At 39.3% G+C, this 144,179-nt stretch overlaps 1 protein-coding gene across 1 annotated transcript; it reads left to right on the top strand.

Annotated features, from left to right (window-relative positions):
* The first annotated feature begins 16,077 nt into the window (after positions 1-16,077).
* Positions 16,078-81,946, top strand: MUC2 (mucin 2, oligomeric mucus/gel-forming). Its single transcript, XM_063317814.1, has 48 exons — positions 16,078-16,153; positions 17,541-17,802; positions 19,872-19,986; positions 20,531-20,621; positions 21,718-21,827; positions 22,050-22,266; positions 24,742-24,867; positions 25,698-25,815; positions 26,518-26,656; positions 28,293-28,406; positions 29,812-29,881; positions 30,320-30,457; positions 31,069-31,233; positions 31,847-31,941; positions 33,339-33,465; positions 34,134-34,389; positions 35,670-35,722; positions 36,407-36,507; positions 37,033-37,184; positions 37,342-37,480; positions 38,311-38,415; positions 38,934-39,116; positions 40,072-40,311; positions 42,142-42,298; positions 43,039-43,170; positions 43,965-44,121; positions 45,753-45,796; positions 48,030-48,233; positions 49,288-49,411; positions 52,701-55,942; positions 58,403-58,677; positions 59,797-59,974; positions 61,380-61,627; positions 63,489-63,672; positions 64,110-64,305; positions 66,771-66,949; positions 67,984-68,053; positions 68,752-68,852; positions 69,060-69,091; positions 69,975-70,152; positions 70,528-70,632; positions 73,020-73,060; positions 73,712-73,834; positions 75,699-75,797; positions 76,717-76,845; positions 78,145-78,184; positions 79,277-79,406; positions 81,659-81,946. Exons 1-48 carry the CDS (start codon positions 16,084-16,086, stop codon positions 81,939-81,941), a joined length of 9,837 nt encoding a protein of 3,278 aa, XP_063173884.1. The 5' UTR covers positions 16,078-16,083; the 3' UTR covers positions 81,942-81,946.
* The last annotated feature ends 62,233 nt before the right edge of the window (positions 81,947-144,179 follow it).

Genomic DNA, 144,179 nt, shown 5'->3' on the forward strand with positions numbered 1-144,179 from the left:
GGGAGTCAGCATCACTTAACTGAACATACCAGTCAGCTGCACAACCCTTCAACTTGGTGGCAATGGCAGTTATTTTAGCCTCTTCGGAAGGGAAGCATACTCCAAACTGCCTCATATAACTTTTAGCATTAGTTAAGAAGAAGGATAACTTTGTTGGATCCCCATCAAATTTGACAGAAAAGTCTCTCACCCCCACTCCGGTTGGAGTGGAACTGGCAGCCACTTGAGTGGTTGGGCCCCAGGTTACAGTAGCTCTCCATTTTTTAGGTGGGGACATGGGTGATAGAGCCCTGCAGGGTGGAGATTCATCCCAGAGCTGTCTCTGACCCTGCTCCGCTGGTGGTCAGGATGGGAGGATGGGGGATGGTTGAGGGAAGCTGAGGTCTCCTCTGCGCCTTCCCTGCCCCTCCAATGACAAAGACAGGTTTCTTAGCATGTACTCTATTGATTCTATTTTGGCTTCCATCACTCTTAGTCTCTCAGGGGTTTGAGAGTCCTCCCTCCCTTGTGTGTCCGGTTTTCTCTCTGTTGACATCGTAGTAGATTCTTTGTCTGGGGTTAGCAGGAACCGATACTTCCAGGACATCCCTGACATCCCTGGTTGGGGTTCCCCTACTTCATCCAAGGTGATCACCTCTGCGAGCGATTCGTTGGGTGCCGGTGGCTTTGGCTCTTCCCCATTGTCAGATTCCTCCGCATCAGAATTGGAACTCGATTCATCCTGGGAGTCTGCAGGTTCTGGGGTGAGACTCAGTTCTCCACTCTTGACCGTCGACTCGGGCATCAAGCTAGTCGTCTCCTCAAGTCCCCCAGTCGTGAGCTTGGACTCAGCCATCGTTAACTATTTTCCCTCGCAAGAAATGAATCTTGGTAGGAGCTAAAGGTGCAACTTTGGGGATCCTCAGCTTTATGTAATGATTGCCTATTCTAAAACGCTATCAGACTCATGAGCAGAAATTCAAAGATATCTGATTTATTAAAGAGTAGTATGCAGGATCACAGAGAATGCTGAGAATGATTAAAGCGCGCCAAATTCAAAGTAAAAACCCTCGGTGCAGATAAAATCCCTCCCCCCGTAGAATCTTCTCAAGTTCACAATTCCAGGTGCTCCTAACGGTTTCTGATGGTCTGCGGGAAAAGGCCTTGAACACATAACATAATTCCAAACACATTCCATTGTACTGATACCATATACAGAGCTTGGTACAAGGTCTCACAGCAGCTCCCTGAAACAGAAATGCGCGTCAGCACCATGGCATGTGAAACGTTACAATGTATAAACTACATTGAATCAGTGAACATGATATTGGCCTTTTCTAAAGCCAGCTTGAACATCTGGCATCTCTTTTGCCATGTTGGACACTAACCTTCATTGGAAGATCCTAAGCATTATTTTGCTGGCATGTGAAATTAAGGATATTGTACAAAAGTTTGCTGTTTCTGTTAAGTCTCTCTTTTTTGCTACTGGAATTTCCTTTAATATATTTTTGTGGTACGTGCTCTGGTTTGCAGATATACAGAGTGCAGGAAGATTGTAAGGGTGTGAGATGGGCTCCTGGCTTGGGTATGTCTGCCCTCTGATTCTGTCTTTCTGTACTCACAAAAAATTCCATCTAGGCAGAGAGTCCTAAAGCACAGCCAATGAAACAAACCAGTTCCGTGACATGCCCTTACATTCCACCATAGGACAAGAAGGCTTGATTGCATGTTGAACTGCAGCCAATGTTATCAGAAGATATTTTGCTTTCTTTCATTTACTTTGTGATCATTGTGTGTTCTCAGAATACATTATCACTAGACTTTTCTTAATAAATGCCTGTTTATGCAGATTCCCATCTCCCAAATTATAGGTGCAATTACAGGTAAGTTAAAAAAAATCAGGTCCCCTCAAGTTGAGTTCAACTGCTGGTGACTGCATTAAGGGGAATTTTCTTGGCACAGAAAGAGAAGTGGTTTGGATTGCCTTCTTCCAGAGGGCTTGTTTCACTTCCCAGTCAAGTTTACAGCCCTGGAATTTCAAGGCAATCCTCCATCTAAGTACCAATTATGACTGACCCTGATTAGCTCCTGAGATCAACCAAGGATAGCTAGATGCTGCCATCAGCTTTAGACAATTTGCACTTAAGTATTCCTATTTACAGAGTTTATAAATCTATCCTCTAATAACTTCTTCATTTTTTTTTGGTCTCTATCAGTTACACACAGGCAGATACCTGCATATATAAGCATATGCATATTAAAGTTCCCATGATTTCTTCTCTCTGGTATTTATTCATTTATTCAGTACCTATTGGCCAGCTCATTATACTTCAAATGAAGAAAAGTCTACTCCATTAAAATACAATTGTGTACTAATGATGAACATGTAATTGCTAAAATGTACCAACTTTTATTGAAATTTGAAAAAGAGGAAGAACAGGTTAAAGAATATATGATAAAGTGGGCTAAGAATTTTGGTTATAATACACAGATAGATCAGTGGGACAATACGTAGTTAAAAGCATTGAAATTTACATTGTGTTATGATCTGAAAGAGAATTTTTATGAAATGATGTGTTCTTGGTACATGATGCCAGAGAAATTATCTAGAATGTATAAAGGCACATCAAATGTATGTTGGAAATGTGAACAGCATGAAGGGACATTTTATCATATTTGGTGGATATGTGAAAAAGCTAAAAAAATTTGGATTCAAATACATACTTTGATACAGAGGATTTTAAAGATCAATATTCAATTGAAGCCAGAACTTTTCCTTTTAAGATTAACGGACAAGCAGTTAGAAAAAAGTCATGGAACTTTGTTTTTATACAGTATATGACAACTACAGTGAGATTCTTATATGTTCAAAAGTGGAAAGGTTCAGCACTTCCCACAATGGAGGAATGGTTGGTGAAGTTGACAGATTTTGCTGAAATGGATAAAGTGACTTCTTTGCGTAGAGGAAAGACACTATCTACATTTATTGGTGACTGGAAGCCTCTTATGGACCTTTTCTGTAAAAATGAAAAAAATGAACTTGTGATTTATGGTTCTGATGATTAGACAGGATAGATTATAGAAAGAAGAGTAATATGGTGATGTACCATCAGAGAGAGAGGTTAAAACGTATTTGCACTGATAACTGCTGTGAAGAATATCAGAAGCCACTTCTTTATAGCCTTTTTTCTTTCTTTTCTATTTTTCCTCAACTTTTTTTTCTTTTCTTGCACTTTTTTCTTTTCTTTCTTTTTCCTTTTTCTTCCTTACTTTATATTATTTTGTGTTAATTTTTATCTTTTTGTTTAAAAGCTTTAATAAAAATTATATATCTATAAAAAAGAGGAAAAGTCCATTCCTGTTTAAGTAGAATGCTTATTGATGATACATTTTCTTATGATTTAGATATTAATAATAACGATACTAAAAAAATTGCACATAGCAGCTGGAAAGCATATATATAAACTAAAAATAGCTCTGTGTATTAGGCATTTGACGTCTGCCTCCTACATCCTCTGTGGCTATAAACTATGAAGTTACTTATGTACATTGTACTTTGAGTAGTAAACAAACCTCTCTACATATTGCAATAGAAATTCAAATAATAAATATGGAACTGGAAAAAATAATATTCTTGAGGAGACTGATGTCCAGGACGTCTCAGATAAGAGTGTTGTTTTTACTGTACCATTGAAGTTTAAGTGAGCATGAAGTTCCTTAAAACTGCACTGTAAGTAATCTTGGGCAGGATTCTTATGGATTCAGTGAGGTATCTGGCAAGCAGCCTAGGATGGCTAGAAAAATCTCTTTCAGATCTGGTACTTGAGATGGATGTCTTACCCTGCCTCCTGTTGGGACTAGACTTGCATAAAACATGTGGTTGAGCAGTAGCTGCTGCAATGGTATTACAACTAGCAAAACAATCTTGAGTATATTATTCCCCAAAGATTGTAGAAAAAAACCTGATACTATTACCATTTAGATTATTTTCTCAAGCTAAGAAGGTGCCTAATGTAACCTATTTCAATAAATAAAATGATTGAAAAAATTCTGAAGGACAGGGTTTAATATATTAAAATCCAGGGTTGTTGAACATAATAGAGAAAATCTCACTGATTGATACAGCAATATCAAAATCAAAATCATACCCATAAACCTCCATGTGGAAAATCATTCTGAGTGGCAAAGAAATTAGCACTACAATGTGATAAACTTGATGGAAATAGTCTGTTTTGGTTCTGGTTGGAGTAGGGGAACTTCAAATGCTCTTTTGTAACAATGTGTGAAGATTTAAAATTCATCTGCCTGCATTTCAGATAGACCAGAAGAAGCAGAGGTTGGAATAAAGGGAGGTAACACAAAGAATGATATCTTGACATTTGAAAGATAGGCATGTGGGTCTTTCAGTTACATTGCTGCTGTAGCCTGATTGCTAAGCACCCCAAGAAACAGCTGGTTGAGGTCAAGAGGCAGTTTTGATAAAATGATCTCTGACTGCTGTCCAGAGGTGAATCTGGGGAATGAGTGAAGAGAGTGCAATTTCATCTGGTAGAAGTCTGAGACTTTGGATTTTAGTCTTCTTATATAAATCCATGCAAACTTAGCACTCTCAGTGCAGGAACCATGTTATGACGGGAACCGGAGGGCGGGCCATCTATGGGGAAGACACCCCCAGTGTTTATTACTGCTGGCATGTTCCGGCCCTCTGGGCTCAAACCCAGACCCTGGTCAGCAGACCCATGGAAGCCCTGGGTTTTGGCTGCTGCTCTGCAATGCTAGGTCTGTTAACAACAAGGCCCCCCTCATCGGCAACTTGATCACAGAGGAGGGGGCTGACCTGGCGTGCGTTACTGAAACCTGGCTGGACATGGAAGAAGGTGTTCCTCTTTTGGAGATGTGCCCTGCTGGGTTTCGAGTATGGCACCAGCCAAGACCCCAGGGCAGGGGAGGAGGGGTGGCTGTTGTCACCCGGGAATCACTTGTGGCTTTCAGGGGCCATGCTCCACAAGTGGCCGGGTGTGAGACCCTGTTTTTCAAGTTGGGTTCTCAGGAACAGTTGGGGGTGTTGCTAGTGTACCAGCCTCCCAGCCTCGGGGTTGGCGGTGGAGTTCCCCAAGCTTATAGTTCTGGGGGACTTCAACCTGCTGTCCCTGGGGTGGGCCTCGGAGGCAGCTCGGGAGTTCATGACTACCATGGCGGCCATGGACCTGATTCAGATTATCTGAGACCCAGCTCGGGACAGTGGCCTCACCCCGGACTTAGTTTTCTTGTCGGAGCAATGGCGGTGTGATCTGAGGGGAGAAGTATATCTCTCCCCTTTGTCATGGTCAGATCATGCCCTGGTGAGCCTGAGATTCTCTTATGCCGCTCCCCTCCACAGGGAGGCAGGACCTATTTGATTGGTCCACCCCTGGTGACTAATGGACCCATTAGGGTTTCAGAGGGAGCTGGGGGTTATACCCGAGGATCTGCTGCGTGGTCCAGTGGAGGCCCTGGCAGCAGCCTGGAACAGGGAAGCGGCTAGGGCCTTGGACAAGATCATGCCTGTGCGGCCTCTCTCATCCCATTGAACCTGATACTCCCCGTGGTTTATGGAGGAGCTCAGGGTTCTGAAGAGGATTAAGAGATGCCTAGAGCGCTGCTGGAGGAAGACAAAGACCGAACCTCACCGAACACAAGCTAGAGCCACTATTAAGGCCTACCTTGTGGCGGTTAGAGCAGTGAAACATCAGTATTTCTCCACCCTTATTGCATCCGCAGAATGCCACCCAGCAGCCCTGTTTAAGATTACCTGTTCCCTTCTGGGGAAAGGGGATCCAGAGATCCATCTACAGGGCTGAGCTGAGGAGTTTTCTGGGCATCTGCAGGATAAAATCGCTCAGATCCGTTCCAAGTTGGACTCTGAGCATGAGCAGTGTCTGGGGAGATGCCCGGGGGATGTTCTTACTCTGTTATCTGGGAACAGTTTGAGCCTGTTGAGCCCGAGGAAGTGGACAGGATCCTTCAGACTGTAAATGCTACCACTTGTCAGCTAGACCCATGCCCCTCCTGGCTGGTGAAGGCAGCTCGGGAGGGGACATGTGGTTGGGTCCAAGTGGTATATACTTCCTTGAGAGAGGGGGTATTCCTGGCAGCCTTCAAAGAGGCAGTGGTGTGCCCCCTCCTCAAGAAACCATCGCTGGACCCTAGCGTATTGGACAACTTTTGCCCAGTCTTCCACCTCCCCTTTGTGGGGAAAGTGGTTGAGAAAGGGGTGGCGCTGCAGCTCCAGAGGATCCTGGATGAAATGAATTATCTAGACCCCTTTCAGTCAGGTTTCAGGCCCGGTTATGGGATGGAAACGGCATTGGTCGCACTTATGGATGATCTCTGGCGGGAGTGGGATGGAGGGAGTGCATCCATCCTGGCTCTTCTTGACCTTTCAGCGGCTTTTGATACCATTGACCATGGTATCCTTTTGGGTCAGCTCAGGGAGCTGGGGGTGGGCAGTGTAGTTCTGCGCTAGTTCACCTCCTTCCTCCAGGGCTGGTCCCAGTTGGTGGTAATAGGGGAGGAGAGGTTGGCCCCACGGCCCCTTCTCTGTGGGGTGCCGCAGGGTCAGTACTCTCCCCTCTCCTTTTTAACATCTACATGAAACCGCTGGGCGAGATCATCCATCACCATGGGATGAGGTATGATCAGTATGCTGATGATAATTGTATATCTCCTTCCCTGGTGAAGTAAGTGATGCTGTGACCACCCTTTCCGAGTGCCTGGGGGCTGTGGGGACCTGGATGGGGACAACAGGTTGAGGCTGAACCCAGGGAAGACGGAGTGGCTGTGGGTTAATGGCACCTCACATGCCAGGAATTTGTCACCTTTAGTGCTGGATGGGGTTGCACTGCCCCAGAGAGACCCGATGCATAACTTGGGGGTCCTCTTGGACTCAGGACTCCTGCTCAAAGAGCAGGTAGCAGTCATGGCTAAGAGGGCCTTTGCTCAACTCCCTGTTGTGCGCCAGTTACACCCTTTCCTGGACCGAGAGGCTCTTTGAAGTCACTCATGCCCTGGTCATCTCTCAGATAGACTACTGTAATGCGCTCTACATGGGGCTATGCTTGAAGAGTATCCGGAAACTTCAGCTGATTCAGAACACAGCCACGCGGACAATCTTGGGTGTTCCAAGATTTGCACACGTAACACCTTTGTTGTGTGAGCTGCACTGGGTCCCAGTTTGCTTCCAGGTCCAATTCAAGGTGTTGGTTATTACCTTTAAAGCCCTGCATGGCATGGGACCAGTCTACCTGAGGGACCGTCTCATCCCTATTACATCGACCCGCCCCACCCGGTCATGCAGGGCGGGCATGTTATGGACCCCATCTATAAAAGAATTTCATCTAACAGGGTCTCGGAAGCGAGCCTTCTCTGCTGTAGCTCCCGCCCTTTGGAACATCCTTCCCCCAGAGGTCTGACAGGCCCCTTCACTCCTGGACTTCCGAAAAAGGCTAAAGACCTGGTTTTGTCAGCAGGCTTGGAATGGGAGGGGGAATAGTTATACCTGGGGATGGCTAGTGCCCTAACTGATTTTGAGGGGCTTGCTACACTCACGGACTGATTAAAATCTCTTGCCACTTAGATTGTACTATATTCTTATTTTATTGTATGTTGTACTGAAATGGTTTTAAGTTTTAACTGCATTGTATCGTAAACCACCCAGAGTCCCCCATGAGGGGGAGATGGGCAGTGAATAAATTCATAAATAAACAAACAAACAAACCATATATTCTTATGCTGGGCTCAGGCTTTGGTTCTGCTTTGACATCCATAAAGCCTCTGACTTATATAATATGTGCCATCTTTTTGTGTAATAGAGTCAGCTCCCATAGAGGTAAAAGCGTATATAATGAATGCTGCGGACAACCAACTTCTTCAATCCACAGTGAGAATTCCATAGGTGACAAATGGCTGGGCTACTCAAATAAGGATCTTCAGGGTATTTATCTGCCCTTTTAATAAATATAACGCGTTCTCATCAGAATTTTCTGAAAAGGGGTTTTTTTACATCTTCCTTCTTGGACTAGGTAGGAGAATGGCGTTATGCAATTTAAAAAAAAGTAACATCTCTTTTGGGAAGACCCACTTCCTTATCCACGAACTCATCCACACCAGAATCTGTCTGAAAACTAATGGTCCAAGCCATGTGCGTTGCTGAGGCTTACCTGGCTAAGAAGGAAACGTTTTCACCTGGCTTTTCCATGCTGTTTATGTCACAAAAGCTTGGAAATAAAGGACACCTGCAAAATGAACAGTAATCCGAGTCAACTTTTCAACAATTGTGCTCACGAAGAGGCGTGTAAAAGTGTTGGTCTCTGGTTGGAGCTCAATGATACTCTACCTGTTTCAAATTGTACCTTCTCCTTTTACTGCTTTTGTGCACAGACTGGAAGTTTTAGGTGCAGAGGAAGCCCCAGAAGCAACTGGAAAAACCAGTGTCACCAGCAGGATCACAATACCCACAAATTTCACATATGAGCAAACAAAAAGCGTGGCCTTCTCCCTCCCCCATATGTTTGAAATGCTATTCTAGGACTTCTATCAGGGGTTGGTAATCTGCCTGGCACACCTCCTCTTCTTTTAGGGCTGCCACAAACTGCATCCCCAACTTTCACCAACTTCAAGCCGCTGAGAAGCAGTAGTGCAATTTCAATTTGATTTTTTTCCAGGAACAAAAATAGCATATAAATCTTTGTTTAGGCTTAATGCAGTGAGTGTATTACACTCGGATCATCACTGTGCCATCTCTAATCCACTATCTCCCTTTCCCACAAGCCATCCAGCTCCTGCCGGGTTTGGTAATGTTATGCACTAGCTTCAACTTTAAGAAGTCTGCTTCCATACAAAGAGCAGTGCATATAAGCAGGACTCCTTAAAGCCAGTGCACAGGTCAATATTGTTGAGCTATGGCTAAGACATGCTAATTTTCCTGTAGGCTTAGCTCCATATGAGTTAGAGTTTCCTTCATTACAAAATGGAAAAAGGGCTGGAGGAGTAGCTGCATTGCTACAGCTTCTCCCTTCATGCGCTAATCACAGTGGGGTACAATTCAGCAAGGAAGAACATCACACAGTGTGTGTTTGATAAGAAAGGACAAAGTGAGGATAGCCTGATCCCCTCTGATGTCTATTCAGGTAGTCAAGTCACCAGGCATAAGCCTGCCAGAGATCTCAGTCAAATTACTATACCAAAACCTGGATGAGCTCTGACTCTTACCTGTTGTAATGCCTTGCAAAGTGTGATTTTAGAAGGGAGATTCCAGAAAAGCTCATACAACAAATGCCTTAGTCATTGTAAAACTGGAGGTATTGAAGCAACACCCCACATTCTTCTTTACCGTCATCCTTACTGCCAACTGCATCACAGACTCACTACACTTTTTTTACTTCCCTGTTGCGCTGACTCCTTTTATCTCAGCTACTGCATCTTTTAGCAGATCAGAGCGATGTACTCTCTTATAAGGTCGCCTCATTTTGTCTAATAGCTGGCAAAATCCATCAGAACTTAGCTAGGGACAGCTCAAATTGACTCCATTTATTACAATTTACACCATATTCCTTTTAAACCATATTTTATTTTATGAACCTTAGTTCATTAATCTTATTCTGTTATGTTATTCCAGTCTGGTCAATGACTGAAATAAAGTCCTTTGACTTTATAATATTATGAAGTCATTATCTCACCTCCCTGGGCTCTGGCCTGGCCTCCTCATATTTTTATAGTATAGCCTCTGGCTCAAAAAAGGAAACGAAAAAGGAAAAATGTGCCCACCTATAAGCATATGGGAGAAGTGTGTCTGAACGCTTCTTTTTTCTTCCCGGACAAACAATGCAGCAAGTTTATTCAAGCTGCTGGATGCAACCCAGAGAACTGGAATTGTCTTGATTCTTCTGGCACAAGGCAAAGATGTTTTTACCGTTCCAGTGATTGTCATGAATTCATGTGTTGATTTTTAAACATTGCCATTTAGAAAAAAAATCACTTTGCCTGCTATTACAGCCTCAGCTGCTCTCAGAAAAATCTAAGCAGGGTTGTATCCAGTTAAAACATGAATGGAAACTACTGGGAAATCCCAGGGCCATGGGTTACTTCAGAACCCAGAAGGAAATGGCAAGCCACTTTTGTATTCCTTGTATCTCACTTTGGCAAGATGGGTGGTGAAGAAATGTGAGGAATGAATGAATTGATGAATGAATGAATGAATGAATGAATGAATGAATGAATTATTGAAAAGTGACCTGCTACGCGGGAATGCCCATACAGACACCAGGGGTTCAGCTTGATTCAATGAAGTCTAGCTTTTTTAAAGTGCTGTGTTTGATTAAAGGTTTTAATCATTTCAGGGTTTTCTTCAGTGTTTTTATTTTGTTACGAGCTGCCCTGGGAAAACCTTCTTTTAAAAGGCGGCATACCAAATTTTAAAATATAAATGAAATAAAATGATTTGAATTTAATCTGCTGAAACTTTGGAGCAATTTTCTACCTCCTTTAGATCTGAAGTACAGAGTGGGGAAAATCATAAAGAGGAGAATTTGGTTTTAACATGGAGTGATGAAGGGATTGGACTGCTGTGAGGTTAACATTTTCTGATCTGGACCTGTTAATGTTACATTTTATGTGTACTGGTTATGATTTCTCAAAAGTGAAGATAAGTATTCCCCTTCCACAAATTCAAAGGGTAATATTTAAGAGAACCCTCCTACCCCCCCACCCCCAGCAGCATCTTGCACCATCTCACCATCAAATTAGCTCAGAAATACTATCAAAGAAGTACAAAAAGCATCTTGAGAATAACAAGGAAGCTAGGAACGTCTTTTGTGGGGGAAGAAAAAAATGAGAATCCAACACTATATTGCTATTACTACAAATAAAAAATAGAACTAATGAAGACACTAATGCTGCATAAGGCTGCATTCTTGCAAGGCAAAAGTTGGATTTATAAGCCCATTAGATTCAATTAATGTATGGGCTCCTAAGCCAACTCTTCTCTGGGCATTTCCCGGGGCTGTAGTGATGATTGACTCTTACTGAAATTTGAGTGCGTGTAAAAAGAGTTTTAATTCAACTGTTGAATATTCTGCATTCACAAGAGAAAAACAATACAGCCTCATTCTTCCTTTAATGAGGCAGCTCTTTGGTTGATTCCTTATGCAAGTCTGCGTTATCACTACTAATACCTAAGATGCTTCATTCTTGTTTGATGTTAATCAACTTAATACAGCCTTTCTCAGCCCTGGTTGAGAAACCCTGATGTAATAGGTCATCTGCTCAACTCCAGATTTCTTTTCTTGTAACAATAGTTACCCTAATTACCAAACTATGATAAGCAACTTCTCAAGTATTAGAGGATTATTTGTAAATGTCTTTGCTGATCAAAGTGTGTTTGTTTAGTTGTCACTCCTTCCTCAGCAAATAAAATGCATAGGCCTATCAAGTCTTAGCTACCTCTGAATCATTTAAATGGAAAAAATACAATAGGTAAGACCTTTATTCTCATTTGCAAGAAGGTAAGAAAATCAATATGTGCAAACTGGTTTCTTCGGAAGGACACTTCCGTGTTATTTTTTAAATATTTGTTCAATTTACATTTATATAGGTAGCCTATAAAAAGAATTACTACAAGACACTGAATCAGCCATCTCCTATCAGATTGCCAAAATGAGGTTGATGCAACCGGGGATACACCTAATTGTCTCAGTAAATTCTTTGGCAGTGTATCATGACCCCCTCACTCTGAGACATCAATGGGCAATGGGCTGTTCTCCAACCTTTATTTCCCTCTTCATTTCTGTAACTCTCCACAACCTAAAGGATTGGGTGTGGTTCCTATGCTCCTGAAGTTCTTTCAGCCCCTCATTTTCCTCTCTTTCACTCCCTTTGTCACAGATGAATGTGAGTGGGGTGTCAGTTTCTGCTCTGATAGATTTCATAACTCCAATAAATTTGCTAAGAAAATTGAATTTCTTAAGAAATGCAACCAGTCAGTCATTCTGGGTTGCAAACTATTCCTATGCTCAACAAAGGAAATAGTCAACTACCATAATATCAAACCTAGTCTTGTTCACAGATGCACCAGTCCTACTGGATTACTAAATGTTGCTCTGGGTAACTAAAAGGTGGGGAACAGCCCACATTTTCATTTTCTTCTGAAGAAGAATGGCTTTGGGGAACAGCCATTTGTGGGGATGGTTAGTGCCCTAGGACGATCTTTTATACTCACGGACTGAAACACAACTTTTAACCATCTGGATTTTATTATATTTTACTGTATTTTATATTTTTCTTGTCTATTTATTATCGTATTTATACTGATACTGAATTTTAAATTTTATTTTTGTAAACTGCCCAGAGTCCCTCCTTTGTGGGGGAGATGGGAGGTAATAAAATCGACAAATAAATAAATAAATAAAATGCTACCTCATACACAACATCTCTCAGTGATGCTGCTCATCTGTGCCTTGATGTATGCTTAATAACTCTATGACAAGAAACCAAACCATATACATGTTTGTGTAGTAAGAGCAAAGAATGGCATCCTATCAAAAGTACTCAGGATGGAATCCTGTGCTCCCAAAGTCTCTTAAAAAGTTGGTAGCTACTGCCTGGAAATACTGCAAAGAAGATTTATTCAGTTTTGAAACAGGGTTTCAGGGGAGACTCAAGATATTATAGACCACTTAGATTAGTGCCTGTTCTGTTCTGAGCAAATTGTTGGAAAGAGAATCTTCACCATCCTGCTTGAGTTTTTAGAGAACATGGATTTTCTCTAAACAGGAATGTGGATGGAGATGATCCTGATACTTGGACTTTCAAAAAGGGTGGGATGAAGTTCCTCATCAAGGTCTCTTATGTTAAGATTGTGGCTATGGGATAAGAGGATCTGTTCTTTTAAGAATTGCTGACAGGCTATGAACAGGAAGCAAAGAATAGGAATAAATTGACAATTTCTTCAGTGGGGACATGTAAGAAGTGAAATCCTCCAAGGATTGGTGTTGGCATTTTAACTTCTTTATTAATGATTCTGATTTAGGGATAAGTAGTGAGCTAGTCAAGTATGCATATGATACCAAACACACACACACACACTTAGTGGACCATAGTGGATTGCTCAGAGAATATGTTCACTCTGTGTGGCAGTTGTGAAAAAGGCAAATTCCATGCTTGGGATTGTTAGGAAAGGGACTGAAAATAAAACTACCAACATTACAGGGTCCTTATGCTAAACTAGATGTCTACATGTGGAATAATGTGTGTAATTCTGATTACCACATTTAAGAAATGATACCAAAGAATTGGAATAAATATAGAAGACAACAACAAAATGATTAAAGGGCTAAAACACCTTCCTTAGGAGAAGAGACTAGAACATTTACAACTCTTTAGAAAAATGCTGGCTGGGGGGGTGAGGTTATCATGCATGACACGGAGAAAGTAGACAGGGAAAAATATCTCCTTCCTGTCTCTCAAAACACTATGATAAGGATCATGGCTGGGAGAAGATTTAGAATTAACAAAATGAAGTACTTCTGCACAATGAGCATAATGAAACTCTAAAATTCATTCCCACAAGATGTGGCAATGACTACTACCTTGAATGAATTTAAAAATTGGATGAATTCATGGAGGACAAGTCTATCACAGCCTATTAGACTTGAAATTACAATGTTACCTCTAGGCTGGAGAAAGCAGGATTCCAAATACCAGTTGCAGAGGAACAATGATGGCAGAAGAATATCTTCTGCTGGGAAATCCCCTGAGATATGTAGTTGTCCATTGTGAAAAATAAAATAATGGACTAAGATGGGCCTTAATCTAACCCAACAGGGCTGTTACATGTTATTATTTAAAAATAGAAAAATTGGAAGAGGCATGCTTGCCTATAAATTGGAAATCAGAAGAAACTTTGATCAAAAGAGTGAAATTATGACACCACTACCTTTCAGCAGTTTTGAGACCACAGAACCACAGATGATTCAAAACAGATTTGGGGTAATATAACGAATTAATATATTTGTAAATAGAGAAAAAAAGCTTGCATCAAAAGTAATCCCATAAAGATTTTTTTTAAAATTTCTATATTCATTTCTAAGCTTCTTTCCAGAACCAAATGTATGTGTTGAGATAGGTCAGTGGGCTTTGTTCATTAATCTGACTTTTTTTTTTAATGTTAAGAGTGGATGAGTGGTGGGAGTACCAAGTGTTGGAGCAACAACAAATCAACCCAGAATCAATTTCTAGGATTACCTTGGCATATTGGGATACAGTGGGACTGAAGGTGCTCACTCTAGTGTCTTTCTTTTTATTTTTCTTCAAACAGAGGCAGAGATCAGCTGATCTGACATGAGCAATGTTTTTTAAGTATAAAATGATGCTTCTTCCCAACTGCTACTTAATGTTGACAAAGAAAGCTGCTTCCTCTCCTCTAAAGGTTATTAAGCTCAATCTAAAATGACAGAGCTCTGCCTCTGTGAAAAGGAATGAGAAAACTTGTAATTATGAACTGTGGAAATACATTGGGTGAACAATGGATCCTCTAGGTTTTTTTTAAAAAGCCCATGTAGATACTTTTGGTAGCCTTATGTAGGTATAGTCTATCAAATACTGTGGGATGGCCTGGTAAATTCTGCCCCCTTACTATGGGTCCCCTCCACATCAACATTTCATTCAATAACATGGTAGGCAAACACTCTTCTAATCCCTGGTGATTCTAACTTCTAACTTCACTGACTAACTTCAGAATCACTGGTGATTCTATTCTAACTTCTAACTTCACTGGTGATTCTGACTTCTAACACTAGCACTGATGATGTTACCTAGTCAGGTAATGAAATGTCTGCAATCAAACAACCAAGCTCAGAGAGCACCAAGGACTCCACAGAAACTTCTCGATTTGTGGAGGCTCTTGTTACTTTGAACCCTGATAATACCAGATGCCAAATTGTTCAGGAAGGCTCCATGAGTAAAAGAGGCTACCAAACATTTTTTTAATTAAAAGAGCACATGCAGTCAGGTGAGCCTCATCTTCTTCAATATGAAATGATAGAATCCTGATAGAGATCTATTAGCACAGTAAGGCTAGTCTTAGGAATGTAATACTGGAAATGCAGGGCCTTATGGAGACTCACTTTGCCTTTCAGTTGTTCAAAACATCTAGGAGAACTTGAGATGAATCTCCTGTATACCTTAACAAAGAGGAGAAAGTTGTTATTTTGCCAGTATGAAAGTTGAGAATGTTCTTTCTTAATGATTGCTGGCACAATGTATGTGATATCCCACTCAAAATTAAATCCTATGTTTTTTCAGCCCTGCTCCAGCATCCATACAGAAGCAAACCAAAAGATGTGAGTGCCCAGATTTGGTTTCTTTCTTTGAGGAACACCTTCCATTCTGCAGTGCCACTTTCAAAGTTTTTGAGGCTCTCAAGCAAGGCTTTCCCTTAACTTGGAAGAGAAAGCCATGCAAAATGAGAGTAATGATCCTGGTAGCATGGTGTTTTAATAGTAAGTTAACCTCTTTTTAGGTGCATGGAACTGGTATACGTTCTTTGGATCTATCATTGTGTTAATATTACTAATCGATGAACAATATCAGTATCTTAATTTTCCAATAACAGCAATAAATAATTGTTAATCTTTTTTTGAAAGGCTATATCTTAGGATTTGAGGAACTTTAAATAGTTCTTATTTGGTAAAAAAAGAGTTGCTAGAATCATAGGCTACTCTTAAATAAGATATTCCTGCACTGAGCGCCTACTTTCTATAGTTATGAGATGCATTAAATTATGTCTGTGTATGATGGAAGGAAGTCTAGCATCCTTCTGAGAAATAAAATGTAAACAGGCCATAAAAAGGATAATTGCATGATAACTGACCCAATATTATTCTATTTCCTGAATGTTGGATTATGGCTATTACAATGAAAAATTCAGTTCTGTGTACTTTCTGAAGTTAACAAACATTGTATAAACGCTTGAACCGTCCTCCTCCTCCTTTGTGGTGGGATGGACTGCACCAATGGACATTATATAAAGAAAGGCTGTAGACCAGCTATTGCCTTTCACTCTTAGCTACTATGGGGCCAAAGGTAACCAGCCTGCTGTTGCTGTGGCTGGTAGTTTGCTATGCAAGCAACATTAAAAAAGGTAAGATGTTTAACAAATATGCGATAGAAATGGCCAATGGGGAAGCCTATAGAGCACTCACTGCTTTTTGTAATGCACATCAGACAAGCTTCCAAGTGCTCAAATAACTACACAGGGCTTTGAAAATATGGAAAGTTTTGGGTGTTTCTTATCTCTGCTTGTAACAGAGAATATTTTGAATGATGTGAATGAATATGTTAGCAATATTAAGGCATAACATATCTTGGCTCATGGTATTTGTAGCAGAGTCTATTGTATCTATAGTCCTGTTATATTGCATTTTTATAAGGATGCAAGGACTACCTTATAACTCCTTATTTAACAAAATATCCAGGCCAATCTGATTTATTCTATGTACAGTGGCTATTATCTGGCCAGTATGATTCAGTTTCTATGAATGTGACCAGAGTTTGCTATAGAATTTGTAAAACCAGACATACTTTGATTGCATTAATGATCTTGCCATAAACTCTACTGTTTTATTTTGTTTTATCTCCTGCTAACTGGTTGAATTCTGGTCAGTGACCATAATAATGTTAATATTAAAAATACCAGTAGGGAGGACTTTTTTTTTTTAATCTGTTCAATTGTGTCTGATTCTCGGAGACCGTCTGGACAAACCCTTGTAGTTTTCTTGGCAAGGTTTTTCAGAAGTGGTTTGCCATTGCCTGATTCCTAGGGCCGAGAGAGAGAGACTGGCCCAAGGTCACCCAGCTGGCTTTGTGCATAAGGCGGGACCAGAACTCATGGTCTCCTGGTTTCTAGCCTGATGCCTTAACCACTACACCAAACTGACTCTCAAGGGCGGGCATGAGTTTACTCTAATGACCATTTCAGCACTGAGATACTGACTCTGATTTTTTCATTAATCTTCAAATGCTAAGGATCTGCAAATAGAGGAAGATTTATCTAAATATCCCTATCCTTAATGAATATAACTTGAATCTGGAACTTTCAATGGAGTGATTTTTAATTAAAAATTATATCTTATTTGGTATAAGCAGTAGCAATGTTGTTTTTAATCCTTTAGTATAGCACTACCATCCCAGTGAGTAAATAAGGGGCATTAATAGGCAATGCTCTCCCCCTGCTTCCCACAGTACATAGCAAAACTCTTGTTATTCCAGGAAAAAAAAATGAGAATATTTGTGCCTCCTTTTTATGGTGTCTGTGTGCATATTTCCTGAGATGATGCAATTAACAGTGGTAATATAAAATGCTAACTTTTCGATAAAACATTTGATACTAGCAAACTTTTCCCCATTCAGAGGCTGCTTGAATTGTTTATTTTGACTTAATTACCTAAGTGTCTTTCATCTGCCTTTTTTTTTTTTGCTGCATAATGGCACTTAATGGTTACTTTGTCATAACATTTTTGTCTTTCCAGTAAGAAAACCTAACCATGGCCAGTATGTCTGCAGTACCTGGGGGAACAACCACTTCAAAACTTTTGATGGTGTTTTTTACCAATTTCCTGGTGTCTGTGATTACAATTTTGCTTCACACTGCCAAGAATCTTATAAAGAGTTCTCTGTTCATATCCAGCGTCAGCAGAATGAAGGTTACCCTAATATCCGATATGTTCTTGTTACAATCAAAGATGTTGTTATTTACCTCTCTCACAAGATGGTTGTGGTGGATGGGCAAATGTAAGTTCCTCTGATATGATTATGTTTCCAAGCATGCAACCTTTAAGTTCTGAAAATTTGTCACAAAAAGCTCATTGTAGTAACTATTTCAGAAGCTATAGCCCAAAACTTTAGGAAGCTACATTGTGTAGAAACGAAAGCTGCCTTTTCAAAAGAAACGTTGCTTTGAGCAAAGTTTGAAGTAATTTTGGAATTCTTCAGAAAACGTTCAAGAGAAGTACAAAATAAGAACAAGAGTTATGGAATGACTTCAGGGAGTCTATACATTCATAGGTCATTACCAGTTCTCAGCTAAAGCAAAATTTGGACCGGACATGATTATTCGGGAAAAAATATTTGAGGCAACAAGAGTTTTGATCACTACTTCTAAGCTTCACACGTCTCTGTTACTCTTCCACAATCATTGCAGAGGCTAGCAACAATGAAGCAGGCTCTTGGACTGTTGAAAGACAATATGCTTCAAAATTATTGTCAATAATTTCCTTCTCAGTCCAGATGACTGTTTTCGCTGGTATTTTTCAACTTTTCACCCAGTTATATTACATTCCACATGCAGTGACTCATTGTTTGTATGCTAAATTCATCTTGTTGACCTTCAGAACAATTTTGCTTAAATTAAACTTGATAATGTCAACTTATAAAACATTACAATGTCAACTTATAAAAATACAACTGAGTCTGAGAAAGATTCACTGAAAGCTTCCAAGTGAATTTATGTCTACGCTGGTCCATTGTGTAGGTCCTCTTTAGGTCAAATACTGGACTTCATTAGAGCTCCATTTGTGCCCTAGGGGCAACAGAATGATGGCCTTCATTGTCTATGTGCAGTAACCACCCTCTCTGACAAAATCTATTGAGAACATTTTCATGTATTATTAAGGGATTTTGACTTAATTGAATGGTGATTGCTAGAGACCTATCCAAGTTCATGTTGAATATGAAGCAGGATGATTAGAAGGATTAGAAGAATATACAAGCAGTTTTCCAGCTGTACCAATCCTATGGGGAAATGTCCCTTTTAGCCAGTAGACTACTGGTTCTATTTGGTATATAAGCTCTAGTTGCTTTCTCCCCTTAGCATAGCTGATATAAATGATGTAGCTTTCTTCTTTAATTAGCATTTTACATTGTGAAAGACATTCCCAACCAGATTATTGAACTTTAAACCCATGGCAAATGTTGGGTAATTGGCTTAAGAAAACACATTCCTTCTCCTAATGAATGTTAATATTTTCCTTTTCCTGTAATGTGACCTGTTCCATTATTCTAGGGCTGACCAACATTTTACTCTGCAGCAAACCTCCCAAAATGAGTAGAAAACCTGTATATAAGATCCTGCCTAGCATAGCACAGGAGAAAAAAAGAGTCTAAACAATTCCTTACTTTTTATTTCAGGAAAGGTGAAACACACACAAGACCTGTAGCAGTCTAATACTATTGCTGCATCCACTGAAGTTGTGTTTATTCAGATCCATTCTCTAGCTTTGAAATCAAGTGCTTTCCTCCTGCTTTTTTCTGCATGATAGGAGGCCTTTGGATGAATGTCCATATGTATAGGATGCTTCCATCTAACCTGTTGATAGACAGAATGAGAGAGTACAATTTTTTCAGTAAACAAGGAAACATGACTTGAAATGTGCTAGCTGTAATAATACATAGTGACCTTGCAGAAGGTTATTATTGGAATTAGCCTGACTGAAACCATCATTCACAATTAAAGTTTGGACATTTTTAATATCATTTTATTCCCTGATGCTAGATTTGCAGAGGTTTATGGAAGAGGCTACCTAAAGCAACACTCTTTTCTTTAAACTGTGGTTCTGTAGTATTAGGTTTGCAGAAATATGGAGCCAAATGCAGGTACAGTTTGGAAGGGGGTGGGTGGAACCAAATCAGGTAACACTTCAAATATACTAAAATTCTGAAAACCTCACCACTTGGATGTAAAATAGACCACAGGTAGAATGTAATTCCTCATTAGGTATAGAAACATCTTTGACTTCTAATGCTTGAGCTGTTAACTGCAATGGAAACCAATGCATGTACTTTTTTGTCATGCTTCTGTACAGTGCAAAGACTCCGCACTATGGTTCTGGTGTTCTGATTGAGAAGAACGATATATACACCAAAGTCTATGCAAAACTGGGCCTGATTCTGATATGGAACAGAGCAGATGCTTTGATGGTATGATGTCAACTTCTGGCTAAGACATAAATCACATAGGCAACTGATAGTTTTGTTATGGTTTTCTTTCTAGTACCTAAGATAGGCTTTGAAATGACTCTACCCCTCTGGCTACCTTTAGGCTAGGCTGAATTCAGCTTAAGTGAAGGAAGTCTGCATACCTTGTAAGGACTTTTTCATAGATAGGATTATTCAAGTAAAGTTTTAGTACTAGAAATGTGTCCTGTAACAATGCAAAATATCATCCTGTTCTGTATCACAGAATTGCTTCAGTTAGGAAATCAGCATCTGCCTCTCTGAGATGTTTCCTGTATTTCAGTTCCACTTTTTTTTTTAATGTCCCCCCCGCCCCGGTTCTGCTTGTCATCTTAGTCTTGAAACAGTGGTGAAGCACAGGTGCAGCAAGTATCAGGTAATCATACTGTCCCAGGTAGAATTCCAGTAGGTCCTGTCAAAGGATCTTAGGTAGAAGACAAGACCTATGCTTGAGATACTGAAACACCACCGTCAATCAAAGTTTCCTGGTTTTATTTTTTCAATGTAGGTTGAGCTTGACACTAAGTTTAACAATTATACTTGTGGACTTTGTGGAGATTATAATGGAGACAAGATCTACAATGAATTTGACTCAAATGGTAAGTAGAACAACACTATAGGAAGCAGCCTTCTACAAACTGGAGAATACGGATGCTTTAAATGCAGAACTGACAATCACATATACAACACATTAATTTTTTCCTAGCAAATTAGTTTACAAATGAGAATGTGAAATGACTTATATATTCTGAATTTTAACTAAATTATGAGGTCAGTAAACTATGTCAGTTGAAAATGATTTTTATATAATATTGTCCACAGTATAATTAAATCAGGGACGCGGTGGCGCTGCGGGTTAAACCGCTGAGCTGTCGATCGGAAGGTCGGCGGTTCAAAACCGCGCGGCGGGGTGAGCTCCTGTTGCTTGTCCCAGCTCCTGCTCACCTAGCAGTTCGAAAACATGCCAATGTGAGTAGATCAATAGGTACCGCTTCGGCGGGAAGGTAACGGCGTTCCGTGTCGTCATGCCGGCCACATGACCCGGAAGTGTCTATGACAACGCCGGCTCCAAGGCTTAGAAATGGAGATGAGCACCGCCCCCTAGAGTCGGATTCGACTGGACTTTACGTCAAGGGAAACCTTTACCTTTACCTATAATTAAATCAGTTTTTTTTAAATATAGTCAGGATAACTTAAGGGCAGTATGTTTAGAATAATAGAATTCACTTTACCAACTGTACGTATCACTTCCACTCAATCCAAGTTAAACCTTGAGGTTCATGCATTCTTCCATGAAAATGGAATGAAAAATATAGAAAACCTTCAAACAAATCTTTAAGTAAATGAACACCAACAACTAGAATAAAACTTCAAAATATTTAAATAGTGCATTCTAAGTGAGTGTACTATAGAATGAGAAGTTGTGGTTTGTAAGCAAAACAAGATATAAGCAAAACTAGGATGTTTTGTATCTTAGTTTACTTAATATACAGCATTTTTCTCAGCATTTCTGTGGCTCATCTGCCTTCCTTCCAGTTCTCAAAATGTATTGTGTGGTATCTATAACACAACATGTGCAGTCCTCCATATCTAGCTGATTTATCATTTATGCGTCTTTACAGTCATCAGGATGCCAAGAATCATAATCCACAAAGGGGATTATTTGTTTAAATATACATTTATTGTTTCTAATAGGATTGAACTACAACCCGATCACATATGGAAACCTGCAAAAAATTAATAACCCAAAAACAGTATGTGAAGACCCTGATGAGACAAAGCCTATTGAACTGTGCAACGAGCATGTAAGTTCTCAAAACCACGTGGAATATTAGAAACAGAGAGACATCAGCCTCTAGGGCTTGCTGTTTTTGCTCCAGCAGTTTTTATTGGGAGCAGTGGCCCATGTTTCATAGCTCCAAAATTTGAATGCACAATTCTGGTCTACAGTTTTAATCAATTCTTTTTATTACTGGAGGGCAATGTAAGGGAGACACCGATTCCCCTCTGCTTTCTTCTCTTTCAAGCGCAAAGAATGTGAAGATCTCCTAACTGCCCCAGCATTTGCAGATTGTCAGTCTCGCCTGAATCTAGAACTGTATGTTCAAGCCTGCATGCAGGACAGATGTGCTTGTCAGCACGCTGAGGACTCTTTCTGCTTCTGCAGCACCATCGCTGAGTATTCACGTCAGTGTTCCCATGCTGGTGGCAAACCTCAGAACTGGAGGACCCCTCAGTTCTGCAGTAAGTAGCTAACTGGCTTAGACAATATTTATTTATTTGATTTATTCATTAACGGGATTTATAAGGCCACCTAAATCAAACAATGTGAATCTGGGCAGTGTACAAGAACAAAATGCAGTTGAGAAAGTTTAAGCAGCATGCAAGTGTGGATACTGTCATTCCTTTACTTCACATCAAAATGGCCCTGAAGTTCCTCCATCTTTCATCCTGTATATGTTTCTTCTAAATGTCCTTCATCCTTGATTATTTATTTCAGGCCAAGTTCCAAGGAGCATCAGTGTCTTGGGATCTAAGCTGACACACAAAAAGCATGTACTTGTTAAACAAAATAAGGAGGATTAAATCCCATTGAAACTCAGGAGAATTCAGTTAATCAAATGTGAATTAGTTAACTGACTGTAGAAAGTGTTTACAAATACAAATACAAAACAGTCATCTGGTTTTATATTAACAACATTTAAAAACTTGGAAACTTTCACAAAGTATACTAATGGACTATTATTTCATCTGTGTGAGTTTGGACTTGGTTGTCCATCCCTCCCTCCCTCCATTCATATCCATCATGCTATTCCTGTGCAAACTTATTCAAAACAGACAAAAGGGAATAAAATAGTAAGCCAAGAAAGGAAAGGAAAGGAAAGGAAAATCTATATTGATCACTTTTTATTGTATATTTGGAATTATGTGTGTTGCTGGAAAGAGTCCATTTGGATTGAGGCAGGCTATCAACATTGTTAAATACATACATGCATGCATCTAGATTACACCAATGTCATGTACTATACCACTGAAGAGTTAAATTCTTGCAAACCAACCTTGCTTCCATCATACCCACAAACCATTAAATTCATTGCCTTTTGTTATATAGATCTCTGTCCTCTTTCTTTTTTCAACTATGAATTTCTCAGTCTTCTGTCTTTTCACTGCTCTTCCATGCTTTTGTTTAGTGATTTGATCCTCATTCATTCCCTCTCTATGATCAAACCACCTTAGTGAATTTCTTTCCTACTGGTCACTTAGGTTGTATTCCACCCACATTTCATTTCTCATCGATTTATTCTTGATCCTGTCACTTCTTATTTTACCATGCACACTTAAGTCTCCCATTCCCACTTCATTCAATTTATTTTTATATGTTTCCTTATTTACCCAACAGACTTTCATATAACTAAGTGGACAGAAGCAGGTTCTTAAACACAGCCATTTTTGCTTCTGTCATTCCTCACAACAGACCACATATTACCCACCACTTTTCCGCTAGCTTTGCACATCTTATTTTTTATTTTGCTATTTTCCCATCTTTAGCAAACATTTTACCAAGGTACATAAATTCATCAGCTTGCCTGAGTTTTTTGCCAGGTGTGTGTAACAACTGCTTCCTCTATTTCTGTGGGAAACACAACTACCTTCGTCTTTGATATCTTAATTTTCAAATCCATTCTCCTTGTTGCAATCTAAGATTCACTGCAGTAAATCCATATTGCATTTGGATTCACAGACAATATGGCACCATCAGCATACAAAAGTACACATACATTCTTGACCTAAACAACACATCTCCAGTCTCACCACAAGCATTCTTTATACATTTATCCATAAATATAGTAGACAATGAAGGAAATACCACACACCCTTATTTTATTTCTCTACTCAATATTGAACCATTCTCTAATGATTCTCTCATGCTTTATTTCCATCATATACCAATTTTACAAGCATTTAGAAACAAACCTTCAACTATATATATATATATATATATATGTATGTATGTATGTGTATATGTGTATATGTGTATATATATGTGTCTGTGTGTGTTAAATATCTTCATTAGAAAGGGATCATAACATTTCCTCTGTGTGCATGTATATACACAGAGACACACCAAACTTGATCATTCTCAGTGTTTCTAAAATGTTTGTTAGCTTTGTATGCCACTCTACCCAGACTGACTCTGAGCAGCATACAAATTCCTCAATAGAATAATCAGATTAAAAACAACAAAATAATATAAATGAACACCCCCCAATACATCCCACCATCATGCTACCACTTCCTCAGAGGAGCATGACACCCACCATTCCATCCCCAAAGACGGTCTAGAAGAGGCAAGTTGTAACAGCGTTGCAATGCTAATAGGGATGAGGCCAACCTTATCTTGCGGTGTGTGTGTGGAGGGTATACCACCAAAAAGGCTCAACCCAAGGTCCATGATGAAGACATTACCTAGGGGTCAGGAACTGCAGTAAGCCTTCTCCACTTCATTTGTTGAGTTACATTTTTTTCCACAAAAAACAGAAGATGCAACTTAAAAAATAACCTATATAAAAACTTTAGAAAAATGATTTTAAAGATTTTAGGCCAAGCACTTCAATAGTGCAATTCTATTGTGTGTTTTTCCTCATAGGTAAATGGACTTTTGTCCATTAAATACGAAGTATGTTTCCTAGTCATTGCTCTATTCTTTTATTCTTTTAGCTAAGTCATGTCCCTCAAACATGATTTACCTGGAAAGTGGCTCTCCCTGTATGGACTCCTGTTCACACCTGGAGATTAGCAGACTATGTGAAGAGCACTATACAGACGGCTGTTTTTGCCCTGAAGGTAACAATTTCAGTGTATAAAGGGTTGGGTGGGAAATCCAAGTTTAAATCCCTGCTTATCTGAATGGTTGAGGTCAAGCTGATTAGTCCCTTTTCAAGGTTATTTGTGCTCAGTGCAATAGTAATTGCACTATTAGTGCTCAATGCAATAATAAGCATACTTGTGAACAGTAGCCTTCAGTGGATTCACTGAGATTTATCTCTGAGAAAACGGATATGAAAAAACGTGATTTTGTGTCAAGAAATTTTGAGGTAGCAATATTAGAAATAAATAAAAATATTTGCCAGGGTTAAGCAGAAGTGATGATCTCCCTTTGGAAGAAGCATCATTACTGCCTTCTATTACAAGCTCAGAAAAGGAGCAGGCAATCTTTTTTACTATTATTGAGTGCCACATTTTCTTGGGAATAATCGGTCAGAGGCCTGATGCAGTGGACCAGGCTAGAGTCAAAAGTGGGGGGTTGTTTTGGCCCACCCCTCTTTTGTCTTTGGAACCGCTTTCCCTTTCCCTTTTCCCTTTCTCCCCCCATTAGCAGGTAATGGGACAGCTTGTTCTTGTCCATGGCCTGAAGTGAATGTTTGCAGAAAGCTTCTGAAATTAGGACCACATGAAATTAGGTTAAGAACATTACAAGACCCTTGCAAAGTTTTTCCTCCTCTGCCACAGATACATCACCCATACTCTGTACTCTTCAACCAAATTTAATAATTAGCTAGGAAATTGTTCATGTATTGGTAATGCATTGTTCATCTTAGTTTGACAGAATTTCTTATTTAGAGCTTTAGTAGCAATTTTAGTTGTCATGTACTATTAACATCTTGTTTTTGCAGGCACGGTATATGATGATATCACAGGGAAAGGCTGTGTGGCCACAAACCAATGCCATTGTAAACTTCATGGAAAAATATACTCCCCTGGTCAGAAAATTACCAATGAATGTGAAAAGTGGTAAGAAAACCAATAACCCATCATTTCCCTACCAGCAACTTATCGTATTTTTTTAGAGTCATCCAATGATTGTTAAGTCAAAATGAGGACAGGATTTATATCATGTCAGTGATGACAGGGTGATGCTATGTAGACACTTTATGTTACTAGTGGGGAAATGGCCTGAAAGTATCGCTGGGCAGAGCACAGTATTTTAGAATTGATGCTTGTTGAAATAATAATAATAATAACAACAACAACAATAACCACCACCACAACAGTGATGGGAATGTCATCAAAATAACTTCCTTGCGTCACCAGTGAACCCCCTTGCTTTCAGTCAAATACCTCAGTATTATTTTACACACTATTTTAAATATTTTACATATTTAATTAAACATGCCAAGTCAAATTAAGAAACTTTGCATTTATATGGTTTAAAGAAAGATAAAAATTGTCCAGCATCAGCAAACAATCCAAAAGAAAAGTGAATGTATTGCCTCTAAGTAATTTGATCTGTAACTGCAAAGTCTTCATCCAGGCTTTGGTGGCTTCTTCAGTCTATAAAGAAAAGAAAAGAAACCGGATGGGTTATACGGTAGCGAAAACACAAACAGACTTACTTCCAAAAGGCACCTTCAATGGGATAGTCTAAATGCATGTATTTTCAGTGCAGGTTCTTGGACTGTACATCCCTTGATGCCCCGTTTTGTCTATTTGCAGCACGTGTAATTCAGGGAGATGGATATGCCAGGAGTTACCCTGTCCAAGCACATGTGCTTTGGAGGGGGGATCCCACATAACAACTTTTGATGGGAAGAAATATACCTTCCATGGAGACTGTTACTATGTGTTAACCAAGGTATGTGTGTGAAATCCTTGCCTTTGGAGGTGCAGCTGGGATTATGAACACTGCAATTTTACCAAATGCTCAAGACAGATTTCTTGAGTTAGGCTCTGGAGTTGTGCCAAAGATCTTTTGCTGACTGCTTTATATGGTTTTATAGCAATGATGTGAATTTTTTAATGTTTGTTTTTATCTTGTATTTTATTCCAATTTTGTAAACCACTTGGTTATTTCTGCACCAAAATATGGTGGCAGCGGCTGTTGTGGCGATGATGATGATGATGATGATAATGCTATCAGAGGTTTCTGTTCTAGTCTATGGCAAGTTTATTTGTAGATGTTCTATGTTTTTTAGATAAAAGCCTGGGAGGATTGCCATTTCTATGCAATGAGCATTCAAAATTAACACAACTATTTCAGTGGTTTTTAAATGGGTTTAATGATTATAGGGTCCTTTGGTGTATACACAGTAACAAACGATGTAATTCACCCAGTTCCTCCATAGCTATAAAAACAAGCTCATTCAGTTAGGGAAATTTTCCTCCTCTTAATGGTAAAATAGGTATATTTTTAGTCCATACCCAATCTGTTCTATTTCTGCATTAATCTTTTTTTTTCAATCAAGACAAAATTAGGGTTTAAGTTGTATTCAAAGACAAATGTTCTAAACATATTCAAAAATAGGCACTTCAGTATATATTTTTCTCTCAAAATATGCATTTCCATATTCTATATTTTGAGACATTTTGGAACCAAGAACTGAGCTGGAACATTCAGGAAGTGTGATAGCTGTTTGATAATAATTCTAATTTGCTGAGAAGCCCAGGAGATGTGGATCAGGTCAGCCGCTTGTGAATTCTCAGAGATAAAATTCCCCAAGCATTTCTAAATTGTGTTTTGCCCTGATGGTGGTGTGGATACCCAAAGCTTAATCTATTTCCTTTCCTTTCTTTGGATCCATACACAGACGGTTGACTTATTTATTAGGCAACTCAGTGTTATTATTAATTCTATCTGCTATAGAATGCCTGCAGAACTATGGCTATGGGGTATTCTGTGCATTAGCAAATTTTCTCCATTTGTCACCTTCTTGTTGCATATCTGATATTAGCTGTTTTTTGTTTTTTTTCCTGGACTGGCACTGCAGAATCGTCTCAGTCTCAGCATCTGCTGAATTTACTGTATAATTTAGGGCATACCCTACAGTACTGTATAGCACTAATGCCTGCTGCTACTTTGTTATAGGGAGAGGTGCCAACACCCAGCACTGGAGCATGAAGTCTGATGTTCCCCATTGGGAAAGCAAGTCCTTTATCCCACCTTATAAATGCAGTGAAATTTAGGATAAGGCTAAAAAGATTACTATGAATCTGAATGGGTTGTTGAATGCAAATTGGGGCAGCAGCTCATTTTCCCAAAGAAAGACTAATACACTTCCTGAAGGGAACAGAAAGATCTACAAACCAAATCATGGAAGCTGGCATCTCTAACAGCAAATATCTATCTATCTATCTATCTATCTATCTATCTATCTATCTATCTATCTATCTATCTTTTTGGTTTAATAGCTAATTTTATTTGTCCTGGAAAACAAATTGGTTTATAGAGGTAATGATTGACCACATTAATTGTATTTGTTCTTCCATATGAGCAGGCCAGGAAAAATGACTCACATGTTCTCCTGGGAGAATTGGCTCCATGCAGTTCTTCAGACAAGCAGACATGCCTAAAGACCGTCGTGTTACTAATGGACCACAAGAAGAGTGTAAGTTTAATGTAGATGATGATGGTATAGCTGTCAGCTTGTTCATCTATTTTATGATGCCTTTTATTTCATTTGATGTCTGTTTCTCTTTCTCAGTCTAAAAAAAAGTCAGATGAAGCTATACTTTTGCCACTTCGAGAAATTTTAATTAGTATTCGTATTTATGATTGTTGATCCAAATGTCTTTATTCACTGGAGAAACAAAATCCTGACTATATTATGACTGTGTTTTGCTTACATTTATTTTGCTATGGGTTCCTGTTACATTCCTCAGATGTAGTTTTCATTTACACTGATAATATGCTATGTATACAAAATATGTATTACATTATCATTGCCCACCAAAGTTTTCATATCAAAAATGTAATGAGAATTATTTTCAAGAATTACTTTCTTCCTGATCCATTATACTTTTATGATCCAGCTAACAGTGGCCAAGTAATAAATAAATTCTTTACTGGGGGATGGCAGCCAAACTCCTTTTAGAGATTTTGGACTATAGTGTCCTTTGCAATTGGCTGTGCAGTGGAGAGCCACATACTGGGAGGCCACAAATGTTGGAGAAGGGTGATCTAAAGTGTTACAAGTTCCCCTTTCTCGCCCTGTTTCCTGACCTTTGAAACTTTCAGAGGTATGGACTTCAACTCCCAGAATTCTCAACAATGGCCATGCTGGCTGGAAAATTCTGGGTACTGGAGGCCACACATCAGGAATTTCCCATGATTGGGAAACATTGCCCTAGAGGAAGAGTCTAGAGCCAGGAAAACAAATTGCAAAGACCACAAGTCTCATTACTCCTTCGTTGAAAACACATGAGGAGAAGGCATAAATATAACTGCCAATTGACAAAATGAAATATAGTAATCCAATCTTTTTATTTAAATGGGAGATTTTAACTGCTTTCTTTCACAAGTTAATGAATATGGTATAAAGAAACTGAAACAATAATATGTGGAGTTATTGATAACACTTAGAGCATTTGATGTTGCTCTAATATAATAAGTCTGGGAACTTGAATGTATATTGGCAAATAAGCAACCAGAACTATCAGCACTCAAACAAATTCCACTTTATATATTTCATGTACTTTGATTAAAAAGATCCTATTTGTGCTTCAGAGTCTTCTTCTGAATCTGCAGAAGTTGCCTTCCAGTCAAAGGGTGAATATTCATGCTCAGGGTCATGTGTTCTGTTGCTCAGGGCTTACAATGTTGATTAAACTATTTCTCAATTTCTGTAATCCACTGGATTACACTGGATTGGATTTCTGTAATCTCTCTGAAGAACTCGTTCCACTTCTATGGTTCTGAGCATGGAAGAATGATGTTAATTTAAGATGGCATTCTATTTTAAGGATCCCACTAAAGTTGTACTGACATAATAGGATGCATTTTCTCTCACACAGATTGTAGCTTTCAAATCAGATGCTACTGTACTACTGAATGAGATGGAGATTAATTTGCCCTACAGAACAGGTAAGGAAGGGAGCCATGACTTCCACATACCCCAGCATTGCCTAGATTGCTCTAGATATCCTTCTGATTGTGCTTTAAGATATTAAGCAAGTTAAAAACAAAGGGATCACTAACATACGGGATACCATTAAATATAACGGAATAAAAAAAGATACTAGAAAGGGGGGTGAGATGTATTTCCTGATAAATTTAGTAGGCACTGGTCCCTGAGAGTAAAGTGCTTAACAATGACTTATGACTCATGTCTCTCATTTTTCATTGCCTTCTTCCATCTTCTCCCACATAAGAAATAACATCAATGTGCTGGCTAACTATTCTTGCTCTCCTGGAGAAACACAAATAAGTTGACCGCTATTTTTTTTCCTTTCAGATTAAAGGCAGAGGACAAATGGATTACAGTTGACAGAAGATGATTTGACCTTCCCTTTGTCTTTCCAGGTGGGATCTCAATTTTCCGGCCATCTTCCCACTACGTTATTGTGCACACATATTTGGGGCTAAAGATGCAGATCCAGCTGTCTCCAGTGATGCAACTGTATGTCATTGTGGAACAGTCTGTCAAGGGAACTCTCCAAGGCAAGTCTGAACTTTTATCTACCATTAGATAAAAGGTAAAGATCTTGAATGAATTTCATCTATTCAGTTATTGAGTAGAATAACGGAATACCGGCCAACCTATTAACTTATTTTGACAGCTTCCACCTTACAGTGCATATCTCAGTGTTTAGGATTTTTGATACTAAGTATGTTGTTTAGTTTAATGTTCATCCATTTAATGTTTCTATATCTGAAACAATCTCACAATAATTTGTTAAGTTACTTTGGAGTTTCTCATAGTGCTGATTCAAAATGCTGATATTAAGAGGCATAAAAAAAAATTCAATGTTAGAAACATTTTTTCTCTACCACCCTGACTCTCCTATTTCTCAGTTTGTCATTTTGACTAAAAAGGGTCACTTCAGAAGATAGCACTGTTGCTATAATACAGTCAGGAGCATTGACGTACTTAAGAACTGATGTAAAACTAAACAAAACAAAAAGTTAGTATTACTTAGTAAAGTTCATGTTGGTTTGGAATTACTGTTAGATGTGATGGGAACTTAATACCTAGAAGATCTTACCAGAACAACAGCAAGAGATTTCAGTAAAGTACAACACATTAAATTTCTGTTGTTTTTTATCAACAGGACTTTGTGGAGATTACAATGGAATAGAAAGTGATGATTTCAAAACATCGGGTGGAGTGGTTGAAGCAACAGGGGCTTCCTTCGCCAACACCTGGAAAGCACAAGCCAGCTGTAGCAACATGGAAGATAAATTGGAAGACCCTTGCACTCTGAGTCTTGAGAACGGTAAGGGAGGAGTGGCTTTCATCAACACATTCCAAAATCCACTAATATCTTCATACAAGAGAGTTTTATAGCCCATCTCCAAGTCAGGTCTTCAATTGGAAGTAGTAGTTTTGCATGCAATGCATACATCTGTGCTAATCCAAAGGCTTTCACTTGAGTATGAGCTGCAGCTTTCAATCTCTCTTTTTAGAGGACTCTACCAAAAAGTCATGCTGCTGAAGATAGAGAAAAATTCCATTTTGCATATTGCTGTTATGAAAATGGACACAGGCTTGGCTTGGCACTTCCTACTAAATATGCTTTTCTTCTGGTGATGCTTTCTACTTCCAAACAATTAAAGACTAGGGAGAGAAACCTATGGAGGCTGTATAGTCCTCTGATGATATGGTATCCAGTATTGTCCATTGTTCTATACATTCCAATGCACAGAGTTGCCCAGTTGCTTCAGTATTTGAGCTATGTATACAATACATAAAGTACTTATTTTGTTTTGCTTTACTGTGTTGTGATCAAAATAATCTAAAGGTTAGAATATTGCCATCAACATCATATGAGAAACAGAAAGGCATTAAGTAAGTGGGTAACAAGGTGTCATTTCTCCCCTGTGGTACAGAAAAGTATGCTGAAAACTGGTGCTTTTTATTGAAAAGTACAGAAAGTCCTTTTGCCAGATGTCACTCAGTGATTGATCCAATGGATTATTATAAGGTACAGATTTTGAGTCTTCTCCAATATCTTAGGATTCTGTTGTGTGGATCTTTTGTATTTCATGGAAGAATGAATGAATGAATGAATGAATGAGTATATGTATATGTATATTTGTGTGTGTGTGTGTGTGTGTGTGTCTGTCAGTCTGAAGTGTGTGTGTGTGTGTGTATGTATATATGCATGTATGTGTGTGTGTGTATGTATGTATGTATGTATATGTGTATATATATATATATATATATATATATGAATATTGCAGACTATACTGGGAAAGTAAGCAAGCTCTTCAGTATTTTTTCTGATTTATTTATAAAATACCCGAGGACTAACATTTCTGACAAAGAATAGTCAAGTTTCAGATAAAGCCCACTTTCTGAAGCTTTCAGTTAAAAATATATGAATTAGAACAAATCCATAGATGTGAAAAGAGCTGAATAAGAGAACCAGAAATTATGAAAGGAAAAGCCACGAGCCACAGATCTCTCTTAGGTAGGCATCAGACTTCGAAATCTTGGGAGGATTTCCTTGCTGTGACAGAGCAAACTATGTTCCACATTCTTTGCAGAATAACAACTGTGTAGAAAGTATGTAGCCCAAATAGGAAAAGTACAACATCTCCTGGGGCAAATGGAACTCTTAATAATTTTATTTTTATTTATTTAAAAAATTAAACTACCTAATAGCTGAATAATCTGGGTGGTTTACCATAAAGGATTCTTTGGGATCCTGGCTTCAGGCATTCCCACATGGCAGTGGGTTTGTTTTTAGTGTTTATACATCTGCTTGAGCCACAGTACAGCATTACAGCAAATTTCCAATCCATAGGCAAGGCAGTAGTGTTCCTTTAGGTGGGTTGCCTTGGAGCTGTGATACAGCCTATTTGCAACTTTTAAAAAGACATTTTTAAAAATGGAAGAAGTACACTCCAGCATGTGAGAGAAATGGATGAACTACTTTGATACACCTTACATTTTGAAAGAAGGGGAAAAGGAATAAGTCATATATGCCAGGTTTCCTTATCTAGTCTCTCTAGAGCAGTGCTGGTTGGGGAATTCTGGGAGTTGAAGTCCACATGTCTTAAAATGTCCACGGTTGAGAAACACTGCTCTAGATGTACCTTTAGTCAGGCATTCTGGGAGTTGGAGTCCCAGCTCACATGGAGGGCATCAGATTGGGTGGGGTAACAGGCTATTCCTAATATGAGTTTCTCACTCTGTATTGTACTTCCATCACAATTTAGACCATTCCTAATATGGGTCTCTTATTGTGTCACTGCACTTCCATTGCAGTTGTGGAACAGAGTGCTACATTCTACCCATAGCTACTCTCAAGAGTCAGTTTTTCATCCAAAGACCCTTTTCATTAATTAGGACTGACTAGATTACTGTTTGTTTCAGCGTTGCAAGTACGATACCTGCAGTTGTGACTCCAATGAAAAATGTTTGTGTGCTGCCCTGTCATCTTATGCAAGAGCCTGTGCTGCCAAAGGAGTCATGTTGTGGGGCTGGAGATATCTGATCTGTGGTAAGTATCTCCAGTTCCATTCTGACTGGCAATAACAGAAACAACTAAAGTTGTTTTCCTTAATCTCTTGATACCGGCATCTATCTTTTTAAAAATCAAAATAGAGCAGCCCTGGATTAACCATTAAGCAAAATAAGCACCAGGGGAGGGGGACCCCACAGAATGTTTTCCCTGAGCTATCATGCCCTTAACTCTTTCACTGCTACACATGACTTTAGTTTTCAGCACGTACTGAGTCTTAATGTCTTGTCAGTTAAGCAATAGAAGAAGCGAGGGCACCGTTGTTGGGCTGTGCTTAGGCCTCAAGTGGCCTTAATCCAGCTCTGAAATAGAGCATATTTGGATAAATTGCATTTGAGGTTAAAAAACAAACAAACACTGAGATATATTATTTGTAGTGACATGGAATTTCATGGGAACATGCCCGACACACTCAGAAGAACTGGACCATAAAGCTTTAGATCATGGAGTCTATTTTTAAACATTCCCTGTCTTTATATGTTTGCATGATGTTTTTATTAGTAGCCAGTAACAATGCAATTGGCCTTAACCACTGCTTCAGAAACACTAGTAACGTCCTCCCAAATATTTCTTGGTGGAAAAGTAGCATAAATGAATGGACTTTAGATGCTGATTTAGGAATGTATTATTTTCTCCCTTAACTTCAGACAAAGAAGTAGCTTCTTGCCCAGCCAACCAGGTTTTCCGCTACAATCTGACCACATGCCAACCGTCCTGCCGCTCACTTTCGGACGGAGATGAGTACTGCTTGAGAGGTTTCTCTCCGGTTGATGGCTGTGGCTGTCCTGACAATACCTACATGAATGAGAAAGGCATCTGTGTGCCCATTGTTGAGTGTCCCTGTCATTATAAAGGCTTATACCTGCAGCCTGGAGATACTGTCATGAAGGAAGGGAAGCGCTGGTAAGTTGTGAAGACTGTTCCCTCTGTTCCAGTTAGATGAGAAGATGGGCATTCAGCACAAGAGACCTTTAAGTGCTGAGTCACATTTGCAGATTAAAACCAGGTGGCGAATTCAGCAGAACATAAGCACATTCCAGGGAACTGAGATAATCATTTGGTACAGTTCAGTAGGATGCTCTTTCTCCAAATCAGCAAAAGATAGAAACAATTACTTAGTTCATTTTGAGAATCAGTACATTTTGCAGGGCTTTGGAAATCCTTCATTAAGGGCAGTGCTGAGACACATACAGTGTGGAATACACTCCTAGGGAAGAGAGGATAGAATTGCAGGTTCAGAATGGTTGAATTTTTGAGATAACTTTAAAGGGTGACATCAGAGGTATGGTATTAACTAGACAACCCTGTGACCCACTGGGTCATCCTTTGAGGGAAAGGTAGTGCAGTCTGATGTGACCAGAATGAACATTACATTTAGGCTGACCATATTTTTTTACCCCAATGCTGGACAGTCCTGCGATCATCTAAAAAGAGTGTATATCATAAATGGAAAAAAATAATTGTAGTGGCAAATGAACGTCAGTAATAAGTCGGTATTTACTTACCTAAACAGATAAACAGAATGACCGTGGGCTGGCAAAAAGCAGTGGGAGTGGGAGCAACTTCTGACTTCCTTCCAGCTTCCCCACTGATTTTGCTTGTGGGAAGCTGGCAGGGAGTGTCGGAAAGCATGGTCACGTGATAAATAAAATGGTCTGAACATTGTGGAAATTTCAATTCCACAGGAGTAATGGGTCCCAGATTTTTTATGCATTCTTAAGTTAATAGAATTTAGGTATCTTGATTAAAAAATTGTTGTGGAATAATGCACCATTTGGGCTAACTTGAGGGTACAAAGAGACAAACAGATAAACTTAATGAGAATTTTAGTAGTATATAGATTATGCTCTTATCCACCATTTATTTTAAATGGTGATCCATTAAAATGAAGGAATGTTGGCAGGAATGTTGTTCATTTAAAACATTTAGGATGCATTAGCATCAACATCTGAAAGTATGTGGCAGTCCTTATCAAATCACTGACATCTGTAGTTTGGCTGTTTGTATTGTGTATTAGTAGTATATCATTCAGGGGTTGTTCAAGAAATCACAGAACTGAAATATACTTTCTTTTGTTAAAGGTACAGTATATACAGTAAATTACAATTCATTTGCAAAATCCTTATTGCTACTGTCTTGTAATTTTATTTATTTATTTATTTATTATTTTCTGCTATTTCTAGTGTTTGCAGATATGGAAGATTTCAGTGTGTAACAGTGCAAATATACAGTCGTGGTAGGTATAAACCTTCATATTTTAATAATACCTGTATATTCTCAATTTGAGCTATCTGTTTTATGACTCGCTTATTGTTTTGGAAATCATTTCCTTTTGAGTTGACATTACCATAAAGCCACTTCCTCCTAAAACAATAATAGTAATAATAATTCTAAAGGTTTTCCATCTGTAAGCCTGGGACATACTTTCTTCACAGGGACATAGAACATTTCCAAATGAATGCAACAAGCCACTCTCAGAATGTTTCATCTTCTGTCTGTTATGACAATGCCCAAGTTATCTGATCAGACATTTGTATACAACTACAACTTTCCCTATCAAGGAGAAGGTTTCCCCCCCCCCCCCCCCCGAGCACTACCAACCTTGTTCTAACGTCCAAAACTGGAGCAAGGCTTCTGCCGTCCATGGGGTTGGTTTGATTTCTATGAAATATTTTGTTCAAATATTGCAAGGTAATGTCATCTCAAAGTGACACAAGGATCTTGGTAAGAGCATCTTCTATGTGTATGGCATTTGATTTGCAAGGTGACTTAGTTTTAAAGGAGCAAACCATTCCAGGTTTTGTGGGTGCCAACCACTCCAATAAATCACCATATTTCCTGTGTTTTGGATTTCCATTTCTCTGTTACTATGAAAGTAAATTCAAGAAAATGTTTTCAATGCTCTTTATTTACTTGGCAGAATGTTCATCCAATAAGACCTACTTTGATTGCAACAACTTTGATTCTTGGTCTTCCCAAACACCGATGCAACTCAGCTGTCAAACGCTGGGTACCGATCACGTATGTCTTTTTTCTGTTCTGGCTTCTTTACGCCCTTATTCCAAAAGTGATGCAATTTTAATAGTGATTTATGCTGTGATGCAATTATCTTTAGTGAATCCCACTGAGAGAGTACTGAGATGAACCAGGCCACCGCTTGAAGTGCCAACATAGCATTTCGTTTGTTTACATTTTGATACAAGAAATAAAGTCACTGGCCATTTTGTATTTAAAGGCAAGACCCCTACCAAACATATATAGAATTCTTCCATTTTTTGCAGGAGATAAAACCCCCCTGTGGAAATGGGAGAGCAATTTCCTCTCCAGCATATTTCAGATATTTGAAAGATGCTGAGCCCCTTAACCTCAAATCTGACTTTAGCACATACTAATACCAAGTTGGTGGTAAACTTTAAACAGTGCACTTGTGTGTGATTTGTCTGTCCAAAAACACATGATCAAAAGTAAGGCATATGGATTTTAATTTGCTTTATCATATTAAAGTGCTATTAAATATTCAAGTGGTATTATTCTTTTTTCTCATAGTTCCAGACAGAATGTATCTCAGGATGTGTTTGTCCTGATGGCTTGATTGATGACGGCCGAGGGGAATGTGTAGCAGAAGATGACTGCCCATGCATTCATAACCAGGTGTTTTATTCCACTGGAGAAAAAATAAAAGTTGGCTGCAACACATGGTAGGATATGCTATGCACAAAATAGAAATAGTAGATGATACCCATTTCTTATTTTACACCGTTACCAGTTTGCTCTGCACTTTAAAAGCATTGCACTGAGAGACAGCTCTGGCCTTAGCATCTCCCTCTCCCTCTCTCCCTCTCTCTGACACTCTAGTACCTGCCAAAAAGGAAGCTGGAAATGCACCAACATTGTGTGTTATGGGACATGTACCATTTATGGAAGTGGCCATTTTATCACCTTTGATGGAAAATTCTATGACTTTGATGGTAACTGTGAATACGTGGCTTCCCAGGTAATATTCAGTTATTATTATGATGTTTTGCAGTAATCCAAATTATATTTGAAATGACTATCAATTTTGTTCCATGAACATCCATCAGAATTTCATTCCATGAAATCCTCTTATTCAGCAGGGAACCAAGTAATTGCATTAAGATCACTTTTTGGTATGGTTGCACATACTCATGTTACCAAACTTCAAACAGTCTGCTTGTATTGAACCCCATGATATTGAATTAAAATATTGACAATTTAACAAGTCTTTGGAGGCTTTCTTGAAGATTTATTACCTTGAGTGATGATAATATCTTTACTAGTAACTGGCACTCTTCCTCAATGCGTTGGCAAAAGAAGCAGGACTTTGCCAAACTAACTTTTTAAAACAGGAATTCCAAATGTGCAGGATATGCTAGGCTATTCCATCTATGTTCTGCCAAATCCTGATGCCAGGCAGGGTCATTTCTTTGAGGTAGTGTCCACTTGACTTCCTGACAGGAATCTCATTACATTCAAATGAAACTAAATTGAACTGTGACATGACATTATATGACCACATTGCCACCAATACAATAATTCTCAGCCAAATAAAATGTGGCACTTTTTAAAAACTAGCTCATTAAAGGGTGTGTGTGTGTTGCTTAGTAAGTGGTTTGAGGCTTGAATGCTCTCATAATCATAGAGGAATGGGCAACATTACGCTTGCTGTGGATATACATATTCAATACAGTTTTGACTTTTTTAAAAACATGGATGAAAATAACATTAGCTTAATTTTGATCTTCCTTCCTTCCTTCCTTCCTCCCTCCCTCCCTCCCTCCCTCCCTCCCTCCGTACGACCGCTAGGATTACTGTGGCAACCAAACAGGAACATTTAGTGTGATCACAGAGAATGTTCCCTGTGGAACGACAGGAGTTACCTGCTCCAAGGCCATCAAATTGTTTCTAGGGGTATGTATCAAGTACAGAAAAGAATACACCTGGGAAGGGCTGGTTGGAAAGCATCCCTCCCTATCTGAAAAAATCAGAGAATGCTTTGAAGTCTTAAACAATTGGACTCAACTGTATTTTTTCAGGACTGACGAGAAGTAACATGCCATGCAGTTTAAATCTGCTAGATTGACACTGGGTGAGCTGACAGATGAGGAGTGGTCCTGTTACGTTATTGATTAAACAACAAGTGCTGTGACAAGTAATAAGCTTTTGTCTAATATAGCACATTTGTTCAGATACATGAAGTATTATTCTGATTACTGCTCTATAGGGAATGGTCCTCTCTTGGATTATACTCTACCCATTGGTTGAAATGGGCTGCATTCCAAAAAGCCTAAACTTAAACCAAACCATAATAAATGTGTTAATCCACAGTGTTAATCCACAGTTCCTTGGGTGTGCTGAGTAGAAGGGACTGTTTAAAATATCAACTTCTGTTTTCATCACATAGCCTCCATTGTATTTCTGCCTTTTAGACCATTGAGCTAAAGCTGGAAGAAAAACAGATTGAAAAAATTCAGTGGAGTGAAAACGAAACTGAAGCTTTTTGGATTCGTGGGACAGTTGGGTTGTATACAGTAATTGAAGCCAGCAATGGAGTTATGGTCATCTGGGATAAGAAGACAACTATTTTTATCAAACTGTTGCCTCATCATAAAGTCAGTGCTTCTGGAACACTTTCCTTATAACATTTGTTTTAATGTTACTAATGGATTAATATATTAAAAATATTTTCTTATAGCATCTATGTCTTAGTACATCCTATGCATCCTTATGTAGATTATTTTATTTATTTATTTATCAAATTTACCACTGCCCATCTCCCCCCAAAGGAGGGACTCTGGGCGGTTTACAATAGAAGTAAAAATTAAAATTAAATTTTAAAACATTATGATTCTGCAATGGATGCCACTATTGATTTCATGGTAAATGTTGATTAATACAATATGCATATCAAATCACTGAACCCATCATGGATGACTCACCGAATAATGTTCAGGTAGGATTTAAATATATAGAATAAAATAGGAGGAATGGACAAATATTTTCCTCTCCAGTTTAGGTAAGACTTGGGAAAAGTCCTTCCATCAGCCCAAAACTTTTACTGGATCCAACCCAAGGCAAATATCTAAAATACTTTATGCAGATTTATTTAATGATTTTCATGTATTTGTTTATAGTAAACCTCTTTTTCCATGCTAGTGTTACATATCTCTTTGTAATCATTTTAATGTGTGGTGTGAACATATTGCTTTTTTCTTGGTAATGATTATTTTCCATAGCTATAACAACAGTGAAAGTTATCGAATAGGTCATGGGCTAAATTGAATCTGGTTTAATTTCAAAAGTAAACAGACTAATTGTTTGCCTCTTCATGTACTCATGTTTGTTTTCTTCTTATATATGGAGAGTTACACAAACAAAACTCTGTCATTTGGAATAACTGCAAAGAAAGAATGTTTCCCAGTTTTCTTAAATATTAATTTTGCTTTTTTTTTTCCTGGAACCCTAGACCCAATACTCTCCATAATTGGTAATGGTAGAAAAATGAACTAAATCAGTAAATTACTCAAATTTATCTTAGCTTTGATGCAGTGCATTTCTCGCTTGCAGGCAAATGTCTGTGGTTTATGTGGTAACTTTGATGACAAGGCCATCAATGACTTTACAAAAAGGGACATGTCCCAAACACCCAGTGCCTTGGTATTTGGAAATTCATGGAAAAAGGATTCAGCTTGCCCTGATGTAGAGGTAGACATTGAGCCCTGTGAGGAGAAACCACATCGGAAAGCTTGGGCAGAGAAAGAGTGCAGCCTTATCAAAAGTAATGTTTTTAAAGCATGTCATCATAAGGTTAGTGTTTCTTTGTTTTGTTTTGAGTTATTGGGACAAGTGTGGACTGCAACTCCCAGAATTCCCAGAATGCTGGCTGGGGAATTCTGGGAGTTGAAGTCTATAAATCTTAAAGTTCCCAAGGTTAAAAAACAATGTATTAGGGAATGCTTTGATGCAGTGGCCTTTAAAATAAAATAAGCCTCTGTCATATGGGAGCCTCAGACTTTGGCCTTAGGTGTTGCTGTATGTCTGAAAAATAGCTGCTCTATGTCAATTTTGGAAATGTTCATTTATGAGTCTTCTCCATTCTGCTTCCATAGTAATTTGCAATATTAAAAAATGTTAGCATTTAAATACAAATTTAAATATGCATTTTTGAACATTTTCACAGGATACACTTGGAGATATGATTCTCCAAGTATATATTTCTTAATATATTTTAATTTTAAATATCCATTTTAAATTATATTGTGGTACCATTTTTGAACTATGACATTTAGGAAAGGTAAATTATGGTGCTCAGTTTTATTCCAATCCATACATTAGTCCAGAAACTGTGGATCAAATAATTTCATATCAGATTCCACAAAGACTGCTTTGCTCAAATACCTCTAATCCAGAATGCAATATTTAGCTATGTGAGGCAAGCAAACTATTGAACAGATTTTCTGGATCAGATCAGCTTCAAAGAAGAACTGATCAATATGTTCTTTAGGTCTCTGAGGAGAAAGAAAGTGAGATGTTAATGTGACCCAGGGTGGATCCACAAATTACTTTTTGGAGAAAGTGCAGAAAGAAAAATGGGATCTTCATGATTATTTAGCCATATATCCTAAATTCCAGACATGGGTCATGATGACATCTCGCTTTCTTTTGCCTCAGTGACTATAATGACCACAAAAAAAAAGGATTATTTGATTTCTCTTCGTTGAAAAGCAAATAAGTTGCTTATGATATGAACAAACTTCCTAGCTCTGAGAACTGAGAGAAATGTTCAGCAAAATGAAACATGGGCAATATTTTCAACACTTCATTGATGTAAAGCACTCTGCTGCAATAGGATGGAAGACAGCACTCTGCTATGGATACACTATAAATCTGCACATGAGCTTCTAGGAACACTAGCAACTATCAGGAATCATGATTAAAAATTTGGGCTGATTCCAAGGCACCCCAGATTTGCATAAATCTTCTGTTTTTAGCCTATAAAACAGAAAGCACATGAGATCTGGCAGACATTTATGAAATTATACTTGATATAGAAAAAATGGAAAGAGTGAATTTTTTCACTTTTTGTAATTGAGGTTCATCTAATTAAGCTGAAAAATAGGGGATTTGGATCTCATCACCCAGCATATATGCATAGTGATGAAAGTGATGAAAGAAAAATAATGACACACCTGTGGTAACATCATGATGCAAATCCAGCCCTTACAAACAGGCACCCCTTGCCAGTGCATAAATTGCAGAGTCTGCATTATGCTAAAACGACATTTTGTCATCCCCACTCCACCTCCTGCAGACACCTACACTCACAAGGAAACTACAGAATTTGCTGGCATGAGCTCTAATGGTGGCTGTCAGATGATTAGAGAATTAGACAAATTTGCAAAGGAAGAGGCTACTAGTCATGAGGGCTATATATTGCCTTGAATGCAGAGACAGTATGCCTTGGAATACTCATGCCTGGGGAACATGACCAGGGCTACCGCTACCCCATTTATCTACTGCTTGTGGGCTTCTCTTGGATATCTGAACAACCACTTTGCTCACTCAGTTTGCTGTGCTCTTCTGGTGTTCTTCTGAACATACAAGTATCCAATCTGTGATTCGGTAATTTCTCCATAGGTGGATCCGCAGCCATACTATGAAGCCTGTGTACACGATGCATGCGCCTGTGATTCTGGCGGGGATTGTGAATGCTTCTGTACTGCAGTTGCTGTCTATGCACATGAATGCACCAAATCTCAAGCTTGCATCCACTGGAGAACTCCAGATATATGCCGTAAGTATTCCAGATAAAATACTGTAGTTCCAGGATAAGCATACAATATCTAGGTATCTCAAAGAAGAATGGTCTCGAAACACTAGATTCTAATCTTTCATAGTTCTAGATGTGTTTATTTAATCCATCTTAACCTAATCTTGGTTAGGCTTGTTCTTTTAGACATTTCATGCTAAAACACTTTAGCTTTATGATATTTTCTCTTTATGATGTGCCTTCAAATTAAATTCAGGGGGAAAGAGCATAATTTCTGAATCAAAACCTAGTGCATTATATTGCTTGCCCTTAAACTAGATACTTTAAATCAAAAGAATCCATGGGGAAAAGATACCACCAGATGTTCCAGACTAGTCAGTTTAGACCAGGAATTTGTCATATGGAATTTTCTCTGCTTAATCACTTTAAAAACAGCCATTCAGCTTCCAGAATTTACAAATATCCACATGCTTTTTTATTAGTTATTCTCCAAAGTATATATTGTAGATGATATGGGATTAGAGTTCGCATCAGAGACAGGCAGTACAGGATACCAGCAGGCACAGCCTTATTCCTTCATTCCACATGATATCACATAGAGATGAATAACTAAATAGGCCTAAAGGTTCATATCAGAATGTGCTAATTTCCACAGATAGAAAAATTATCCAGGAGGAGGCAAAATGCAAGTAACTATCTTACATAGGAGTTGGAACAAAATATTTTTGCTGCTTCTTTTCTAATGAGTAACTTTCTTTTCAAAGCAATCTTTTGCGATTACTACAATCCTAGCGACGATATATGTGAGTGGCACTATGAGCCTTGTGGACGTGATATTTTAACTTGCAAGGTCCTCATTCAAGGCAACACCAACTTTTCAGTGCCATTCTTTGAAGGTAAGGACCTGTTAATTTGTGGCGGGTTTTGTTCTTCAAGGGCTATTTCTTAATACAACATTGAGGGAACACCTTTCATTCACTGAAGTTGGGTGGCCAATAAATTTAAATAAACAAACAAATAAAAATAAAATTCATTCAGTGAGCTAAAACACCCTACTTTTGTAGAAAAACTGTACAGCTTGTGAAGGCATTCTCATGCATGTTTCATTTGGTCACAGAATGGGATGGTACCACTGAGGTTCACCATGTGGCACATGGGTTGGAGTTTAGGAAATATCTTTGTCCCTAGTTAATGAACCTCAGCTTTTGCTTCATCTGAATGAAGACTGTTGAATGTCTCTGGACATGACTTTTCTTATTAATTGGCCATTTTACTTCTGCACTTAATCTACGAGACTGGTTCTTGAAAAACAATTCCGAAGATGTAGACCTAAATTTCACCAGAGATAAAACATGCAATGGTGTTTCTTTAGCTACCAAAGTCTTAAACTATCAATCTTTAATGAAAAGGGGATTCCCTTTTTGCCCTTTCCCTAGTATGTTCTTAGTGTTCTTATTCCAATTGAAGTAGTAGGATAAACATACAGAAGCCGTGTGGAGCTGCTTCTGTCTTATAACAATGGCATCTAGCCAACTGACACTCAGATTGAATAATTTCCCATTTCCTTCTCATATATAAATTGAAGGGTTTTTTTTATCAAGGTCCTTGGAGCATCTCTCTCATGCAGTACTGCTATGGCACAAACAGACAATAGCTGCCATTTTACAAAATGCATCTTTCTGGGCAATAGGTTGCTATCCACGATGTCCTCCAGAATATCCTGTCTATAATGAGGAGACTAAATTATGTGGCTCAAAGGAAGCATGTGGCTGCTACTATGATGATGTTTACTACCCACCTGGACATCTCATCCCCGATTATAAACCCAGAGAACTGTGCAAGCTTTGGTATGTGAAAATATAAAGTGAACGAGTAAGAACTGAAGGAAAGCATTTGTACAAACTTTAATACTGAAACTACTCAGTTTCAAACTGGTGTGTGTGTGTGTGTGTGTGTGTGTGTGTGTGTGATAAGAACAGCATTCTAAATTGGAAAGCATTTTTAGGATAGAATACATTGAAATAGGGGAAAGATAGAAGGGATGAGAATGCAAAATCATGTACATTCTCTTCCATCTGCTATTTCTTCCAGAAGTCAGTAATTTTAAATTAAACTCATTTGTATGAAATCTTTGAGAGAAGAAAGAAAATGGGCTTGTCAGATAGTCATCACTGTGTATTTTTAAAGCTCCATATCACGTGCATTGTTTATTTCTTATGATGGCTCAGTAAAGTAGGCATGAATACTGTATTATGGACAAAGCAGTGATAGAAAAGAGTCTTCTGGCTATCAAAGGGAACTGGTATCCAGTGGGTTGGAACTAAACCTGCATGGAGAAGAACAAGAATGTGGCAAGTGATGCCCATTCATCCTTTCCCCCCAAATTGGCAAAACCACTTTGTATGCTGTTCTGGATGGTCCTGAACTCTCTAGAAGAGATTTCTAGGAACATTGGGAGCAGCAGCAGGAAGAGAAAATGACTGAGACCAGAGCCTTCTCCTATTGGGATCATTCAATTCATGAAGCTCTCTTCCACAGAACTCTACGTGTGGTAAGGAGTGGTAAAATTGAAACAGAATTTGTGACTTGCCTATGGGCATCTGAGGAACCCATGAGTAAGGAGACTGCAATGTCCTAGTTGAGAGTTGGTCTTTTCGACTAGTCTCCAGAAGTCATTCAGCTTACTTTAGAATAAATAAATAAGAAGTCAAGATAGCTTCCTACAATTTTATAATTTTTTTTCCTATATATAGAACTTCAACTTTATAATCCACATTAAAATTTCATTGTTCCTGGCACAATGTACATACACTGGCTTTCTTTTCTATAAAAAAAAACTTCAGAAAGTAATCTCCTCCGTTCTCCTTCCTTTAAAAATAAAATTCTTATGAAGCCAAGGATCTTAGCTGTGAAAGAATTACCCAGATTTTGCCAAAGTTTTTTGCTACATGGTAAAAAAATAGGGGGTAAGAATCAAAAATAGGTCCTCGAGTGCAGTGTTCCCAACTTTGACTTTGACTTCCGTAATTTCCTAGCCAGCTTAGCCATTGCTGAGGTTTCTGGGAGCTGAATTCCAGATACCTGGAAGTAGCCAAAGTTGGGAACATTGCTCATACATCCAGAAATGAAAGATCACAAATGACTAAGGTATTTTGAATGATAGGGTAGCACCAATTTCTGATTAGGCTAGGCCTGGTATTTCCATTAACTGATGGAATTCCAGATTATTAGCCCCACAGAGATGATAGATATGTGAAGATCACCTACCCAGGACTTGACTCCATTCCATTCCTATGTCTATTCCTGCCAGCATTAACTTCCTGCCCTGTGAAATTATGTGAACAAATTACATTTATTAGGATTCAGTTATGAATCCAAGGCACTGCAAGAGCAATTGCAGGTCGACTATACTCAGGCTACAAGCACTTTATAAATAAAACTTAAAAGATTTTGTTTCTGTTTATTTTTTAACTTTCAGTTACTGCAAATCTTCAGGAAATGTGATGTGTAAGCATAAAGAAGGTATGTTTTCCCTGTATACAAAACCCAAGCAGTTTCCTCATATTCCCCTTGCAAGACCAGGTCATGATTTAGAGTTTTTGCTATAGAGGTGTTAAGTTTCAAATATTAAGACAAACATCAGTTTTCTTTTGTAGCTCTTTTCAAAACGAAGTATGTTTAAGGGAAGATGCATGAAGTCCCAGTAGCTATATATTTAGGTGCAAGCATTTATCATTATTCTTAACTTAGCTACAGACCTACAGTTGTAATCCTTCAGAGTACAATGTAGAGTCATCTGCCAACTTACACAGCCATGATGGCTCCTTGGGTTACAGGGGAACTTTTGTTAATGACATGAGATCCTTGAAGGTTGGATACACAAATTGAGTCCAATAAGACACATAATAGAGCTTATTATTAGATTCCATACTATGACAAAGCTGGCAGCAAAAAATATATTTCTTAATCTGTAAACTGCCCAGGAGAATGCTGTGAAGTTGTGCAGAACCTCTTGTAGCCTATCTAGCAGCTGTAACAGAAGATATGGGAGCATTTTGCCAAGGTTTTCCAGATAAAGTCTCTCATGTCTTCTCCAGCATGGATTCTACCTTTCCAGTGTTGAATAAGATGGTAATAGTTACCTCTCATCCATTATTACGAGATTCTGTTTAGTTTATTATACCAGAGAATGAGGTTGGAGCTCCTGAAAGACCAAAGCCAACCACCTGTGTGCTTGACCCTTGCCCTTTTGACTAAACAGCAACAACAGCCAGAGATGGACTGGCAGATGATTTTCATCCTGCCTGAAGCAAGCAATAGTTCACCCCTTGATGCAAAAGCCCTTCTTATAACTTGATGGGTCAATAATACTTACAGCAGTTCAATAGTGATGCAGCTACCCAGAGAGATGGTCAGCTCCTGTTTACTGGATGCTTAGATAGACTCTAGACAGCATCTCCTGGGGATGCTTTGAAATTAGATTCCTGAACTGAGCATTGAGGAAGTTAGACTCTATGACCTCTTCCAACTCTAGGATTCTGTATTCTATGAATGGCCAATCTGTCTCTAATTCCTATTTTGGGTATGGTGGCAGAATGTCTTGTAGCATGAGAACTCCTAGAGTTTCTGGAAGAAACTGATTATCTGGATTAATTTCAGATGAGATTCAGGGTTTAGTTTGGTTCTGAAACAGCTTTGGCCACTTTAACATTTTTGTTCAAGAACCTATATAGGCAGAATATGTACCTGTTGGTTCTCTTGAATCTCTCAGGAGCTTTCACTGTTATTGATTGTGCTATCCTTTTGGGTTGCCTAGCATGGGCACTGACTTGTGATTATTTAGATCCAACCTCACAGATAAGTCCCAGAATGTAGAACTGGAAGATTCCATTCAACGTCATTGATGCCCCATGTGCTTTGTTAAAGATCCATGAGTTTCTTACACTGTTTAACATTTACATTAAAATGCTGGGAGAAGTCATCCAGGGGTTTAGGGTGGGATGTTGTCTGTATGCAGATGACATCCAGTTGGGCATCTCAATGTCAGCCCCAGCTAGTACGGCTACTCATGTCCTGAAATGATGTCTGAAAGCTGTAAAGATCTGACATTATAAGCAGACATTGAAACTGGATGAGAAGAAGTATTCTTACTGAAGAATAAGGCTCCCACACCCTATGACAGTTTTCCAACTCTTCATGGGATTACATTTCTCTGAGGGATGGATATATAATTTAGAGATATGCCTTCATTCAGCTGCTACTTGTTGCTCAGGTCACAGCTGTGCCTAAGAAGCCTTTTTCAAAATTTGGCTGGTACAGTATATCACTATGAACATTTCTGCAGCATTTTGCTATTGCTAGAGCAACCCCACTTTTGTCACTTATTGGTTAAATTTTATAATGCTCCTCACTTGGGTCCTTTGGAAACTACAGTTGGTCAAAATATGGCAGCTCAGTTGTGACTGGCCCTAAAAGAGCAGACCATATAAATCTACTCTAGCTGGGTTGGTTATCAGTTCACTTCCTGATGCAATTAAAGGTGTAATTTAGGACATTTAAGGCCTTAAAAGGCTTTGGATCAAAGTCCCTAAGAATCTGCCTGGCCTGTAAAAAACTTGAGAGGTTTTTTTTTCTGAGCTCACTCCTTCTGAAGCAAAGCCAGCATCACATGGAAACAGGGTTTTTTTTGGCGGTGGCTCTCATTTTGTGAAATTCCTTCCATCTGAACTTTGTTAATTAATATCTTTTTACACAGGGTGTTGTGTTTATGAAGGCAAAGAGTATGAAGTGGGAGAGACCATTGCTGAAAAGAAAAATGGCTCAATCTGTTTAACTGTAATATGCACACTAAATGGCACCGAGGAAAATTCATATGATTGCCCTACTTCTTCAACTGTGCCTCCAACTACTCCTTCAACAACTCCTTCCACTATTACCACCACTACTACAGCCACCACAAGTAAGCTTCCAATGTTAATAATTCTTATTATCATCCTGGAAGATAATAAACTTTGATAGAAAGTTTGGTTGACAATGACATGTTTAGCTACATTTAGTGCGCACATTTTGCCAATTTTCTCCCAAACTCGTAAGATGACACAGTAAGACTTACTATTTTTTTCCCCATTTCAGCCTCTACTACAACAAGTTCAACTACAAGTAAGTAATACAAGGAATGTGGGGAAGGTCCAAAATTAGCAGCATAAAGCACGATCCTTTCATTAAAAGGGACTCATGTACTATTCTTTTTTCCCCATTTCAGCCTCTACTACAAGTTCAACTACAAGTAAGTAATACAAGGAATGTGGGGAAGGTCCAAAGCCTAGCAGCATAAAGCACAATCCTTCCATCTCAAAGCACCATTGCCAGTTTATAGACAATATAAAGCTAGATGGACTTATGGTGGGATTTGGGAATAGGCAGATTCATGATCAGAAGTAAATTCCCCATTCTGATAATGACCATAAAGTTTGTTCATTTATTGTTTATCCCACCTTTATTATTTTTTTATAAATAACTCAAGGCAGTGAACATACCTAATACTCCTTCCTCCTCCCACAACAACCACCCTGTGAGGTAAGTTGGGCTGAGAGATAGTGACTGGCCCAGTTGCCAAAGTAAAAGTGGAGAACAGTGAAAGAGATGGTTTATAAGCTAATAGGCACTGAAGGTATCTCAGTAAGAACAAATAAGTATTCACAAATTGGAATCTTATTTGGAATCTTCAATTGCACAATAGAACTGAAAAGTTAAACATTTATTTATTTAAATTTATTGGCTGCCCTTCTCCAGTGGACTCTGGGTGGCGTACAAAACTAAAAAAAAACCCCAAAAGATTGAGAAACATTAAATCAATAGACAACCCTGATTAAAATACTCTACTAATAAAACCCAAAGAACTAAACAAGGGCCATCCATTTAGACATCTGCAGAAATAAAGACCAGGATAAAAGTTTCTGGAATCATTGCTATAATTATGAAATCCATCTATACTGCTGCCCATTTCCCTGTAGCACAACAGCTATTACCACATCTACTACTACTACTACTACATGACTCCAACACCCACTCCCACACCCACTTCCACCACTATTACCATTACCTCTACATTACCAACAATTACATCAGTTACAACTGGTAATGAAAAAAAAATTAATTCTTCTTATTGAATTGTTAACACTTAAACTACTCATAGAAGAGAGATAGTTACTGATTGTTAAACTTGCCTGATACCTCTATAAAATGTTGTTTGTATCACTAAACTTCAATATCAACTTGAAAGGAGAAACATTGCTATGTAATGTCATATTTCTAGGTTTTCTCCTCATTGGCTGCTGATTTTGAGGAACTGTGAATTATACAAAAATTTGGGTTTGTCTAAGAGTCAGTTCCCATTTACAATTCTTTCAAGCCTTTTCCTGGGAAAACAATGCTAAACCATAATGTGCCGTGTTTGTTTTTGGCATCAGACTCTGAACCTGTTCCCACAATAGAACAGACATCCCTTGGGGATAGTTGGCTAGATCAATTATTGCTTTATTGAAGTTCTCATGGGTCACTAAATGTCTCCCCCCACCTTGCTTTCATTAAGTTTTTTGTGAGAATACAGAGATTTCTAAACCCAGGTTTATAGTTGTATACATTGTAGGAACCAGACATTGAGCACAGTTCAACAAACATTGCTTAAAGCAAACCAGCCAATGTATGATACAAGCAATCCTGGAAAAGTTTTCAGTAACATCAACAGTCACTTGGCATTTTCCCACCTACTACAAACATTAGTGTCAATGCAGCCATAGATGGCTTGAATTATAAGAAATGAGCTGAAAAAATCTGGACAACCATTTTATGGTGGCTTATCTTGGGGCTTTCTCTATCCTTTTGCTCCCAACTAGTGGTCATGTGGATTTCTAGCCTTACAAGTAGCCATTATCTATGGTTGTCAGTAGCAGACATTCCCTATGTTCTTACAGACATATATTCTCTGAACCCTGTGCGGGAATGCTTGTGTGCAGACAAGCTCATACTGCAGGGGGTTAACATTAGGTCTTAGAAAATGATTGCGGCATATTTTACCTTGATATAGGATGTATGTGACAGTTTAATTCTCAATAAATAACACTGTATATTTCATTAGAACATACAGTCTTATTATTTATTTATATTTAATATTTTACTAATCTTAATTATATTTTCATTTCTCTTTTCTTTTCTTGCATTAATATTGTCACCAATGGAAACAGGACACTCAAGTAAGTATAAAAATAGAAGATATATTTACTTTAAGGCACTTTTTTTTTTTTGAGGAACAGGTTGGGTAATATTCAGATAATGGTGCTGAGAATTTGTGAGGAATGTTAGCAAAAGGAATTAAAGGAAAAAACATTCTGTCTGTCTTCCATTTTGAAGTCATGGAGATTTTAAGAAAGGAGACACATAAAACATTTGTAAATATTTGTACTAGTATGTAAGTATATTGTAAATCTTTGAGCTAGGTTAAAATAGTCCATGCTTACTGTCTATGATACTGTCATACAACCTATCAAATTGGGGAAAATAGGGCCATCCTGGGTGTATATGTGTGTGTGTGTCAGAAAAGTCAAGATGGATGCTAAAAAAAGAGAGGGGTATCAATTATGCAGTTGCAGCTACCATGTTGACTTCTTTTGACACCTCTCTCAGTGGATGCCTCTGAAAGCAATTTAAAGTTAAAAATCCAGTAAATTAAAATCTAAGTTTGGGCAAGGTTTTATACTACTGCTTGATTTAGAGGAGTCAGGCATCGCCTACAAAAGCTTTTGCCATAAGAAACCAGCAGTATGATTTTTGCCACCATTGGAGAAGTAGCAGATAATAAAAACGTTTATTAAGCAGCCAGAAAGATTCATTCATTATATACAGTATTATCTCTAATTGTAATCATAAAAATGCCCTGGGGTAAGATTCAACATGTAAAGCACTGTGGTTAAAAAAACTGTAGATTGTTATAGTGACAATTCACAAAAGCCTGGGGGAATACCCACATTTAAGCCAGGCATAAGAATATCAATACATCTGATATCTAGCACATTTTAGGGCAAGGGCACTTCAAATCTGGGGTACCACCACAGAGATTGTTCTATCTTATTATCAACATATGTACTTCCTTATGTTCTTTATCTAATGCTGGAACAAGAAAATGAGCCTCCTCTCTAAATTTAAGCATCAGCATTTTAAAGCATTTAAGGTTGTTGTAGAATTAATGGAGACTCTGGCATCAACAGACTGAGCAAAGTTGATGCTGCACACACTGAATGTGGTTGAGGTCACAAGCTGAAACAAGGAGATGATCAGTTATTGTAGAAAATCTGTCCTACTGCTGAGCACTTACCAACATAAATATATTCAAAGAAAGCTATTCTATGTACAACAGTGAATGCATTATTTAAGGGAAAAACATTTTCTCTACTTTTATTGTAGCACAAGGCTAATACTCTCACATATTACAAAATGTAAACACAAATGATAATTTACCACTTCAATTTTTAAAGCAGCCTTTTCCAATTCTAACTGCTCTTGCACAATCAAATTATTAGCCTTCTTTCAATTCCACTTCCACCAACATGGGTATTATACACTATTCTCTGCTTTCTTCCTACCAATAACACTAAGTTTTTTTGCAGTGCTCATATAACCCACCAACCAACCTTCCTATTAAATGTACAAAAATAATGGGTTGGGTCATTATCAATCATTTGGGTTAATATATTACTAAAATTCTGGAGTTTCCAGGTGTTTTCTATGGGTAGTAATCCTCAGGATAGATCAAAACTGGATTCAGATGTTGAGAAATTTCTGTCTTAATTTCCAAATCACAACCAGAGGACCAGAACAGAAAAATAAGTGCAAACAGCACAACTCCACATCTGGGACAATAAATACTGCTGGGACTTACGAGATCTGAGCAGCAGGAAACCAGACAACCATCAATGGCAGCAGAGGGTTTCCTTGAGGCTGCCATCTACTCCTTGTCTCAATTTTTGAAGGCCAGGACTTGTAGCCCCAAGGGATGTTCACAAGCAAGCATGTTAATGAGCAAAGAAAGTACTGTAAGCCTGATCCAAACACAAGCACTCAGTTAATTCCAATTTCACTTGTTTTTTAATAGCGTATCATAGTTTGGTGTAGTGGTGAAGGCACCAGGCTAGAAACTGGGAGACCGGGAGTTCTAGTCCCGCCTTAGGCATGAAGCCAGCTGGGTGACATTGGGCCAGTCACTCCCTGTCAGCCCTAGCAAAGAGGCAATGGCAAACCACTTCTGAAAAACATTGCCAAGAAAACTGCAGGGACTTACTCAGGCAGTCTCCAAGAATCAGACACAATTGCATAGATGAAAAAAAAATCATAGCTTGAATTGTTAATCTAGTATTGCTATCACAATATGAAGTTCTTTCTATTTCTGTCACTGTTTCCCGACAGCAACTTGTTTACCAATCAAAAAATGTCACTGGTCTGAGTGGCTTAATGTGAGTGCTCCCACACGTGATCCTCAGAGTGGCGACAATGAAACCTATTACAACATCAAAGAGCACAACAAAACGATCTGTGAAAAGCCAGAAAATATATCATGCCGAGCGATAAAATTTCCTCAGTGGCCCATCGAGGACTTGCAACAGAAAGTGACATGTGATGTTTCTGTTGGGCTTATTTGCAACAACAAAGATCAAGTTCCTGGATTTGTGATTCCCGATCGTGTCTGTCTCGACTATGAAATCAGCGTCTACTGCTGCAACATCACGTGTGAACCCCCAACGACAACAATACAAACTACTATTACCACCACTCCATCTACACCTACCCCTACCCCTACTGCTACCCCCACCCCCCCCACACTGACTCCCACCAAAAGCACTACTATTACCACCACTCCATCTACCCCTACCCCTACTGCTACCACCACCCCCACACCGACTCCCACCGAAAGCACTATTACCACCACTCCATCTACCCCTACCCCTACCACTACTACTACCACCCCCCCCACACCGACTCCCACCAAAAGCACTACTAGTACTATTACCACCACTCCATCTACCCCTACCCCTACCCCTACCGCTACCACCACACCCCCCACACCGACTCCCACCGAAAGCACTACTATTACCACCACTCCATCTACCCCTACCCCTACGCCTACCGCTACCACCATGCCCCCCACACCGACTCCCACCGAAAGCACTACTATTACCACCACTCCATCTACCCCTACCCCTACCCCTACTGCTACCACCACCACCCCCACACCGACTCCCACCGAAAGCACTACTAGTACTATTACCACCACTCCATCTACCCCTACCCCTACCGCTACCACCACGCCCCCCACACCGACTCCCACCGAAAGCACTACTATTACCACCACTCCATCTACCCCTACCCCTACCCCTACCGCTACCACCACGCCCCCCACACCGACTCCCACCGAAAGCACTACTATTACCACCACTCCATCTACCCCTACCCCTACCCCTACCGCTACCACCACGCCCCCCACACCGACTCCCACCGAAAGCACTACTATTACCACCACTCCATCTACCCCTACCCCTACCCCTACCGCTACCACCACGCCCCCCACACCGACTCCCACCGAAAGCACTACTATTACCACCACTCCATCTACCCCTACCCCTACCCCTACCGCTACCACCACGCCCCCCACACCGACTCCCACCGAAAGCACTACTATTACCACCACTCCATCTACCCCTACCCCTACCCCTACCGCTACCACCACGCCCCCCACACCGACTCCCACCGAAAGCACTACTATTACCACCACTCCATCTACCCCTACTCCTACCCCTACTGTTACCACCACCACCCCCACACCGACTCCTACCCAAAGCACTATTACCACCACTCCATCTACCCCTACCCCTACCCCTACTGCTACCACCACCACCCCCACACCGACTCCCACCGAAAGCACTATTACCACCACTCCATCTACCCCTACCCCTACTGTTACCACCACCACCCCCACACCGACTCCCACCGAAAGCACTACTAGTACTATTACCACCACTCCATCTACCCCTACCCCTACCGCTACCACCACGCCCCCCACACCGACTCCCACCGAAAGCACTACTATTACCACCACTCCATCTACCCCTACCCCTACTGTTACCACCACCACCCCCACACCGACTCCCACCGAAAGCACTACTATTACCACCACTCCATCTACCCCTACCCCTACCCCTACCGCTACCACCACGCCCCCCACACCGACTCCCACCGAAAGCACTACTATTACCACCACTCCATCTACCCCTACCCCTACTGCTACCACCACGCCCCCCACACCGACTCCCACCAAAAGCACTACTATTACCACCACTCCATCTACCCCTACCCCTACCCCTACTGCTACCACCACCATCCCCACACCGACTCCCACCGAAAGCACTACTATTACCACCACTCCATCTACCCCTACCCCTACCCCTACTGCTACCACCACCACCCCCACACCAACTCCCACCAAAAGCACTACTATTACCACCACTCCATCTACCCCTACCCCTACCCCTACTGCTACCACCACCATCCCCACACCGACTCCCACCGAAAGCACTACTATTACCACCACTCCATCTACCCCTACCCCTACCCCTACTGTTACCACCACCACCCCCACACCGACTCCCACCGAAAGCACTACTAGTACTATTACCACCACTCCATCTACCCCTACCCCTACCCCTACTGCTACCACCACGCCCCCCACACCGACTCCCACCGAAAGCACTACTATTACCACCACTCCATCTACCCCTACCCCTACCCCTACCGCTACCACCACGCCCCCCACACCGACTCCCACTGAAAGCACTACTATTACCACCACTCCATCTACCCCTACCCCTACCCCTACTGTTACCACCACCACCCCCACACCGACTCCCACCGAAAGCACTACTATTACCACCACTCCATCTACCCCTACCCCTACCCCTACTGCTACCACCACCACCCCCACACCAACTCCCACCGAAAGCACTACTATTACCACCACTCCATCTACCCCTACCCCTACCCCTACTGTTACCACCACCACCCCCACACCGACTCCCACCGAAAGCACTACTATTACCACCACTCCATCTACCCCTACCCCTACCGCTACCACCACCACCCCCACACCGACTCCCACCGAAAGCACTACTATTACCACCACTCCATCTACCCCTACCCCTACTGCTACCACCACCACCCCCACACCAACTCCCACCAAAAGCACTACTACTATTACCACCGCTCCATCTACACCTACCCCTACTGCTACCACCACCACCCCCACACCGACTCCCACCGAAAGCACTACTATTACCACCACTCCATCTACCCCTACCCCTACCCCTACTGTTACCACCACCACCCCCACACCGACTCCCACCGAAAGCACTACTATTACCACCACTCCATCTACCCCAACCCCTACTCCTACTGTTACCACCACCACCCCCACACCGACTCCCACCGAAAGCACTACTGCCATAAGTACTACCACTTCTACAACATTTACAACTAGTACTATTACAACTACTTTAACTACAACCTTATCCTCATGGAGTCCAACACCTTGCCATTGTGACGTGGATGGTAAAATATATTATCCAGGTAAATATATCAATTGGTATTTACTTAAATTGTTTCATTATTTTCCTGGTACTAATTACTATCATATTTCTGCATTGAATGCATCTCTATCATTTACGTTTATCTTTGAATTTGAATAGTAATTCATTTTTCTCTGGTACTTTTAATGTCACTGCAGTGCATCCCAACACCCTAAATTCTCTTCGAGACAATGCTTACTCTGGAAATTTGATGTTATGAATTCCAACCCTTTTTATTAGCTGACTTTACATTTTCCTGGTAGAATTGAACTGGTTTACAAACTTCCAGGAAAAGTGGAGAAATTCCCAATCCATCACCTTGGATATTTATTCCATAGCAAATTAGTCTTTCCCCCAAAGCTTAATACAGTCCTCAACAATGGAAGGCAGCTTCTAAAATGAGGGTTTTCCACAGGGCACAGCGCCCCATCTCCCTCTGGTCCTGTTTGTTCTCATTGCTACAGAAGAAAACCTGCTGAGTTTCAACAGATCCAGACATTATTTTTAAAGGAATAAAATAGGAAAGAGTGATGGGGTATAGACAGATTTACAGCTTCTATACTTCCAGAGTTCTGGTCACGTTTAAAAACTGTTATCATTCCTATTGTCAGAAAGTGAATGAGCGGCTCAGGGCTGTATACGGGTTATCCAGCGGTGCTTCTGAAGCCCTGAGAGCATTCTTGGAATGGGGGGGCCCAAGATTTTCAGCCAATTTGGGGATGGGTGGGGGTGAAAGGGGTTTTAGGAAATTTAAAGAGGCCCTGCGGAACTTAAAAGGACCCATTTCACTCCTTAAATTCCCTCAAGAGATTGGAAGACTTACCACAAGATAAAGAATAGACTAATTGAGCTAAATAACATTTATGAAATGCTGCTGCATGACTTAGCTGACTCAGTGACAAAGTCAACATTACTTTTATACTTGACTTGGAATCTATAGAATTTCTAGCATTTACATATAAAACATACATTAACTACATAATACAGGCAATCCCCATTATTCAGGGGTTACTTCTTTGCAAATCTGCTTCTTCGTGAAAATGTTTTTTGGAACCCCCAAAGCAGTACTTGTGGTGCTATTGCACTTAGTCACGGACATGCAGAGTGGCAAACCAGCCAATGCACGTGCTCCCAGCTGAGAGTTCAGCACTCGCCAATTCAGTATTTGCAGCATTTTCATGGAACGTAACTACTGCAGATAACGAGAATTACCTGTACATATTGATTTGCTCTTATTAGACATTTTATTTAAGACCATTTATCATTCAGTAGCATTCCTAAGTATTCCAACACTGATCGATTTTTGTAGTTGATGGAGACACACACGTAGACATACATACGATGGCTGCTACATCTTGACTACAAAAATCCAGACAATCACTGGATTGGAGCAAAGAGATACAGAAAAATCTAACTCTTTGCTGCCATGGTCACCCAGGTATACCTGGCCCAGATCTGGTGAACCAGATATCTACATATAAACAAATTACTAAAATCATTTTAATTATATAAGGCATTATTACAAACACCTGTGCAGGATGTTGAATCCAGGACATTATGACTGTGTTCTTAAACAACATAAGTAGAATTCACCCCATGGGTCTCAGAGTGCCATGCTTCTGAATTAACTGATCTAGGGGTTTAACAAGCCAAGGAGCAAAACCTTCTAGACAGTGTAACCCTCAGTGGAGGAAAGCTGATAATTGCTTAGAATGTCCTCTAAATGATGCTCTCCCTCTCCACTGTTACTTAACAAAGAGGAGAGTTTAGAATGGGTTGAGCTGATTCCAAGATGACAGTCACGCTTAAATAAAAAGAAATGAAATAGAATTTGTTGCACATAAAACCCCTGCCCTTTGATTTGCAAGGTAGAATCCATGTGAACCTTGTAAAAGGGGTTGAGTTTGGACATGATGCTCAACTCTGAAGCCCATGGGTGAGTCCCAATGCCCAATACATTTCAGTCAGATTTTATAGGTTGATCATACCTACATGACTAAACCCTTTCAAGTTATGATCACCTGTCTTAAACATTTGTAATCTGAGATGGCCATTCATTCTTTGTCCTGAAGATGTTAGTAACTTGTTCCCAATTGTATTATTATGTTAATATTAATAACTGCTTGATGTTATGTTATGTGTTGTTATGTTAATAATTATAGTATTATTTTAATAATTAAAATTGTATTCAGTTTAGTATGAAGAAGTAATGAGTCTGCTAATCCACCAGCATTTCTGTAGAAACCAATATGGTTGTACAATGTTTTGAATTAAGGGTGTTTTGGGGCATACTGGGTGTAAATGTAGCACCAGTCTGCAACTCTTGAAAGTTGCAGCTGCTTTAAAGAGTTGCAGGCAGATGGTATGTTCATACCCTGGTGTACTCTGAAGTGCTTCTTGGAATCAAATCCAAAATGCCATGCATGCAACCCTAGAACTTAAATCCGAGGAATTTGAGAAGCAGAACATTCTAAAGAAGTTGCACACACACACAAAAAATGTGTTTTGTTTTGTTTTACTCATCGTATGTGTCTTTCAAATCCAGGTGATAAAATAGAAGAAGGACAACATGGAGACAAGTGCTATCTTTCCAATTGCTCATTTCACTGCCAAATAGAGACTTACTTTTGGACATGTCCAGCCACGCCAGGCACAACAACAGGAACCACAACTATATACACAGAAACTGCTTCAACTATAACCCCGAGTCCATTAAAACCCTGTTTAGATGGAAAAGTTAGTAATTCTTATTTTATTTATTTATTTAAAAATAAGCGTGGGACTTGGAATATGTTTATGGCTATCATGCTCAGATGTCAGTCAGACTGCTTGCTAAATATCTTCAGATGCATAAAAGGCAGGGTTTAGGTATTGGAAGAGAAATTGTCTCCAAGATGTGCCTCAGAAAGTTTCTTATTCAAAAGTTCTGTGTAAGTCATCAATCTACATATCAGAATTAATTTTGTACATGAATTTCTATTGATACTGGCTCATCTCCAAGTTTCAGCAGAAATATAAAAGGTCCAGCCTTTGCAAGTGAGGGAAAATGTACAAAATTAATTGTGATGAATTTTTTTTTTAGTGTGCTAAACACAGGTTTTATCAACATATGATGGCTTATGTCCATTTTGTTGTATATATTGGAAAATGTAGCTAAAACTATGCAGGATATCACTGGAATTATACTTCACTTAGATTATCAGGCTTTGGCCTTGCTGGGTGGGGCTCATGGGAGTTTTAGTCCAACACATCTGGAAGTTATTATTTATTTAGTAGATTTATATCCCACCATTTCATTCAGGAGCTCAAGGTGGCATACACAGCACTGTCTCCTGTTTTTTCCTCCCCACGACAACTCCCAGAGGTTGTGCTGAGAGAATGCAGCTGGCCCAAAGTCATCCAGTGAACTTCCAGGCTTCACTGCTCCTAGTCCAGCACCTGATTTGCATTCTTTCCTCAGATTGGAGAGGGCCAAATTATTTCCCTTGACTGATTCTTACATGAACCAAAAGAAAAAAAAAGTTGCTTTTGTCATATGAATTGATTCCAAGTTCATGCATTATCTCAGTTTTAGCCTATTTAATCTTACCTAATGCCCTATGCAAAGCTGTCATGTCTAATATTGCATTTCGAATTGAGCACATTAAAAAACCAAATGAAGATACTCGTACATGGCATGAGGTACCATGGAATATAGTTTCCAATCAATTGGTGGCATCATTTTAATTTATAACCACAAGGGCAGGTGTTGACTGGGATTGTTAGTTCTTCTAATCCATTCATATGCTGTATGTTTGGTCATGATTCTTCTTTTTCCTATGTAAAGTGTGATACATATTCTCTCTGTTGTCTCAGGTACCGCCAGGAGAAAGCTGGATATGTAATTGCACCAAGTTCACGTGTATTTCTGATAATGTATGGAATTCAACTTCTATAGTATGTGACCCTCCCCCAAAGCCCAAATGTTCCAATGGGCTTGCTCCTGTGCAAATACAAAATGAAGATGGATGCTGCTGGCATTGGGAATGTGACTGTGAGTTTACATATTTATATATTTATATACTGTAAATCAATTTGATGTTCTCTTGAAGGATCCCTAAAGTTATCGTACTGGTATTGCATTGCACAGATGGTGGCATTACCTGAAATCCTGTTTCATCCTGTAGTCGTGTGTTCTCACTGAATAGCTGCTTATTCCTTTAAGTTGAACTTGGAGTGAAGGGATTGAGGGATCAGTCTCAGGAGAGGTTGGGAAGAAAATATAAAGAAAGGCATCCTCTAAGAGCAAGGAAGTATGTTGATCCATGTTCACAAAGCAAGAAATCAGCACCTATGCCTTTGACATTAAGAATGTCAAGGGCCAGTCCCTCTCTCTCAGCCCTAAGAAGGCAGCCATGGCAAGCCACTTCCAAAATCTTGCCAAGAAAACTGCAGGGACTTGTCCAGGCAGTTGCCAGGAGTCAACACTGACTCAAAGGCACCCCAAAATAAATAGATAAATAATAATAAAAAAATACAAATGATATTTTCAGATACCATTTTAAGTGTGCCATTGCTGCTGGGAGCAACTTCTCATGTGATGGAACAAATACAATTAGCAAAATAACATATGAGGTAGCTAATTAATGAAGAAGTTCATATGAACCAGCACTTGTCAGCTGTGTTAGAATGTGTCTACGAAGGGGGAGGTGATGTGATGGAGTACAGTAACCCAGCAGGTCCTCCGGAAGGAGGGAGCACATTCCAAGGAGGGGAGTGAGACAAAAGACAAGACAGTCCTGAATGGGATCATGGGAAGAGGAAGAGGTTTAGAATAGCCACTCCCTAGAATCTCCCAGGATACATCTACTAGGTTAGAGTAATACAGGTTTAGTCTGGCAAGATTCTGTCTATACAGTCTAAGCAAATAAGTGGACTTTAGCTGGATTGCTTCTATGTCTAATAAATTCAAATAAATACAAATAAATGTACAGTAAAGACAGTGTTGATTGTTTTCTCTCCACCATGTTCTTCTTATCTAGCAATTGCTTAAAATACTGAACAAAATCAAAATTAAAAAGTTAAAGCAAGCAATAATGACAGAACTGCTCCCATTGGACTTTTCCCATAGAAGTGTTTCTATCCCTGCTGAGGGAGAATTCTGCACTTGGGAAGCAATGTGAGAATTTCTCTTTCTTCTGGAGAAATTTGGAAGAATTGTCCACTCAGGTTTTTTGCCCCAGAATTTGGTGGGCAATTTCAATATCCCATTTGTGCTCATCTCCATAAATGAGATTGACAATATTTCATGCTAATCACAGTTTTCTTGACAACTTTTTCTAGATTTTCTAGTCTTATTCCCCAAATCCATTAGGAAGTCTTGCCGTTTCTTTTATGCATGAAGTTATTTATATGAGCTCTCAACAAACAACTTAATCAACTCTATTGTCTTTCTGAAGGCTATTGCACTGGCTGGGGAGACCCACATTATATGACATTTGATGGCCTCTACTATAGTTACCAAGGTAATTGTACCTATGTCTTAATGGAAGAGATTCATAAATCCATCAACAACTTTGGAGTATTCCTCGATAACTTCCATTGTGATCCACATCAAGCTGTCTCTTGTCCCCGCACTCTGACTGTAAAACATGAGTCCCAGGAAGTGAGCATTAAAACGGTCAGACTGGTTCCTATGAAAGTAGAGGTATGTGTAAAATGGCTTCCATTTCAGTACAAAATTGTAAATGATGGGTATGACAATAACAGACCTTTACTTACCCATGTTCAGCTGAGAATTTACTAAACCAATCCTGCAGATGGCCAGTAGTTTTCATTATTTAAATAAATTAAAACAAGATGTAATATGTCTACAAGAAACACATATTAGGAAAAAGGACGTAAAATACTTAGTGAATAAGAATTTAGGAAAAGAATTTGGATCAGCTAGTTCAAATAAAATGTATTGTAATGTATGTGAAAACCCATCTTAATCCAAATTTGTTGTTTTCTGATGAACAAAGTAGATATATAATGATTGAAACAGAAATACAGGGAAGCAAAATGATAATGGTAGGAGTATATGCACCAAATGAAGATAAAAATAAATTCTATGTGAAATTATTAGATAAATTGTCGGCTTATACATATACAGGTTGGTGTTTGATGGGTGATTGGAATGGGGTCACTGCACACTTTTAGTGCCAATCCACTCCAACCATTTACTCAGTGTTGAGAATTTTATATCTGTCTCAGGCAAACCCAAGAAACATTTTTCTTTTCTAATTCTATCATTAACTTTTAAAAAGCACATGGAGCCTCTTTTTGCAATCTCTACTGAAAAAACTCCTAATTTGACCTGATAGTCTGCCCACCTGCCCCACTTCCAGAAGGAGTGAACGTATGGGTCAGCCTTCTCCCATTTCATGAACTGGAGTTGGGGAAAAAAAATGAAGCCACCATTTTGCATATGTGCAAACATGGAGGCTGCTAAATTTAACATTTCTTGCATATAGTTGGATTCACACCTTGACCCAACCAGGTCTGCCTGTGCCTCCCAAGATCCATGTCAAGTTTACTCAAGGCTGTGACCTAAATTTGGCAGCATTGCTGGAATAATAATTGAAACTGATAGGAACCACTAGTCTGGTTCAGGCTGGGGTGATGGCTTTAGAGAACAAACGTTGCAAGTGCATTTTTGTTTTGTACACTATAGAGAGAAAGCAAAATCAGACCGTGCCCAACCAGAACAAAAGGTAGAAACAAGGTGTGACTTCATAAGCCTGACTTCAAACTAAGGTTGGAAGTCTTGTTCTTCTCATGAATTAATTTGCATAGTTGATCACCAGGACACTGAGGAGACTTTTTAAAACGAGATTTTGTTCAATCTGCTTTTCTGCAGTGATTTAAGACGGAATGCTGGATTCAAGTTAAGATGTTACCACCAGTAGATAATTCAGCTATTGCAACCAATAGATATTGCCTTTTAAACTATAGCCCAAATATTACTAATAGGGGGGTAGCTTAATACAGTATATTTTTCAGCTGCTAAAACGTATCAATTAGGTTCCTGAAAGGGCAGTTACTGGGCATAGGCTTGCAGTGGATGTAGGACTGTAACCACAAGTGCCAAATACCTGATTAAATCATTTTTTTCTCCTCCATGGCTTACTTTTATTTTTTATTTTATTTTATTTTATTATTTACCACATTTATATAGCTGCCCATCTCACATCATGACTCTGGATGGCATACACAATAAAACAATCCAAATAGATAAAAAATAATTAAAAAGATAACCAGAATAAATTAAAAAGATAATAACAAAATGGCAGGGGGAAAAAAAAACATACAGAGAGTCCATTCAGTCAACCACCATGTAACCATCGAATAGGCTCTGCTCTATAATGGGATCCCCAGGCCAGCTGACAAAACCACGTTTTGAGGGCCTTCCAGGATCTCTCTCTCTCTCATGTTATGTCTATCATAGTTAAAATATTTGTTTTGGGGGAAAACAGTTTCATTGTTAACACAGCTTACTGTTTAATTATATTCTTTCTGAACATTAGGTGGTTGTGAATCAACAGACAGTGGCTTTACCTTATGAAAAATATGGCATGAAAGTTTACAGGGCTGGTATAAACTATGTGGTGGAAATGTCCAGACTGAAGATGAATGTAACGTACAATGGCATGGCCTTTACAATCAGGATGCCCTATGCATTTTTTGCCAACAACACCCAGGGACAATGTGGTAAGAATGACTATATTTATACTTGTAAAATGAACATTGAAAAGGAGATGATTGTGAAACACTCTGGAATGTAAGAGGTAGACATTCTGACATAATACCCAAACAACCAGTTATAACATGCATGATAACATAATTTTGCATGTCAGCCATTTTTTTTCCAAGAGTGAGAATTGTTTACATACGATATAAAAAGCAAGCACACGTATGGAAATTACAACAGTCTGGGTTATCAGCTGTGTGACTTTGTTATGTGTTTTTTCCCCTCCTTATTTTTGGTATTTCTATTGTCAGTGTTAGGGTTATCACCAATTGCTGTATGTTGGTATGCTGTATGTTACTGTTACTACAAATTCAGATAGCAAATTATCGCTCGGCAAACAGTATGATGGAAATATAAGTATGAACTTTTGTGTGGCTCCTCTGTCACCCCAATTTAGGCAAATGCAACAACGATATGACAGATGACTGTATGTTACGTGATGGGACTCTTGCACCTTCTTGTGAAATAATGGCAGATGACTGGATCATTTCTGATCCAGAAAAGCCGCACTGTAATCATATGCCTCCAACTCTGACACCTCCAGTCCCTCCCTCCTGCAAACCATCTCAGCTGTGTGAACTTCTAAAAGGAAGGTAAATAGGCTCTATATTACTTCCATTTTTGATTTTTTTTCCTGATTTTAAACCACACCTTATGCTTATGGTTTGATTTTTCTACAGTAGCCTGCTCTGCTGAGTAACTCTGTTCTAGAAATTCATAATATGTCTGTATATGTCATCCTGGGGCCATTGACTTGTCCCTATATATATGAACTTGTCCCACATGCACTTTTTTACAACACACTTAGACCCTTTTAACACCTTTCCAGCTTGGCCCTGTACCATTGCCCTTATCACATCCTCAACCCATTCATGAAACAGTCTTGTCATTATCTGTCCTGAAATAAAAATAATATTTTTCCCCTTAAGCTGGCACCATCCTACCTTAGCTTCATGATGTGGAACATCTAGAGTTTTTTGTCAGCCTTACTTCATATAACCATCAGCTGACCTGTTGTGGGCATCAGCAGAGGTTCATTTGGAGGGTGTTGAGAGGAGGAGGCATGCTCCATTCCCTGTGGTCACTGTAGGCACCACTGCAGCCTTTTCTCTTTCAGCCCTTGCCCTCTTGTTAATACTCTGTTTCTTAAGTTCCTTTCAGAGCTGTCAGTCCCGCTCCATCTCTGGTTTTGACACCAACTTGTCTCCAGATTTCCAACACTGGAGAGGAGAGGAGAAGAGAGAACAGATTTCCCTCTACAGTTTTATTTGGGGAAAAAGAAGGAGCATTATAGGTGTTGGGGGAAATGCTGAAACAGTCATTGTAATGTCACAACACAACACAACACATACATACTTTGTCTGAAGTTGGGATACAAGTACAAAATGTCAGAGTTTGTGTTGTGATGTCATGAAGCATGTTTCATCATTGTTGATCATCGTGGTTAGTAGTAGAGGCCTATGGGGATAATGTTTGTGCTTGTTTGCCATTTTTCTTATGTCTCACTTTCCCTCCTGTGAAGTAAGAGTAACCTAGTGGTTAATCAATTTTGATTCTCCCACTCTGCAGGACTTACCTAGTTGCACAGTCCTGGGAGGGTCTCCTCCATCCTCTCTGGGGCGATTTCAGCCTTGATGTCTTCCTTTTTTTAAAAAAAAAGTCATTGTTTTAAACTTCGAGGATGATATAAGGAGTGGATGGCATTCACCACAGTACCGGGGAAAGGCTCTGTAATTTTGTGACTATCATTTTCTTACATTTTTAAGCCAGTTTTAACTTTTGGTTACTGATATACTTACTTTTTGTTTTATTTATTTATTTTTAAATAAGCACGCTGCTTCTACTTTTCTGTTTTTATCTTTACGGTTAAGATTTGAACTTGACTTTCTCCCCAACCACAGATTTCCATCAACAGTATTGCACAGCTGCAGTTGCTAAAATGTGCTTCAGATTAATCTGAACCTGGCACTGCTTTTGAGAGATTTAGGTGTCCAAATCAAAGCAAGGTTCCTTACAAGAGGAGTCGATCAACCTGAGAGCTCTCAAAGCTCTATTAATATTACAGGGATTCAGATGCTCATAGAAATTCAATATGTCTGTAAAAACCATTGTATTTTTCCCAGGCACTCCATATTAAGAAATTTACAGCATAAGGAAACGGCTGATGGAGAAGAAGAGATGTAGTTTTGTGACTGACAGCTCAATTTCTAATCACAATGAATGGTTTTACCCAAAGTCGCTAGTCATGATACTTTTGAAGAGGAATACTGTAAAAATATATTGCAGGTCTATTTTGGCATTTACTGCTCTTTACTAGTTCCAATTCTAGGAACAGAATAGGAATCCAAAAAAAGAGAAAAGTTTGATCATTTCTATGAGACCTAGAAGGATGTAGTTTTGGTTGCTTGCTGAGAAAATCCAGATTTGCTGCCTTCTTTTCTATGAATTTGGTGCCAGTTGAGCAGACCGCTTAAAAACCCTCTTAAACAATTTTAATTAATTCATAGCTCCCTAGAACCTGCACATATTCCCCTGAATTCCCACAGGCTTTGTCCCTTAGAATGTGTCTCTGGATTGTACTATTTTCATACACAAATTCCCCAAAATCAGTTAGGGGAAGGAGGAAGAGGATGGATGGATGGATGGATGGATGGATGGATGGAAGGAAGGAAGGAAGGAAGGAAGGAAGGAAGGAAGGAAGGAAGGAAGGAAGGAAGGAAGGAGAAATATAAAGGCTGTAATGGCAAACTTGGATCTTTTAAGACTAATTAATTATGGCTACCAGATCTCAGCTGCAAAAGTTTGGGCCCTTTATTACATGGCAGCAAGGAGATACAGAAAATTCTAATTCTTTGCTACATTCTAAGTTGCCCAGAAATTTACAATTCATACTGGGTAGCCTTTAAGTGTGGCCTGAAAGCTTATACTGCTTTCCCTGGTAGCTCAGAAGAATGTTCACTCTCTGTATGTAAAATATCTGGAGAATGAACATTTTCCTTGACGAAATGCTCATATATCATTAATGACCTAACATTTATTATGTATTTTTTTTATCCAGTGTATTTCAGAAATGTCATAAAGTTGTTAGTTATACAAGCTACTATCAAGCCTGCATGTTTGATAGCTGCAGAATGCCCAACCAATTAATGGAATGTGCAAGTCTTCAGATTTATGCAGCAACCTGTGCAGATCAAGGGGTTTGCATTGATTGGAGAGGACACACCAAGGGAGCGTGTCGTAAGTCTACATTTCTAACATTTATCTGGAAGTGAATAAAGAAATACAGTGCATGCCTTTCCAAATAACCTCTTCCACTTACTCTCAAGTAGCTTTCCAAATTCCAGAACACCAGTGAAAGTGTGTAGAGTAACTTAATACATCTTACGCCTTTCCCTGTGTGGATTGCACAGCCAGTGGTGATCATCTTCTTCTATAGGCTATGAAGATAACAAGGCTCATAAAATTACACATTCCCCCACACTTCTTTCTCTCTCATCCATCCCCACCCACAGGCACATGCAAAACTGCTTGAAATGCTCTTCTTCTGCTATCTAGGTGACTGAATTATCTCTTGATGGAAACTGTTCTTCTTGACCTTAACAAAAATGGTCAAACTGTCAGTGAAAATGCTTTGGGGACAAGGAAGTGATAAAGGGTGTATAAGCGTTTGGAAGGCACATGTTAACAGTGAAGAAGTGGCACATGAATGAAAAAGTTGGATGTAGAGAGTGGGGACAGGCCACCCACCATTTCTCTTTCCTTTTGCTAGCATCTCTTGTGTTCTTCCCAATATGCACAGTCATTCTCCTAATATGGGTAGCCTATGTTGGAGAAATTACATCAGTTCATATACCCAGAGGCGGAGGGTCCTATGTGAAATTCTCATACTATCAAGAGAGGACAAGGTGCAAGCAGGAAGAAGTATAGGCCAGTTAATCTCTTCCCACCCACTCCCGCTCATTTCTGCTTCTAAGGGCCTTTACCTGCTTATGCTTAATCATGGAACAATTGCACCCTAGCAAAACATACTTTCCTCTTTGCTACCATGGCATTGCCGTCATCTTGTCCCTAGTTCATGAATGACAGAATCTTGAGTTGTTGTTCGTTGCATGGGTGTAAAAGTCATATTTCCCCCCAAATCTGATATCATTCAATGGCAGCCCCAAAGAATGTAAGATCTGCTAAGCTTGCCAACCATTATTTTGGAAGATGGTATCATTTGTCTATTGTATTCTTCATCTATCTCCTCCCTCCCTTGTTTTTTATTCCAGCCATTGTCTGCCCACCCAACAAAGTGTTCAAAGCATGTGGTCCTTCTACAGAAGAAACATGCAAATCAGGGTAATTCATTTTCTCACATTCCAGACTCAGAATTATTTAAATGTGATTATTTTTGCAGCATTGTTGTTTAATATAACATGTGGGGGGATGTAGCCAGGGCCACAACTGGGGGGGGGGCAAGCAGGGCATGTGCCCTGGGTGCCATGCTGGGGGGGTGCCAAAATGAGCTCTGGGGGGCACCAAAATGGGCGCAGAATCCCTGTTTGCCCTGGTGACACAGACCCTAGTTGCGGCCCTGCCTGTGTGTGGCATCTTATATAGTATGGTTCCTACCCTAGTAGAGGAAATCCAGAATTCAGTATTTGAAAACACATAAAACATTCAATCTGGCCTAGAAATCCCAAACATATAAGCTATGAATGCATACCATGCAATTCACACATTTATCGGAGCAGTGATTTAATATATATAGTGAAAGAAGGAACACCTATATGGCTACCCTCTGAGTTGTCACATGATTCTGGGAAACAGCGCAACTGCCTGAAAGAGTAACAGGCACTCTTCCTCCTGCCTGTCCCAAAACACCTCTTCTGAATTATTTACAAAGCACTGCACAGCTCTAATATTCACTCATTTTCCTATGTGTTTTTCATAAGTTCATAGATGGCTTTTTTTAAAAAAAAAATCTTTGATTAAAGCTGCATGTTTTTGTCAAATATGTGAATACTTGTGATTTTTTAAATACTCTTCTGTTGTAGTTTAATACCAAACAACCAGACACAAAAAACTGAAGGCTGCTTCTGCCCTGATGGGACAAAACTTCATGACACTAGTATGGATGTATGTGTGGAAACCTGTGGTAAGTTTGGGTTCTGACTCTTCTTTTTCTCAAACACACTTAGGAAGTAATCCTATATATGCTTGCACCTGGGAGTAAATCTCTTTGAACTCAGTGGAGTTTATTTCTCAGTTGGCACACATAAAACTACATTTTTACTGTGCTCAGTAATAAAATATAAATAATAGAAATTACCTTAACAATTGATGGAGATACTTTTATTTTCAGGATGTGTTGGACCAGACGATATTCCCAGAAAGGTAAGTAACACGTCTGTTTCTTTTGTGTGACTTTGACACTGAACTCTAAATATTCTGGAATATGTTTGCTTTCTGCCCTTTATTTCCTATCAGTTTTATTTTACATTACACTTTCATCCATTTGTAGAACTCATCCATGCTGATAAAGCTATGTGATAAAGAATTTAGGGAGGGTAGCTTGATCAGGAGTGCACAGTTTGCTTGACAGAAAGTCACCATCTTATATGAATGTCTGTGGAGTCTTTGGTGCTCTCTGGGCCTTGTTGTTTTCTTGCAGACATTTCCTTGCCAGCCTAGGCAACATCTTCAAATCAAAATTCAGTTCGCACTGAGGATGTTGCCTAGGCTGGCAGTGAAATGTCTGCAAGAAAACAACAAGGCCCAGAGCGCACCAAGGACTCCACAGTTCAACCCTGAGCTACAAATATTCGCTTCAATTGGTATATGAAAGTCATCAGCATTATATGAGGTGGCAAGACTTTAAAACAATCAGACAAAAAAATCAATTCGTGCTGACAGCAATGATAATAATATATGAAGGTTTGTCATAAATGTTACAAGAATTTCAGATGGGATTACTAGATTACTAAACTCAAGATGGCAGTTGCAATTGTATGATCAAAGCTCCACCCTTTTTTATGTGCATCACATATAAAAAGGGTCTGAGCTTCAGTCATGTGAGTGGAGCTGCCATCTTTAATTTTATACCCCTCTCCCAATGCCCCTACCCAATGAGTCAAGTAATCCCTTCTGTTAACTCCTAGAAATTCCTGGAACATTTATGACAGTCCTTCAACAGTGCACATGGGCAAGATCAGATTCATTCTGCTTAATATTCTGTAGGCACTTACACTATTAAACAGTTACTCTTTCTCAATGACAGTTTGGGGAGAACTTTCAGTTTGACTGCAAAGACTGTATTTGCATGGAAGGTGGAAGTGGCATTATCTGTGAACCCCACAAATGTCCAATATCAGCTCAGGAAGTAAAATGTGAAGAAGGATATCAGAAGGTCAGAGAAGTTAATCCTAATGACCAATGCTGTTCAGACACCCTGTGTGGTGAGTATGTCCATGTGGGTACCATAGGTCAATGGTAGTGATACTGCATGACCTATATAATTCTGTACGTTTATTTCCAAATACCGTCTCTTTCAGGAAGCCAGGCTAGAGTCCTTGGAAAACTGCTCTCAGTACAGAAAATAAAATTGTGTTTCAAGTGATGTGCATTCACAGTCCAACTCATTTATAAAGCATTATTACCAAAAAAGCTAACTTAATAAGATTTTCTTACTACAGTTTTTCAGTCTATGCGAAAGTCCCTAAACTTAAATAATTTCCAAGAACACAGTTGCTTTACTTTGCAGTAGTCTGTGCTTAGAAGAAAATGGATGATTTGCCAATATGGAAGTTGATTTTTCCCTTTCTCCATCACAGTGTGCAATATCACTCTATGTACAGCCAAGCCTCCTCAGTGTGACCCAGGGTTCGTAGCTATTACTGACACTACTGAAGAACGCTGTTGTCCTACTTATCGATGTGGTAAGTTCATCTGACTTTGGAAGGATGAATATATGGCTTTGGAAAATTCAGATTAACACTTTGACCCTGAGCATGTTCTATCAGATTATGTCCAGTATTATCAGTGGAATTTACTTCCACAAAATTTATACTAAGTTCATCACCTAGCACTTAACCAGCTGAATGAAAATCAAATTTACAGCACAGCTACTGTGCAATGACTTGCATAATATCCTGCTCACAGATTTTTAAAACTCCTTCCACTTCTACAAATTTGTCCTTTGCAATGTTTTTCTTGCCCATCATATGTAATATACCTGATTTATGAAATACTTGTTTCTCTGCCTTAATGCTGAACAATACATAATAGAGATCTATAGTCCCTATCCACTTCGTATTCACGTGAACTTCAGTAGAACATTCTACAGGAGTGACCGATAATTAGCAATGAGGACTTGTGGCTCACTTACGTCTCCCCATATCTCCCACCATTGGCCATTTTGGGATTGCTGGTAGTTTTAAATCAAACCATTTGGATAACCATAGATTCCACATCCACATGATACCTTACAGTTCAGAGTTGCTTAGAGAGTTCTGGTTGCATTTATCTAATGGAAAGATGAGAGGTTTTTACTCCAAATAATCACCTGTGAGTTGTGGACATGTCTGTAGTCTTGCATTACTAGGGAAGAACAGAAGATAATGTTGAAAACAAATGAATGGGAGGGAGGTACAAACTGCTACAGTTATTACTGGTGAAAAGTATGCATACCTTTGAAGATTAACCATCACTAAAGAGAGGTTGCTTGCCTGATGAACTTTAACAATAATACCTAAATAGGGTGTTTCCCCATCCAGTTTTGTTATCTCCCTTGTTTCCTCTTTCTTCCCAGTTCAGCTACTCTTTCCCTTCCCTATCTTCATCCTGCTTTCCTCTTCTTTTTCGGAATGGAGGAAGAGAATGTCTGTACGTGTGAATGTGTTCTGGGTGAGAGAGAATGGTTGGCATTCCATACATAGGGAATCAGTTGATTTTATAAATAAGATACTTTATTTTACAGCCAATTAATTTTTATCAGTAGTCATTAATTTAATTCCTATGAATTCAATTTCTTGTTTGTGTGTCTGTGTGTATGCACCTATTTTTCTTTTGATGGTGATGGAGTTCTTAAATTCAGGTTATCTTCCTTTAGAATACAGTAAAAGCTGTATAAGTAAAACCCGTCTTTCAGACTTCATTACTTAACCCAAGAAAAGCTTAAAATGGGGATTTGGCAGTTGAATATCTGCATGGCATTTAGTAGAAGAATGAAGTAGGAGAATCTAACAGTATCATTACTGAGTGTAGGATATTATATTAAAAATGATTATGGAAAAGCTGGCACTGTGAATGAATCAGTGGTGCTGATCTTAAAGGGTTAGCACCATTGATTTATATTTAAGGAGTAATACCTCCCATGCTGGCTTTTTACAATAGAACAAATTGATTTTAAGATCTGTGAAGTGGCTTTTATAGAAGACACTACCTTCTACATGACAAGATAAAAACAAATGATTTCATTTCTTTTCAAACATATTGTTTTGTTATAGGACATTGGAAAATATTTTAGTGGGTGACATTTGATAAGAATCCCTTTATTTTATACAGTTACTTGTATTCTTTTGAAAATAATCAGTTTTAAAGAAGGTTTTGCATTCTGCCAGGGACTCAATGATCTGGAATTTATTCCCCCCACCCCCAAAGGATACAGTATTCTCTATTTCCCTCCTTCTTGTGGGATTTCATTGCCAAATATAGTCAATGCAGGAAAAATGGAGGGATTATTTTACTATATTTTAAATTCTTTTATATGCAGATTGGCATAGAATACATTTATATGCAGATTGGCATAGGACTATTTTGACAGCATATAGTGATGAGTTATGAATTATAATAGGGGGAAAAGAGATTAAAGACTGATATTCCATTGTAGCAAAATGCACCTGAGTTACTCTATACTCAGATACTCTATATTTATTTATTTAAAATATTTATAACTCCTATCTCAGAAATATTTTCCAAAACTGCACACAGCATAAAGATATCCCAAAGTACATTAAAAACACAAAGCAAAACAAGTATTTGGCATAAAAGAAAATAAAACAACAGGATAAATAATAGAGATTAAGTGAACAAAAAATCAGATATAGGCTTTAAAACCCCATGAAAAACCTATATAAATGGCAATATCTTCAGCGGGTATCAGTAAATACAATAATTGGGGAGAAAAGGGGAGAAAATGTGTTGTTGCTTTATTTAACGTTATCTAGTAGAGAAAGTATATCAAGAAGCTGTATAATATACAGTTACTTTTAAGCAGAGCTTAAAGTAATGACAAAGACTTTTAAACACTTCTTCTTTTCTCTAGATCCTAAAAATGTGTGTGTGAAGAATGGTAATGAATATAAGGTAAAGTTTTCCTTTCTTCCTAAGAGGGAGATTATTTATTCCTTTATTTAATCAAATTCATAATCTGCCTCTATTGGAGTCATAATTCTAGAAGGCTTACATGTAATGTAAATAACAAGAATAAGTTATAATTGAGAGTTGCTGAGCATCATCTCAGGGAAAATAGCAAAACCAATGAAAGAGCTGTAGAAGATAGATCTCAGGGAGCATGCCTGCTGAATCCACCCTGGCCCAAGGCTTGCTGGAACAGCCAAGTCTTTTTCTGACACACAGTCAATCAATCAATCAATCAATCAATCTGTTTTTTTGATCCATTCACATATCCAGTTTTGTTACTGAGCTTAAATCTTTTTGGGATACTTCAGTAATTACACAAATATGTACACATATCTACCCAGAAGTAAATTCTGTTGAAACTGATCCTATAGAAAATCCTATGCATGTTTATAAGGGAACAAGCCCCACTGACTACAACAGGATTTATTTCTGCCTAGACCAAGTCTTGACCAAGGTCTGTGGCTCACAGACTGAGAAGGTCTCCTCAACAGATCATGCTGGAACTATTGTGCTGGCCAGCTGGGAGAAGATGCAGTTGTGCAGTGTTTTATCTTACACTTTGCTAATGAATGAACTCCTTCTGCTCTGTTCCAGCCTGGTTCAGAAGTCTTAGGAGGTCACTGCCAGCGATGTGCATGCACAAATCGACAAGACAACATAACTCACCTGAATATCATAGACTGTGAGCCTGTCGCATGTAACGTGCAGTGCCAGCTGGTAAGTAGTTCCACTTATGTAAGCAGACAAAGCAATATGTGGCAGAACAAACAAGTAGACAAGCAGGATTGTGGAAGAACAGCTTCCTGACACCTAGTGTTTCTGATTAGTGAGATCAACGAGCTTGAGGACAAGGCAGTCCCCACCATTAGACAGAGCGAAGTAGCCACTTCTGACAGTAAAAATGGTAGACTGAGAATAGCACTGAAGATGTAGCAGAGCAGATCTCTTCACATCCAAGCTAGCATATTGTCCTCAGATGTATTGGAGGCTGTCATTCTGCAGCCAATATTCAAGTAAGATTACATTTTTCAAAGCAATCACCTTGTGTGTGGAACTGGGATCGGGAGGTTTCTTGTCCTTTACCTCTAGCAGGAAAGGTATCTTGGGTCAACCTTAAAGTATAAAATAAATAAAAAACAACAACAAGGTGGAAAGAGAAAGCTAAAAGAGTTCAAAAAGAGAACTGAACGTCTTTGATAGGCCCTGAATGCTGAGGAGGAGGAAATAGGAAGCTTGGGAGTAGGGTGATGGGATGGAGGAGGGAAGGCAAGCAGATGTTTTAGGACAACCTCATCAATCATACTATTGTGGTCACCTGGGATTACAGGAATTGCAGTCCAAAATATCTGGAATTAGGATGCTCAAATTAGGCAATAGCTGTTTCTAATAATTATGAGCAAGCTAGCTAGGAGCAGGGCCACAACTGGGGGGTGGGGCAAGCGGGGCATGTGCCCCGGGTGCTGCACTGGGGGGGCACCAAATGAGCACTGGGGGGGGGTGCCAAAATGGGCATGGAATCCATGTTTGCCCCAGGTGATACAGACACTAGGGGGAATGAATAGTGGGCTGAGCTATCCTGACAATCAGGACTGTTGCTTCTGAAGTGCCAATGGATACATTTGGGGACAGACTGGCTTAGGGGCACTGTGCTGTCTTGGTGACTTCTTTTATCCAAGAATGAGCAATGGGTTTGTCCTAGCAGAAATTCCCAGTCATACCCAGCATTGCCCAGCACCTTAAGCTGCCTTGCCAGGAACCCAGTCCCTTTGGTTACAATGCCCAGCCACATTTATAGAAACCCAGGGCAGAGCAGGAGTGTGTCTAAACACTGGGGCTTGCCTATCACTGCCCTGGAACAGAAATGTCATCCCCATCATTCCATACCCATCCTGTTAGCTGGCCTCTCATAGGTTGTCCTCCCCAACCAAGATTAGATAGATCTTGTTGAAACCACCAGAGATTCATGTTAGCCTGATTACCTCAAGACTCACTCCCAAGGCTGCAGCATCAAAGACAAGCCCAGCATTTATGTGGGCTTCCTTGGCCCAGATGGAAAGACCCCACACCACCCTACAGAGAAACACCAGAGAGATGCCCATGCTGGAAAGAACCATATGTGGCATGGTATCTTCCTCTTGGAACAAGAGGACAAGCTGGCTGGAATTTTGCCCTTTGGGGAAAAATCTACCCAGACAGGAGGTGCCTTCTGCTCTCAGAGGACCAGTTGCCTGAGTTGCCTCCTTGATTGGCTCTACATTTCTGCTTTTTATGGAATCCTTAGGGAAAGATTCTGAGAAAATGAGTCACTGCCTTCCTTCCAGGCTGAAGGTCACTTGACTTGCTCTTTTTCTGCCACTCTTGAAGGCACAGGAGAGCAACTGAACAACCAGTTTGCATTAACTGGGTCATTCTGGCTAGCCAACAGCCCCATTAGGAAGGACCAGATTGCCTAACCCAGAATAGAGTATTTTAGAAAGGAGCATGGCTGACTGTCTGGCATTGAAGTAGGGATACTTGGTTCTATTAAATATTTTTTAGAGTCCTATTTGTACATCACAGTTGTGTGTCTCTTTCTCTGTAGGGCTATTCTGCTGTTTTATACCCTGGTGACTGCTGTCCAAAATGTGTACAGACAAAATGTGTTGCAAGAACAAATGAAAATGTCGTTATCGTCTTAAGAGTAAGGGTTTTTTTTTTCATAAAAATCTTCAGATAGTAATGCTTCTCTTGGTGTTGACAGTATTTGCTACAGGAGAGAAAGCAGCTAATGTGGAAAGAAAGAATTGGAAACTCATCAGTGCACCACCACCCTCTCATGATTTTCCTTAATCCACTATCCTCACAATGTCTATGTGAAATTTCTCCAGGGGATGTGCATTCAGTTTAAGCCCAAATGAAAAAGAAAACCAATGCAGTCCCATTCAGTTTACAACACAAAATAATGAATGCAAAAGTGATATAAGAAATGAATATTGGCATATCCATTTCCATTTTTTCCAGTTTATTTTGTCTAGTCCACTATTATAGATCGGGGGAATGACGTCCTGAGTGGGTTGTTCAGTTGTGCCTACAAGCATCAACAGGGTAGTCTTGATGGAAATCAAAAGGAAAATAACAAAGGCTCAAGGCACCCAAATCTCAATAAAATAAGGGTGAGGAAAATTCAGTAAACGTTAGAATGGAAGTAACACAAAATTAATGTGGCTTAGAAAGGAAAAGTTGAAAAACTTCATTCCTTTGCATATTCTTAATTTTTCTCATTTTCTTTTTATTCCATCCTTCTGCTATTGACAGGTCACAAAAGCTTCCCTGTTTGGTGTCTAAGTATGATTATTACTCACCACAGAAGACAAGATAAATGCCGTTCACAACACTGCCTTTAATCACTGTCTTACACAACTCTCTATAGACTCCCTGGTCTCAGCTACAAATGGCACAATAGGTGTGGAAGGGATTTATCTTTCTCCCCTGGAATAAAAACATGCCAGTTAATTTTCCTTAAGAGGATGCCTCCACTGAACGGCCATTCTGCTCTTTGTAAGACTTTTAAGAAATAGGAAGTTATGTAGTCCTGAACTTGGTTTCCTTCTTTCAAACAGCCTGGTGAACAACGGAATGATCCAAATGACAACTGCACTGTTTACAGCTGTGTGCTGATCAATAGGCAGCTGATTTCCTCTACCTCTCGGATTAACTGCCCATTGTTTAATGAGAAGAGATGCCAACCTGTGAGTTAAAAGTTGAATCTGCACATATGACATGAAAACAGCTTGATTTGATTCAGAGCGGATAGGTAGAAGCAAGAGCTGAATCAAGTAGATGTTGTGTGGCATGCTGGGACAATGTAGCATTTAATAGTGAAAAATAAGCAGCAAGTAAGGATGCTCCAAAACTGGAAAAGTTTATCATATAAATATAACAATTATTATTTATTATATTATTAATTCTAAAACTATTAATCTTAAAAATGTTTTACTCACACTATAGCACAGCTGAGCCCATAAGGTGAAAGGTGAGAGGTTTCAAAATGTCATTCCCAGAAGCCCTCACCTGGCATATTGCTCCTAGCACAGTGTGTGAGATAGGGCCCTCACCACCTATATTGCCAGTGAAAAGGGAAAAATGAGGGGAAAAAAATGAAATAACTCTCCTAGAATTCCAGTATAAAGGTGTGCAATGAGAGGTTTCAGGCCTTCCTTCCCCTTCTGAGAGACAGATCAGTCTCCCAAGAGATAAACAACATCAAAACTTTGTGGTATTTTTTAAAGAGGGAAACTATAAAAGTCCTTTTAAACTTTAAATAAATGTGATGGTATGTGGGAATGACCTTGGAAGACAGGAGGAAGATCTGCAGCCTAGGCAGTGGGTCTTCAAAGTCATTCCCACATATCATCACAATACCCAAAACAGTAACTTTCAGTGTTGATGATGCTGAAGGAAATAGATACAATTTGAGGGGGAAAATATCAGCTGATAATCTAATATTACTACAAAAAGGATATTACTACTACTACTACTACTACTGTTACTATTTTTAAAGATAATACTAGGACCTCTGGAACATTTCAGACTGATAGCATCCACTTCTGCCCTTCAAAAATGGATTGTGACCTATTCTGGTGGCAGGACAACTGGGCAATGCAGATACGTTCTTAGACTGCAGGGCAGTCCCAAAAGGATCAATACAGAATAGACAAGTACAAGCAGATGGTTGTATTTCCACTGTGGGCATAATTTTTCCCTCAAGGCATTTAGAGAGTAATGGAATCTGCAGCATGCTCATGTTTGAAAGCAGCATCTTTTCCCCACTTGTTCTTTATTTAAGAAACAAGGCAGAGGGAGAGGCTGTTCTCCTCCTCCCTATCTGTCCCTTGCAATATCTTAAACTACAAATCCCACCATTCCTAGGCAGCATGGTGGGTACTAGATTGCAGAACATCAGAGCAATCATTTCAGTACAATTTTGCAGTTCTAGGTGGTTATACATACTGTTGTTGTTGTTGTTACTATTTTTATTTTGTTTGTAGGGCACCATTACATACTTGCCTAGTGGCTGCTGTAAGACATGTAAGTATTATATAACCAAATATATTTCTGTTCCAAAGAATTAGGCTGTATATGCTGAGGAAGGGTGGGGGTGGGGGAAATTAAATTATATAAATTAATATTTATTTGAGATAGGTTCACAGACTTATACTTTATTGAACTACTGATGTTCTATTGAAATTTGATGCTCAGTTTATATGTATTTGCTTGATTAATGAAATATGTTAAAAAAAACAATTAAGAAACATGAAAATATCCCTAGTTAAGGTTGTGTTTGTGTGATTTAAAGAATGTTTGGCCCTAGATAATAAAAGTTTAGAGCTTTGCTCCTAGGAACATGGTCTCTTCAAACACTACAGTAAATGTTGCCAAATGGCATTCTTAATTGTTGGTGGGTTTATTAAGTATTTCCCTTAATTTTCCTTGATGTTTTGGGAGGGATGAAAAACCCACTGAAAATATTGAGGAAACAGAAAGCATTCCTAGTTCCTATTGCTGCAGGAACATGCCAGAACATACTTCTTTTAATCTTAATTCAGGAAGCTGTTATCTACCTGTTGGATTATAGGATTGTAAAACCTGGCTAAGGAGATGGGATGGGTTCTTGTTTTAACAAAGTCATACTATTTTTTTCAGTAAGCTTGGTGACTTGACAGCAATTTATGGATGCTAGGCAAATGGCAGCCACTGATATAATGCTTATTTTAGTTATCATTGCAGCTGTTTTAGCTAATTTTAGTGATACAGCATTTGTGTTCAGATAATGCACAGGAAAATTCTCACACTTTTTTTATTTGTTTATATCTTTTTATATCTGCTCAACATAAAACCAATGGAAGCATTCCAATTTGTGCTCTATTGACAACTTCTATGCAAAACCTAACTTTTAAAGAGCCTTGCTCATTTCATTGGAAAGATATTGATGTTGGTTTAATTTTCCTGTCTAAATCTCTGGTTTTAAGAATTTCATGTATATTTAGCTAGGTATTATCTCTGGCAAAATTTTTGAGAGAAAACTATTGAGTACACCCAATATTCCATCCAGGAGAGCAAAAAGCTTGAAGTTTATGCATACATTTGAATGACAGTCTTTTTATCCCTCTTGTTTGATAGGTATAATCATACCAGGCATCCCGTCATGCTCTCCCACCGAAACAAAGGACTATATCAAATATAATGGTTGTCGTTCAGAGGACCTTGTCCCTGTTACTCAGTGTGAGGGAAGATGTGGAACTTTCTCACTGTACGTAAAATCCTGAAATCTACTGATATGCTTGTGTGCAAGACAGCTCCACATTTCTAACTTTGTTCAAAGTTGTAGTATTATCTTTCTTTGCTCCCAGCTGTGAAAGAATGTACAGTGGTAGGGTTGCTTCTCTGGGCAACAGGTGATTTGGATAAATGAAACAGGATAATGAATGGTTTCCACATGGAAGAGTGATGGGTAAATGGATTAGAGGCTTTATGGGCAGATCCCTTATTTATAGCTTGATTACGTGCAATTGATAAGCTTGAAAGTATTAAAACTGAATTGCAGGAAATATGCTTTAGGTCTGTTGCCAAAATGATGTGATTTAGTTTTCCTTGGAAAAGCAAATTGGAGATATGGATTATAGGAAAAGAAAGGAAAGAAAACTCATATATTCAAAGAAAAAAAAGATTGGATGAAGTTGGATATGTTTGAACTAAGATCTTCCTCCAGAGAAGCAATCTTACGTATCAATTGTCAATGTGATATGTAACCACTACTATTACACCTATTCATCAACAGCTTGAATTATATTAATTATTTAATAATACAGACTATTTAAAGATTCTATCCTCTCATTGGATCTTCCAAATTAAGGATTAGAAATTTGGGGAAATTTACTGGAGGGGAATTCACAAGGCTTTGGGGTGAAGATTTCATTCAGGCAGATGTTTTCTCAGAGAAGATGCTTCTGCTGGAATTTCTCCCTTTTCCTTTCCCTGCCTCAGTCTATTGACCCAGCCCACCTATTAAGCTGAATCACCTGTAATTTGGAGGAACATTTTCACAAAGTCTTATTGTCCTAGTGGGAGAGAAAAGATAGGGTAGTAATCTTCCAAACATTCACTTCAGCAGGTAAATTTCTGGATCCAACCCTCCGTGGCCATGTTTTCTGGTGGATTTTTTTAAAATGGTAGTGCAATTGGTAGGAATATAATAAAGTAATCTTGCTGTATAGGCCAAATAGTTAATAGTGTTGCATGTACAGAGGGACAATGTGTAAACCACCCTTTGTAACATTGCAGAAATCCTATATCCAACGTATTTAGCATTTGAAAGCATTCACAGTGGAGCAAAAGTAGAATCAATACAAATTTGGAATTGCAATTCTTTTTTTACCCTTGTTATACAAGATTGGCTGTCTTTGTTAAATCTTCAAGAAATAGAGGTCGCTTTTTTGTTGTCTATTTTTGGTAATGGGAATTTTATATGAACCTTGGTATGAATAGATAGCCATGAATATGGCAAAGATCCTTACGATGAGTTGTGAAACTGCCTGTTGCCAGATAATCTGAAGTAAAACTACAATGCATGCTGATAATCCTTCAAAATAAGCAAATCTGACAATGAAAACCAAACAGAACATAGTTAAGGAAAAATCTAACAAGAACAATCATAACAATAGCCCTTGTTAGTGTTCAGAATGTTTTATACATTATATAATCACCACTGAGTATTTCCTTTACTAGGAACCAAACAAAATGTTATATTAGACTGTGCAAGCTTTAAAGTTTTCTTCAGCTGAAGAGATTTTAGATCATTTAGATCATCTCTCTCTCTCATAGACCAGCATGACTACTTATATTACACATGTATACTTATAAGTATTTTTTATTTTATTTTTATCTTGCCTTTATTATTTCTTATTATATTTACATATTACATTTATTATATGTATTTTTATAATACTTACATTTTATATATATATATATATAAATAACACTTATATAATACTTATAATACATATAATACTTACATTATAAATATATAATACTTTAATACTTACTTTATTATATGTAAGTATTACATATATTCATTTATAATCTTTAGAATATTCCAGGAAGGAATGGCTAATGTTCACCTAGTGAATTCATGGTAGAGACACAATTCAATCAGTGAACTTTTTTTTTTAAATTAGTAACTCAGTCTTTAGCTGATTTTCCCCAAGCTCAATCTGACTTGGATACTTTGGTTCTTTTAATTATCCTAAGCAAAAATCCTAGCTTTGCTGTCTTTATTTAAAAGATTGAGTGCACAATATTTAAAGGGCATCATATCTTGGCTGGATATTATAGAAGGATGTAGCGGTTTAAGTTTCTAGCAAATTAATGGTGCAGATTTTTCTTTTCTTATGATAGAGCTTCTGTAATATTACATCCCCAGTCCATAACAAAAGCACCATCTTTACAATCACACATAACATTAGCACAACGTAACTCTTCCTTCATTTTGCATTATAAAAACAGATACTCTCCTGAAGCTAACTCAATGACACATAAGTGCAGCTGCTGCAGAGAGTCAAAGACAGCCCTGAAAGAAATCACACTGCTGTGTCCTGGTGGGATCAGAAAGAAACACCGTTACCTCCATGTGGAAAGCTGTGAGTGCCTGAACACGGAATGTGATGTTCAGCCAAGCTCATCAGAAGAGTCTAGGAAGAGCAGAGAAGGCAGCATGGAACAGTCCCAGGAAAAGGAGGTGAAGGAACAGGTCAGGAGAGCTCTGAAAATTATCAAGGGAAAAGCTTAAAAGAAGGAAAGCGTTTGAGCATAATGAGATAAGCAATATGTTAAATATGGGGAAATGTACTGCGACTATACATCCTATTATAATCTAGCACTTTGCCTTATTTTCCACAGCCCTCTCAATCTGTCTCCTCTTTGAGTGTCCTTTAGTGTGCTCACTTATTTATTTGCATTAAAAAGCAAAGGAAAAATATTTCCCCTTATATATATAAAAAATGAAGGATATATGATCTGCACTTTTAAATAAGTTTCTTTCACTTTAACTAATTAAAGGCACATTTCAAAAGCAAGTTTCCATTTCTGGTTTTGTTGACACATTTTTGAGTTCTTAAATCTTCTGCGTCTACTCTTATAAAATGTATGCTTCAGAAGAAATGCTGCTGATCATCCAAGAAAAAGCCGCTAACTTGTGGACTTTCCAGAGGAGTTCTGCTGGGTTTTGGTCCTCTGATATTTTTTCTCCTTCAGGGTCTTATTAAAGTCCATTGTGTCACGAACACCTACATGCATATGGCAGATAATATTATCTGAGAATGTTTTTCTTCCATCTGATTGCCTGCCTCCCAGATATGTGGTTCATTGCAATCTCAGATGATATGCCCAAGACTCAACTGCTGATCCTTCCTCCCAAACCAACTTCATTCTGATTCCTGTCTGTATCTGTGGACAATTGCATTGACTGTGCTGCCAAAAAGAAAGAGCTGAAAAGTCAGAAAATATTGAAGAGAAGATGGGGAAAATGCACATACTATCAAGAACATACATGTTAGTTCCAATTCCATGCAAATTTTCATCAAAGATTTATGTGCTATCTGATTCTCAAAACACAATTTTCCTCTTATCCTCCAAAGGTCAGGCCCTTCAGGAACATAATATACTGCAAAATATAGCCTACATTTTACATATATCCTAATGAGGTGAGTGAATCTGAGCGATTTTATCTGACAGATGCTAAGCAAATTCCTCTGCATGCCCCTGCAAAAGGTTCCCCAAGACCTTTTTATCCAAGATGGCTTGTCACCCAAAACAGGGCTGCGGTGGCAAAAATATACTATTACTAAGCTTGTGCAGAAACAAGATATTATACTCAAAAATAGCAATTTATTTTATAAAATAAATAGTCAAAATAACAATTTGTACAATATCCCTAGCTACATTTCTTGTTTATTTCTTAGGATGACCAGATATCTGAAGCTAAACCCCCCTACTTGTTTTCTTGGATGATTTTTCCCCAGCTGCTTGTAGATTATAACCTTTTACCAGAGGCAGGAATAATGCTTCCTAGCCTTAGTACCCCTTTCAGATAAATCACTGAGTTAATGTTTACACTGAGTATTAATATAAAGTAAATGCTTCTCTATGGCAAATGATCCATGAAAACTGTTCTTGCAAAGGCCATAGATCTGGAACATTCACATGTACCTTACTTTGTAGGCCAGGGGTGAAAAGCTTTAAGCTTTAAGCCTGACATATCAGTGTACTAGGAAAATATATACTGTATAAGCTGCAATAGTGAAAGCTTACTGCCATAACTTCTATCGGATGCAGCTCTTAGAAATTTCAATAATGGTGTCAATAAATACAAAGCCTCCTCACCCCACCTCCAAATATAATGATACAGAACTTGATGCAAGTTTTCACTTAAAACCACAGGATCATAAAGAGGTTATGTATTCCTGTTATAAGTCAAACTCAAATTCCTGAATTTAAAAAGTGCTATTACGTCTCCCATCACTTTTCTTCTCAAGGCTAAACACTCAATCCCATCCATATTTCCTCATAATTTTCAGTTTTCTGATGAGCTTTGTTGCCCATTGATAAACACATTATAATTTCTTTGAATCCTCCTTAAAGTACAGTGCTCAGGGCAAGACATAATACTCAAGGTGAGCTTTGATCAGCACGTAATAAAGTAAAACTATAACTGAAGGACTTGAGGGCAGCTCCTAGGGACATCCTGAACATGAATGATGAAACTCTAGACTAAGATTGGTTTTCTTGACAAATACCGAAAAAAGGGAAAAACTATTATTTAAGATAGACTTCCCGAACTTGGAATCCTCTAGACTATATGATCATTTGAAGGACAGTTGTGTGAAAAATGGAGCAGGTATGGTACTGGTCTTCCATAGGGCATGTGGAGAACAAAAAGGTGAAAAGGCAAAGTCAATTTAGGAAAAATGTCCTCATATTATGAGTTAATTCAATAGCCATCCTTAGATGGAAGTTAAATCCTATGTACTCCTGAGAGTCTCAAATACTCCCCATTAATATTGGAAATGGTTCTGCAGGTTTAAATCTCTGTAGCAGCATCATAATATCCCAGATCAGGAGGTTCCGGGAAAGGAAGAATTCTCAAGTCCAGTATGAGCTCCAGGCAATTTTCTGGCCACTCTCCGTTCCCAGGAAGGTTTTGAACCTCCTCCTTGGGCTGACATTTCAGTTTCCTCTGCATGGGTGAATAAATATCTGGTAATTCAATAGTTCTATCTATGTGGTTATTAAGAGTTGAAAACAACTTGATGGCATATAATCAATCAATCAATCAATCAATCAATTCAATAGTCTGAGAGCCAATATGGTGTAGTGCATTTGGACTAGAAATCAGGAGACTGTGAGTTCCCATCCTGCCTTAGGCACCATACCAGTGGATGACCTTGGGTCAGTAACTCTCTCTCAGCCTTAGGAAGGAGGCAATGGGAGACCACTTCTGAAGATGTTGTGAAGAAAACATGACAAGACAAATCTATGCAGTCACCAGGACACATGACTGAGTCAAAGGCATAAAATGAATGAATAAATTCAATAGATACTATTTATCTTAGTTTGGTTAATTCTTACTGCCAACCTTTTCCGGGGGCGGGGGAGGAGAGGCAGATTCTCTGTTATTTCAAACACCTCCATGATTATCCCTGCAATTCTGACCCCCAGTCTTCTCTAGGTTTCTAGCTTCTCTCAACTCCTTTATCTGTGCAAGAATCTATCTTCTGTAACCTACAGTATACTCACAGATCTGGAAAAACCAAGCCTATCTTGCTTATTGGCAAAATTATCCAGGAAATGAATTTACTGTAAAGTTCACCAGATAACTGAAACCGTTTAGGTTCTGATCTAATATCCTAACTGCTGCATCGCACTCATCCACCCTACCACATCCAATAAGCATATGGTTGGCCACTGGGAGAAACCAGATGCTGGGCTAGAATGGCCCTTGGCCTCATTCAACAAGGATTATTACTATGCTCTTATATTCTTATATATACTACAGTTGAGCTCATTGGTGAGTTACACTGAGAACCTCTAGTGTTCCCCCCCATTAACAACTAGAAAGGGAAGTAAATTCTGATGTCAAGTCACATTGATGGTGATGACAATGCACACACACACATACCTTTTTCTCTTCTCTCACAGAAAAAGATACTGACCTAGACTTTTCTCTGATATTCTTTTTCAATTAGCAAAGATTTCTTGTTCATTTACATAATAGGGAGGGGTTGGTGTCTTGTGAACCTCAATTGCAGGATATGGTTTACCATTTCAGCTGCTGTATGTGAAAACTGGGTTCAAAGTGCAATGCACAGATGGAAGAGAAAGAAAGAAAAAATCCACCTTTCAAAGCTATTCATGGCTTTGGAAGTTCCCTTCCACCAGGATAAATATGTTGACATCCTGGTCTACGATAGCTGGGTGTATGGCCCTGTGCATCCAGCAAATCTCTTGAGAATGAGCCCTATTCCAACTTAATGGCACAGGAACTGGTGGAATGTTTGAAAAAGATCGAGAATCAAGTGTTTCATTTACTTATCTGGGTTTCTTGGCACCTGACTGGGGGGTGGAACATTTCCAAGCATGAAGAAACTTAGCAGAGTCAAAGATTAAATTCAAGAGCATAGAAACCAAGAACCAAATGCCTTTGTCATTTTAAATCCAAAAGAAGCATAATCTCTCACCCAGCCAGAACAAATCAGTAAGGGGAAATTCTTAAGGTTCCATCTTCCAGATGTAATGTCTTGTTCATTGGCAACATTACTGAAGTGCAAGATGTGTCCATAACCATTGGAAGAAGTATTTCCTTAAAGAGCATTTTATGTTTACTGCCCAATAAACTGATAATGAAAATGAAAGGAAGGAAGTCAGTTGTGGATTTTATGCTTACTCGGTGTTTGCTGCAAAAGTAAAACTTGTGTGCAGATAGGTAAGAAAATCATGTTCAGTTCTCAAATGGTTAGAAATACTTTTTAACTATTCATTCCTGATCTTAATGTAAGTAAAAACAGATGACGTACCTGTGAGCAAGTTCCATAGATTTCAGTGGAAGAGATTAGCTCTGTGCCAGACTTGCTTTCTGAATGCAATGAGATATTAATAGTGTTTTGATCGTGCCCTAACTTTTAGTTATCTAAAATACTGCTCTAATTTTAGACTTGCTTCTCATGCAGTTGTTCGTATTCAGTTTATCCAGGAGAACTGCATAAATTGCACATAGCTCATGAATGTGCTGCTTGGAGCTTTCAAACAGTTCCTTTGGAGCCAGTCTTCTATTTCTGAACTGAGAAACATATACTCATCTGTCCCCTCTAATTCAAAGTATTTTTTTTTACCCTGAGATGCTTTCCCCCCCATTGTGCATTAGGAGTACTTTGTAGGCACAAATGCTTTATATTTTAGTCAGTTTTTATTTTTAAAACCTCTGATGTTATAACAATGTCTTCCATAATATATGATCAGCATAGTTGAAAACGAATTTCAGTATATTATTATGGTCTTACAGTATTATAGTGGACATTCTGGGAATTGAACTGGCCATGATCTGCTGGATCCCAAACTGTTGCCTCATACCAAGTTCCCAGTATCAGCTCCCTTGTCTGCATTAGTCTTAGCTGGAGTAGACCTTTTCTAATGAGGGCACACATAGGTGGTAATGTAAATAAACTATACGTCCATCTCCATGGTACTACTACTACATTCCTCTTCACTACTACACTTCACTCTTCACATTCCACTTTTAGAGATTGATTTTCTACTTCCACCCCTTCATCTGCAGGTAACCAGCAGAGCTGCTGGAGACATTCTATTGCTGTAGCATGTTCCTTGGGTCTCTTTTATGCTCCAAAAGCCCTGATGGCCACCATTAAAATCACCCACATTGGCCTGGAATCATGCTGCTTATCATAATAATGACAGCCAACTTATCAATGAAGCAGCATTCCCTCTGATGCCTCTCTTTTTCTTTGGTAAACCTGCCGCTTCAGCCCAAGTAATGGAATGGAGGGGAGAGGATGTGTGTTAAAAATAGGGAGTAACCAATACTGGGAAAGGTTTCATATTCAGAACCTCCTCAAACTATGGTTTTACTCTACCAACAGGGGTAGGTGATGGTTTGTAGTGGGACGGGATAGTGAATTGGTTGACTGGAAGCCTGAGAAAGTCATGGTTGGATATTGTTGATGAAATCCTGGAAAAGAGGAGAAAAGTCTAAATAACAAAAGGCAAAGTATGGAGCAATGATGGACATGGTGAAAACAAGGAGGGTTTGACAGGATGGAAAAGTATGACAAGGTAGTCTAATGAAAGGTGTGGATTTGGCTTTGTTTCCTTTTCTTTTTCTTATCTCATGTTTAAGTTCTTTGACGTACTATTTTTACTCCTTTTCTGCACTCTGCATTGACATTGCTTACCAAGAAAGAGAATAATGTGATATGTATATATTTTTTTCTCTCTCAAAGTGAGATCTGTATTGTTTATCACTGTGATAACTAGAAAAAAAAAATCTTGTTTCTAAAAAAAAAAAAGGCTGAGAAGGCAAGAAGGAAGCTGTTCTCACCTGTAGGTATTAAGCTATTAATTGCTTAATACCTACAGGTATGATGACAATCTGAATCTTTCTGAAAAGCAACCAGTGAGGCTGTAACGTGTCTCACAAAGATCTCATGGAACATTTTGTAGTCCACTTGAGAATAGTGTGATATGCGCAGATGACACAGGAATTCAAGTCAAGCAGAGGGACTTCCAAAGATCGGAGAAAAATGTAGTTCCAGTATGAATCTACTCATTTCTGTAATATTACAAAACCTACAATCTGTCTGTCTGTCATGCAGGAAGAGAGGGCTGGGAAAAGAACTGTGAGATTTGTGTCTGTAGCATGGAGACTCTGAACATTTCTTGTTCACCTCACATTTGTTCAAAGTCTCCACCAATCATTTGCACTAAGAAAGGATTTGGTCCTGTTCTGTGGGCACAGTCAGATGATCCCTGCTGTACAGAGATGGTCTGTGATAAGCAATTTCATCAGCAAACTTTAGAGATGCCTTGCCCATAGCAGGAAAACAAAACAAAACAAAACCCAAATGTTTTCAGAATTAACATAAGGCAGATGTATTGCTTCCCCTGCACCCTAATTTGTAATCCAACACCACTTGTTTAAAAAGGCAGTGACTTGTTCCTTGACCATGCAGAAGAACTTCCCAGCCTGTGTCATTTGGAAGGAGCAATAAACAAATACTGAAAGTTCCCTAGTTTATCTGTTTTTGTTTTGTTTTGTTTTGTTTTTACAGAAGGTCCTGCCCTGTGACAAGACAGAAGTGCAATCCTGGCCTCCAAGTGATAGCATCCATTTCTAAAGATGCATGTTGTCCCATTCATTTCTGTAGTAAGTTCTGTTGGCAGATTGCTAGGAAAGCCTTTGGACCAGGAGAGATCAGAAAAGTCACACACCAGGCATTTCTATAAAAATAATTTTATTTACAGAAAGCAAAAATATTTAAAAGCTTCTGCATTCTTGCAGGCTCTCAGTGAGAGCAGCTCTACTCTCTACATGCCTACACAGAAGGGAAACTGAAACCAAAAAACAAGTCCAGGCAAGTTCTTTCCCCCAGATGCAAAAAAAAAAAAAAAAAACATTTGAAAAGGTGACAGTTGAATTCAACCTCTTCACCCGGCCAAAATGATTAGTTACCATAGTAACTTGAATCAGTAGTAGAAAACATTAACACTCCCCTTTTTATACTACAGAATAAGATGCAAACCAACTTGCTTTGTTAACTCTTTGTGTCTTGGTACAGCAAGAGGTTTGGTTAAAATATCAGCAATCATGTCTTTTGATTCACAATATTTTAACATTATTTCTCCTTTGCTTATCATATCTTTGATATATTGATATCTAATATTGATATGTTTTGTCTTATTTTTGCAGGCTTCAGATTTTGCCATACCAATGCAAGCTTGATTATCCTCATAAACAGTTATAGGCTGGTTCACTTCCATGCCTATGTCTTTTAACAAATGTTTAAACCATATAACCTCATTACAGGTTTGTGTTAGAGAATAAAACTCTGCTTCTGCAGTGGAAAGAGCAATGAGTGTTTGTTTTCTAGAATGTCAGCCTAAGCTAGATCTGGCAAATTGAATTAAAATTCCAGAAGTGGATTTCCTGTCACTTACATCTGCTCCCCAGTCAGAATTGGCAAAAGCCTGCAATTTCTCTGTTCCAGAGGCATTTAGCTTCAGACAATAATTCTTTGTTCCTTGCAAATACCTCATTAACCTCTTCAATGCTGCTTTTCCAGTAGATGTAGGCTTCTCTACCTGTCTACTTAAAATGGCCACAGAATTTGAGATATCTGGGCGAGAATGATTTGCAATGTACAGTAAACTTCCAATTGCAGATCTATATTTCTCTGCCTCAGTTAATTGAGTTTCTCCTATTTCTTTCTGAAAATCTGTTATCATCGGAGTAGAGACTGGTTTACAGGCTTGCATATTAAAATCCTCTAGGAACTTTTGAATTTTACTACGTTGGTTTAACAGAAAGCTACCATCCTTCTCCCTGTGTCTTTCCAAACCTAGGTAATTTGTCACAATTCCAAGGCTTTTTAGTATGAAATGACTTTTCATGCAGGCTTCAAAATCAAGCCTTTCTTTTTCTGTTGGTGTGAACAGCAGCAAATCATCAACATAAATGGACAGATACATATAGCCTTGTTTGTCTTTCTTCATATATACACATGGATCTGCTTTTCCTTTTTCAAAACCAAAATTCTGCAGTTTTTCATCTAATTTTTGGTTCCAGGATCTAGCAGCTTGTTTTAACCCATAGATTGACTTCTGCAGTTCACAGACTAGATTCTCCCCTTTTTCATAGCCAGGGGGTTGCTGCATGTATAATTTGTGGTCTAAATCACCATAGAGAAATGCAGTTTGAATGTCATAGTGGTGAACTGACATTCCTTTGAGTGCAGCAATTTTTAACAGTAATCTAATTGATTCACCTTTAGTAACTGGTGCAAACGTCATGTCAAAGTCTAAACCTTTCCTTTGAGTGAACCCTTTTGCAACCAACCTTGCTTTATATTTTTGGATTTTGCCATCAGCATCCCTTTTCAGTTTGAAAACCCACCTACAACCCAGACAGCGTTCATTTGGAGGTAGATTTACCAGTTTCCATGTTTTATTTTCTTTCAAGGATGCTAATTCCTGTTGCATGGCAGAATGCCAATTTTGTGCAATCTCAGGTGGTAAAGCATTCACTTGTTCTAAAGACTCAGGTTCTGTGAATATGTGAAAAGCCTTTACTGTTTCAGCCTGAAAACGTGATGGAGGAACGCCTTTAATACTCCTCTGAGATCTGCGAGGTAATACAGGGCTTAAATTTTGACTCCTATCACTTTCCTGAGAAGCATCTGTCTCATCAGACAGATCTTCAGTTTGCTTTTCTGGTTTAATGTCCTCATCAGGCAAAAGATCACCATCAGCAAGTCCTTGCTGTTCTCTTGTGGTGGTCAGATCAACTGGAGAGCTAGAATTTAATCTCCCCCAGTTTTGTTCAGCAAAAGAAGCCCTTTTGCTAATTATTAATTTCTCTCCCATTATGAACCTGTAGCTCCTTTGGCTTTGTTCATAGCCAACAAAGATGGCTTTCGCTGTTGTGGGGCCTCCTTTCTTTCTCTGTTGTTTTGGAATGTGAACCCAAGCAGTGCTACCAAACACTCTCAGATGGTTTACCTTTGGTTTCACACCATAAAACAAATGGAATGGAGTGTCCTGAATCACAGAGTTATACAATCTGTTTTGTACATAACAGGCAGTGGACATTGCCCCTCCCCAATACTTAAAAGATAAATGTGAATCTTTAAGCATACATTCCATCGCATTTTGCAAGGTTCTGCCTTTTCTTTCAGCAACACCATTTTGCTGAGGGGTGTAAGGGTTAGAAAGAATTTGTTCTATCCCCTTTTCTGCTAGGAACCTTTTGAATTTGTGAGAAAGGTACTCTCCTCCTCTATCACATTGGAGTGCAGATACAGGCCTAGGGAATTTTCCATTTGCCCATGTCACAAAACTCTTAAATTTCTCTAATGCCTCATCTTTATGTTTTATGATGTAGATAAATGTGTATCTTGAGAAATCATCAGTGATGGTCATTGCATACCTTGCTTGTCCAAGACTTGGAGCAAAAGGACCAATAATGTCGGAGGTACAATTTCCAAAGGTCTAGTTTTAACTCTGTCACTGTGCTTACTCACAGGAGCGTTTAGTGTTTTGCATTCTTTGCAAATTACATAGTCTAAGTATTTGTCACAGGGTTTTATCTTTAGGTCAGCACACAGCTTTGGCATTTGTGCTATATACTTGAAATCAGCATGACCAAATCTCCTGTGCATCAGGTGTACACATTGGTCATGATATGGCGTGTTGCCAACTGCAGCCTTGCAGTTTGGCTTCCTTGCATTTTGCACAATGTACAAGGAGTCTTTTAATATACCAGTAGCACACAATTTCCCATTTTTTCGTATCTCACAACCATTTTTCTTAAATGTTATCATATACCCTGTTGCAGCCAATTGTGCCACAGGTAAAAGGTTTGATTGTAAATTTGGCACATACACCAACACACCTTTTATAGTTTCTCCCAAGCAGGATAAATACAAGTCCCATAATTTTGGTCACAGACCCATCAGCCAAAGATACACTTTGTCTTTCAGTTTTAGACAGTGACACAAAAGAGCTTTTACAATTACATAAATGACAATTGGCCCCAGAATCTAACACCCATACATCAGAATTACCCTTCTCAGCAACCTGTGCAATTTGGCTTGTCTGAAGAGCCTTCTTCTGTGTTGCCCTTGTGTTCTTCTTCTCTGTCTTTCTACTCTTGGGTCTCAAGGCACAGTCTTTCTGCAAATGTCCAGCTGAACCACAAGTGAAGCATCGCTGGCTGGCTAGTGCTGTGGCCTCAGGTTCCTTTCCCTTCTTTTCCCTCATTTTCTGGTATTGCAGCTTTCCAGAAGAGATGGGGGGGGGGATCTTTCCTCTCTCTTCTCCCATTCAGCGAGTAAGCGCTGTGTAACATACGATGGGGTGAGGTCTGCTTCAGGCATAGCCTCCAGGGTACAAATCAGTGTGTCCCACGTTTCATTCAGTGAGGACAGGAGGATATAGGATTTTGTGAGAGGTGTAAATTCCATTCCTCTCTCCTGCAACTCAACAAACAGCTGCTGAATATAATGCAGGTGCTCAGGAAGGCTATTTCCTTCTGCAAGGTAGGCTTTGTACAGCTTTTTTGTCAGGGTAACTTTACTCCCTGCTGTTGCCTTTACATACAAGTCTCTCAAAGCATCCCAAAGTTGCTTTGCAGACTGCATACCTCGCATGTGGACTAGCTGATTGCCCTCAACTCCCAGGATAATGGTGGCTCTAGCCCACTCATCCTGTCTCAGCCATTCAGCACTGGGATTTTGGGGGGTTTGCTCACCAATTGGCAGCCAAAGATTCTCTCTGCGAAGATACATCTCCATCTTCAGGGCCCAATTCAAATAGTTGGTCTCTGATAGGCGCTCCAGAGGCATTGCTGCGGGCTGGGAGGTAGCCATGGCTTCTTCCTTCTTTTGCAAGTCACCTCAGCTGGCTTCTTTGTCCTTTAGACTGGCAGTTGCTGGAAAATCTCCAGGTGGCTCCAAAGAAAATCTTCACAGGTCTTTGCTACCTGCCTTTAAATTGTGCATGAGGTGTAGAGCTGATCTCTCTATTCTCTCTGGGTTTTACTGGGCTTACTGGGCTGCTTACTGGACCCATAACCTGTTGGCAGATTGCTGGGAAAGCCTTTGGCCCAGGAGAGATCAGAAAAGTCACACACCAGGCATTTCTATAAAAATAATTTTATTTACAGAAAGCAAAACATATTTAAAAGCTTCTGCATTCTTGCAGGCTCTCAGTGAGAGCAGCTCTACTCTCTACATGCCTACACAGAAGGGAAACTGAAACCAAAAAACAAGTCCAGGCAAGTTCTTTCCCCCAGGTGCAAAAAAATTAACATTTGAAAAGGTGACAGTAGAATTCAACCTCTTCACCCGGCCAAAATGATTAGTTACCATAGTAACTTGAATCAGTAGTAGAAAACATTAACAAGTTCCACATTCATATCCATTATTTTTAAGTGGCAGCAGAATAAGGCTGCTGTCCTTAGGGAATTACTTGGGAATAAGTGACATTGCATTCAATAAGATTAATTTTGAGTAGTCATGTACTGTATAGGCTTGAGTTGTGGGATCCCAGAATTTTACACTTAATTTGCAAGAAACGTTGCCCAAATCCCTGGATCAAAATGCTTTTTGCTTTTTTGGCAGAGGATCTTTACAGAAAAATGACAGAAGAGCTACATAACCTGTTCAAGAATATTCCGATATTTTTAATCGTTATTTTCCCTTTACTTGTCCAAACATGTTTGTGTATTTAAGGGAACTGAGTATCTGGTAAGGCTTGTTTTAGTGCATTGCTTGGATGGTGCCTTAATTAGCAATCTGCAATAGATGGGGGTGTGTGGGGGTGTGGGGGTGTGGGGGGGCAGGTAGGCACAAATACAGGTCTAGGAAGGACTTTAGTTATTTGAATATTACTGTCTTTTACTGAAGTTTATAACTAAATTTCTTCCTGCACATTAGAGATTACAGTAGTTGTATTTTGGTGATGTTAATTTATCTAGTTCAGTGATCCCAAACCTCTGTGCTTATGGTACATGTAGTATTTTTAAGAAGTATTATATGTGTGATCACACACTAGCTGCTATGGCCACAGTGGTGACCACACAAACTACAGTGATGTCAAAATGGTGACACATGCATGGTGATGACATCATGAAATCATGAAAATGTCTCAATTATGTACCTCTGTCCTGATGTTTGACCCTAGTACTGGACTCATGCTATTATACACACTTTATAATTTGGCCCCTTCCTGCCTCCTGCATGCCCAGTTACAAAATGCTGGGTGTGTTTCAACTGTCTTCCACTGACCTTACTATACTGCAAGGGGCTGCAGGACCCTGTTTAAATTCAGCTAACTGATATTAGAATGAATTTTCTCACCAGCCTCTGTTGAGAAAAAGTTCACTTCTTCCCTGTCTAGAACAATGCTGCTTCTCTTGACTTTTTGGTATAGAATTAACAGCAAATATAACCACACATTTAACATTGTATTGTTTATTCCCTAAAAAGCCCAGTCTTATTTAACAATGAAATCTGAGAAGAGGGTTCCATCTTGTTTAGGAACGTTTGGAGGTCATCCTGCTCAGTTTGCTTAATGAATTCTTTCCTTCCTTTTTTTGTATCTCACTTAAGTCTGGATCACTGGTATATTTGGATTTGTGTCAAGAATGCATACGTACCAAGCCACAAAACCCTCAGACCAAAACCAACCAAATACAACACAAGCCAATAAAATGCTCAATTTATCCAGAGCAGCTACAACTGTTATTGTGCTAATACTCATTTAAGGAAATATTGTGTTAATATTTTATTCAAGGAGGAATGTAATCCTGGAGGTTTTTGTTTGTCATATGATATGTTTTAAGGAAAAATAACATCAGAACAAGGATGTGGAAGATAGCATAGTGTTCCTGGAGCTGTCTTGATAAGTGTGATGTGTTGCACATGATGAACATCAGCTAATGAATGAAAATGTGCAATAATTTTATTTGGTTCAGATAATTACTTAGTTCTTTCTTGAACTAGAAATAAATCGAATACAGGTAGTCCTCATTTAGTGACCACAATTGGGACTGGCAACTTGGTCATTAAGCGAAGTGATTGCTAAGTGAGACTGTGGCTGTGCTTACAATCTTACTTCTACTTCCCTTTGCTTTACAGACCTGCAAGGGTCATAAATGCAAGGATTGGTCGTAAAGTTACTTTTTCACTGCTGTTGTATCTGCAAATGGTTGCTAAACCAGGCAGTTGCTAAACCAGGACTATCTGTAGGCAACAGCCTGAAAGTCTTATTTACTTATTAGATTGTTGCCTTCCTATAGCTCAATATGGTTTTCTCTGTTTGGAGAATGAGTTCCCACTGCATGATCAGAAAATCCAAATTGCATCCCCAACCAGGAACTTCTTCAGAGCCTGAGTCTGAAATGGAGTTGACCAGGACCTAGAAGGATCAGTGCAAAGTCTTCTAAGCCTCTGATGCACAGAGGATGGTCTGTGAACCTTCTTAACTTAGGCTCCTCTTGTCAGTATCGCTTGCAAGGTTGGTTGGTTATTTATTTATTTATTTATTTATTTATTTATTCAATTTGTATTTAATGCCTATCTTGCATATGTGACTCTAGGAGGCTCAGACAGTTAACCTCCCCCACAAATACAAGTAAATAATCAAACACTAACCCAAGAAGCCATTAAATCATCTTAGAAATTAAAACAATTAAAACCCTAAAATGTCCTTGCCAGGATTTTTAATGTCTGAGAAATCTGTCAGTCTGTCTCTGGTGATTTTTTTTTGTCTAATGAATCTTCCCCAAAGTGTTTTGAGAATTCTCATGAATTCAGGTAGCTTTTAAAACATATTCAGGATTTAAAGTACAGAAGGCTGCACTCGGTAAAGTTCAATGATACATAATTTACTGTAGCTAACTGCAGCAACCAAGTAGACTTTTATGGATGTGAAAATGTTGAGGTACACATACAGCCATCCATCTGGTAAGGCCACTCCCTCACAGTCACTTGTGTGTATCCCATTGCGCATGGAGATACCCTGTCATTGAAGTGAAGAGGCAACATGCGAACATAAGAGATGCATAGAAGCATTGTTGCTGTAGGAATCTGGGTTCTTTTTAACAAGATAATTGACAGTCAACTTCTTTTCATCCTCAGGGTTTTCACTATATCCACAAAAAAGGAAAGTGCTGTGGTGCAGGCAACATGTGTGGCAAGACTTTCATCTGGAATAGTGACCATTGTCTTAAGTGCTGCCTATGTCATGAGTACTGATGGCAAGCAGGAGGGGCCCCCCATCCAGGGTGGAAAACGCATGCGTAGTACTGAGGAATTAAGCAGCCATTCAAAGAGACACAGATCAGACCCGCCTTAGCTTTCGGGGTTTATCTGTCTGGGTTTTTCCCACGCTGCTTCAGTTTGTTAGGATTCTGTCTTATGTAGCAGTAATAAACACTAGAGACCTACTCCTTGTCTCAGCGTGATTCCTGACTGTTAGGACAGCCTCCTTTGCAAGAACTACATTGGAACATGATTGCTCAGGAAAGTTTCCTTGAAATCAGAGGATGCTATTTTCTCCCCGACAATGGAGTGTAAACTGCTTCCTTAAGTATGTACAATAATAGCATGCATTCCAAAAAGTGTGCATATAGAGCAATGCTGCACAGGTAGGTCTCAGTTAGTGTGGTTCAAGAATCCCATGAAATGGTCGCATTATTCATATTTGCACAATTCAAAGTGATATTTCTATGGAAAATATGATTCCAGCTCAACAGAAGTGAATGAAAAAATTAAACATAAATTTTATATGTATATCAATGAAATATTATACTAAGGGGTAAAAAGGATACACTTACAGTATAAGTTTATGGTTAACAAAGTCACAGAATAGTTAGAGGAAGCAAAAAAAAACCCCTTTAATATAGATTCAGGCATTCCAACATCTTGCCCTATTTAAGAGTTGCTATGGCCACATTCATGTTCAATTACATCAAATTTTTGCTCTAATGTAACAAGCCTCTTCTTTTTTCAACTTGTATTGTTTTTCTCTGATAGAATCTTTCTTTTCTCCATTTTGCACACACAAGGATTAGCAGTGTCTAAAACCCCAACTGCAACTGCCCATGCACTAGCCTCAATTGTGCACATGCTAGCCTGGCATTCACTGAATTTTGGGTCACATTAAAAATGAGCTGGTATCAATTTATAATTTGCACTAAATTGAATAATGGCTATGCTGGCTGATGATATTGGAACTGAAATCCAACATATCTGGGGGTCACTAGTTTGGAGTAGGCTGTAATACTCCATGTAACAGTATAGATCTCTGTAGCCAGCTAATATTGGCTATATCATAAGAATTACCTTCAAGGAGCATTTTGCCCATTGCAATTTATGCCTGGAGACAATAAAGATACCTTGGTGTTGAAGTCACAGTTCATAGCCAGTATAATGAATACTCATATATATATATCTCCCCACCATACTCTACTTGTAGTTTTTTACTTAGCCTTGGCTGAAGTATCAATTATTTTCTGGTCTCTAAGATAATATACATAAAATGTATGTAAGTGTCAATATTAATTTTTCATTTTCTCTGAAGCTGCAAATCAGGTTTCTGATAGATTTTTGTATATTTTTCTAAATGGTGCACAGTGTCCCTTCATTTTTCCTCTTGCACAAAAACAGTATGCAAATATCCAAAGGAGGATTAATCATTTGGTTCCTATCTTTTGTACTGCTAACAGATCTACCTTCTTGTGTGTGTTTAAAAATAATCATTCTGATTAACTTATTAAAGATAAGTTACAGCCATAAGGACCAGCTAAAACCCAACTACAAATATTGATTTCAAAAACTGTTCTTTGAGCTGAACATTAAAAAAAATGGCATATTACCACATCGATAGATTCATGTAATCACCAGGAGTCAAGCTCCACTTGTGGGAGTCTTTTTTCTTTTTATAGTTAATGAAATCGTACATTTCTTGATTCACAGATATGAAAGGAAATGGGTCTGAATACGTGGCATAAGTATCCTATCTTAGTTTATTAAGTCACAATACATGAGAAAGCAGCCACTGTAGCCAAAGAAGTTATTTGTTGCTGATCTTTTTGTTTTTTGGTGCCTCTGAGTCAGAGTTGACTCCTGGTGACTGCCTGGACAAGTCCCTGCAGTTTTCTTGGCAAGATTTCTGAAGTGGTTTGCCCTTGCCTGCTTCCTAGGGCTGAGAAAGAATTACCTGCCCAGGGTGACCCGGCTAGCTTTTGTATCTAAGGTGGGACTAGAACTCATGGTCTCCCTGTTTCTAGCCTGGCACCTTAACCACTACACCAAACTGGCTCTCTGATAACCTTGCGTGTAGGATTTTACATATAAGTTATAGGGAAAAAAACCACTTTAGATTGTGAATAACATTACCAGGGGGAAAAGGGACATGCAGCAAACCCTACACTCACTCGCACTGATGATGTTACCTATTTGGGCAATGAAACATCTGCAAGCAAACAACCAAGCTCAAAGAGCACCAGGAACTCCATAGATAGATTAGCTAGCTAGCTAATAGATAGATAGAATGTGCAGTCTGCAAACTGTGACATTCACAGCCAGCTGGTCTGCAGGCCAGACTGTCAGACCCATGTGGGAAGGTCAATCCACATCGACAGGTGAGGATGCAGCTCTAGCCTCATTTGCTCTGTTCTGCTCTTTCATCTACTCAGCCCCATTCATGTATCCCAACATATATATCAGATAGAATTGTAAACAGATACTCCTGTCCTGATGTATCCCTACTGAAGGTTTAGCATGACTGTGAACAGATGCTATATATGTACAAATTATCTGCACGGATTCCATCCACCAGTGAAATGATAGCCTGCTCTCTTATAGCCCAGACTGAAATCTTCTCAAGAACACTGAGATGTCTATATACTTCTGTTTTGTGGTTGCTGGTGTTTTGTTTTGCAATGGCTGATTTATACAGCCGCAAATGAACATGGTAGCTATCAAGACATGTGTGCCTCCACACAAACACACACACACACACGTGCCCCTGTTCTTTCAGCCAACATGGCAACATTTATTTATTACATACAAGTTGCCTTCTCTTTACAGCCTATTCATAACAACTTGCCAGGATGATCAATGTTCGCCAGAAATTTATAGTGCCATCCTTTGATCTTCACTGTATTTTGGTGCAGAAATTGCTATGAAGAGGAGAAAAAGGAAAAGTACAATTTGCACTAAGCCAAAGAAATGGGCAGATGCAATTTAGTTATTGAAGGTTATGCCATATACATATACATATACATTCTATGCTTAAGGGTATAGGAAATGATGAGCCTCGTGTGGCGCAGAGTGGTAGGCAGCAGTATTGCAACTGAAACTCTCTCCACAACCCAAGTTCAATCCCAGCCAAAGCTGGATTCTCAGGTAGCCAGTTCAGGTTGACTCAGCCTTCCATTCTTCCGAGGGTCCCCCCAAAAGGTCAGACATGACTTTGTGCTTGCACAGGGGACCTTTCACCTTTCACCATAGGAAATTAAGCTTGGGGAAAATCATTGCAAATGCTTCATTGATGTCCCCCCCCCCAGATATTCCTTTGTCACTCATAAAATGAAGCATGGATGCCAATGCTGCCATGCTACGAAATACCATAAAGAGAGAGGGAATCTCATCTGCAGCAGAAGGAAACAAATCAGACATACATATCTCCATATAGATGAGTGTGGCTGCTTGGATATTCCATGCCCCACATAAAGCTGTGAATCAAAAGCATCATCAAAATGTCTTCAACTTAATATTCATCAGAAAAAAGATTAATTTCTATGTTCATGCAAGCTTATATGCTCCTTCCCCAGTGAAGTGAGATGTTTAGGGTTTGATTTTAAAAGTCATTCTATGCTGCAATCTTGGGCATTTCCTCATTACTGATTTACAGTATGTTATAGTATCACCCAGGCATTGCTGTTAAAATAAATCACAAATGAAGGCAGGCTTTATATCACCATAGTGATGGTTGGGTGGCACTATAAGAGATTATAAATCACTAGCCTTGTGATGGCTCTTAACTCTTATTTTGAATGCCCCAGGAAATTAATGACAAAAACAAAAAAGCCCTGTAACTTGGTATTTGTCAAATCAACTCTGTTTTCAGGGTCTCTTGCCCTGACTTGAAGTAAGTTTACTAAGACAAGCTTTTTTCATGTTTAAAAGATGCTACCTCTCCCCAAAAGGGCAGGGGGTGGGGTGGAGAGAGAACTGGTTATGCACAAATTTTCAAAAACTATTTGAAAATGTCCTCCTTTGAAAGATGATTGGTCAAAGAATATTAATTTTAGGATGGCTAAAAGAGTGAGAAAATACTTCTAAAATGATTCTCGAAATTTAGAAATGAATTAGAACTGTGCCAGTTCTTTATGAAAAGACATTACTGAATGCATAAACATAATGTTCTCCTTTTTCCTATTTCTTCTTGAATATAATGAGAGTTCAGTGTCAAATGGACCAGTTGGGGTTCAGAGGGTGTTTGGAGGTTTCCCTGAGGATCTAGTGGGCTGTCTGGCTGAAGCTTTGTCTGCAGCCTGGAATGGGCAAGTGGTGGAAGCCTTACTTCATATTTTCCCTATGTGGCCTCCCCCCTGGCACTGATCCCAGGGTGCCCCTGGGAAACTACAGCTGGTCCAGAATGCAGTGATATGCTTTTGGTCCTACGGCGTCAATTTTCCAGTCAGTGGTTATTTTCTTTTCATTGATATATGCTTTCTTTTTAATTCTTTTTAATTGTAAGCCACCCAGAGTTGTAGACTTGGGTGGCCTCAAAATTGAGATATTAAATTAAATTAAAAATTAAATCAATCCACTGATCAAAATTTCATTAGGAGGACTAAGAGTAGGATTACCAGATATCTGAACAGGCAAATTGGAAAAGACGATAAACGAAGAGAAAAGGAGGACATACTGTTTAACTTGCTTGGCATCTGTGACAAAAATTACAGTGAAAAAACACACAAAAAAGTACTTAGGACTACATGTATATGAAATTACTTTTTCCAGCATCAGCAAGACTGGTCTTTCAATTGCAGGAATGGGCTAGAGCCTGTTAGGAGGCAAAAGCCTTCAGCATGTAACTGATTCAGGTCTTGTCAATTTCAGGCAGCAGCACAAGCTGGAGGAAGGGTACTAATCAACTAATTAAGGTCACAGAACAGAGCTTGTTAACTTGCAGTTAGCACTTATAAGTGGGATTAGCACTTATTAGTGCCGTGGAGAAAAGATTGTAAGAGACAAGAGATAAACTTGTCAGATACTCAAAAAAACCGGACAATGTTTGCTTTTAAGGCTATGCCTGCAGGACGTAGGACATGAGGACAAAAAGGAAGATGTATCCTCCTTTTGCTGGACATCTGGTAACCCTAACTAAGAGGAAAAGCTTTCCTTTTATTAAACGTTTCAATAAATATTAATATGAGTTTGGGGTTTGCATAGAAATCTTCAGTTTATCTTGGCCAGACAACTATTTTGTGTGCATTTCTTGTAGAATTGCTGGAATTATATATCATTTATTAAATATTTTTCTCTTTCTAATAAATTTAAGGTCCTTTTGTATAAATTACTTTATGCTCACTTGCTAGACAGTAGCCCTACTTTTGGACTCAAAATAGATTGCCCATTTGTTGTATCTAGTAGAGACCCAAAACACAGGCCTTCCCTAGCAGGAAACGCAAATCCTTTAGTAAATACTCTGAAGGCAGTATTCTGTATTCAGTGACCAGGAAATTGTTATCAGCCACAAATACATGAGACTTCTTGCTTGTTCTGTCATATTGAAGAAACAACAAATATTTCCTGTATCCACACAGCACTTTTAAGTTCCTAAGTAAAAGTGCCACCTACTGGTTATTACTTTTTTACAACTTCTTATAAGTGCCTGCAAAAGCTCAATATTCACTGAGATTCAGGGAACCCTGTAATTTCTACCTGGCTTTGTACTTCATGCTTATGCAAAATTGAAATCTCAGCTGCGAGAGGCTTTTTTATCCCAGAAATAAATGTTCTAACCAGAAGACTCTGAGCAACTTTATACTACTGATACCCAAAGTGAGATTGCATACTGAGACACAGCTGAAGGTAACTGTAGATTTGGATTGAAATGTACTCTTCATATTATCAGTATTCAGGCTGATGGCCTTTCATTCCAGCTAGTTCATTGTTGTGGACATAAGAATGTAAAAACAAAAAATCCTGATCAAAGGTACAGTACTACACTACCAATAGATACAAGAAGTCTTCACTTCTTGTATCTATAACACATGAAAACAGCATTCTTTGGGCTTGTCTTCAAGTATCAACGTTCTAATTATTTAATTGCCATTATCAGTGAACTTGCCTAACCACTTTCAGAGACTAGAAGACTAACCTGATATAAAACAGCACCCTATTTTTCTTCTCTTTCACACAGAAGCATAGGTCTCATATGGATTAGTCTTAACAAGGAAACAGCAGTCAGTTTCTTTATTTAAGATAAAAAACATTACTATTCTGCTTAGGACATCAAAGCACGCAGCAGCAAAACCAGAATCCAAACAAAGCCCAAGGATCAAATACAGAAGAAATCAGAAACTAAGTCAGGCCAAATGCAAAACACATCAAGAGAAAGTAAATTAAATTTCAGCAGCTGATCTTAAAGCTGAAGATTTTTAAAGCTGAGTTCTCCAAATCATCCTCAAAGTTCTGCTGCCTCCTAACAGAGATTGGTTTGAAGTGTTCCCACCAATAAGGAGGAGGACTCACACACAGTCCATTGTTCAGGAGGACTTCTGATTCGCAAAGCACACTTCCTCCACCTTCTCATTAACTGAACTTCTACCCTCTGTATTTCAAGGAGCAGGTCTGAGAACTCTTCAAAGTAGAAGCCTCCATTCTATTTTAGATTCTCAGGAGCAGCTTACTATTTATAATTTTCCCTTCCAGATAGATATAACAATAAACAAGAGGACACAATTACACAATTGCCACTGAGTCTCCTTCAGACAAAACTAGAGCTGTCAGATCTATGCTGCAAAACTTCAAATGATCACCACATGGCAGGAAAGAGTCACCTAAACTTTTTCAGCCCAAATTGGGTAGCCCTGTATAAAATGGTGAAGTAGGATGGGCAGTGATTTACTCTGCACACCCTGTTTTATTTTATTGTTTTATTAGATTTTCAAAGTAAAGTTAAAATACAAAATATGAAGTACAGAAAAGCTAGAATACAGAACTGAAGAAAAAAGAAAACCTAAGAAAGTGCAAAAATAGAACGAAAATATAAAGAGAAGGTGACCTCCGACCTTCTCCAGCACAGATATAAATGCTTATTAAACAGATTCAATCTCTTACCATTAAATAAACTTTTGCTAACATTATTTCTATTAAAAACAAACAGTTTAATTATCAAAACCCAAAAAACACTTCATTTTTTCCATTACCAGCAAGTAATCCTAAAGCAGTTTCCAAGTAGAAACAAATCCAGTCACGGTATTTTCTCTTATCAATGCTGTCAGCTTAGCCATTTGCACCAGTTCCATTAATTTAACCATCCATTCTTCCCTGTGAGGATGTGTACATTTTCCCATCTTTGTGCATATAAAAGTCTTGCTGCTGTTATCATATATAAGAACAAAGTCCCATGTTGTTTCTCAAATTTGTGCATTCCGTTTTATTACTATCATCTTGACAGCTGTCTCATTGCCATTTACTGGAGTCAGAAACAGGTGGTTTATTATTATTATTATTATTATTATTATTATTATTATTATTATTATTATTATTATTGATGGTTTGTTTGCCTATTCCTTAGTTGGTATCTAAGTTTAGCCTCCCCTTCCCTCCTCAAGGCAACAGCTACAGTCCATGTACAGAGGACTGATGGTACGCAAATCATTATAGAGATACAAGCAGACATAAAAGGTACTGAAGCTATTGTTAAATGTAGTAGGTTGGGTACAACTGAGAACAAAATAGTTCATTTGGAAGATCACGGAAAGTCTGCCGCTACATCCACACATGGATTATTGAAGACTAATAAAATCCTTCAGGCTAAGCAGTGCCTTTAAATGTTTGTCTCACTAGTCCAATTTATATATGGTTGGAATTCCAGAAGAAGCAGACAATGGCCAGCCTGTTCTCTTTAAGAGAGCCCTGATACATGAAGTACTGTATTGGCTCTCTCAGAAGATGATCAGTTAAGTAACAAGAGGCTCATCTTATTCCAGGTTCCTTGTTTTGAACAGCTGATAAGCCTCAGCTATTTATTGAGAAGTTTCTCAGTTTTCCCATGAAAGACACTCTGTTAACAAATTGCTTCTGCTGGAGCAATTAAGTAATTAATTGAAGTCTCTCATTATCTTCCTTCTAAGAAAGTCCAAGAACATAGAAAGAGGTCTGCTTCACTTAGATGTATGGCTCATAAGATGAACCTTCAATATTTTATCAGATTTGTCATCCTTTTTTTTCATTGTCCCAAGGAAATCAGAACAAATCCTAATTTGGTCAAGCTTCTTGGAGTAGTTTTATTTATTATACAATTTTCCAGGTCCTTTTTTCTCTTTTTTTTCTTTAATTTCAAGGTACAGTCACATTGGTAATACATATACGTATGTTTTCTTTTGTTGGTTGATACAATATTTTAAAAAGACATGCTGCAAAAGCAGAGGTCACAATGGCCAGACTCACTTAATCAACTTGGCAGCATCAGAATGAAATCTTCAAAACCAGTTTCTCTCCTTTAGGCAAGCAATATCACCATGAGATCATTATGCCCATCACTCTTCATTAGGGAGGCAAGATTAGTAAGCCATGAGAATGGCTAATATTCCTCAAGATAACCAGAAGCTATAACAGCCAGATTCTCTTCCTCAGACAGATGTTATATTGGACAGCTTTTCTCTCTTAAAAAAAAGCAGTAGCATTTGGCAGAAAGTATCTCCCAGATATAACGCTGAAGCTGACAGAATTGTGTGGACCCTGTTCTTTCTTTCACTGAGCTGGGCATTTACAAGAATATGTGAACAGAATTATACTATCATAGAGGTTGATGGTCATAAACAACATTCTTCTCCCTATAACTATCCTACTCTTGAAGAGTATTGTCAGATGGGCTATTTGGGACCATATCTGGCACTAATATCAGAAGGGGCAACTTGATGGACAGTTGGGAATGGGAAAAATTCATGGACTTTGTCCACCAGACCAGGTAAGTTCTCCTTGCTCTGGCTTCCCACCATGGTGCATGACATTACATCTTCCCTATCCCTTGCACAGATCCAGAGCTCATCATACACATTACACAAGTAGAGGGCAGTCAAGATAACATAATCAGAGTCATCGCTAGGGCCACTTCTAGGTCAAAAACAATGGCAATGGTCATACTATGTGCAGTGTTTCTAGCTTGAAGATTTGAGTATGACAGATTCATACTGTTTGTTCCATACAAACACACTTTCATACAGGCCTTTTCTGGGTGGAGGAGGCTGGTTTCTAATATTAGTTTTCAACTCGTAAGAACATAAGCAGTGCCATGATGGATCGGACCCCTGGCCCATCTAGTCCAGCAGTCTGTCCTCACAGTGGCCAACCAATTTCACAAGGAAGCCCACTAGTCTTCTAACAGAGGGCCTTCAGAGAAAGTCACACTGGCATCAAGGCTAATAGCCAAAGGGTTAAAGCAAATAACCCTACTTTTTTGATGTCTGGTGTCAGACATGTGATATCCAACCTACACAAAAGATATGGTGGTCCACTAATATGATGGTGCATTATGCATTGAAACAGAAGTGTATTTCAGGAAGGATTAATTAGATGTTTCCATCTGCTTCAATTCAGGAAGAAGCTGAATAAGTGCTTCAGGGAGAAGTAATTTTATACGACCATGTATCTATTCAAGGTATTGGGGTCCCCTCAACAACCACTGAAGCATATCTATAGAGAGCTAGAGTTTACATTAGAATGGGATTTACAGCTTTAATTTACTGATGGTCATATTTTGAGAAGCTGTGGGAAATTATGATTTCCATGAGACTGGTTGAATCGTCAAATTAGTTTTTAATTCATAGCCACTTGTCATAAATGATTTTCTTGCTGAATTGTTACCATCCTGAAAATCTGTTTGAGTGGGAAGTTTCCTTTGATAATTACCTGAAAGCTTGGGTTATTTATATTTTTACTCAAAGTACTTCTTTCAGAGAATTTCTGTTTGGGAGTTGGGATGTAAGGCAATGATAAAACATTTGATTGATGCCATATTCTTGTAAATGCTTGAGAAGTAGGACCTTTGTTCAATTGCTGGTTTATAAAACGGCACAAATCCAGTGAACTGTAATAATTATTCTTGGTAAAGTTATTTAATAACTATAAAAGTTGATGATGAATGAAATCCCCAGTGTTCAAAACACATTACTTCCTCATACTCTGGATGTAAGTCACATTCTTTGTAAAGGTAATCAGAAAAATCTTTAAAGTCTTGATTCTATATAATCTCAACACAAAAAGAACTATGTAACACTAAATTGCTTGATTAAATCATTTAACCCACTCCTTGTTCTCTTTTTCCAGTTACTACTATCTATTGTGGTTAATTGAGGATCCACAGATGTCAATTTTGCTCATTGTGAGGGGAAAAAAAATCCTCTTTATCCCTATTTATTTATTTATTTATTTATTCATCGTATTTTTATTACCACCCATCTCCCCCACTCGGGGGACCCTGGGTGGTTCACAATAAAACAATTTAAAATTCAATAAAATCATAATAATATTGATAATCAATAAATATAAATATTTTAAAAATTGCCGTTTCATAATAAATATCAATATTTGGAGGAGATGAAGATGCTGCTGAAAACATCAGCATTATAATGACTACTATAAAGGAACATGATGTACAGATATGAAATTGATTTTGCCTATAATATGCGAAAACATCATAAGCCCATTACTTCAGCATAGGTTCGCCTACAGTCAGCGTGTAGTAGAATAGCAGAATTTCACTTATATTCCCCACAAGTCACAAACGACAAACTGCCTTTGAGCTACTATGGTACCTTCTATTATGATGGCCTCTAATAAATCTGGACTAGTGGGCCTATCACAAATCATGTGCTGGAAGTACCTCATCCAGTGACTATTATGGGATTTGTTCTTTCATGGAATAGCTACCATGTCCAGTACAAAATAAGAATTTATCAAATGGCAAACTGATAATGGCACTACTAGTCGCCCCCTTTAACCTGCTATAGTTTCTTTTCTTTTTTTTAAGCTAAGGTATTGAATAATCAATACAGGTAGTTCTTGCTTAATGACAGTAATTGGGACAGGAATTTCCATTGCTAAGCAATGCAGTTGTAAAGTGCTACATCATGTGAACATGCTGTTTAGCAAAGGCAGTTCCAGCACTTCTGGTTGCTGTCATTAAGTGAATCCTGGGCTATCGTTAAGCGCAATGTCACGTGGTCACCATTTGCAACCTCCTGCTGGTTTCCCCATGACTTTGCTTGTTGGAAGCTGGCAGTGAAGGTCGCAAATCATGATCATGTGACTGCAGGATGCTGCATCATAACTGTGAGCTGGTTGCCAAGCTCCTGGATTGCAATCATGGAACCGCAGGGATGCTGCAATGGCCACAACTACAAGGACCGGTCATAAGTATTACTTGTTCAGCCCACTTTTTCAGCACCATCATAACTTTGAACGGTCACTGAATGAGTTATTGTTACATGAGGACTACCTGTATTACTCCCTTAGTTACTGATTGTATCTACAAAAGATCAACCTTTACATGATACCTTCTTTCTACTGGTTTCTATACTTTATAAACATCATACACTTCTTTTTAATGAAAGCAAATAAAATAATATTTTGTCAAAGGTAAGCACACTTAAAAGCACCCACTCTGATCTCTTCCAGTGATATTAATGGGAGTTAAAAATACTGCATTTTGACTGGATTATGGCTATTGTGTTTGAATACCTTTCACTAAATGGGTGTCAAAAGAAAATTGTGATGTTTTCTTGAACATTTAATCTGTGTGTCTTCTAGTTCCCATTCCCATTCCCTGTCTTAGTTAGGCACCTGGGAAAATATATGAAATTATCTGAGCAGAACGTCTTATATACACGGCATGCAGAAAACATCCAATCCAATTCTGAAGTCACAGAAATCTGGATTACCTCCAGATTACTCAGGAGGTAGTACAATTGACTCAATGCCAGATCCATGGCAAGAGCTGGAAAAACAAGATCTCCAGTCTCTCATAGTCTATCATGAGAAAAAAACATGTCTGTAATTTTTTTACTTCTGAGCACAAAGGGATTAAATATACAGGTAAACCAGTACTTTATAAAGGATAAAATTGTCTAATTTTATAGAAATCAATGCAATGAAGTTGCTTTAAAAAATAAAGTGCCTGTAACTTCATTTCAAAACAGTGTGATAACATTTGCAATGAAGCAAATGTCTACAGTGAAGAATACCCATGCCAAAATTCAGACAAGCGGTGTTAAAGGGTTTTGTGCAAAGGGAAGGTGTAGAAGATTACACACAGAATTATACAGATATTACAGATAAAAACATTCTCAGTGAAATCAAGATGATCCTCTAATTTCAAAATTAAATTATGGGGAGGGGGTGGAACTACTCTGATGTTCAGAAAAATATAGTTTCCTAAAATGATCTGTTTGATTGATTCACCTAGTTTTATTTCTGTATTTATTTATTTGAAAAGTCACTCTCACTATGCCAAAGTGACTAAGATAAAGTTGGTAAAAACACAACACAACAAAAACAGGACAAAATGCCACGTGTGGGGATGAATGCAGCATTTATGCAATCCTATAATCCTATAGATCAAAGAGGGCATTTAAGGCAGAAGAATGCAGAATGCACCTGTCAGTCTGGGAGGTACATTCTAACCCTCTCTTTGGAAAACTATCCTAATCATCTTTGGCTGTAAGAATGTAGCATTGCTGGTGTTGACTCAAATAAAAAGTGTTGTCAACCTTGAAATATTTTTCTGAGGAGGCCACCCATCTTTTAATCTTTAATCTCTTGTGTATCATCTGTAACAAAAGTACAAACCATAGTGCCCACATTTGGGAAAGCCATAAATCAATAATTTTGAGAAGGACGGGGCAATGACGATTTTAATGGAAAGGAAGCTCTCTTCATTCCTGCACTGCATCCCTCCTCCCCTCCACCTCCAATCTTCTACAAATCTCCCAAAGCACACTTCAAAGTAAAGTTTACATTCTCTTTGTTCAACTTTTGCTGTGGTTTATAAAAAACAACAACAACTTTATGAGTGCTGGCTTATAGTTGTTGAAATATTTCCCACAATAGGGCTTGGTATGCAGAATGGCTAAAAGATGCATAAACAACCATTTATGTGCAAAGAGGGATGAATGGGATTCAGCTGCCTTTGACCATGGTAGTGAAACAATTCGAAAAACAACTCTAGCTAACTTTGCTTCTGTTTTGCTTTTAATTAATGCCTTGATCCATCTTCATTCCTCTATTGGCAGGATCTACAACAAAACAATCCAATATGAAGTCCTCCAATTGATGAGGTATTCTCTTCTTTCTCTATTGTTCCTTTTTTTTTTTGGTCCTGCTTTCCAGTAGTCAGGATAATGTGCTCACTGACCATTCTCAGTCCTCTCTAGCTGCTCTTGAGTGTTTGTTTTAGCTCAACCTTAGTGCTTTTCTTCTAAGTGTTATGTTTGGTCCTGCTACAAATCTCTGCATTTTTCTAAACCTCTCAAGCCTTCTGTTTTGTTTGTGAGTGCTGCCATGTTGGTTATATAAGGAAAACCCAATTTTTCTAAAATGGAAGAATATATACCACAAGATTACTTTCACCCAATTCAGTAGAATTGGTTCCAGAGAATAGTACTTCTCCCTGACATGGGAACAGTTGTATGGCTGAATGTAAGGATGAGGAGGAGAAGAACCACATGAGTGAGTTCTCTCTAGAACTGTCAGCCCTTCATGGTAGACCAGACAAGGAAACTAAAGTCATGCATGTTAATACTACTTTTATTATAAGATTATAGTAACAGACTCTTGCAAGTCTGAATGTGCTTCCCCCCTCCCTCCCTTTATCTTCATGAGAACTAGGGAGGGCCATATCTGAGATGCTTACTCAGGTTACATTCTTGCCCCAGACTCAGTCCTCTTTTATCTGACCATTGTCTTGACTGCAGCTCTTCCTCCCATTCCTCAAGGTTATTCCTTCTGCCCATTACATCAGTCCTATCATGGGCATTCTGAGAATTGAGTGTGTACTTCTTAGCTTGCTCTGGGGCACCCCAGAATTAGGTATCAGAATAGGATAGCTTATTCTTTCTCATCCACTCAGCCAACCTCTGGGAGTTATATATCTTTTGCTACAGTTAGATGTTAGTTAAAGAAGTTAGCTGAAAGACTAATTTCATGCTTTGAGCTTTTACTGCTATGATACAGTTGATCTGGTTACTGAGATATTTGGTCTGGCAATCAACCCCACTACATCTTTGAAGACTTTGGTCTGTACTGTGGTTTGCTTTGCCCAACAGTATTAAAGCTGTGAGCGCTCTGATGACATGAAAAGCAAAAAAGGAAGTAAGTAGACATAAGGCCCAGCAGAGACAGAAGCATGGGTATCAGTTCCTGGATTGTGAAGGCATTTCTGACAACTGGTGAGAGTTGGACTAAGCAAGTTTCAGCATCAGTTCTCCCAAGGAATCCCTGAGTGGCAATTCTACCCCAAGGCAAATGTTGAGGATTTGCTTAGCTTACTGATATTCAAAGAACAAATATTTGCTTGATAATAAATCCCATGACCACAATCAAATGCTGTTATCATACTTCTTACGCAGGTTGCTGAAGGACAGAGTTAAAGTTCCCGTGGTAACTTTCAGCGCAAAGTGTCCACTTTTTTCTGCTTCTAAAGCCTTTGGTCTAATGTGTTGTTAGCTCAGTCCTCTGTGGTTACAGTCATTTGTAAGTAAACGCAGAGGAACAATAACGTTCTAGCATCCATTTATATTTTTGATGAGAATCTATGTTTTCATGTTTTATTTCCCTTGAGAAGTTGCTTAACTGTGGAAGGCCTCTGGTACTCTACGATCTGATATAAATATCCTTAATAACTATCACCTTGTTATTTTTTAAAGTTGCAAACTATAAATATCCTGCAAATGTACAATGGGTAGTCAAATGAATATAGCAAATTGGCTCAAAAACTGGAATGAGTTAGGTACAACGAAGTATGTAACCAGTGGAGTCAAAATCAAAATGAAAATAAAAAAAATAAAATTACTCTTATCATAAAGGCTGGAAATCAGGAAGAATAGCTCTATATATAGATTGTGTAGAACAGATGATTTTTCCTATTTTGACAAGAGAAGCAAGACATCAGGCATATTAACAGACTTCATACATAGCTGAATATTGCATGGAACAATTCCTGTTTATACTTCTGAGAAATATTTTAAGATTTGGTGTGGTTCTAGTATTAAAAAGGTTCAGAAAACTTTTTTTTAAGAAAATTCTGTTGATTTATAGGAAAAGTCAGCAGAACTTCGGGATTGCATTTCTCTGTGGACCATCACATTTTTTTCTCTTTCCCTGTTTCTTCGATACACAAAGCCTCAGAAGGCAAACAGGAAACAATTCTCAGCTGAGCATTCCAAAGTTCACGAATGGGCTTGAATTCTCTGGAAAGGCAGTCTTTACAGCAGCATGCATGAAATTCTTCCAACTTCCTTTCCCAATTTTAGAAAAAGCTTTGGATTCTAATACTAAATTGTCAGCAGCTTTTCCCATATTGGTTCTTTGTGTGTGTGTGTGTGTGAATATGCCTTCGAGTAAGTGTTGACTCCTGGTGACTGCCTTGACTAGTCCCTGCAGTTTTCTTGGCAGGCTTTGCCACTGCCTGCTTCCTAGGGCTGAGAGAGAGAGTGACTGGCCCAAGGTCCCCCAGCTGGCTTTGTGTTTAAGGCAGGACTAGAACTCACAGTCTCCCAGTTTCTAGCCTGGTGCCTTAAACACTACACCAAACTGGCTCTCTGTTGGTTCCCTTAGTATTTGAGATCTTTGATGAGGTTCTACTTTAGAGTCAGCCCTGAGATGAATTACTTCCATTGGGTTCACAGCAGTTCCCTGTGAAATGAGTTCTCTCCCTTGAGGTCTACCAAACTGCTAGTTCATTCTGAGGAGCTTAGTGAAAATCAGTTGTCACATGAGACATTTGGAATCTGTCCATTGAACTGCTGTCTGATACTTTTATGTTTAAGTTAATACAATTCATTTGTACTGATCTATTTGAAATCCTTCAACCCCAGAATATTCTTTATTATATGTTGTGGTAAATGTTATTTTTGGAAAAAAAAAGTCAGACATAACTGCATTTGTATTAGTTAGAGAAGGACCATAGGGCTATTCTGTATCAGAACTGTCATGAGGCAATTTGCAAAAGAACTGTTCATTTTTCAATAATTGTGTCACTTTCTGAGATGAAGATCCTTCTGAATTCCTTTGGCAAATCACTCCACCTTTTCATTCTTTCCCACTCCATGGAATGTTGGACCAAAATTATGTAAAGGGGCTCAGAACTCCACCTCTCTGGTTTCTATGCAGGATAACTCTCCAAAACCACAGTGGGATGGGACTCAGTTTGGTGTGGAGGGAAAAGCCAACAAAAGAAAGGTTGAGTTCAGAAATGAGGCAGATCTGAACAGGATCTGAAGAAGACAATAAACCAGAACATTTCCCCCAATTCACCCCTACTGGAGAGGCTGTTGGGCAGATAATGCTGCCAACTGCTCCATCTCCAATCACATGATCCAGGGCAAAACTGCTTTTAAGGGGTGGACAAGAACTCCAGAAGCCTACTATGCAAACTTTCCCTACCATTTTGGTATATAGAATATATATTACCCAGACTTGCTTGATAATTTTTAGCAGCTGGGTAGTAGGGCAACACATGGATATTCTGAAAATATTTGCTTAAAACACCATTTTAGTTTCTGTGAGCATTGAAAATCAGTCCATTTTTATTTAGCATTCATTAACCCAATACTTTTTTTATAACTATTTTTTTTAATTGCATGACAAGATATTGCTTTGATCAAATACACCTTTTCTTTAGCTGGAAGAATTGCAATTAGCCTGGGAGGTGAAGATCAAAGCTGTTCATTCCAGAAGTTCCCAAAAAGTTCAGTAAGCATCCCTAATTTTTAGAGGAGCCTCACTTCCAAAAATGAATTTTTAGAATTGTAGTGAAGCAAACTTATCCTATGGATTGACTGTAGATTGAGCAGCAAGGGCACTAACTTGTGCTGTTCAGGTTGAATTCCAGTGCTGCATGCCAAGGAACAATGCAAATGGAAGATGCTTCTCTTCCTCTTGCCAAGTTTTTAAAAACAGTATCTATATATTTTATCTGATGGAATTGACTATTTCAGCACTTATGCACAGGGAGATTAAGAAATTAACCACCTGCTTGGCCATATATGGGCCGTTGTCTGGAGTACACACAGCACTGAATGGAAAGAATCTGTACTGAATAAAATTCTCCAAAAAGTATTGTTTTCAACAGAACATTAAGCCTCACATGTTGACGTGGTCTGTGTGTTGTTTTAAGGCAAATCAAAGTCATGGAAAATGTGCTACATTTGGGTAGGATTCAGAGCAATTAGAGAAAGCAACAAGTTTTTTGTCCCCCTTAGAAGAAGCCTTCTTTGACTTCTTGGGAAGTCTAATCTGTCTTTCAGTATCAGCACAGTTTTTGGGGTCACCTAGAAAATTAGAAGTCAAGAGGAAGAGTTCTTCTGTCTGACAGCTGCTTCTTCATGTTTAATTCTTTTATTCCATGGGGAAACCATTGCAGTGAGAACTAGGCCCTACATGACTGAGATTGGAGCCCCCTTCAGGTCAAAAGCTGACATTACTCCTTGGATATCTTCCAGAACACATGACAAGCACCTTCATTTTCTCACTATCAATCAGGAAAACTGAATATTTATAGACCGGATCCCTACAGTAATCCAATAAAAAGTATGTGTGATAAAATGGATTTTGCATGTAACAAAAGGGTGTTGTCTCATCAACACTGCTTATTTTAGAGAGAGAATGAATGTGTATTTACACATGCAATGTCTGTTTAATGACATGGTTCATGTAAGTTTTATTGTTTTATGGTGAGAATAGCATACAGAGGTAATGCTGTCTGAATTTTGCTAATGTCTCTTTCCCAACACTTTGCAGTGGCAATTTTTCAAATATCAGTATAATCAGTTCAGGACTTGTAATTGGTGAGTGTCCTAGATTCAGTTCAGAATGAAATTGAAATTTATTTATTTAATTTGTATAGCCACACATCTCACTAATGTGACTCTGGGTGGCTTGTAAGGTAAAAAAATCCAAAAAACAATATAAAAACAACCAAGGAATCAAGGTAATTCCTGTGCAGCAAGATTAGTCACCTTTTCAAACTAATCTAAGAAGGTGTCCCATAAGGAGCTGGAACTGAAGCTATAAAACTTAATAATTAGATTTTGGGGACTTAAGAACCACAGAACTAGCAAGGAAAGTATGGACTTTTTGTTTCTATTTCTGGTGTAGAAATCTTCCATCAAAGAGGACAATACACTATCATATTTACGCCAACATGCAAAGCATTGTACTCTGTAGCTTCTGCACCAGCACTCATTAGCCAAGACTGATGGATTCTAGAGGAAGACTGATGAAGAAAATCAAGACCAGAATTTGCAGTAGAAATGAGGTTTTATTCCTCCCACTCCTCCTCCTGATTAGGACCAAAGAATATGCACCTTCATCTACAGTACTTTCACTCCAGATCCGAACTTCAGCCCAGACTCACATCAGTAAACAGAGAAAGGAAGACCTGGAGACACAGAATCAAGAGCAAAAGAGGGCTCAGTGGAGGAAAGCCGAAGAAAAGTTTGAGGAAACAGAGGTTGGAGGCAGCAGCTAAAAAGTGAAAAGGAGAAAAATCACAGTCACACAGTCACTGTTAAAAAATTAACCTGCATGTGAAGGCAATCAATCGATCAATCAACATTCCAAAGTAAAACCCACACCTGCTGAAATGAACCCCCCACCATTCAATATGCTGCCTTTGGTAACATTACACTTAGGTACATAACATTAATACAGATTTTTCTGACTCACTTGAGGACATTCAATGTTTACTCCAAGATAAAGCTAGTTAAAATGCAGTGGAAGTCATGCCTGTGCCCTGGTAACTGCCACTGATAATTTAACCAAAGGTGAAGCCAGCTCTTACATTCACCGAGCAGTTACATAATTTAGAGATTTAAAGTTCAACTCTTACAGGAGAAAAAATTAACCATTAGTGTTATAGATTTGTGTGTGTGGATGACCAGCTATATACACTGTTATGATACAAGGCTAATTCCATTACCCCCAATCCATTACACCACTCACAAAACAAGTTGGTAGCAGTAATTAAGGGCCCAGCCACATGGTGGTGTTAAGGTAATTTCCTCCAAACTCTTAGCCAGCAGAAAAATATGCCAGGGTAAATTGCACTGTTCTCATCACTGATCCCAATTCTGCCTCAGGAATGAGACCAGTGAGTGGTGTTGTCCTTATGTTTTGATGAGAGAAAAGTTAAGGAAAGTGGTGGTTGGATTCCTTTTGATTTGTTTCCCCTCCCACTGAGGATTATCAGGAGAAAAAAAAAAAAACAGCGCTACCAACCTTTCTCCTTAATGTCCTAGGGATGGGCAACTAACTGTATGTAGGTGCTTAGAACAATTGAAGACAGCTGCTAAGTTGTCCAACAGTGCATGGAGGTGTTCTGCACCATTTTTTGAATACAAATCTAGCATTTTTCTGAATGAGCTCTAAACCTGTGTCCAAAAATAGCCTGGCTGACAGGTCATTGGTATGGAGGAGGGGAAAGGAGGGGAGTAAAGTGGGAGGGAGCACTCTCTCAAGTAGCTGGGTAAATCCCAACCTCTGCCCCTATCTTCAACCACTTCATTAATGAACCATGCTTGGTCAGGTCCACTGCAAAGATTGTGCTGGGAGATGATGGAAAACACTACTTTAAAACAGGAAAACTAAAATACTGTTTAAGCTGTGGTCTCAGGATGAGATGAAAGCAACATCATGAGGAAGAGGCATAAAAATGATTATGAGAACATGATCATAGTGTTGGCAGATTGCTGGGAAAGCCTTCGGCCCAGGAGAGATCAGAAAAGTCACACATCAGGCATTTCTATAAAAATAATTTATTTACAGAAAGCAAAACATATTTAAAAGTCTTCTGCATTCTTGCAGACTCTCAGAGCAGCTACATGCCTACACAGAAAGGAAACAGAAATTAAAAACAAGTCCAAGCACTTTCTTTCCCCCCAGGTGCAAAAATTAACATTTGAAAAGGGGACAGTTGAATTCAACCTTTTCACCCAGCCAAAATGATTAGTTATCATAGTAACCTTAACCTGTAGTAGAAAACAATATATTAACAGTCCCCTTTTTATACTACAGATTAAGATGAAAACCAATTTGCTTTGTTAACTCCTTGTGTCTTGGTACAGCAAGAGGTTTGGTTAAAATATCAGCAATCATGTCTTTTGATTCACAATATTTTAACATTATTTCTCCTTTGCTTATCATATCTTTGATATATCGATATCTAATATCGATATGTTTTGTCCTATTTTTGCAGGCTTCAGATTTCGCCATAGCAATGCAAGCTTGATTATCCTCATAAACAGTTATAGGCTGGTTCACTTCCATGCCTATGTCTTTTAACAAATGTTTAAACCATGTAACCTCATTACAGGTTTGTGTTAGAGAATAAAACTCTGCTTCTGCAGTGGAAAGAGCAACAAGTGTTTGTTTTCTAGAATGCCAGCCTAAGCTAGATCCAGCAAATTGAATTAAAATCCCAGAAGTGGATTTCCTGTCACTGACACCTTGTCATGTTCACCGTTCCGATGTTTCTGCATCATAATGGTTTGCTTGCCATGGTGCTGATACGTGTTCTGGCTGGGAGGGTGCTGCTGCGAGCCTTGTACTAAAAACGTGTTGATCTGTGCCAGAAGGAATGTGTTTAGACTATCTCTGAAATGTCAAGGTCTCTTTGCCCGTTGAGCAGCAGAGCTTGTTAGGAGCACCTGGGAATGTGGGGTGAACTGTATGTGAGGGAGGGGCTGGGCTGCTGTTTGTAAGATGCTATTTAGTTTGAGTTTAGGCGCGCTTTTCTCATTCTCAGCTTTTTACCTGTTTGCACCCTTTTCTAAATAAACTCAGAACCTGAATTGTCATTTTGAGTCTGAGCATTTTATTGGAATTAAGGCAACCATCACACATCTGCTCCCAGTCAGAATTGGCAAAAGCCTGCAATTTCTGTTCCAGAGGCATTTAGCTTCAGACAATAATTCTTTGTTCCTTGCAAAGACCTCATTAACCTCTTCAATGCTGCTTTTCCAGTAGATGTAGGCTTCTCTACCTGTCTACTTAAAATGGCCACAGAATTTGAGATATCTGGGCGAGAATGATTTGCAATGTACAGTAAACTTCCAATTGCAGATCTATATTTCTCTGCCTCAGTTAATTGAGTTTCTCCTATTTCTTTCTGAAAATCTGTTATCATCGGAGTAGAGACTGGTTTACAGGCTTGCATATTAAAATCCTCTAGGAGCTTTTGAATTTTACTACGTTGGTTTAACAGAAAGCTACCATCCTTCTCCCTGTGTCTTTCCAAACCTAGGTAATTTGTCACAATTCCAAGGCTTTTTAATATGAAATGGCTTTTCATGCAGGCTTCAAAATCAAGCCTTTGTTTTTCTGTTGATGTGAACAGCAGCAAATCATCAACATAAATGCACAGATACATACAGCCTTGTTTGTCTTTCTTCATATATACACATGGATCTGCTTTTCCTTTTTCAAAACCAAAATTCTGCAGTTTTTCATCTAATTTTTGGTTCCAGGATCTAGCAGCTTGTTTTAACCCATAGATTGACTTCTGCAGTTCACAGACTAGATTCTCCCCTTTTTCATAGCCAGGGGGTTGCTGCATGTATAATTTGTGGTCTAAATCACCATAGAGAAATGCAGTTTGAATGTCATAGTGGTGAACTGACATTCCTTTGAGTGCAGCAATTTTTAACAGTAATCTAATTGATTCACCTTTAGTAACTGGTGCAAACGTCATGTCAAAGTCTAAACCTTTCCTTTGAGTGAACCCTTTTGCAACCAACCTTGCTTTATATTTTTGGATTTTGCCATCAGCATCCCTTTTCAGTTTGAAAACCCACCTACAACCCAGACAGCGTTCATTTGGAGGTAGATTTACCAGTTTCCATGTTTTATTTTCTTTCAAGGATGCTAACTCCTGTTGCATGGCAGAATGCCAATTTTGTGCAATCTCAGGTGGTAAAGCATTCATTTGTTCTAAAGACTCAGGTTCTGTGAATATGTGAAAAGCCTTTACTGTTTCAGCCTGAAAACGTGATGGAGGAACGCCTTTATTACTCCTCTGAGATCTGCGAGGTAATACAGGGCTTAAATTGTGACTCCTATCACTTTCCTGAGAAGCATCTGTCTCATCAGACAGATCTTCAGTTTGCTTTTCTGGTTTAATGTCCTCATCAGGCAAAAGATCACCATCAGCAAGTCCTTGCTGTTCTCTTGTGGTGGTCAGATCAACTGGAGAGCTAGAGTTTAATCTCCCCCAGTTTTGTTCAGCAAAAGAAGCGCTTTTGCTAATTATTAATTTCTCTCCCATTATGAACCTGTAGCTCCTTTGGCTTTGTTCATAGCCAACAAAGATGGCTTTCTTTGTTGTGGGGCCTCCTTTCCTTCTCTGTTGTTTTGGAATGTGAACCCATGCAGTGCTACCAAACACTCTAAGATGGCTTACCTTTGGTTTCACACCATAAAACAAATGGAATGGAGTGTCCTGAATCACAGAGTTATACAATCTGTTTTGTACATAACAGGCAGTGGACATTGCCCCTCCCCAATACTTAAAAGATAAATGTGAATCTTTAAGCATACATTCCATCGCATTTTGCAAGGTTCTGCCTTTTCTTTCAGCAACACCATTTTGCTGAGGGGTGTAAGGGTTAGAAAGAATTTGTTCTATCCTTTTTTCCACTAGGAACCTTTTGAATTTGTGAGAAAGGTACTCTCCTCCTCTGTCACATTGGAGTGCAGATACAGGCCTAGGGAATTTTCTATTTGCCCATGTCACAAAACCTTTAAATTTCTCAAATGCCTCATCTTTGTGTTTTAAGATGTAGATAAATGTGTATCTTGAGAAATCATCAATGATGGTCATTGCATACCTTGCTTGTCCAAGACTTGGAGCAAAAGGACCAATAATGTAGGAGGTACAATTTCCAAAGGTCTAGTTTTAACTCTGTCACTGTGCTTACTCACAGGAGCGTTTAGTGTTTTGCATTCTTTGCAAATTACATAGTCTAAGTATTTGTCACAGGGTTTTATCTTTAGGTCAGCACACAGCTGTGGCATTTGTGCTATATACTTGAAATCAGCATGACCAAATCTCCTGTGCATCAGGTGTACACATTGGTCATGATATGGAGTGTTGCCAACTGCAGCCTTGCAGCTTGGCTTCCTTGCATTTTGCACAATGTACAAGGAGTCTTTTAATATACCAGTAGCACACAATTTCCCATTTTTTCGTATCTCACAACCATTTTTCTTAAATGTTATGATATACCCTATTGCAGCCAATTGTGCCACAGGTAAAAGGTTTGATTGTAAATTTGGCACATAATTAAATGAGCAGGTAAGAAACCTGCTGACAAAGTATTGGTGGAAAAAAAATAACAAGAACATAAATATATTTTCATTTTTGAGAATGTGAACAGCCTTATGCTTAGACTCTAAAAAGTGGAAAGAATGAAGTTGAAACAATAAAGTGAACAACTGGAGGTATAGTTATTTGAGAAGGAAAAAAAGGATTTGTAACTTTTCCCAGAAAAGGTAGTCTACTTGATAAGAATCATACCAAAAATGTCAGAATGCATCTTCTCTTCAAAACTTGTTTGAAAAAGCAATGATGCAGTGGGTTAGGAATCTGCCATTAGAAATTACCACAGGTAGTGTTTGAAAAGTTAATGTAATGTTTTAGCTGGTAATTTTCTTCCTAAGAAATATTAAGTTAGAAACACAATAGTGTGTAAAAAGGATCTTTTGGTCTTTCCATTCATTGTTGGATTCTCTTGAGGCAGGTGAAGGTCAGGGTTTCCAAAGCAATCAAAAATAAAATGATCCTACACTCTTCCTTTACACATAAAGATGATTTCATTCTAGTTCATTTCTGTGGAGTTGCTCTCCTTCATTCACATTTCAGCATCCAAATTTTCTTTGTAAAATACTGCTCAGAATTGTATTCCAAAATATTCCCTACACTGTTCCTATCTTAACCAGTTTTTTTTTAAAAAAAATCATAAAGCCTATATGCAATGATGCTCAGTGATTTCATAGCTTAAGCCATTACACTGTGATGTAGCATTGCCATAATATCCAGGGCTTTTTTCTTAATTTTATTTGCAGTGTAAACTTGATTTGTATTTCTGTAAAACATAAGTCGGTTATTTTCTTCTTGAATGGAACACATTCTCATGGGGTTTATTTGGACTATACTGTTGTCTGATTTAATGGAGATAAAAATATTGTTGCACCAAACTATATGAACCATTGATGCAGTGTTACTTTACATTTTTGTTTGTCATTTCATTTGACAAGGTTCTTTTTCTAAAATGCAGTTGAATTAAATAAGTCCTCCATTTTTTTCCTGTTGAAGAGCATCCTCCTTCTGCTTCAATGAACATAGAATAATAAGCAAAATTTGATATGCAGAATAAGTGGCAAAATGCTTAGAAACATGGTAGTACGGATGCATTATTCTTCCTGTAGTAACTTTTTTCTTGTTTTAAGCATCTCTGTCAGCATAACTGAATCAAATTCTTAGCAACAGAGTACAATTGATCATCAGTGAACTGAAGAAAGAAGAACAAACTTAACCAATACTCCAAGGTGACAGTAGGCAATGGCATTTGTTTTGCGTTTCCATGGACTTGATTTTTGTGTCCAAACACTGTGAAGAGAGTGGTATATTTACATTGTTAATAACTAGTCTTAAGCAATTTTGATTAGAATAGCAAAAGGAAAGGAGACTGGCAAGGTGTGAGATGACAGAAAACATTCAGATTACCGAATAGGATTTCCTGTTTAATTATTCTGCTCTTAGAGTTTCCCCACAATTTTCTTTTACCTTCCTCATACATCATCAAGAGATCTCATATGAGAGTCATGACTGAGAAGAATCTCTGAAGTGTCCATGGTCTCGGTGCACAATGTTTCTATGCTCTTTGGGCACAATGTTATCAGGAATTATTCAGTTGTCCTGTACAATTTCTTGTAAAAGTCAATAGCATCTACTTTACAAACATAAGTCATACATACATACTGAGCACTCTATTTCCTTTTCGGATAAGCAATATTGTGCAAAGTACAGAAAGAGCGTGCAGAAAATTACAGGTGAGAGATAAGAGGAAAGGAAAGGAAAGGTAACTAAATCAAGTTGACACAAGAATTATTCACTATACTTCTCCATCTCTCCCTCTCCCTCTTTCTCTCTGCTTCTACTGTGTCCAAACACCAATTCATAGCTTGTTGTTTGTTCTTTAAAATTCTTATCTCTCTCTTTTGGAGAATCTCCTGAATTCCATTTTCTTGGTCTTCTCCTTCCTTTTAACGCCTTCATTCTTTCTTTAGGTATTTGTTTTGTGATTTGATCTTAATTCATTCTTCCTGTATGGCCAAACCCCTCAAAATACTTATTTTGTCCCGATTGTTCACTTTTGTCATTGCCCCTTCATTCTTTGACCATTCTTTCTTTGATGTAACCCAAATGCTTCTTAGGTATTCCACCTGCAGCTTATATTATGTTTTTCCTGATATACTGAACTCTCACTTCTGTATAAGAAAGTGGGGGAAGCACCACTATATGTTCTTGCTTCTTTCAACAAATTTTCATTTCTTGAAACAGACCACATAGTACCCCCTATTTACTACCAGCATTTGCACATCTTAATTTTTTTCCATCCACTTACCCTTCTTTAGGAAATTTTCTACCCAAGTACATACATTTGTCTATTTGCTTTCATGAACTGGGGTTTGGGGGGTGAGGTTGGCTATTTATTTAAAATCTGCAATGATTCTCTCCCTTTTCTCTGTCAAGCATTATATAACATATGTCAACAATTATATACCACATGTCAGCTTGACCCATGCCCTTCCTGGCTGATAAAATCAGCCCGGGAAGTGACTTGTGGTTGGGTCCAGGTCATGGTTAATGCATCTCTGAGGGAGGGGGTATTTCTGGTTGCCTTTAAGGAAGCCCTGGTATACCCCTCCTTAAGAAGCCATCCCTGGACCCTACTATACTGGGCAATTTGCCCTGTCTCCCACCTTCCCTTCTTGGGAAAGGTGGTCGAGAAAGTGGTGGCATTGCAGCTCCAGAGAATTTTGGAGGAAAAAGATTATCTGGACCCCTTTCAGTCAGTTTCAGGCCAGGATATGGGACAGAGACTGCATTGGTCACACTTATGGATGATCTCTGGCGGGAGCGGGATGGAGGCAGTGCATCCATCCTGGCTCTCTTGGACCTCTCAGCAGCTTTCGATATCATCAACCATGGTATCCTTCTGGGGCGGCTCAGGGGGTTGGGGGTGGGTGGTGTAGTTTTGCACTGGTCCACCTCCTTCCTCCAGGGCCATTCCCAATCGGTGGTGATAGGAGAGGAGAGATCCGGCCCTTGACCCCTCCATTGTGGGGTGCCACAGGGTTCGGTACTCTCTCCTCTCCTATTTAACATCTACATGAAACCACTGGGTGAGATCATCCGTCACCATGGGATGAGGTATCATCAATATGCTGATGATACCCAGTTATATATCTCCATCCCGGGTGAAGTAAGTGATGTGGTCTCCACCCTTTCCAGGTGCCTGGGGGCTGTGGGGGCCTGGATGGGGAACAACAGGCTTCAACTGAACCCTGGTAAGACAGAGTGGCTGTGGATTGATGGCTCCTCAGGTTCCAGGAAGTTGTCATCTTTGGTTCTGGATGGGGTGGCACTTCCCCATTCGGAACCAGTGTGGAACCTGGGGATCCTCCTGGACTTGTGACTCCTGCTCGAAGAGCAGGTGGCAGTCACAGCCAGGAGGGCCTTTGCACATCTTCAGGTGGTGCGCCAGCTACGCCCATTCCCGGACTGAGATGCCCTCCGAACAGTCACTCATGCCCTTGCCATCTCCCATATAGACTACTGCAATGCGCTCTACATGGGGCTATCCTTGAAAAGTATTCGGGAAGCTTCAGCTGGTCCAGAATGCGGCTGCGTGGACAGTTATCAGGGCTGTAAAATCAGCTCATGTGACTCCACTGTTACGCGAGCTGCATTGGGTACCAGTTTGCTTCTGGGTCCAATTCAAGGTGTTGGTTATCACCTTTAAAGCCCTACATGGCAGGGGTCCAGGGTACCTGAGGGACCATCTCATCCCCATAACATTGACCCATCCCACCCGTTCAGGCAGTAACGGCATGCTACGGACCCCATCAGCAAAGGAATTTCATCTAGCGGGGTCCAGGAGGTGAGCCTTCTCTGCAGTGGTGCCCGCCCTTTGGAACATCTTGCCCCAGAGTTGAGACAGGTTTCCTCTCTCTTGGACTTCCAGAAGAAACTTAAGACCTGGTTCTGCCGCCTTGCTTGGGAGGGGGAGAGTGATAGCTGCACCTGGGGATGGCTGGCGCCATAGCATCTTAGTGATTGTGTTCCATCTCCACTTGGATTTTACATTTGTTTTTAAGTATATTTTAATGGTATTTTTTATGTGGTTATGTTTTTAGTGCTATTTTATTGTAAACCGCCCAGAGTCCCCCACTGGGGGAGATGGGCGGTGATATAAATTTAATAAATAAAATAAATAAATTCTCTCCCTTTTCTCTGTCAAGCATTATATAATGTATGAGGAAAATAGTTGCAAAGAATGTAATCAAAGAGAGCAAGGAAAGGTTAAGATTTAAGACACCAGAGAAAATGCAAAGCAATTTCGATGGAAATAAAAAAGTGGGCTGAGGTTTGGATTGTGCAGCTGCAGGTACCTTTTTGACTTTTTTCCCACCCCACCTATCCCTACCCCATTAATGCCCATGGTTAAATGACATCCCACCTCTTCCTTCTGTAACCTGACCTAACAGGAATATATGTGCTAAGGGTTAGATTTCTTTCCCAGAATGAACCCTGCTGGTTCATTAAGAATTTTAAATCTTATTACATAATGAGGACAGGGACCTTAAGGAAAGTTGAAAAGGAAAGAAAAAGGAAAGTACTGAACTACTGTTTTCCAAAGAGGTTGTTCCCTCCAGCCGAGGATCTCACACATGCACATACAGCAGAACAAATTTACTCAGCCCAGATCTTAGTCGATTAAATAAGACATAATCTATACCACAACTGGCTTCATTAATCCTAGCTTGCTGTCCAAATTACTAGTGATAGCCCTGCCCATTTGGCTTTGAAGTATCTCTGAACAGTGCATTTGGGAGACTGATCTTCAAATCAATCTAAGTTTGGTTCCCTGCCTCCCAGCATGCTTTTTTTTCCCCATATGGGTCCCAGTCTAATACCTCTCATCTATCACAATCCTGACCTTTTGCTGGGCCTTCGCTGTGGCCAGGCTGGAGGCATTATCTTCTGCTCTTTCGTTGAGGTGTTAGAAAAATTCTCAGTAGAGTCCTTGAGCCGTATGCTTCAACACTGATCTCTCTACCGGGAATCCTGAACCATTTTCCTCTACCTTATCTTGGAGAAATTTCCTGGCAGGGAGCATGACTTCTATTTGATGCTTCTCCTGTCTGACCATTGTTTGGGTATATCTTTCTGGGATGCCCAATTCTGTACCTCTATATGCACATTTGTACTGATTTCTTTTTAGCCTTATATATTCCCATTTTCATTTCTTTCATCTGCTGGCCTTATGGCCATAATTGTCCTGACTAAGCAAGAACCAAGCCAAGACGAGGAAGAAATCTCTATTGCTTTATTATTGCTATAATAGACAGAAAATCCTACCAAACTGAAGAAGCATGGGAAAACCCAGACAGACAAACCCCCAAAAGTCAAGGCGGGTCTGTTCTGTGTCTCTTTGAATGACAGCTCAAAGTCTCTAAACTACGCATGCGTTTTTGCCCCTGGATAGTGCCCCCCTCCTGCTCACCATCAGTACTCATGACAATAATAAAGGGTTGGTCTCATCTGATCTAATCAATTGAGACTTTCACATAACACTTTTTAGTAAAAGAAGGAAAATCCAGACTGGATTAGCAGCTTTAGAGATTCCCTGTTAATGGTAAAGGCAGTGCTGGTCAGTTTTGGCACACTGGGTTCAGTATAACACAAGTGCAATCAGAGCCAAGGTTTATCTTAAACACAATAACATGATAGGGTCTGTAAACTAGAGATGATTTTGTAAACCAACAGACTGTTGCCTGTACTCCAACACCAAACGGGCACACTTATTTATTTATTCATGTATAGCCATCCATCTTAAATACAGAACCCTGGGTTGCTCACAACAAACGGCAGAAATACATTAAAATGCAACCATAATACATTGACTGAGGCACTATAACAAGTTGCCAACACAGTGCACATGCAGTGTACTAACAGATTCAGATCCTATTTTCTTTTGCAGCATCCTGTACATAAGCATAGTTGGAAGGTGCTGTTCCAGGACAGCAGTTCTATTAAAGTGTTTTGAGAGGGCATGGGGTACATGTGTGTTATGTCCACCGACAACCAGCCCAGGTTGTGGGAATTTCTGAAGAGAATTGCAACTGCAGTACCTTGTAAAGTCAGGGGGATCTGGTCAAGCAAGATTCCAGAGTACAGGGAGGATTAAAGTACCACATGGCCTGTCTTCTGCCCTGAAGTTCCACATAGCTTGCCTTAGGTCTCTCCTGAGGTACAGTGGCAGCTGCTCTGCTGTGGCCGAGGCTGAGATAGAACAAAGTCTAATAGGCCTCTGTAGGTGGAAAAGAGCCTCCTTTTCTTCTTTGTCCAAGATGGCAAAATGTCTTAAGATGACTCTGGGGGAAAGCTGTTTTTGCTGGTCCTGCCACACTGAGGATGTCTTCACCAGACCTCCACGATGAACCCTGGGGAGTGCTGTTTTAAAAGCAGAACACTGATGTGCCCAGTGAATTTTTGCAGCAACAGATCTCCAAAACTAGACGCAATAAGAACTATAATGTGTTCAGCTCTGTGATAGAACTTTTGGCATGTTGAGTGAAGGTTTTGTATTCTGACAAGGTTTGTAGATTCCATCAAAGCTTTCAAGAACTCAAGACAGTAAATTGTTCCCTTTTTAGAAACTGTTTTAAGAAAAATCTCACCAAACAAGTTGTTCCACCTGTGTGAGCTTAGACAGCCAGTGAGGGTCAAGCAGATAGCACAGCAAGAGCTAAGGTCTAAACCTGCAAGTGGGGAAAACTACTTCCTTTATCCACTCACTTTATCCAGTCTTTTTTTTAAAAAAAGTCTAAAACTCAATATTTACTGATCTCAAATACAGGTTTAACATATAATGCGGGCACACCATTTGCAATGAATACAAAGCAGATTGGGAAGGATTCTTAATCCTGCTTCCAACCGCTTTGCTTCTTATGTGTCACATTCCCTGAACAACTGCTTCAGATAGGTGTTTGCTGTTTCACTTCAGGGAATGGGGAAAACATTGTAGAAGAAAAGCAAAAGGACATCAGAAAAGCATTCCTCTTCTGCTGCACTTATGCATGTTTATAAGTATCTATGTATGTATGTATGTTTGTTTGTTTACAGAATTTATATACCATTTCAATCCATGGTGATTGTAAGTGGCATAAAACAGTAAACGTGGAAACAATAATACAAAATAAATACAGTAACAATATAAATTAGTGTCATCTACAATCTAGTAATTTCCACCACTGTTCAAACACCAAAGGCCTTTCAGGATAGGTAAGAAACTTTTACAAGTTTCTGGGAGGCTATGATAGTAGGCGCTTCTCTCATCTTGGCGAGCAAACTATTCCAGAGGAAGACACCCCCTGCCCTCCAAATGCCTGCTTCATGCCACCTCTTGTTGTATCTCTTAGCCGGCAAGGATTCAGCAGATATTTTCTGTATGTCCAGCATGGGCAAGCAGAATCTACCTAGAAAAAAGCTGTTTATCCCCATTTCTGGGTAAAAGCAAAGCACCCAGATACAAGCTTGCCATCAAATATTCCTTATAACCTTCGCATGCTGCTGCTTGGAATAACTGATTTCTATTTGGGGGAAATACACACACACACACACACACACACACAAATGTCATGTCAGCTGGCATGATATATGCAAGTGTGCATATACTGTATACATATAAATCAATTAAATGAGAATAAGTTTGTATCTGTAGTTCTTAGTGTGGAGGATTCTTTCATAATAATGACCTCTGAGAATATCTATTTATAGGATTATTCAGTTTGTTAAGCTTGGTATGTTCTTGGGACTCATGGTTGTGGTTAGCAGAAGCAAAGCTCTTGGAGTGGATTTGCAATGTACTTCTTGCAAGTCCTGTTAAATGTATTTGTCTCATGTTGAAAAGGAAGTAGAAATAAAATTCTTCCTCATTTCACTGCCAAGTGCTTTGTAATGAAACTTACAACCATTCTATTGTTGCACAGCCTAAGGAGAAGTCACATCTGAGTCATAATGCAACTGACAAAATTATTGCCCTATTTGGAAAACAGACTTAGAATTAACTCACAATTCTATATTGCATAAACAGGTGAACATTTGCTTTTAACAGTCTTGTGAAATCAGAACCTATTCCTGATCACGCTGAAGCCATTTTTGGAACTAAACACCATTGTGATGTTCACTTCCCACCCCCATGTCCTTCCTCTAATAAGTGTCTTTTCTCCCATCTGGTAATTTATATGCATTGTTTAAATATTATATGTTCCATTTTACTTTCCAGAAACATATATGAGATTACTTGGACAATATTAAAAATTGTACAGGCTTCAGAAGATTTGTATCTGTCAACTATTTTCAAAATATCCACAGATAGAGAACTAGATTGCCAGTATAGAATGTACAGCTCATCTACATAGATTGTATAGTACATGGTTTAGGGAATTAAAATCTAATAACTTTGCAGAAACATTATCAGATTCCTTTGAAAAACAATAACACGTAGCAAAGGCCACAGGATGAATGCCTCTTTAACAGATGAGTTGTGAATTTGTCCATAACAGGTTATGGATTTCTTCTTCCCTGTCTCCTGTCTTCCCAATTATTCTTATGTTTTTAGAAGTAAAACTTCACCTCCTCTCAGCTACTGGGTTTAATTCCTCCACAAACTGCTAATCAGGATGTCAGAAAAAAACAACTGCTTGAGAAGTAAGTGAAAAGGAAAAATGTGGTTTTATGGAGACCAAGCATTGGGAAGAGCCAGAACTATTGGGATAAGATTTTTTTTTCTTCCTAGCATTTTTTCTTGCACATGCAGAGTCTGCGTTTTTCGTATCAATCAAATGTTGATCCATTGGTTGCAACAGGAATTGACTAACTGGCTTGTCGCCCAAGCCTGACACTTGGGGCTGAGAGTGAGTGACTGGCCCAAAGTCACCCAGCTGGCTTTCATGCCTAAGGTGGGACTAGAATTCTCAGTCTCCTGGATTCTAGCCCATTGCCTTAACCACTTGACCAAACTGGCTCCCTAGGATAAGAGTTGTTGCTGTTGTTGTTGTTATTTTAGTTACTATTGTTTCAGCTTTCCTTTATCTTCCTTTACACATTTATATTGAATCTTTATTCATCTTCACCCATTCTTACCCCTTTTTTTCTGCCTTTCCTTTGCTCATAAATTAATTTATGTAATGAATATCTTCTATGTCACTTGAGATTTCTTCAATAAATTCATTATTTGGGGAAAGACTCAAGAAACAAATAAATATTCCATATCTTGTAATCAAGGAACACTAAGCTAAACATGATATTTTACCACTCTAGAAGATAACTGAATTATTCATGAATAAGCCTCTCTTAGCCCTGCATCAGTGCACTCAGGTGTTTTCTTCCATTCTAGCTTGTTGGCACTAATTTACTTTTTATTTATTATATTTTTATCCTGCCTTTATTATTTTTATAAATAACTCAAGGCAGTGAACATACCTAATACTCCTTCCTCCTCCTCTTTTCCCCACAACAACAACCCTGTGAGGTGAGTTGGGCTGAGAGAGAGTGACTGGCCCAAAGTCACTCAGCCAGCTTTCATGCCTAAGGTGGGACTAGAACTCACAGTTTCCTGATTTCTAGCCCAGCACCTTAACCACTAGACCAAACTGTCTATATAAATATATACATAAATACATAAATATATAAATATGAGTATAAATATGCGTGGGAACTCCATTGAAGTAGAACCCTAACTTGGTCAAGCTTATAGAATTTTTCATTTCTTTGCCATAGAATCTGGCCATAGAGTTTATGGTCAGATCCATCTCACCACAGAACACATTTCCACATGGAGAATTATTGAAGGCTCAGTAGGTCTATTTTTTTCTCCAAGCTCTTATATAACATGTATTATTTTCAGTTGTACATGGAAAAAATAGAGCAACAGGTCATTTGGCAGAATAGGAGCCCTCTATGTGCTTCCTATGTTCCCATCCACCCCTCCTTGTTCCTTTCTGACTTTGCACACATAATTTTGTGTGCATTCTTCTTAATAGACCACTCGTTTACCTGTGGACATGTTTTTTTCCTATGCATAAGTAAAGAGAGTATGGCAAATGCCATTCTAAAAGCTTCCTTGATCATCCTGTTGGATAATCTGTCCTGGAAGATGGGAAAGGTATACCCATCTTGGTTTAACCAGGGCTTTCAGCAGCATTTGGGACTCCTGATCAAGACATCGTTCTAGGTTTCCTTAAAGAATGGGACTGTGCGATGCTAATGCCCTCTAGTTATGTCTGTAGGGCTATTATCAGAAAGTGTTCTGAAGACTATTATTCCATTCCATGGCTTTTGGCCTGTAGGGGCCCCAGTGGTCTAACTGATGTCTTTATACATATCTGCCTGAAGCAGCTTGGTGAGGTCTTCAAGAAACCTGGAGTGAAATGCCATTAGCATGTTAATAAAATACAGCTCTATTTTATATTTGTATCATTTAATCTTAAGAAAGCCATGGAAGATTTGAATGGAAGTGAAAGCTTGGGGCCAATCAAATATAAATAGGAAGGAATACACTGAAACTTAATCAAGATAAGATTGTGGGTTTGGGGAACCAATTGACCTTGGTGTAAGTAAATATAGCCCTGTTCTGTTTGGACTTACCCTTTTCCTGAAGGCGTGAGGTTTAGTTTAGGAGTATTTTTAGAACTGCTGAAAACTCCGGATGGCCCAGTGGCTTTGTTCAACTAAAAGCTTCAGCTGGTGTGCCAGCTGAAAATTCATCTTGAAGAAAAGAGTGTGCTTTAATTATTCATTTTTTTTTCCCTAGGCTGAACTATTGTAACTTTCTACATAGAACTGCTTTCCTTGGGGGTGGGGGGGAGGTAACCATGGGTTACCTGAATGCCTGAAAGGGACAGGCAGTGCCTAAACCATTGGTAGTCAAGCCCTCCCCCTTCTCTCTCTCTCTCTCTCTTTATGACACCCCTTCTTTCTCCCCCTGTTCATTTTCCTCCATGCTTAGTATGACGGGGAGGTATGGGTTACTCTTTCCAGAGCTCTGAACTAACTGCTTGCATTTTTTAAATAGGTAAAGTATCGCAAGCTGTTCATTTCAACTTTAAATGGTTCCGAAGTTGCAACTGGTACAAAATCCAGCTGTCAGAATAGCAGCAGGAGCTCAGCAACTGGAACATGTAGTAATTAATGTGTTTCCAAGTTTGATTTCCAGTGCTGATATTGCTTTTGAAAGCCCTTAACAAGCTAGGACCAAGTTATCTTGGATTCTTTTATGGGAATCTTGCCTGAGCCACAAAATCATTTGGGCTCAACTCTCAGGGGCAGTTTAAGGAATTTAAGGATTGAATACAGTACAACAGATTTGGACTCCCCTCCCTCCACCTGCTCAGCACATATACCCTTAGAGCAACTCCACAGATGAATTCCTGCAAAATGAAATAGAGAAGGAAGAACACAGTGTGCTTCAATGGAAAGAGACCTTTGCATTGGCAAAATGATCTAGGAACAGAACAGCACCATTCATCAGTCAGTAAAATGCTGCTATGGAGAATTATCCTGTCAGCCTGCTTCACCCACAAAATGGCTGATTCATTTGTTTGTCTTCTTGGTTATCCATGGTATTCTTAGAAATATTCTCCAGCACCAAAGTTCAAAGGTACCAATAATCTTTCTATCCTGATTCTTCAAATTTCAACTTTCGCCTCCATAGAGTGTCACGTTGCCTGCGCATTTCTGATCTTTGTAGGTTTAGACACATCACAGCATCCACCTATGTTTTCCAAGGCCTTCATTGCTACCCTACCAAGTGCTAGTCTGAAATGTATTTCTTCACCGCTGCTTCCTTTACTGTTCGTAGTTGGTCCTAAAAGGGTGCAGGTCCCTACCACTTCTGTATCTTCATTGTTAATTCTCAGGCTGGTTGCTGTATCTGTTGTCATTAGTTTGGTCTTCCTTCTATTTCATCTTAGTCCCATTTTTTTCACTTTGCTCCTTGACTTTCATTGCTAGAGCCTGCATTTTCAGGTATCAGAGTAGTATCATCAGCATCACATTGGTTATTGATGTTTGTTCCTGTAGTTTTAAAACCATGCTCATCTTCTTCCAATCCAGCCTCCAATATATACTGAGCATATAGGTTGAATGAATAAGGTGAGAGTACAAGGCCTTGTCTCACTCCTTTGCTGACTTGAAGCCAGTATGTTTCACCATGTTCTGTTTGGGCTGTGGCTTCTTCTCGTATCTAAAAGTTTCACACTAGGACAATGAGATGTTCTGGGATTCCTATTTTCCTAAGGACATTCTACAGCTTGACATAATTGACACAATCAAGGGCCTTTCTATATTCAATGAAGCACATTTTGACTTCTTTTTCTTTTTCTTTTCTTTCTCAATTATCCAGTGTGCATCAGCAATGATGTCTCTTTTCCTTGGCCTTTTTTAAAACCAGTTTGAACATCTGGCATCTCCCTTTCAATGTGTGGCTCTAAATTGAATGATCTTAAGCATTATGGTACTAGCATGTAAAATGCAAAGGTATGAGGGTATTCCAATCTACACATCAGCCCAGGAAATGGTGATCAGTTGTTCTGAAATTCAGACAGGTCAAAATCCTTGGGCAGCTCTAATTCTTACAAAAAATTAAACAAATTCAGTGGCCTTTTGTTTGGACAGGCTCTTAATGTGTGATGCTATGCTCCTTTAATCTGTTTTTAAGATTATTTAATTAGTTACATATGATTTATCTGTTATTTGCTCATAAAGCCATTCTAATTATTTAACGTTGTATTATTAGTAATGGCAATCACATACCATTATAAAAAGCAGATGTAAACTACAGATTGCCACCAGAGGGAGAAAGGATATGACAGAATGTACTTCCCTTGAAAATGGGAACTTACAAGTTTGAATAAAGTAGGTTATCCTGAGACCAATCTAGAGACAGTTGGGAGTTGGGCAGGTACAAGCCTGTGGGGGTAAATGCTTGTTGTTCAGTCCAACTGAAGAGCCAATGTTGAAATCCTAGACAGAGTTATTTAAAATACAATAGGGTTACTTCTAACTACTTTTGTTTATTTCCCAGTTTGTAACCAGTTTCCATGGACTCCTAGAAATTTAGGGCAACTGAACTGGCTTTGCTTTTTTCTGCAAGGGAGATGTGAAACCTTTGTTACTAATTTTTTTTTTTTTCATAATTCTTTAGGTTGCATAACAAATTTTCCAGGACATTTGCTATTTTTATTCCTTTTGTTTAACTTTTTTTCCCCATCTTCTAGTCAATGAGCCAAAGAAGTTAAACAAACACACTACGCTCTCATTAGTTTTGAGTGTTTTTTCAGCAGCTTTCATTACCAGAACCAAAATCATGGGAAAGGAAGTGAAAATCTTAGGTTTTCCCCAGTCTCTTGAGTGCTGTATTTTTCTCTTCTTGTTCTCTCCCAATTTGTTCAGGAAAACATGAGGTGAGACAGAGGAAAAGATATTGGCAGCACTGGGGGATGTTAGCAAGTCATTAGGAACTCAGCTTGGAATCAAGGATTTCCAAATGCTGGAACTTTGCTTGCAACCCCCTTTGTTTTAATTTCATAAGGAGAGTTACAGGCAAAAACGCTGCTGTGAAATGCTTCCAATCTGAGTGAACTGATTTTCCAAAAGGTGCTATTAAAATTGTCTAAGTGGAAGATCAGCACGGCAAAGAAATATTGGCCTTTTATGGACACTGTCTCTAACAGAATGAATCTGTAGAGCCATCTCACTGATGATGTATATGAACAATATGACCCAGCAAGTGTTTTAGAAGTGTTGAGGTTTATTCCAGTCTTCTCCAATCTGGGCATACTCCAGATGTCTTGGCTTCAATTCCTAGTAGTGGTAGTTGAACATTCTGAAAGTTGAGGCCTATGCAACTGGATGGAAGGAACTGCTTTGAGGAAGACAGCATTAAATTGTAATTACCCACATCGGCGGGCAGGTAACAGCGTTCCGTGTAGTCATGCCGGCCACATGACCATGGAAGCGTCTATGGACAAACGCCGGCTCTTTGGCTTTGAAAAGGAGATGAGCACCGCCCCCTAGATTCGGACATGACTGGACTTAATGTCAAGGGAAACCTTTACCTTTACCTACCTTTGACTAGCTCATCCACATGCAAAAGCAAAGCAAAAGGAAAAGGAAAATGTCCTAACTGCCAGGAAACACGCTGAGACAAGGAACTGGTCTCTAATGTTTTATTGCTTGTACATAACAGGAATCCTAACAAACTGAAGAAGCGTGGGAAAAACCCAGCCATATAAACCCCAAAGGTTAAGGCGGTCCCGATCTGTGTCTCTTTGAATGGCTACCTAATTCCTCAGTGCTACGCATGCGCTTAACAGTCTGGATGGGAGCCCCCTGCTCGCCATCCTTACTCATGACAGAAAAGGAAAAGGAAAAGGAAAAGGAAGAAAAGGAAAAGTTTCAGCCTACACTGGCTGGTGGGAATGGTTTCTTTACAGAGCTGCCATTGCTCTGTTTAAATTAAATTCCAAATAAAAATGTTGTAACTACTTTGGTATTTATAGCATTGCAAACATATTGTCTTCCAGAGCAAATTTCAGTAAACAAATATCAACACATCTTCCTTCCTTCCTTCCTTCCATCCATCCATCCATCCATCCATCCATCCATTTATTTATTTATTTATTTAGCCAGTCAACCTAATCTATCTACTGTAGCTGTTGCTAAAGAAACACAGGGGGTACATTTTATGTTCAGCACTTTTTTGCTGCATCCAAAGAATAAGGTATGGTCTTTCTCTTCATGGACCAGGAACATTTATCCTTCACGATAACAAAATGATGGGCAAAACAGGATGAGCAGAAAAAGTACTTTTGATTCAAGGATGGAAAACCCACATGCTTTGTCACTAACAAAGGACTACAGTATACAAAGCAAATCTAAAAGAATCTGTTACAGGACTTAGTCACTCAGTACCGGGACAAACTGTTCAGTGCAGGGAAACACAACATAATAGAAATGTCTCATAAGCTGGAAGATTATATCAATTTTGCCACATTTTTCCATTAACATACTTTGCATGGACATGTCACATGGCTGGCCAAATGGGGGTATTTTCAATGTTCTCTAAGGTATTTTCTGGTATGCCTTTAATAGGATCTTCACGTGGGGAATCCATTATTATTATTATTATTATTATTATTATTATTATTATTATCAATCTTTATTGAGAATTTTTTTACGGAGTAAAAGCAATACACATTTTAAAAAGAAAAAGAAAGGTGAGAAAAAGTGGTAAGGAAATAAGTAAGAAATAAAAAAGAAAAGACAGAAAGGAAAAGATATAAAGAAGCAGCTTCCAATCTTTACAGCACTTACAAATGCATTTATATTTTATCCTCTCTCTATATAGTTACAGTATATCATGGCTCCCTTCTTCCCATATTCTACCCTTTCTAATCATCAAACCCATAAACTACAAGTTCATTTTTTTTCCATTTTCAGCAAAAAGTACATAAAGGTTTTCCAGTCCCTAACAGGTGTAGTTGTCATCTTTTCCCTAATCAAACATGCACCTGATGAATCCAACAGATGTCATTCAGGATAGCTGTTCCCTACAACCACCTAAACTTTCTGTGGAGAATGGATGGATAGCAAACTAGTAGGTAAAAGGACTGATTTACTTTATTTATTTATTTGTGTGTCATATTTCTATAGCCATCTATCTCACAGAACATGACTCTGGGCAGCTTACAATAAAAAAAGTATAAAACAGCAATATAAAAAGACAATCAGCAATTCAAACAATAATATGTGATTAAAAAGTCAAGGAGATAGCATCAGATCTTACATACAATGGAGCCATCTCATTAACTCAACATTCCCTTGAGACCTGATGACACAATGAAGCCTTGAGGGACTTACGGAAAGTTGACAGGGATGGGGCCAACCTGTCATGTTCACTCATTCAATGTAGTTTATACATCGTAACATTTCACATGCCATGGCGCTGACGCGCATTTCTGTTTGGGAGGGAGCTGCTGTGAGACCTTGTACCAAGCTCTGTATGTGAAATCAGTACAATGGAATGTGTTTGGGTCATTTTCTCTGCTCAAGGACTTTTCCCTCAGACCATCAGAAACCATTAGGAGCACCTGGGATTGTGGACTTGAGAAGATTCTATGGGGGGAGGGATTTCATTTGCATCTAGTGTTTTTAGTTTGAATTTGGCGCGCTTTCATCATTCTCAGCTTCCTCTGTGATCCTGCATACTGTTCTTTAATAAATCAGATATCTTTGAATTCCTACTTATGAGTCTGATGATGTTTTAGAATAGGCAACCATTACATAAAGCTGAGAATCCCAAAAGTTGTACTGTTAGCTCCTACCAAGAACAGTTTCTTGTGAGGGAAAATTGTTAACGATGGCTGAGTCGAAATCCATGACCGGGGGACTCGAGGAGATGGCTAGCTTGATGCCCGAGTCGATGGTCAAGAGTGGAGAACTGAACCTCACCACAGAACCTTCAGAATCCTGAGACCTGTCAAGGGACGAATCTAATTCCAATTCTGATTCAGAGGAATCTGACAATGGGGAAGAGCCAAAGCAACCTGCACCCAGCGAATTGCTCACAGAGTTGATCACCTTGGATGAAGTGGGCGACCCCCAGCCAGGGACACTGGGGATGTCCTGGAAGTATCAGTTCCCACTAACCCCAGACAAAGAATCTACTATGGTGTCAATTGAGAGGAAACCAGGCACACGAAGGAGAGGGGTCTCTCAAACCACTGAGGGACTAAGAGTGGTGGAAGCCAAAATAGAATCAATGGAGTACATGTTGAAAAACCTGTCTTTGTCACTGGAGGGGCAGGGGAGATGCGGAGGAGATCCCAGCTTCCCGCAACCATCCCCCATCTTCCCATCTAGACCGCCAGTGGAACGGGGCCGGAGACGGCTCCGGGACGTATCTCCACCCCGCAGAGCCCAACCATCAGTATCCCCACCCTGTAAAGGGAAAGCTACTGTAACCTGGGGCCAAACCACTCAAGCGCCTGCTAGTTCCACTCCAACCAGAGGCGGAGTGAGAGACTTTTCTGTCAAGTTTGATGGGGATCCAACAAAGTTATCTTTCTTTTTAACTAATGCTAAGAGTTATATGAGAGAGTTTGGGGCATGCTTCCCTTCCGAAGAGTCTAAAATAACTGCCATTGCCACCAAATTGAAGGGTCGAGCGGCTGACTGGTATGTCCAATTAAGTGATGCTGACTCCCCTGCACTTGATTATTTTGATGATTTCATCTGGGCGTTAAAGCTGCATTTTGAAGATCCTCTGGCCAAGGCAAGAGCTAAGAAGGCACTGAAGGATCTTACCCAGGGCCAAATGTCAGTAGCTGATTACGCCCTAGAGTTTAAAGCTCTGGCTGGTAAAATCACTGACTGGTCTGAGTCCACTCTAATAGAGCGTTTTAAAGAGGGACTCAACCGAGACGTTCTGTGTTGGGCATTGTGTAGAGATGACCCAAGTCATTGTACGACTGGATCTGTCTGGCAGGAAAGGCTGAGCACACTCAGCATACCTTCATGCAAACTAGAAAACTGAAAAACCACCTGCCACCATGAGAGGACCCCGAAGTGCTGCGACTGCTGCCCAGCCAAGCTATAGAGCCTGGGATGAGGAGAGAGATCGGTGCTACGCGAGGGGTCAGTGTCTCCGATGCGGAAAGGAGAGCCATCGAGCAGCTGATTGCCCAAAAGCCAAGGCCAGAGATCAAGCGGGGAAGCCGCCGGCCAAATTGCCACCCCCCTTGTGGCGAATGACAGCAGCCAAAGGAACAGCTGACGCTGAAGAAGTAATCTACTTCTTGGGAGAGGCTGAAGACAACTCTAAGGAGCCGGTGGGAAACGCCAGCCACCTGCCATGAAGGGCGCCAGCGGGCAGGTGGAAGAGGATGGGCGCAAAGATGCTATGGTGAGTGCTGACTATCCCACTTTAGCAGTAAAAGTGAAATTGGGTTCCTGCACAAAATCTACTGAGGCATGGGCTTTAGTTGACTCTGGGTGTTCCAGGTGTTTAATTCACCCTGATCTGGTTGCCGCTTTGGAACTGCCAAGTTTCCCCCTCCAGCATCCTTTGATCTTCACACAGTTGGATGGTTCAGCAGTGGGGGTGGGGGGGGGGCTGGCAACCCATTTCACTGGAACTGCGGCAATGCAAATGGGCAGCCACCGTGAGACTTTGAAATTCATTGTAGCACCTGTTGGCAATCCCTTGGTAATCCTGGGGATCCCATGGCTGACCTATCAAAGCCCCTGTATAAACTGGGAGCACAGAACTGTGACTTTTAAAGATGGATTTTACCAAGCTCCTACAGCGGAGATAGTTGCACGTGCGGGGGTTGGAAGGGCAGCAATCGCCACACCACACCCTGACTTGCCACATTTAGAAGGCTTACCTGTTCAATACCAAGAATTTGCAGACGTATTTGGGGAGGTGGAAGCAGATCAGTTACCCCCCCACCAGAAAACTGACTGTGCAATAGAGTTGGTCCCCAATGCTCAATTGCCCAAGCCAAAAATTTATCCGATGACTCAGAAGGAGCTCGAGGCATTATGGGACTTCATTGACAAAAATCTGTCAAGGGGGTTTATTGAACCTGCTAATTCCCAGGTGGGGCTCCTGTGTTGTTCTGGGAAAAGAAAGATGGCATGCTTCGACTCTGTATGGACTATCGAGGGTTAAATTCCATCTCTATTGTCAACAACTACCCTCTGCCCCTCATGAAGGACATGTTAGCTCATTTGTCAAAGGGCAAGATTTTCTCCAAGCTCGATCTTCGCGAAGCCTACTTCCGCATTCACATAAAAGCCAGGGATGAATGGAAAACTGCTTTTAATTGCCCACTAGGATCGTTTCAGTACAAAGTCCTCCCTTTTGGGTTGGCAGGGGTGCCCAGAGTATTCATGCAAGTGATTAATGAAGTATTACATGATCATTTGTTTAAAGGGGTTCTGGTTTATTTAGATGATGTTCTTATTTACACTGAAACCGAGGAGGAACACGAACACCTCATCAGACAGGTGTTACACAAACTTAGATGCCAAACTCTATGCCAAACTTTCCAAATGTGAGTTTCACAAAACCCAACTTGACTATCTGGGCTATTGAGTGCCTGACCGGGGTATAGAAATGGACCCTGCAAAAATTCAGGCGATTCTAAGTTTGGAACGTCCCCGCACCTGGAGGCAATTACAAAGTTTTATAGGTTTCAGTAATTTCTATCGGCAATTTATCCAGGGGTTCGCTGAGATTGCTCTGCCCCTCACTGATTTACTCCGTACCAAGGGCTTGGGGGAGACATGCAAAGTAAAAAACCCTGGGGCAGTGCTGAATTGGATGACTGAATGCCAGGCAGCGTTTGAGAAATTAAAAACCCTTTTCACTGCTGAGCCTATTCTACAGCACCCTGATCTTGAACACCCCTTTGTGGTCCAAGTTGATGCTTCTGACTCCTCTATTGGGGCTATTTTGTTACAAAGGGATTCAGAAAATCGCTTAAAACCCTGCGCTTATCTATCCAGGAAATTTTCTGAAACAGAACGCCATTGGCATGTTTGGGAAAAGGAGGCGTTTGCTGTAAAGGCAGCTTGGTGCCATCTCCTTGAAAGCGCTAAATGCCCTTTCGAAGTTTGTACCGATCACAGGAATTTGGAAGCCCTCCGCACCCCATGATGTCTCAGCCCTAAACAGATTCACTGGGCTCAGTTTTTCAGTCGCTTTAACTTCCAGTTAAAATTTATTCCGGGAAAGAAAAACTTTCTGGCCAATGCTTTATCATGTTTACCTCAGGACCTTGACCAAGTAGCAGATGTGGTTGGGACTGTTCTCACTGAACCACAACTGGGCTTGGTTGCTGTCACTCGGAGCCAGACCCGTGCGCAGGCACCCCCAGCACAGTCTGGGAAGCGGAAAGTGCAAGTTCCTTGTCAGTTACAGGACTTTCTCCAGGCACTGAAATCTGACACTTGGTTGCTAGCTAATAGAGACAATGTTTCTTTTGAAAACGGTCTGGCGTGAGTGGAACACCGCCTATGTGCTTGAAACTTTAAGAGCTGATGTTTTGCAGCGTTCCCATGATGATAAACCTGCTGGACACTTTGGTTTTGTTAAAACCTTGCATTTGGTTCGCCGTCAATTTTGATGGCCAACCTTAAGATGTGATGTAAAAGACTATGTTTCTTCCTGTCCTGTTTGTGCCATGTCAAAACAAAAAGGGGGGAAACCACAGGGGCTTCTACAGCCAGTGGCCAGCCCGTCCCACCCCTGGGATGAGATTTCTATGGATTTCATTGTGGACCTACCTCCCAGTCAGAAGAAAACTGTCATTTGGGTTGTAAAAGATTTTTTCTCTAAGCACGCTCATTTCATTCCATGTGCATCCATCCCGTCAGCCCCACAATTAGCGCACCTATTTCTCCACCACATCTACCACCTCCATGGTAGCCCCTCCCATTTAATTTCTGACCGCATCACACAGTTTACTTCCCAATTTTGGAAATCATTTTTAAAATTGATTGGCACTAAACAGGCACTGTCCACATCGTCCCATCCACAGACTGACATTTCTACTGAGATTTTAAATGCCACTCTTGAACAGTTCCTTAGAGCGTACATTAACCACCATCAGGACGATTGGGTGGAGTTGTTACTTTTTGCTGAAGTTACTTACAACAATGCTGTGCATCAAAGTACCAGACAAACCCCTTTTCACGTGGTTTCTGGACATGACTTTGTTCCCATCCCTGAACTGCCACAGCCCCCTTCCCAAACATGTTCTGCATCTGACTGGGCTGTTAAACTGTCTGATTCCTGGCCAGTAATTCAACAAGCTTTGGCTGATGCCCAGGCTGCTTACAAGTCTCAAGCCAATAAGCATCGTTCTTTACAACATGACTTCAAATTTGGGGATCAGGTGTATCTATCTACTAAATTTATCAAATCACCTCAACCCTCTAAAAAAATTGCTCCCAAATTCATTGGTCCTTTTCCTGTTGTTCATATTGTCAATCCAGTTACTGTTAAATTGGAACTGCCTCACAATTTGAAGCACTTGCACCCTGTTTTCCATTGCAGCTTGCTTAAGCCTGTTCACCACTCACCGCATTGGCACCCTCAACCTCCTCCTCCTGCTCCAGTTATGATTGATGGCCAACAACACTTTGAAGTCAAGGACATCATTGATTCTCGCAAGCTTCGAGGCACCCTGCAGTACCTGGTCCGATGAAAACACTTTCCTCATCCTGAATGGGTGTCTGCCCACCATGTTAATGCTCCTGATTTAATTAACCATTTCCACCTTGCTTATCCTTTGAAACCTGCTGTTTAATGTAATCTTCATTTTGGGGGGGGGCAGTATGTCATGTTCACTGATTCAGCGTAGTTCATACATCATAACGTTTCACATGCCATGGCGCTGACGCGCGTTTCTGTTTGGGAGGGAGCTGCTGTGAGACCTTGTACCAAGCTCTGTATGTGAAATCAGTACAATGGAATGTGTTTGAGTTATTTTCTCTGCTCAAGGCCTTTTCCCGCAGACCATCAGAAACCGTTAGGAGCACCTGGGATTGTGGACTTGAGAAGATTCTATGGGGGGAGGGATTTCATTTGCACTGAGGGTTTTTAGTTTGAATTTGGCACGCTTTCATCATTCTCAGCTTTCTCTGTGATCCTGCATACTGTTCTTTTATAAATCAGATATCTTTGAATTCCTACTTATGAGTCTGACGATGTTTTAGAATAGGCAACCATTACAGAACCTCACCTCAGGGAGGGGCGGAATGATGTTTCATAGGGCAGGGGCCACAGCAGAAAAGGCCTGTCTCCTCAGTCCCAGCTCCTTAGCAGATAGGGCTCACAACATACCTCTTCTGCTGGACCTGATGGTTGTAGGTGATACTTGCAGGCCAATATTGGCTGTATGTGTATGTACTGTATACATGTGGGTATGAATGTATGTGTATATTTGATTTCGAGGCCATCTGCCAGTCTAAAAAAGATAACCCATAAGCAATAAAATATATATAAACAATCAATCTGCTTCCTTTCCAACTGACACATAACACTCCTCTTTTCTTTCCATAGCCCAATTTTATTATGGCCCTTTTTTTTACCTTTCTGTCATGAGTAAGGATGGCGAGCAGGGGGCTCTCACCCAGACTGTCAAGCGCATGCGTAGCACTGAGGAACTGTTCAGCCATTCAAAGAGGCACAGATCGGGACCGCCTTAACCTTTGGGGTTTATATGGCTGGGTTTTCCCACGCTTTCTCAGTTTGTTAGGATTCTTGTTAAGTACTACTAATAAATATTAGAGACCAAGTCCTCGCCTCAGTGTGTTTCCTGGTAATCAGGACACTTTCACACTATTCCATGTCCCCATGTGCTAGTAATTGGGGGGAACTTTCTCAAACCTGGGGGACATCTACTCTCCAGTTGGGGAGAAGTACTTAAGGTAAGCCACTGAACAACATGAACTTTGCTGCTTGCTGGGCACTTTTTTTTTTTCTCCCCAAAACACCGGATTTTTTTTTTCCCAGAGATTTTCATGCAGGGTTTTTCCCCTCTCTCTTTTCTGTGTAGTTAAGGGGAGCAGCTCCTCTTGTTTTTCCAGTTTGCTGATAATAAGCAGAAGAGGAATGGGAAGAATATTTCTTCAGAGATCTAATCTAAAAGTGAGCATTCTTCATTATATGTTTCAAGAGTCTCTCTGAACAGAGCAGCTGGTGCTATGCAGGCCTGAGATCTCAGTTCTGATCCATATAACTGGAATTCTGCTTTGTATTAGTGGTCAGGTAGCAAATTTATCATTAAGAGTTTGCTTGGAAGCAAAGTATTCTAGAGGCAAACATATTGTGAAACAAATATTTATTTATTAGCAAGAAAACAAACTGATGGATCATCTAACAAATCAGGGCAGAGTTCTCACTCAAGGCACAAGTGACCAGGCTGAAATTACCCAACTTACACATTAGGTGAAAACCTGGCTCCCTAGAGAAGGCTCTAATGCTGGGAAAGGTGGAAGGAAAGAGAAGAGGAGGACAACCAGCAGCAAGGTGGATGGACTCAGCAACAATGTTGCTAATCCACATTCAGTCAGTCACTTTATATGGTGGTCTGCTAGCCAAGTGCCTCTGGATGTCTAACAAGGGTTAGAAACATCGAATAGAGGAAAATGATTAAAAAAAATAATAAAAATAGAATCCAACCCCATACCTCATCTAGTTCCAGAAGACTCATATAATATTCTAGCCCAGCACCAATAGGAAGAACTAGGTCTTCAGGGCTTTCTCAAAGGCTGACAAGATCAGGGCCAGCCAAATTTTGTGATGGGGAAGCTGTTCCATGGGGCAGGGTGCTGCCTTCTGGGTCCCATAAGATGGTACTGTTTAATTGATGGAATCCAGAGTATGCCAGAATCGTTGGATCTTATAGGACAGGCAGAAATAACTAGAGGCAGATAGTCCCACAAATATTCAGGCCAGATATCCCTTCAGAGTCACATGGGGTACTAGGAAATCACAATATATTTAAAATGTTTCTTGTCATAATCACAATGTAAGGTAGAGAGTATCTTCTCTACTGATATTAAACAGAGATTTTATAGCCAGCTATCAGGAGTACAGTGTTGTAACAGATTTCATTTAAGGGTGCCAAGCTGGTAGCTTGTGTCTTGTGAAGTCAAGGTAGTCTTGTGATTTTAGCTTAATAATGAATACCTGTGGTTGTAGAGATCAGACACTACAGCAAATTCTACTTCTTTGGAAATGTAGCACTTCATTATTCTATGATTACAGTTGATTTCCTCATATTAATTGGTTCTCATGCCTTAAAGACCTATTGTTTTTACTGAGTGCACAAGATCCATGTAAAAGAGTCATGAGTCAGAAGTCAACCACAGTAGGACAGAACAACATCCAGACATACCTGAAGGAATTTGAAGTAGTTCAGCAGGTTTTAAGTTGTTGTTGGTTTTTTGCAAGTTAAATGTCACGATTTATGGTAAAGCAAACAGTGATTCTCTTTGTAGTTCTGACCAGTTTAATCCAAGAAGAAAGCACAAATATTTTTTTTCAGAAACATTTGGTGGGGAAATGTTTGGTGGGGAAATTTGATGGGGAAATGTAAGAGAAACACCTCTGGAGGAAGTGCTGTGGAGGATCTTGGGCCATGACAACCCAGGTTGCTTCGGTGATTACTTCCCCTACAATACTTACACACACTTTAGTCATGTAGTAGGGCAATGGTAGGTAGGATGAGATTTTAGAAGCCAGAGATGGCAGTAGATTATTCCCAGTAAAGACTACAAAATAATACTAAGATCTATTCACATGGGATATAAGCCCTCATGCTTGAAATAGAACTTACTCTTGAGTACATTT

This window comes from Candoia aspera, chromosome 1 (assembly GCF_035149785.1).
Source record: "Candoia aspera isolate rCanAsp1 chromosome 1, rCanAsp1.hap2, whole genome shotgun sequence".
Lineage (NCBI taxonomy): Eukaryota > Metazoa > Chordata > Lepidosauria > Squamata > Boidae > Candoia > Candoia aspera.

What these genes read in the sequence shown, in the direction of transcription:
- MUC2 (XM_063317814.1), top strand. Translation starts at nt 16,084, where the DNA reads ATGGGGCCAAAGGTAACCAGCCTGCTGTTGCTGTGGCTGGTAGTTTGC. An exon ending in TGCAAGCAACATTAAAAAAG is followed by an intron (nt 16,154 to 17,540) that starts GTAAGATGTTTA and finishes TTGTCTTTCCAG; the next exon opens with TAAGAAAACCTAACCATGGC. An exon ending in TAATGGACCACAAGAAGAGT is followed by an intron (nt 28,407 to 29,811) that starts GTAAGTTTAATG and finishes TCTCTCACACAG; the next exon opens with ATTGTAGCTTTCAAATCAGA.